The sequence below is a fragment of the Muntiacus reevesi genome, chromosome 2 (assembly GCF_963930625.1).
Source record: "Muntiacus reevesi chromosome 2, mMunRee1.1, whole genome shotgun sequence".
Lineage (NCBI taxonomy): Eukaryota > Metazoa > Chordata > Mammalia > Artiodactyla > Cervidae > Muntiacus > Muntiacus reevesi.
This window is the reverse complement of record NC_089250.1, coordinates 180,044,987-180,155,117: the sequence shown is the minus strand read 5'-3', so window position 1 is coordinate 180,155,117 and position 110,131 is coordinate 180,044,987. Positions and strand designations below refer to the sequence as shown.

Genomic DNA, 110,131 nt, shown 5'->3' with positions numbered 1-110,131 from the left:
ACAGGGCCTCTGTCCTTGGGTAGGCTACCCCCACCAACCCTGATCAAGGTCCTCCCCCAACCTGTGACCATGCGTCCGGTCTCATGCTGGAGCCTCCTGCTCCCTGACCCTGACCTGGGAGGGGGGCACAGCAGAGCGGTCAGCCCTGGCCCAGGTGCTGGGGTGCGGGGTTCTCCAGGGCAGCCGATCTGTGGCCTGCTCGCTTCAGGTGGAACTGGATTAACGGTGTGTTGCTTGGCGACCCTCCTGGGCTGCAGCCCAGAACCTCCACAGCCTGACGTCAGCAGTGAGTGGACACCTGCCCCCCCAGCCATCCACAGCGCCTGCCGCAACGCGGAGGGTCCCCGCGAGAACAAGCTGGTCTGGGCCAGGAGGCCAGACTGAGGTGGGCACAAGCATGAGTCTGTGCAGAGCCCCCCCGCCCGCCTGGGGGCCGGCCGGCCCAGGTGCCAACAGAGAGGCCGTGTTCTGCTCGCAGGCAAACAGGAGCCCTGTGTCTACCACGGGACAGACGGGGCCTCAGACACGGAGCCTGGAGCCAGCACGTCTGCCCATGACGGTTACACGGAGATACCACTGGCCCGCCGTGCCTGGGCCCTTCCCGGGGGGCTGTCCTGGGGACCTTGCCAGTGGGTGGGAGCACCAGGGGTGCCCCTGTGGGGCCCAGGACGGGCAGGGGGCCTGAAGAGACTGTCTTGGCTCGGGGTGGCCCCCTAGCCCCAGAACCACAGGTGGCCTCCTTGCCAGGAGCCGTGGTGGATCCCCGCCCTGCCAGGCCTGCCCACCACACTCTGGGCTCAGCGCCACCCAGGGATCAGGCTGGGGAGGCCGCAGGACTCGGCACCCCTGGTGTGGGCTCTTCTCTTGGCCTCGGTCCAGCCATGCTGGTCCCAAGATTCCTGGGACCTCTTAGGACACACACAGACGGTGATGCTCAGACTTGCAGGCTGGGCAGAGCCACGGGTGGAGCCACTGACAGGAGTGACAGCAAGAAGGTGGCCCAGGAACCCGCGGCATCCTCTTGCCCCAGGGGACGTCCCAGATGCAGTCAGGGTGGGTGCATGGCCCACTAACAAATCAAGGGCCCCCTCAGACCTGCCCATGCCTCCAGAGGCTCAGGTCCCCGAGGGGTCCCCACTGGTCAGAAGCAACCCCACCCCGACCTTCAGAGCCTATCCTGAGACCCATACCCTCCTGTCGAGGACAGTCAGACCCCACCCTCCTGCAAAGCCGTCCTAGGGCCCGCCTCACTAAGCCTGAACCTGGGGTCTCCACCCGTCACCATGCCTCTCCCCTGCTCGCCCACCAGCCACGTGGGGCCGCAGGGCCTTTGCACTGGGAGCTCGCGGTGCTCACAACACTCAGGGCCATCTCTCCTGCCTCTGCTCGACTCCAGGCTGCTCCTGGTCACACACGGGCTGGCAGGGGGCTCAGGCTGGCTCCCCAGTGCTGGACACACTGTCAACCTGATGCAAGAGAAAGGCCCAGACACGTGTGTCTCCTCCAATCGAGGCTGCCTCTGTCCAGTGTCAGGACAGTCAGCTGTTGATGGGGAGGTCAGGGGGGCAGGGACATGAGGTGGTGGCTTGGCTCACCCCTTCTGGGACAGACGACTGAGTCCTGGGGGTCCTGGTGGGTGAGGGTCCGCCCTCCTCGACAAGAAACTCAGATGCAGGTTGGGAACTGAATTTCTATCAGGCACAGGCCGCTGCACAGGGTCCTAGGTTCACCTTCTAAAACCAGGAGTCCGCTCAAGGCAGGGGCAGAGGTATTCTCAGAACACAGGAAGGGGCGGCCTGCTCGCAAGTGAAGTGGGCAGAGCGTGGCCCGGGCACTGACCCTCTAGGAGACTGGAAGTTTAAGGTCAGTTCTTCCCACCCACTCTCGAGCTGCCGCCCCATGGAAACCTGTGCCTGACAGGCTGACCCTCGCTGAGACCCCCACCCGATCTGGGGGCTTCTCCCCGCAGAGCGCTCTGCCCCTGTGGCTGCCACAGTCTGAATGGGGGTCTATGTGGTGATGGTCGCAACGCCCAGGCCCAGCCCCACACCTCCCCCCAGTTCTCCAACTTGGGGGCCCTGCACTCTTGCTCCAGGACAGGACTTGGGCCTCCGGTCACCAAGCAGCAGCTAAGCTCAGGTGACCCACTGAGCCTGGTTGGGGGCTCAGATGGGGGCCTGTCTCAGGGAGGACCCACCGCCTCCCTCTTGGTTGAGGATGAAGCAAAAGGCTCGGCACAGGTCCTGTCCCCATGAGCAGGGTGTGTGAGAGCCTGCCTCCATCAAAGGGCCTCCGGGCGTCATCCCTTCACCAGAAGGTCTTCTCTCTGAGATGATAAATGCTGAGGCCAAGCCCACCCTCAGTCAGATCCAGCCCTCCTTTCCCCAGGCTGCCACATCTGCGCAGGGATGGCCCAACGCTCTGCGCTCTTAGGCTGCCGACTCTGGAGGGACAGGGCCAGCAAACACCAGCCTGTGGCCCCACAGGGGCAGGACCATCTGCTGAGGCTGTCAGTTTTTAGAACAGCCCGTGGAGATGGGGAAGCCTGAGCGGTCCTCAGTGCCTGGCTGCCTGTCTCGACGGCCCCGCTGGAGGCCGCCCAGGGGCCAAGGCCTGTTTGTCACTCCTAGCACCCCTCACCCCCCACACCTCCAGCATGCTGGGTCAACACCCCTTTCAGAAGTGAACAGATTCTAGTATGAAGGACACTTGAATTCCGAGAAGGCTACTTGCATCCCTCTGCTGAGAGGTTCCCTTGCTCAGCATCATGACAACCTGTCCCCAAGATCCGCTCCTACCCTATATCCTGCGGCCTGACGACACCATGGACCTTTGTGCTCAGGGACTCAGTTCCAAAGGTAGAACTCACATGTCAGAAAACTTAACCTTTAAAGTTCCTAAAATAATCAACAGAATTGACAAAACAGTAGCTTTTACTGACAAAAAGAGAAGATACAAATAACTATAATCAAAAAAGCTAAGTGGGACATTACTATCTACATCACAGACATAAAAAGGATTACAAGAGAATAGTATGAACAAATGTAGCCAACAAATCAGGTAACCTAGATGAGACAAATTCCTAAGGACATAAAATGCTCAAAGTGACTCAAGAAGAAATAGGAAATTAAAGAGATTTATTGCATGTAAGACGATTGAATCAGTAATCAAAACTTCCCAGTAGAGAAAAAGACTGAAGCAGATGGCTTTGTTACAGAATTCTCCCAAGAATTCAAAGAAAAGTTAACATAAATCCTTCCCAAACTCTTTCCAAAAAAAATCAGGAACGGAGGGAACACTTCCTAACTCATGAGGCCAGTATTACTCTGGTAACAAAGGCAGACAAAGACACCAGTATCCTTTATGAACAGACATAATTCTGTTACCAGAATTATTTATAATGAAAATCCTCAACAAAATACTAGCAAAACAAGTCTCTCAGCATGCTAAGAGAATTATATGCCATGACCGAGTGGGATTTATCCCAGGAATGCCAGAGTCGTCCAACATAAAATCAATCAATGTTAATAACCACATTAACAGAACATGGTGGTGGTGGTGGTGGTTTAATCACCAAGTTGTGTCCGACTCTTGTGACCCCGTGGACTGCAGCCAGGAGGGCTCCTCTGTCCATGGGATTCTCCAGGCAAGAATACTAGAGTGGATTGCCATTTCCTTCTCCAGTAACAGAATATAGGTGCAGGGGGAAAAAAAAATTCTTTCAATTGATGTAAGATAGTCATTTGCTCTCATGATAAAACCACTCAGAAAACTAGGAAGAGAAGGGCACTTCTACACATAACAAACATTCATGAAAAACCCACAGCTAATGTCATCTTCAATGGTGAAAGACTATAAACTTTACCTCTGTGATCAACACCAAAACAAGGATGCCCATTTGCACCACTGCTTTTCAACACTGTACTAGAGATCGAGCCAGAGCAATTAGTCAAGAAAAATAATTAAAAGGCTTTGAAATTGGAAAGGAAGGAGTGAAACTATATTCACAGATGATATAATCTTATATACAGAAAAGTCCAGTGATCCACAAAAATACTACTGGAGCTAATAAACTAAGCAAAGATTCAGGGTATGAGATCAACATACAAAAATCAGGTGTGTTTCTATACCTGCAATGAACAATCTGAAAAAGAAACTAAGGGAACAATACCACTTACAAGAGCATCCAAAAGAATCAAATACCTAAGAATAAATATAACCAAGGAGGTGAACGACTTCTACACTGAAAAGTACAAAAGTGAAAAGCATCTATGTCCATGGCTTTGATGACTTAATTCTGTTAAGATGACAGTACTAGTAAAATATCTACTTAGTTGATGAATCTCTATCAAAATTCCACTGGCCTGTTTTATAGAAATATAAAGGTCAATCCTCAAGTCCACATGGAATTGCAAGGGCCCCAAATAATGAAAACAACCTTGAAAAAGAAGAAAGTTGAAGGACTCACACTTCCTGATTTTAAAACTTAATACAAAGTAATCAAAACTGGTAATAGTACAAAAATAGACACACAGATCAACAGAATAGAAAGCAGAGCCTAGAGAATCCCTCACATGTTTGGTCAAATGGTCTTTGACAGGGTGCCAAGACAATTCAGTGGAAAGAGGATAGTCTTTTCAAATGATGCTGGGAAAAATGGATCTAAATGCTAAAGAATGAGGTTGGGCCCTTACCTCACACCATATTCAAAAATTAACTCAGGGACCTTCCCTGGTGGCCTAGTGGCTAATAAGATTCTATGCTCCCAATGCAGGTGGCCCAGGTTCGATCACTGGCTGGGAAACTAGATTCCACATACTGCAACTAAGAGTTCTCATGCAACAACTAAAGATTGCATGTGCTGCAACTAAAACCCAACTCAACCAAATAAATATTTCTTTTCTAAGTACCAGTACACACTGCAATGTGGATAAAACTTTCAGTTCAGTTCAATTGCTCAGTCATATCCAATTCTGTAACCCCATGGACTGCAGCACACCAGGCCTCCCTGTCCATCACCAACTCCTGGAGTTTACTCAAACTCATGTCCATCGAGTTGTTGATGCCATCCAACCATCTCATCCTCTGTTGTCCCCTTCTCCTGCCTTCAATCTTTCCCAGCATCATGGTCTTTTCCAATGAGTCAGTTCTTTGCATCAGGTGGCCAAAGTATTGGAGCTTCAGCTTTAGCATCAGTCCTTCCAATGAATATTCAGGACTGATTTCCTTTAGGATTGACTCGTTGGATCTCCTTGCAGTCCAAGGGACTGTCAAGAGTCTTCTCCAACACCACATTTCAAAAGCATCAATTCTTTGGCACTCAGCTTTCTTTATAGTCCAACTCCCACATCCATACATGACTACTGGAAAAACCATAGCTTTGACTAGATGGGCTTCTGTTGGCAAAGTAATGTCTCTGCTTTTTAATATGCTGCCTAGGTTGGTCATAGCTTTTCTATGAAAACATTATGCCCAGTAAAATAAGCTAGAGAAAAAGATCACCTGTTACATGATTCCTTTTATAGAAATATCTAGAACAGGTAAATATAAAGATAGAAAGCTGACTAGTGGTTGCCAGAGGGGAGAATGAGGGGCAACTGCTAATGGTTCAGGACTTCTTTCTGAGGTAATAAAATACTTTTAAACTAAATAGAGGTGATAACTGCATGACACTGATATACTAAATGTCACTGAATGTTCACTGCAAAATAATTAATGTCAATTTCATCTCTAATTTTTTAAATAAAACAAAATGAAAAAGAAAACCTCGTTAGTGTCCTGAGACCCTGCACCAGGGGCTGAGAGACCTCACACTGCCATGTGTGTGGAGCCCGTGGCACAAAAGGGTGGTGGGGGGCACATGAAGGGCTTCGTCCCTTTACTGCTATGTGCACAGGGCTGGATTCACTCAGGCTGACACAGGCGGCTATGGTTGGTGGGTGGGATGGAAGGCGGGTGTCCAGAATCAGCCTGTGACCACACTTAGGCACTGATGGTCTTGGAAAGACAGTCACACACGCGACTACCAATTAGCTGAGGAACGACAAGCAAATGATAACGGCAGTCATGGCTGCACAATGCTAGGCCAAGGAAAGGTGGGCAAATAGAAGGGCAGTCATGGCTATGCGGTGCTGGTGATTCTTAAACCTGCGTCTGCTGAGGCCACCGACCTCCTCTTCCCAACTGAGATCAGACTCTTAGCAAGGCCTCGGGGCAGGGCACAGCTAGGGTCCTCTGCCCACTCTCCACAGGTGTGTGGCCACCTCACCCACTGGGACTGACCTGAGGGGTGAGCAGCGGCTGACCCTGCCGCCTCCAGGCTGTGTGGTTCACTGTTCCGGGGTCATGCCTGCCCAGGGGTTTGCCTGGTCCACATGATGACAGCTTTATTATACATCCTGGGACCTCATGGTCTCAGCCCCCACTGCTCTAAACTGCATTGACATCTTTAGCACATCCCTCACAAGTTGAAGCTTCTTCTTCTAATAGAGGCAGACTCGTCTCATTGCACTTCACAGGTATTGGTGCCTTTTACAAATTGAAACAACCCTGCACCAAGTCTGTCGGCACCATTTTTCAACAGCATTTTGTCACTTCAGGCCTCCATGTCACATTTTAGTAGTAATATTTACTTAATATTAATTAAATATTAATTTAATTAATTCTCTTAATAATAATTAAAATGTTTGAATATTGCATTTGTTATGGTGATATGTGATCAGTGATCTTTGATGTCACTACTGTTAACTGTTCTGAGACCACAACCTGTACCTCTATAAGACTATGAACCTAATGGATCAACATTTGTTTCCGACCTGCTATCCTTCAGCTCTCTTCCTCTTGTTAGGCCTCCCTGTTCCCCGAGATACAACAATACTGAAATTAGACCAATTATTCAATCATTCTACAATGGCCTCTGAGTGTTCAAGTGAAAGGAAGAGTTGCACATCTCTCACTTTAAAGCAAAAGCTAAAGATGACTGGACCATAAGGAAGCCTGAGTGCTGAAGAATTGACACTTTTGAATTATGGTGCTGAAGAAGACTCTTGAGAGTCCTTTGGACGCAAGGAGATCAAACCAGTCAATCCTAAAGGAAGTCAACCCTGAATATTCATTGGAAGGACTGATGCTGACCCTAAAGTTTTTTCCAATATTTTGGCCACCTGATGCAAAGAGCCAACTCACTGGGAAAGACTGAGGGCAGGAGGAGAAGGGGACAACAGAGGATGAGATGGTTGGGTGAAATTACCAACTCAGTGGACATGAGTTTGAGTAAACTCAGGGAGATAGTAAAGGACAGGGAAGCATGGCATGCTGTAGCCCATGGGGTTGCAAAGAGTCAGACATGACTTAGTGACTGAACAACAACAAAGATGATTAAATTTAGTGAGGAAGACATGTCAAAAGTCCTCTTGCACCAAATAGGCAAGTTGTGAAGACAAAGGAAAAGTTCTTGAAGGAAATTAAAAGTGCTCCTTCAGTGAACACATGAATGGTAAGAAAGTCAAACAGCCTTATTGCTGATGTGGAGAAAGTTTTAGTCTAGACTGAAAATCTGATCAGCCACAACATTCCCTTAAATGAAAGCCTCACCCAGAGCAAAGCCCTAACTCTCTTCAATTCTATGAAGGCTGAGAGAGGGGAGGAAGGCGCAGAAGGAAAGCCTGAGGCTGGCAGAAGTAGGTTCATGAGGCTGAAGGAAAGAAGCTGCTTCCATGACAAAAAAGTACAAGGTGAAGCAGCAAGTGCTGATGTAGGAGCTGCGGCAAGGTATCCAGAAGATCTAGCTGAGCCAATTAATGAAGCTGGCTACACCAAATAAAAGATTTTCTATGCAGACAAGACAGCCTCTATTGGAAGAAGCCACCTAGAACTCTCAGAGCTGGAGAGCAGTCAGGGCCTGGCCTCAAAGGACAGGCTGACTCTCTTGCCAAAGGCTAGTGCAGCTGGTGAGTTTAAGTTGAAGCCAATGCTCACTGACCATCTGAAAATCCTAGAGCCCTTAAGAATTAGGTGAAATCTACCCTCCTGCGCTCCATAAATGGAGCCACAAAATCTGGATGGCAGCACATCTGTTTACAACATGATTTACTGAGTATTATAAGCCCACTGTTGACACCTACTGCTCAGGGGAAAAAATTCAAATTCCTTTCAAAATATTAGTATTACTGCTCACTGACAATGCACCTGGTCCCCCAAGAGCTCTGATGGAGATGAACAATGAGATTAACGTTATTTTCATGCCTGCTAACACAACATACATTTTGCAGCTCAAGGATCAAAGATAATTTTTTATTTTGAAGTCATTAATTAAGAAACACATGTCCTAAGGCTATAACTGCCATAGACAATGATTCCTTGGATGGACCTGGGTCACTGAAAACCTTCTGAAAAGGAGTCACCATCCTAGATGCCATTAAGAACTTTTGTGACTCAGGACTCATTGACACTAAATGGAGTTTGGAAGAAGCTGACTCCAACCTCTTTGAGGATGACTTTGAGGGGTTCAAGACTTTAGTGGAGGAAGAAATTGCTGATGTGGCAGAAACAGCAAGAGAACTATAAGTGGAGCCTAAAGTCACTGAGTTGCTTCAATCTCATGACAGAATTTTTAATGAATGAGGAGTTGCTTCTCATGGATGAGCAAAGAAAGTGGTTTCTTGAGACAGAATCAGCTTCAGTGAAGATGCTGTGAATATTGTTGAAATGGAAATAAAGACTTTAAAATATTACATGAACTTAGTTGATAAAGCAGCAGCAGGGTTTGGGAGGACTGACTCCAATTTTTTTTTTTTTTACTCCAATTTTCAAAGAAGTTCAACTATAGGGTAACAAAGAGTCAGACACAACTAAGCAACTGAACAACTATGGGTACACTGCTATCAGTGCTACTGCCTACTGCAGAGAAATCACCCACAAAGGAAGAGTCAGTCAGTGTGCCAAACATCAGCATCTTCTTTTAAGAAACTGTCACAGCCACCAGCCTTCAACAACTGCCACCCTGCTCAGCCAGCAGACACCAAGACCAAGGCAACTCACTGAAGGCTCAGGTGATGATTACCGTTTTTAAACAGAAGGCATGTATGTACACTGCTCTTGTAAACAAAAGGTTACTGCACACGTAATAGACAATAGCACAGTGTAAAGGTAACTTTTGTATGCACTGGGAAACAAAGAAAGTCATATGACTTGCTTTATTGCAATAAAGCTTACTGCGGTATGCTGGAACCAAACCTGTGGTATCTCTAAGTTGTGTCTGTAGTTTACATGCAAATAGTGAATGGTGTTATTTCTTTTCTACCCACCTGAAGCCCACTGTCTTCCTTTTTATTTACTTATTTTGGCTGCACAGTGTGTGGGATTTTAGTTCAGCTCTATTGGTTTTTCCAATAGTCATGTATGGATGTGAGAATTGAACCATAAAAAGACTGAGCGTCAAAGAATTGATGCTTTTCACTGTGGTGATGGAGAAGACTCATGACTTCTTGGACTGTAAGGAGGTCAAATCAGTCAATCCTAAAGGAAATTAGCCCTGAATATTCATTGGAAGGACTGACGCTGAAGCTCCAATACTTTGGCCACCTGATGCAAAGAGCCAACTCATTCAAAAAGACCCTGATGCTGGGAAAGATTGAAGGCAGGCAGAAAGGGGATGACAGAGGACTCGATGGTTGGCTGGCATCACTGACTCAACGGAATAAGCTTTGAACAAGCTCTGGGAGATGGTGAAGGACAGGGAAGCCTGGCGTGCTGCAGTCCATGGGGTCGCAAAAAGTCGGACACGACGGATCGACTGAACAACAACAACAGACCAGGGATCAAACTCAGGCTCTTGGCGGTGATAGCACAAAGTCCTAACCACTGGACTGCCAGGCAATTCCCTCTTTCTTGTCTTCTTGTGCTAGCTTCCAGGTTGAGGCCCACTATCTCTCTTATGATATCTTTTTTCTAATCTAAAAGTTGTCCCTTTAAAATCTCACTACAGTGAGTTGGTCTACTGCAAAAACCCTTTGGTTCAAACCATGTAAAAATGCTGGAGGAAAAAAATCAAATTTTGTATCTGAACTCACACACACAAAATATAATTTAGTACAAGAGGAGAAGGTGAAGGGCAGAACAGTGCACCCCAGGCTGCGTGGAAGAGGTACCTACTCCTGATTCATGGGGACTCCCAACAAAGACCTTTGCATAAAACAAAAACCCTTTCAGGACCAAACATTAGAGAACAAAATCACTGAAACCCACTCTGGTTCTTTGAAAATATAAGTAAAAGGAGACTTACCTGATGGTCCAGTGGTGAAGAATCCACCTGCCAGTGTAGGGAACACAGGTTCAATCCTTGGTCCTGGAATATTCCACATGCCATGGAATAACTAAGCCCTTGAGCTCATGTGCCCTAAAGCCTGGGCTCCTCAACGAGAGAAGCCACTGCATTGAGAAGCCCAAGCACCACAATCAGAGAGTACCCCCCAACAGAAACTAGAGAAAGTCCATGCACAGAAACAAAGATCAGTGCAGTCAAAAATAATAAACATTTTTGAAAAGAAGTGAGTTAGTATCTTTGCTTTTAAAAAAGTTAAAAATGTATCAGTAAAAGGGATAAACTTCTAGCCACAATGAACAAGCAAAAAAGGAGACAAAAAAACAAATTACAACATCAAGAAGAAAAAGGGGGACATCACTACAGATCCTATAGACACTGAAAGGAAAATAGAATATTGTGAATTTTATTCCAATAGACTTTACATCCCAGGTGAAGTGAAAAAGAATTCCATGAAAGTACACGTTACTAAAACTGACTCACAAAGAAAGAGAAAACACTAACAGTTCCATAACAATTTAAAAAATTGAATTCTTAATTTAAAATCTTCTCACAAAACTTCAGACCAAGATGGCCTGATTAGTATATCTATCCAACATTTAATGAAAAAAATATCATCCTACACAAACTTTCATAAAATAGAGGAAGAGGAAACATACACTACTGGTCAGAATATAAAAAATGTACAACCACATGAAAAACAGTTTATTAAATATGCACTACCACATGACCCAGCCGTTCCTCTCCTGGGTGTGAAAACACAGAGCCCTGTAAGCAGGTCCTCAGCAGACTCATTCATAACAACTGCAGAGCTGGGGGCAGCCCAGGGGTCCATCAGCAGGCAAGCGGGTGAGCCCACAGTGTGGTCAACACACAACTAATAATTCTTAGCAATAAACAGATCAAATTATTGCTATGAACTTGGACCTCGAAACCATGCTGAGCTAATACACATTGGAATACACAAAGGAATACACATTGTATAATTCCATGTATACAAGGCTATCAGTTCAGTTCAGTCACTCAGTCATGTCTGACTCTCTGTGACCCCATGGACTGCAGCACGCCAGGCTTCCCTGTCCATCACCAACTCACAAAGCTTCCTCGAACTCATGTCCATCAAGTCAGGTGATGCCATCCAACCATCTCATCCTCTGTCGTCCCCTTATACAGGGCTATAGAGAGGGAAAAAGTCTCAACTAAGCGGACAGAGATCAGGTGTTAACCCCAGGGGGCGGGCTGGGGAGGGGTTGACTGGGAAGTGGAACAAGAGGGTATTTACAAGAGCTGGAAATGTTCTATGTCTTAATTGCAGGGTAGGTACTTCAGGGTTTCTCAGAAACCATCAAGCTGTACACTTAACATAGGTGCATTTTGTTTTATGTAAATTATGACTGACTCTGTGAATAAAGCCCTGATTTGTAGTATTTTAAAATTTCCATGATTAAATACTCTTACCAGATCACTCAGCACAGAGCTTGGAAGCAGTGAGCATGGTCAGTCTCACGTGGCGGTCAAGTCAGCTCCAGCATGCCACCACTTATCCCTCAGTCAAGTAAGAAACCCTGAAACATCAGTACAGCAGACTAAAATAAATAAGATTTTCAATGCCAGGTGTTGGTGAAGCCACAGAGAAGTGGAAGCATTGATCCCCATTGGACATTGGTGACATCTACTAAAGCGGACGCTGTACACACCAGGACCCAGCAGTGCCGTGTCTGAGGCATCACAACAGAAGTGTAGACAGAGGCCCCTGTGCACTACAGGCGTGCACAAGAAGTCACAGCAGCACCGATGGATCACTAAGGACCCAGACACCTCTCAGGAGAGAAGAGACAGACATGGGCCCGGCACCCACCCGATGGAACAACTGACTGCACCTGAATTCTGTCACGTGATTTCACGTATGACTCGACCCCCGTGGGTGAGCAGGCCAATACAGGTAACACTGGGGGACACCTCCTGGGGCAGTTACACCCACATTCTGTTTGTGAACATTTTCTGAGCTCACATTTTGTAAACTTCCATATGTGTTCCAATCCACAATTAAAATGTTTTCTACAGAAAAATCTGTTTTCGTCATACAGTCAGACCCTTTAGGCCGCAATCATTATAACAGTCTGCAGCTGGGTGTTTTGTCTTTTCCCAGACCGTGTGTGCCCACTTGACTCCGGGTAGGGTCCCCAAGCACCTCTCTTGTGTTCTGACTGACACATTTTCCCTTTGTTGGTTGCCCACTGTCGAAGGGCTTTGTTCCCTGAGTTTGTAAACCTGTCGCGAGAGATTCAAAAGCCCCAGAGAGCCCTTCCTCCCTCTCCCCTGAGCCCTGAGGACCAGAGCAGGTTCACAAAGCCTCCCTCATCCACCTGCACAGACACCTCGCTTTGGGGTTGAAAGTCAGGAAAGCAGTGACACAGAGCCGGCAGAACCAGATGATGCCTCTCACCTGCCTCTCCCCCTGCGAGCGGCCACGATTCCATTTGTCCTGGAAGAGTCTTCCGCGTGGCAGCCCCGGCTGGCTCAGAGGGGCTGCACCTGGGGTGAGGGCCTCGGTGCCAGCCAGCAGCTGCGCTCCCGCCAGGCACGCATTTGCATCTCAATACGCTGGGCTGGAGCTGGAGGAGCCAGCTGTCGGGGCCTTGGGAGAAACGCGCCTTGTTCCTTTAAGGGGTGGGCTCAAGGCTCTTCATCAAGTGGCCTCCATTTCCCTGCAGTCTTCACACTCACACAATTCTTCTAGACGAAAAAATACGAAGCGCCATTAGCGAGTTATCAGGGGCCAACTGTGTCCCCATCAAAGCCCCTCAGTCCATTGAGGCTGCATGCAGCTGCAGGGGCTGGCGCCCAGCAAGCGGCCGGCCGGGCCATCCCTCCGTCCCGTCTGTCCATCTCCACCGAGCACTGTGGCCCCCGAGGCCTTTTACCGTCACATCCAGTGGAGTGGACGGCACGTTCAGAGCTCATGCACTGTCCTGGGGGACCAGGCCCAGCAAACACCCCCAGACGACTACCCAGACCTAGCGGTCCCAACCTCCCCCAGGTGCTTCCAACCCAGTGCCACAAGCATGCCCCTTGCCAACCACAGCCCCGGGGCTTTAGCACACAGGTCCGCCCTAGAGGCCGTCCCAGGTCCACCACAGCGTGTCCCTCACTGTGGGTCTCAGGACAGGCATCTCCAGGCCTGGGGTTCCCTGCTCCTCAGTCCCCACACAGGGGGGTCAACTCCACCAGGGAGGGCCTATAGGTCGGCAGTAGCAGGTTGAGTTTGTTGTTGTTCAGTTGCTAAGTAATGTCCGACTTTGCAACCCCACAGACTGCAGCAAGCCTGGCTTCCCTGTCCCTCACCATCTCCACTGAGTCAGAGATGCCATCTAACCATCTCATCCTCTGTCACCCCCTTCAACTACATGGACCTTTGTCAGAAAAGTGATGTCTCTGCTTTTTAATACACTGTTTAGTTTTGTCATAGCTTTCCTTCCAAGGAGTAGCATCTCTTAATTTCATAGCTGCAGTCACCATCCATAGTGATTTTGGAGCCCAAGAAAATAAAATCTGTCATTATTGCCACTTTTTCTCCATCTACTTGCTATGAAGTGATGGGACCAGATGCCAAGATCTTAGTTTTTTGAATGTTGAGTTGAATAGTGTCTCCAAAAATTTACACCTACCCAGAACTTCAGAACATAACCTTGGAATAGGAGCTTTCTGGTGTGATGAGCTAAGAGGAAATGAGGCTGGGACCAGGGTCCTCACCCCAAGAGGAGATGGCACATGGGGGATGTCACCTGACTTCAGCAGTCCGGGCTGTGGGGATCTGACTTAGCAGCCCCAGGACACCAGCACAGCCAACCCCCCCCCAAGTGTAGGGGTGAGGGGGCACTCCCTCCCCGGGCTTCCTCTGACTTCTCTGGTCAGCCCCCCCAGCCTCACTGGACACACTCAAGCCAGACACAGGAACACCTCTCCTTTGATAATTTAGATGAAATGAACCAAATCCCCCCAAACCACAAACAACCAAACCTACTCAAATGTAACAGGTACTGAATAGTCCTATAACTGTGAGGAGACTGAATTTGTAGTTAAAACTACAAAAGAGAAATGCCCAGGCCCAAGTGATTTTACTGATGAATTCTAGTGGTGGTGGTGTAGTCGCTCAGTCATGTCCAACTCTCTGTGACCCCATGGACTGTAGCCCACCAGGCTCCTCTGTCCATGGGACTCTCCAGGCAAGAATACTGGCGTGGGTAGCCATTTCCTTCTCCAGGGGATCTTCTTCACCCAGGAATCAAACCTGGGTCTCCTGCATTGCTGGCAGATTCTTCAAACATTTAAGGAAGAAATAACAACAGTCCTACCCGATCTCTTCCAGAAAGTAGAAAAGGAAGGAACACTTCCCAGGTCAACTTTATCCAAACAAAATTAAGAAAGGACAAATAAGAAAATCAGAGACCATCACCCCTCACAACAGAGAAAATAAGCCAGCGACCAAGTGGGCTCCGCCCAGGAATGCATAGCTGCTTCAAAACTCAAAAATCAATTAAAAGACCAAATAAGAGAAACCATACAATCCTATCAACAGAGGCGGAAAAAACATCAGACAAAATTCAGTATCTATTCATAATCAACAGCAACCACTTCTCAGCAAATTGGGACAAGAAGTTCCTGAGCCTGACAAAGGGCGTCAACACACCCACAAGCCACCACCCCTCAGTGGGGAGAACCACACAGCAGTCAGCTTGGAGCTGTCCACTCTGTTTGGAGGAGCTGGGGCAGGGTGGGAGGGGGCAGACAGTCCAGAGAAGGCAGGATGGCTACCAGTGCCAAGTGGGAGAAGCTGGCAGACACGCACCACATCCCACACAGAGTCACACCAGGGTCTCCTCCCCAGGGCAGGGGACCCAGTCCAGGAGCCAACCCCGCTCCCCAGGGCCGAGTGCTGAGCCGTGGTCAGGCCCAGGGTGGGCCTGCAGATGCCCCTGCCCCTCGGAGGCTGGGTCTGAAGGGGCTGCACCCCCATGTGAACCCCCCAAGTCCAGGTTCAGCCAAGGTGAGGCTGGCCCGCCACTCCCTGCCAACAGCTCCCAGGAAGGGGCACCCCAAGAGAGCGTCGCCATGTTAGCAGGACCCCCGGAACTGTCATGCTGACCTCTGGAGGTGAGACGCTACCACTGGGCCCCGACACCCGCCCCCCAACTGACCAGGTCTGGTCTAGGCAGCCTCCCCACGCCTCTTTCCACCATTTTGACAGCTTCATGGTGATTTTCATACTCATGAGCCGAAAGCCTGTGTGTTGGCCACAGGGCGTCCCCTAGAGCTGCCTCGACCGGCCTGTGGCTCCGGACCTTGGCCTCACTCAGACCGATGTCCAACGCCCGTAGGCAGAGCTCAAGGGCAGAGCTGGGCTGAGGGACACAGGCCTCTCTGCTCACGGCCCCGCATCGTGCAAACACTGGGGAGAACTGAGGTGAAGTAACCTGGACATCCCCCATGGAGGTTCTCAAACCACTAATCTAACCTAACCTATTTCACACAGGTCTTAGATTCTGCCAGTGAGGAAAGGCCAAGGGAAAACAACAAATAATGAAGAGCACACAGATGTGTTTCCTGGTCCTGCTCACACAGGAGAAGAGGAGCCCGCCTCCCCTTGGCTGTTTCCCCACAACCCTGACTCAAACCTCTTCTGCACTGATGCCAGCTGTGGTGGCAGGGCCCGCTGCTGCCTTTGACGGTGGGGCCCTGTCTCCAGTCTCTGTCCTATGGAGACACCTCCAGACAGGACCGCAAGGAAGCCCTGGGCGGTTCAGTGGTCAGGACTCGGCCCCTGGAGGGCAGCCAAACCTACTGGGGGTCTGCCCCCAACTCGACCCCACTCCAACAGCCTCCCAACCTAGAAGACCCCAGACCGTCCAGGCCCCCCTACCCCGGCACACACCGCTGCCAGGGACCCCCCACAGGCCACACCCACCACCAACCCTCACCTGCTTCCCTGCCCCCAGCCTCCCACTCCCTCCCCCACTCTCCCCTCCAGCCTTGCCGCCACCCCAACCTAAGCACCCCCGAGCACAGCTGAGCCCCCAGCGTGAAGCCCCGGGCCCCGCTCCCTCGCTGGCCTCCACTTCCGTGTGGCCCCTGGGAACCAGCCCGATACCTGGCCAGCACAGGTGAGTCACCCGACCCAGGCCTGGAAGTACCCACCTGCCCCCTGGAGTTCTCCCCCCTCACCCAGGAGCTCACAGCTGAGCCCCTTGCCCCCCCCCCGCCCCGTGCTCGGGACGACCGTGCTCAGGCGCCACCTCTGAACCGCTCACCTCTCCCTCCACTTGCTCTGGCCCTGAGTGTGCGGGGGCTGCGAGAGGACGCACAAGTGCTGCGGCTCTCTGACCCCATGGCCCACTGGCTCCAGGCTCCCACCTGAGCCGGTTGAGATGCCCCCCACACAAGGAGCACGGCCCCCCGAGTGTGCACATGCATGGCCCTCGGCCCCATGGGTCTGGCCCAGCGAGCTGGGCAGAGGCTCCCACCCACAGATCCCAGAGATGATGGTAAACAGGTGTGACTCAAGCCAAGCTGTGGAAATCCGTTACACAGCCAAAGAAATTGAATTCCGCGGTGGAAATGTCACAAAACTGACCATAATGCAATAGGGCCACAAGTTATGAAGTATCAAAAAGAAGACAGAAAAAGACTTTCATGTGGAAATTTTTTTTTAACTGCTAACTCCTGGATGAGTGGGCAAAAACAGTTAAAATTACAGAATTTCTAACAAGGTAATGATGTGAAAACACTATATACCAAAATCTTCGAAATACATTTAAAGCACTGATCATAGGACAATTCGCAGTATTAAACATTTTTATTTAAAAATATGAAAACAAGTTAAATTCCAACCCAAAAAAGCTTAGAAAAAGATCTAAGTAAATCAATAAAGAGCATATGAAAGGAAATACTAAAAAATGAGAACAGGCATGACAGAGTAAAAAACAGAAAAGCAGTCATAATTAGTAAACCAAAATCCTAATTTTTAAATTAACAGAATATGTCATCTATTAGTTAACTTGAGAAAAGAGGAGAAAGTCAAATATACAAAATAAGAAGTAATAAGGGCAAATAATCATTGAAACGATAGAAATCATGAAAAGAGGCCACTTTGCATCAGGCTCTACAAATGAGTCTGAAGACATAGAAGAAATAGGAAATGTCCTGGGGAAATACACATCAAAACTGACACTGTTAGAGACGGAAGACTCAGACCTATTTCCATGGAAAAAAAAGCTACCATAAACCACCCCAATCCACCCTACCCTCCCAAAAAATTAGGCCTAGATCATTTCACAGATAAGTTCTACCAAATCTTTAAGGGCCAGATGGTCTTCAGCTCAATTCAGTTCAGTTCAGTTCAGTCGCTCAGTCCTGTCAGACTCTGCAACCCCATGAATCGCAGCACGCCAGGCCTCCCTGTCCATCACCAGCTCCTGGAGTTTACTCAAACTCATGCCCATCGAGTCGGTGGTGGCATCCAGCCATCTCATCCTCTGTCATCCCCTTCTCCTCCTGTCCCCGATCCCTCTCAGCATCAGGGTCTTTTCCAACGAGTCAACTCATCACATGAGGTGGCCAAAGTATTGGAGTTTCAGCTTCAGCATCAGTCCTTCCAATGAACACCCAGGACTTATCTCCTTCAGGATGAACTGGGTGGATCTCCTTGCAGTCCAAGGGACTCTCAAGAGTCTTCTCCAACACCATAGTTCAAAAGCATCAATTTTTCAGCACTCAGCTTTCTTCACAGCCCAACTCTCACATCCATACACGACCACTGGAAAAACCATAGCCTTGACCAGACGGACCTTTGTTGGCAAAGTAATGTCTCTGCTTTTTAATATGCTATCTAGGTTGGTCATAACTTTCCTTCCAAGGAGTAAGCGTCTTTTAATTTCATGGCTGCAATCACCATCTGCAGTGATTTTGGAGCCCCAAAAAATAAAGTGTGACACTGTTTTCACTATCTCCCCATCTATTTCCCATGAGGTGATGGGACCAGATGCCATGATCTTAGTTTTCTGAATGTTAAGCTTTAAGCCAACTTTTTCACTCTCCTCTTTCACTTTCATCAAGAGGCTTTTTAGTTCCTCTTCACTTTCTGCCATAAGGGTGGTGTCATCTGCATATCTGAGGTTATTGATATTTCTCCCAGCAATCTTGATTCCAGCTTGTGCTTCTTCCAGCCCAGCATTTCTCATGATGTACTCTGCATAGAAGTTAAATAAGCAGGGTGACAATATACAGCCTTGACGTACTCCTTTTCCTATTTGGAACCAGTTTGTTGGTCCATGTCCAGTTCTAACTGTTGCTTCCTGACCTGCATACAGGTTTCTCAAGAGGCAGGTCAGGTGGTCTGACATTCCCATCTCCTTCAGATGGGAATTTTCCACAGTTTAGTGTGATCCACACAGTCGAAGGCTTTGGCATAGTCAATAAAGCAGAAATAGATGTTTTTTTGGAACTCTCTTGCTTTTTCAAAGATCCAGCAGATATTGGCAATTTGATCTCTGGTTCCTCTGCCTTTTCTAAAACCAGCTTGAATACCTGGAAGTTCTCGGTTCACATGTTGCTGAAGCCTGGCTTGGAGAATTTTGAGCATTACCTTACTAGCGTGTGAGATGAGTGCAATTGTGCAGTAGTTTGAGCATTCTTTGGGATTGCCTTTCTTAGAGATTGGAATGAAAACTGACCTTTTCCAGTCCTGTGGCCACTGCTGAGTTTTCCAAATTTGCTGGCATATTGAGTGCAGCACTTTCACAGCATCGTCTTTCAGGATTTGAAATAGCTCAACTGGAATTCCATCACATCCACTAGCTTTGTTCGTAGTGATGCTTTCTAAGGCCCACTTGACTTCACATTCCACGATGTCTGGCTCTAGGTGAGTTATCACACCATTGTGATTATCTGATGGTCTTAAAGCTTTACAAATTATTCCACAATGTGGAAATGAGGTCATAACTTTTATATTGTTTTTCTAATGCAAAAAGAAAATTCGTAACCTAACCACAATAAGGACAGTATGAAAGAAGACATTTACAAACCAGCATCACTTACTAATACTGATATGAAAGCACTAACCGAAACATCGACCATCAGAATACAACACTATATGAGGAAAATAAGACACCACACCAAGGGGGATTTATCCCAATACTCCACAAAGTTGCCACACTATCAGAAATTTGATATAGAAAATTCACTATATAAATACATTTCAGGAGAAAAATCAGGTAATTATCCCCACAGGTGCAAAAAAAAGCACTGACAGGGACTTGCCTGGTGGTCCAATGGCTAAGACTCCAAGCCCCCGGTGCAGGGAGCCCATGTTCGATCCCTGGTCAGGGAACTAGACCCCACATGTCACAAATAGCCTGGGATTCTTTACAACCCCATGGGCTGCAGCACACCAGGCCTCCCTGTCCATCACCAACTCCCGGAGTTTACTCAAACTCATGTCCATCGAGTCGGTGATGCCATCCAACCATCTCATCCTCTGTCATCCCCTTCTCCTCCTGCCTTCAATCTTTCCCAGCATTACGGTCTTTTCCAATGAGTTAGATCTTCACATCAGGTGGCCAGAGTACTGGAGTTTCAGCTTCAGCATCAGTCCTTCCAATGAATATTCAGGACTGACTTCCTTTAGGACTGACTGGTTTGATTTCCTTGCAGTCCAAGGGACTCTCAAGAGTCTTCTCCAACTCCACAGTTCAAAAGCATCAATTCTTTGGCGCTCAGCTTTCTTTATAGTCCAACTCTCACATCCATAGATGACTACTGGGGAAAAAAAAGTCCATACATGACTACTCTTTTCCTCAAGCAGAGTTGTATTCTGATGGCCAATCTTTCAGTTAGTGCTTTTGCATCAAAATTCAACAACCAGAGGGACTTCCCTGGTGGTCCAGTGGTTAAGAATCTGCCTTGCCATGCAGTGGACACAGGTTCAACCCCTGGTTGAGGAACTAAGATCCCACATGCTGTGGGGCAACTAAGACCAACTGCTCTGGAACCCGCACTCCACAACTAGGGTCCATGTGTCACAATGAAAGATCCCACATGCCACAACTAAGACCTGACACAGCCAAATAAATAAATATTACAAAAAAAATTCAACAGTTGCAGGTGACAGCTGCATTGGACAGCAGGCTTAGCCCTAAAGAATCAATGGGGAAAACAGACTCAAATGATAAGTGAGTTCCCAAAGGCATGAAATTAACACACAGAAATCCAGAGTTTTCTATCCATACAAAATAACCAATACATACCTCCCTCCCCATCAACCTCAGAAACCAAGGAGATGAAACACTTGAGAATTAATCCAACAAGTGTGCAAAAGTCATTATGGGACAATTAAAGAAGAGTGAGTACAAACTTCGGACTCGAGAACACCTAGTGTTGTTTGAGGTTAACATCCTGAGTTTGTCTTGTGCTTCAGTTGCAGGAGAATGAACACCTTGTGTCAGGAAACACACCCCTGGAATATGTCGGGGGCGGGCACCATAATGCAACTTAATCTCTGAAGACAAACACAGGAAACACTGACTTTTGGGTGAGCTGGGAGAAAGGAATGCAGAATTCACCATACTGTTTTTGCAACTTTCCTCTAGATGTGAGATCATTACACAACAAAAAGTTAGAGAACTGAATTACAAATACCCACCCTCTGTGACCCGGCACTCCCCTGCAGGAACCTAGGTCACACTTGTGCCTGTGAGTACAGTTTCTACAAAGATATTCCCTGTTGTGTCCAGACTTTGGACAGCAGGCTTAGCCCTAAGTGTTACTAACTTTTAATGTCACTAAATTACGTCCACAAAAGACGGACCATGCAGGTGGAGTCAACCACTCACAGAAGGTGCAGGGGGGGTGCGTGTGGAGGGCTCTGTGCACACGAAACACCCAAGACACAGAGAAGCAGGGGGGCAACCATTTCTTAGGGAGGACCTGGGAGCACTGGAACACAGAGCTCATGTTTCAATGCATATCCCTAAAAATTAAATACTTTAAAACATAAATAACACTGAACCTTCAAATACAAGACAATATAACTGGCACTCTGCTATGGGCTGAACTGTGTCCCCCAAAAGTAGGTGCTGACATCCTGACCCCAGCATCTTAGAAGATGACCTTGTCTGGAAATGGGACCTTCAGATGAGTCACCCCCCTGGGGTCTCCCAGGTGGCACAATGGTAAAGAATCCACCTGCCAATGAATGCAGAGGATGAGGCCCCCCCTGGAGGAGGGCAGCCCTGATCCCCTAAGACTGGAGGCCTTACAGGAGGAGTGTTATGGAAAACACAGACTGAAACCACCCACCCTGGCCAGGCAAGATAGAAACCACCTGTGAGAGTTCTCTTACAGCAGGAAATCCTAGTACGGAACACGAAACTAACGAGTTACCACCAAACGGAATAATTTGGGAAAGGTCAGAAGGAGAGAGAAGACACCAGCCCACAGGTCCTGCAACCTCCCAGAGTCCTCCTCTCTGGAGTCCACCTTGGCTGAGCGGCGCGTGCACCGCCAGGAAGCACCCCGAGTCAGGATGACTGGACAGACAACCCGGAGAGACTGGGCACCACGCTTCCAAGCAGCGCTCCTGGGCCCAGGCGCCCCTTCCCAATAGAGTCTCTGGCTTTGCCAGCACGCGGTCTCCTCGTACAGTTCATTTACCAAGGGTTAGACAAGCGCCCACTCTCAGGCTCTGGAAGGGATCTCCCTTCCTGCAACAGGAGGAGAGACACAGCCAGAGCGCTGTGAAGACGAGACCAACATCAAGGGCCATGGACAACCCTAGAAGGTGGATGAGACAGCAAGAGCCTCCCCAGAGCCACAGAGTGGCCTGATCTGACCTCTGATCTCCAGACTGTGATGGGACGCGAGCCCCCAAACCTGTGGCATTTTTAGGCAGCCCTGGGAAAGGAACAGACACTGAAAGCAAATGGGCCCGAGTCCAAGGTGCAAACATCCGAGGGACCCATCAGCCAGACAGGGAGCCCAGGGGCTGAGACCTCCCCTCCCTGTCACAGGATGCAGACTCGGCCTCACTGCAGCCAGAAACCACCTCGGGCTTGTTAAGTGCAAATGTGGGCTCTTTCAAATGCTAATCGGGATGCACAGGGGGCCCCCAAAAGGAAACCAAGAAATGGGCCCAGCCGGGCCTGGAGCAGTTGGGAGGGGTGAGCAGGGACAGGCGGGTGGCAGACAGGAAGTGCGGCTCGTGGCAGAAGGATGGGGTCTGTGCATTCAGGTCCGCTGGAGGGGCTGGGGTCCAGACCAGAAAGCCGAGGGGACAGTGACAAAGCATCCAGCAGAAAGCCCAGTGGCAGCGGTGTCCACCTGCAGAGCCACCCCAGGTGACCGGCGCTCCTGAGCAGAGCTGTGTCCACTGAGAGAGGCTGGAGGTCGGCGGGGCAGCCACTGGCCTGAGGAGCCAGGCAGGGCCCCACCTCAGGCACAAGTGCAAGGACAAGCGCTGAGCTGGCGCACCTGGCCCTGCTTTTGCATATCACTGCCTGAGCCATGCCGACGTGCACACACACAGACACACGTACACACAGAAACACATGTACAACACGTGCACAAGCACATACACACCAGCTCCAACGGCTCATCAGGCCTGCGTCCATCGTTACATAAATGACCTTCTTCCAATAAGCCAGGCATCACTGTTACCCCAATTCTCAAGAGAAGGAAACAGAGGCAGGTGACGCAACTCTGTCCAGAGCAGATGGCAGTGGAGCCGAAGTCCCTGTGGTGGGGGCAGGGGTACCCTCACTGTGCGGGTCCTTCCCGCCTCCTTATTGACATTCCAGACCAGCTCTGTCCTCTCCAGGCGAGGCGACAAGGCAGGTCCTCACTAGGGACAGACGCCACAGAGTGGAGAACAGAGACAAGTGCTCTGAATGGCGGGACTGGGACTCCGTGTTGAGGGCACGTGTCCCACACAGAGGCAGCAACCAGAGCGAGGCTGTAGAACTGGACACAATCAGAGGCACATGGGCACGAACTCAGCTTCAATCCAAGTGGCTACAGAGGTACACGGACAAACGCGTGTGCGCACCTGTTAGGGGAAGCACACTGATTGAAACCGCCCACCCTGGCCAGGCACCATAGTAACCATTTGCATAAGTTGTTTTATGACAGGAGATCCTGATAAGGAATACGGGACTAATAAGCCACCACCAACCGGAAGAGTTCGGGTAAGGTCAAAAGGAAACACCGCGTGTCTGTCCACTTCCCAGAATCCCTCTTGCTAGCATCCATCTTGGCTGAGCGATGCGTGCGCCACCAGGAAAGACTCTGAATTAGAATGATTGGCCAAAGACTACCCGGAAACGAATCCCATCACCATAAAACCCAAGACTGCGAGCCACGCGGCAGAGCAGTTCTCCTGGGTTCCCTTACCCTCCTGCTCTCCACCCGGGTGCCCTTTCCCAATAAAATCTCTTGCTTTGTCAACATGTGTCTCCTCGGACAATTCATTTCCAAGTGTTAGACAAGAGCCCAGTTTCGGGCCCTAGAATGGGTCCCCCTTCCTGCAACACACCTTCCCCTGTCCCTGAGCTCCTCCAGAGTCCACCTCCCACTGGAGGACCCCGGGCTCCTCAGAGTGGGACAGGGACAGCAGAGCTTGGACACCTGTCATCCAGGAAGGAAGGGGGGCTCCCACTGGCCAAGGCCCAGACACTGGGGCAGGAGCAGGAAATAGGACATTGAATGAATGAACGAACGGAGACTCCAAAGAGAAGCAAGACTTTTGGAGTCCACATGGCCAGAAACAAGCCACGTGGAAACCACAGCCTCCTGATGGACGGTGCCAGGCAGCCATCCTTCACAGAGGCACACACGTGAACCCCCTGTCCTAAGGCAACATCAGACAGACCCAAATTTGGGTCCCCCAAGGCTAGGGCCCCATTCTTCAAAAGCTGAAGGTCACCAAATTCAGAGGAGACGACCATGTCTGATGCTGGCCTGTCCTCCAGGCCCACATGCCTCCCTGGGCAGCACGGGATCCACTGCGGTGGGCTTGGGCTGCACCAATCTGTCAAAGTGTCTCCCCGTCCAAATTCCCTAAAGCACAGATGAGTTTTATGGTCAATTTGCTTTGATTTCTCCCTAAGAACCCGGTGACCCTCCCTTGGCACAGAGACTCTCCCAGGATCCAGAGCTGGGGAGGGCGGCCGCAACAGGAAGGCCTGAGGGACTCAGAGCCCCAGGCGAGAGCACTGCTCTCAGGGTGGTTTGGGAGGCCTGCTATCCAGCAAGCTGCTCCCTCCCAGGGCTGCAGCCAGAGCAGTGGCACCACGCCAGCCCGGGGCGAAGGCCCTCCCTCTCTCCCTGGCCCCCTGACCTGCCCCAAAGGGACGCCGCCACAGTGTTTTCTGGGAAGTCTCCATCCTCCACTTGTTCCCCCACGACATCGAACAGGATCCCTGAGGCACAGTCACCCTCACAATGGCCAGACAGAGGGAAAGCCTGGTGTGCTTTCCGGGCCAGTGACAATGAAAGAAACCTCCCCCAAAACCCAATGGCCCACTGAGCCCACCGGCCTGTGGAACTGACCTGCGCAGCCAGGCAGGGCCTCGGGCAGCAGCGCCAGCCTCGCCGCCACTCCGCCTCCAGGGGGTTGTCCCCCAGGCCCATCCTGCCCCCACAGCTGCCTGGTGCAAGCTCTTCTCAGTGTGTGTTTTCTCTGGACCCCGACCCATGGGCTTTTCTGCATTCTCTTTGAGATAAAAATCAAACACAAATCTTTAAAGGCCATCTCCAAAAACCACAGAAAATCTGGAATTAAATAAAAATAAAGCTTGTGGTTTTCCTCCCAGGAACTTCCTGCTTATCTGAAATGCACTGAGTCAGCAGCACCTCAGAGCCCAGATGGAAGCTCCTGGGGCCTCAGCCTTGGGACAGGGTCAGCCCCTCAGGTGACCAGCCCCCCAGTCCCAGGGTACATCAAGGGAGGGGGACAGTGGCCAGACCTGCTGGTTCAACACTGATGTACACATGTGTGCAGTCCACACAGGGGGCTGAAGAGTGTCCCCAAATACCCATGGCCACCATGATTCGTGCCCAGGCTGTTGCATGCTCTCTGATGAGACGGTCGGTCAGGTGTGGCCACAGGAGAACATCTGGGGAAAGCCAAATTTATCAAATTCATGGGCCTCAGAGATGGAGCCACATGTGCAGGGCCACGGGGACGCACAAGAGTGGGAACAGGAGCCAGGGGAGGCCTAGGAGAGCCTTTCTCAGTCCCGGGGGCCAGGGGCTCTGGGGCTGTCCCCAGTTGTCTGGTCCCTGGTCCTGGGTGACCAAAGGCAGGGGGAACATTGGCACAGTGTGTGGGGTGGATAAGGAGGTGGGGCAGGGTCTAGAAGCTAGGTTCCTTAAGATGTCAAAAAGTCACAGATACAGAAAACTGTAAAACACAGCCTGAGTATCAGATTATAGCACTACAGAAATGGGATCCTTGCAGATGGAATTAAGAAGCTTTAAGGTGAGATCATCCTGGATCAGGGTGGCTCTAAATCCAGTGACTGGCATCCCAACAGAGGAGAAACCACATGAAGATGGGGGTAGAGGCTGGAGAGACATGGCCTCAGGTCAGGGACACCTGGTGCCCCAGGAGCTGGGCAAGCCTGGCAGGATCTCTGCTGCAGCCCCATTAGCCTCCAGAGGCGGCATGGCCCCGAGACACCGCCATCTCTGATTCCAGTTCCAGCCTGCGAGAGAACCAGTGTTGTCTTAGGCCCCCAGTTTTAGTGATATATTGAGCCCTGAAACCACGGTCTCAAAAACATTCCTAAGGGTTTCAGTATCATCGTGAAACAGCATCGAGAAACCAATAAAATTGTCTGTGAAACCTTCCTTTCAGCTGCCAGGAAAACACCTTTGGGATGACATTAAAATTTAGGGGCAGGAGGCAGAAGGAATGCTTTGGTGGGTGTTGAGACCGGGACTAGCACCACAGGAGGAGGATCAAAGGTTTTCACCAGGAAAGCCCTTCGAGTATGAACGGGTCCTTCTCACCTCAGTGGCCGACCCCAGGTTCCTCCCAGGCTCCAGGGAACACACACTGGGATCCGCTTGCATCTCAAAACAGCACAAAAATCTCCTTTTCCCAGATGATTAATTTAAGATGCTGGGACACGTGGGGCAAGGCATCTGAAACCTGCTCAACGTCTCTGCTGAACTCCACATGGAATTTATACCTATCTATTGATTGCCAGGAATAGATTCATCAGCCAAATGACTGCAGTCCCGAAGGGCACTCACATGCATCTAGTGGCAAGTAACAGAACTGCAAGAACACGGTGAAAGGGAAACGCCGCACCTCTAAAGCGCCCTGGTGCTCGTCAGAGAAAGTCCCATCCGTACTTGTCTCTCCCTGCCCCAAAGGTCACCCTCTTAGAATGTATATTCCACACAGCCTTAATAGCCAGGAAGACTCTGTCATACTTTCTGATCCAGCGTTAGTAGTGTGAAATAAAAATAAGTTTTACTCTTAGAAAATTTTCCAAATGCAAACCATAACATAAAATTTAATGTGACTTTTCTTTCAAGCCATATTGTCTCAGAGTTCTGAGACAGTCTCCTAGAGATGGGGGCAGGGAACCCATCTGAAAAGTCACTCTTCTGGAAAAACTGACTTAACAATCATGAAAAGATACAGCTGGTTCATGCATTTATTTGCATGTTATCCTTGAGCATGTGCACACGCGGACATACACACAAACACACTATGTGTTCAGTTGTGTCTGACTCTTTGTGACCCTACAGAATGTAGCCCGCCAGGCTCCACTGTCTATAGAATTTCCCCCAGCAAGAATACTGGAGCAGGCTGCCATTTCCTTCTCCAGTGGTCTTCCCAACCCAGGAATCAAGCCTTTGTCTCCTGCATCTCTTGTATTGGCAGGTGGATTCTTTACCACCGAGCCACCTAGGAATCCCCATCCTTGGGCAGGGGCCATGCTAATCTCTGTATTGTTCCAGTTTTAGTGCATGTGCTAAAGAAGCCAAAAGCACGTGGAATTTAAAGGAACCCACACCCGCATGAATAACTCCAATGTCCTCACCCCCTGTAACCAACAACCGCCTTGCAGGGCTTCCCTGATGGTTTCAGCTTCTCCAGACTGATCTAAACCTGTGTTTTTGTGCAGAATAATCTGTCTTCCTTGTACTGATGTGGGAAGAAATAACAGCTGTTTTCACAATTCACCATCCACACATGGTAACAGAAGACAGTCACCTCTCAGAAGCTAGCTTTGCTAAAAGTGGCTGTTGGGAGGCAAACTCCTAACTGCACTTTGATGGATGAGACACAGGTTACCGTTGCCAAGAAGGAGAATTTGGGAGAGAAAAGAAAAGACAGACAAGGAATCAGATTAATTTCTTTTGTGCAGCAAAAATATTCTATAGCTTACAGCTATAAAATTCTAACAACAAACAAACTTTACTGAGGAGAAGAAAGAAACCACACACTCTCCAATGCAGAGCCCAAGGCCCAAAGCTGTCCCAGACTTGAGGAGCTTGGAGTAAAAGCAAAATCACTGAAGGAACAAAAGCAGAGTCTCAAAGGGAGCCTCGAACATCAGTATTTTCAACGAATAAACATCCGCAGGCACCTGTTTCCTGGGAACCAAGAGAGAAAAGCAGAGACTTTAAAGAAAAGCAGGGAGTGAGGGGGATGCCTTGGGGACTAAAAGGCAGCTAATTTTATCTGGCTTCTTTCCAATGATAAAATCTAATCCATCATTTTCTCTGGGTGAAAGCTCTTAATGAAAATTTAGAGAGTGCAACTGAAATTTAGAATTCTCCGGGGATTCTGCCGGGAAGATGTCTAACTGCCACACAAAACTTGCTGCAGCTGACTCTGCCGAGAGAACCGGCCACGTGGGAGGCCATGGGGCTGTAGCGTGGTCCTGGACTTCCATGCCCCTCGCTGCCACCAAGGGAAACACCCTCCTCCAGCCAGGGAGCCCAGTTTACAGCTTTCTGCTCAGGGAAACCCTCTGGGGAGGGCTGATGGGAGACGCAGCCTTTCAGCACAACACACTTGCACCCTGACAACATCCCTCGCACGCCGTCCTCACTCAGACAGACGGGGAAGGAGTCTCACTAGTAGCTCCCTTGTGCAAACATCACACCTGTCTAGTTCCAGACATTTCCATCACCCCAAAAGGAAACTCTGCACCCATTAGCACTCACTCCCCACCCCACCCCAGCCCCTAATCTGGTTTCTTTTTTTATAATCTTATTTACTTATTTACTTTTGGTTGTTCTGGGTATTCCTTTCTCTAGTGGTGGCGAGCGGGTTCAGCAGTTGTGGCATGTGTGCTCAGTCACCCTAAGACATGTGGGATCTTCCCAGATCAGAGGTCGAACCTGTGTCCCCTGCACTGGCTGGCAGATTCCTATCCACCGTACCACCAGGGAAGTCCTAATCTGTTTCCTGTCTCTCAGTTTGCGTGTTCTGGATGTTTCACACAAGTGAACACATGTCAGGTATGTGGCCCTTTCTGTCTGTTCTCATTCACTTAGAACAGTGGTTTTGAAGTCCGTCCATATTGTAGTGTGTGGGCGCTTCACTCCTTTTCACAGCTGGATGACACCCCTTGTATGGATAACTTCACTCCAATTATCCACCATCCATCAATGGACCCAGGCTGTTTCTACCTCACAGCTGCTGTGACTGCAGGAAAAACCGTGGGCAGGCAGGTATCTGTTCAGGTGCCCATTTTCAATTCTCTTGGGTATGTACCCAGAAGTGGAGTTGCTGGGTCACCTGGTGACTGTGCTTAACCTTCCGTGGAAACTCCGACCGTTTCCCACAGCTGCTACACTGTTTTACATCCCCATCAGCCATGCACAAGAGTCCCAATTTCTCCACATCCTTGCCAGCACTTGTTATTTTGCATTTTTATTTTATTATAACCACCAGAGAAGGGGTGAGTAGGATCTCATGGTGGCTCAGATTTGTATTCTGTCAAGCATTTGTTCATGTCCTTGTTGCCCATCCACTTATCTTCTCTGGGGAAGTATTTGTGAATCTGCACTTCCACTGCAGAAGGATGCAAGTTCAATACCTGGTTGGGGAACTAAGACCCCACATACCACAAGGCATGGCAAAAAAAAAACCAACTTTATTTAGGCCACAATGTGCAGCAGGCAATATCTTTGTTCCCTGTCTAGGGATTGAACCCATGCCCCTCACAATGGGAGTACAGAGTTCCAACCACTGGACCACCAGGGAAGCCCCTATCGGTAAATTTTTGAACTGAGTTGTTTGTCCTTCTCCCGTTTCCACTCATCTTTCTGTAACCCTGCACGTAGCAGTCTGGGGCATGTGGGGTCCTACTACTCCGTGAGGCTCGCAGGGCCCTCCAGTGCACAGGCTATGGCCTTTGGTCAGCGTTTGGAAACAGAGGGGATGATCTCAGCCTTTAATGATCTCCTTTCTGGGTGTTCCCTTCTTAAGGATCTTTTATCAAAGGACATCATCATCCAATATATTTAATATTTTGTTTTCTCCTAGGAAGAGATGGATCCCAGTTATCCCAGGGCAGAAGGACTGACCCAGAGGCCAGGTTAACACCTCAAGCCACATAACACAAGACAGCAGTCAGGGCTTCCACAACACTAAAACCCAAACCCACTGCCATCTTCAATCCCAGAGAGGGCTTGAAGAACCAAAATTCATCAGAAAAAGCCAGAAAACATATAGCGATACCAGATGCCACCACTACGCTTACAGTAGTGACAAACATTCTTCTGCCACTTCAAAGCTGTGCTACCACATCCATTCCATTCCCTGTGCCACGGGCTCAGTATCCCCTTAGTTTTCCTCCTTTGATAAACAGGCAATTCGGATTCATTTCCACAAAAACAGGGCCCACATAATTCTCAACAGATGTGCTCCGAGCACATGCGATGCTAGAGAGCTGTGCTAAAGCCCTTCTCATCTTAATTCTCTTTTGTTCTCTAGTGTCTCACCCTGGAAAACCAGCTTGATTTAAAGGAGTTCCCTGAAATTCAGAAACTACGTTATCCTGTACCTACAAGAAAACACGGGTATGACCTCTCATACTTGCAACCTCAACAGAAGGTTATCAATGATAAACATTCTAAGTCCGGACTCCCCTGGTGGTCCAAGGGTTAAGAATCCACCTGCCAATGTAGGGGATGCAGGTTTGACACTTGTCCTGGAAGAGCCCACCTGCCAAGGGGCAACTAAGCCCACGCACCACAATTATGAGGCCAAGCTATAGAGCCCGCAAGCCACAGCTACTGAGCTCGTGCTCCCTTACAAGAGAAGCCACTGCAATGGGAAGCCCCCACTCTCCACAACTAGGGAAAGCCCACGTGCAGAACAAAGACCCAGAACAGTCAAAAATAATTAACAAATTTAAGAGAAAAAAAAAACCCATTCTAAGTCATCTCAGCAAACCTTGGCCCAATGGCATCTGTGCCTGGTTAGGATGTGGCCTCCAGGGGGAGGTGCAGGCGTCCTGCACAAGGGTGGCTGCCTGCCCCTCCTGAGAGCAGAGGTCACCAGAGCTGCCCGAAGCCCCTTGGCTCCCCGTGACCCAGGCAATGGAGTTGACAGACTGGCGGTTCTCTCTGAGTCCAGGGACACAGGTTAAATTAGAGGAAAAACTAACTTTTTTTTTCAATTTTCCAATATGTGAAGTCCCCCAGACCATGACAAATCACCCGCCTTGTAGAAAGAGCACCCCTCCCTTCTCTGTAACTCCCATCTGCCTTCCCTGGGACCTCTCCTCTCACTCATCTTCCCACCGGACAGTGTTTTTGTTTCTGATGAAAAGCCATCACCTGTCTGACCTTCCCACTCACTGGTGAGTTTCTGTGTGGATCTCACACAAGCAGAGCGGGGACAGAGGGAGGGCGCGGGGCTCCCCAGTCCCGGCTCCAGCCCCCTCCACCCCCATCACCTCACCCCACCCCCAGGTCTGGCCAAGTCAGGGAGCCTCTGTGGTGAAGGAGGCTGTAGGGTAGTAACCACGGTGTGTGGACTGAACTGACAACAGATTAACAGAAGAACAAGTTCATTTGTATGTACATGGGAGCCCAGAAGAGTAGCTGGCTCTGTAAATGGTTTCAATTAGATGCTTATATACCTAACTTAATAGGGGAAAGAAAGGGAGCCGGGAGAAAAGCCTTCTTACAGGAAAAGCAAATCTCTTCAGCAAAGATAAATGGGTTTTAAGAGAATAATTGAAACGTAAGAAAGTATGTGATAATGTCCCCTAGAAGGGACTTGGGATAGAACTTATTCCCAGTGTCCCCCGGGAGCAGACCACCCCACAGACGGAATTTACCACTGCCTAACTTCCCAGAAGCTGCTCTTAGTCAGATGAGGGACACTCCAAAAAGTCGTCTTTCTGCATCTGTTGATTCTTGAATGCCTTCAGCTCAAAATAAACCTCACATCAAGGTGCTGTATTTTGTACTGTTTTGCTCTGTTAATGCTATTTTAATTCTTTTAAGTTTTTTAGATTTTTTATTTAAATTTAAAATTTTTTTATTTAAATTTTAAAATTTTTTATTTAAATTTTAAAAATTTATTTGGCTTCACTGGGTGCTAGTTGCTGCATGCAGTATCTTTAGTTGCCTCCATGTAGGATCTAGTTCCCTGACCAGGGATCAAACCCCAGTGCCCTGCATTGGAAGCGCAGAGCCTTAACCACTGGACTACCAGGGAAGTCCCCAAGGTGCTATATTTTTGGCATGGCATATCCTGATCCCCATCATAGCCCTTAACCACGCATGTTCGCCCTGTCACCCAGCACCAACGAAGTCCCCTGGGTCAGCAAGAGTCGCTGCTGTGTGGGCCATCTGCTTTTCCTTCCAAGGCCAAGTACAGCAGATCCTTTAAGGGCTGTTTGATCTCCCACATGAGGCTGATTAGAACATACACTGAATGAAGGAATCAAGAGCGGAGTGGGGCCCCCCCGCCCGGCAACCTGGGAGCCTACTGGGGAGCAGAGGAGACGAACGGTGTTGGGTCCTCACTCCAGGAAGCTACCGACAGAGCCAAGGAAGGGGGTGGCCGGACGTGCCAAAGCCTCCCCTCCAGGCCGGGCCAGTGGCCCCTGGTCCACGATGCTCAAGTACAGGTCACAAGAATACTCTCTGACAGAAACCCTTCAGCGGGCTGCTTCCTAGAACCCTGGCTACACCAATGCCACTGAGTGGCTCACATGTACCACCCCCGCCCCCACTCACCTCCAGCACCCCATCTCTCCAGGCTTTACTCTTCCAGTGAAACCACGGTTGTGTTCAGAGTACCTGATAAAGTTTTGCAACAATAACAAAAGGCAAGAATTCTGTCCTAATATGTCAGAGTTTTTTCCACTGGGAATAAAATGAATAAATTCCCCTCCTTTTCCAAAAAAAATACAGGCACAAGCATTCTTAAGTTCCTACATAAGACCTGCACTTGGAAATGTCTGTGACCCAAATATTTTGTCAATTCAGTATGTACTGAGGCACCAGAAAAGACCAAAATATGACCAAGCAGTGAGTCCTTTCATAATCCTCTAAATTATGTTTTGACATCTGAGTTTACACACATCTTATTTGTTTTCACATGAGACCTACTATATTCCTATATACATGTTTCTTTTCTAATATGAGAAAAATTTCTGTAAAGAGATGAAATAAAATGTCATTACACTACAGTCCCACATGTCTCCACAGTCAAAGTCAAGTGGCTGGAAAGAGTAGAGCTAGAACTAGATCTATGGGATGGGGTCTGGCATCCTCGAGCTGGGTCCCAGCAGTTAGCAGTAGATCCAGTCAAAGCTGCGAGGTCCATTACCAAAATCACCACCATCATCACCATGACCATCATCACAGAAACCACCATCATCACAAACACCATCATCATCACCACTACCATCACCAGTCTCACCAAAACTACCATCACCACCATCATCCCCACCACCACCAATACCATTATCATAACCAAAACCATCATCATCATCATCCCCACCACCATCAAAATCACCTTGGGCTCACATTTATAAAGCACTGACCACGAGCCCTTTTCATGTATTAATTTATCTAATCCTCACACCCTGTGGGGTTAACCTCAGTTCACAAGGGAAGAAACCATGGCACAGAGAAGTTGAAGCCACACAAGTGGGAGGGGACAACAGCAGAGTGTCAACCCCAGCAGTCTGGCTCCAAAATAAGGCCCATTCCAGAAACGTCAATCGGAACAAACGTCAGTCCAACTCCCAGACTCATGGGAGCAAGGCAGCAGAGGGCCATCCTGCTTTCCTTTCTCTTAACTGTTTCTTTTTTGTTTGTTTTTGGTTGTACTGTGTCTTCACCACTTTGCACAGGCTTTCTCTAGTTGCAGCGGGCAGGGGCTATTCTCCAGTTGTGGTGCACAGGCTTCTCATTGCAGTGGCTTCTCTTGTTGCAGAGCTCAGGCTCTAGAGTGTGGGCTCAACAGCTGTTGCCCACAGGTTTAGTTGCCCTGTGGCATGTGGGATATTCCCGAGGTGTCCTCTGCGTGCAAGGCAGATTCTTAACCACTGGACCAGGAGGGAAGCCCTGCTCCCTCTGTTTCTTACACACACAGCTCTGAGTTTTTCAAGCAATGAAATGGGGTGGTCTCCATCATGCACAATCAAAGCACCTCTGACCGCCACTAGGGAGGGACAAAGGAGGTGTGCGGATAATGAAATGGGAACTTCTGGCTGTTCACCCACAGCTGAAGCAATCCAGGTGACCCACACTCAACATTTGGTGTGCTTTTCTGAAGATAAATGACAAAAAGTTCAACTTCTGGGGGTAGGGCTGGTTGTGTTTCTGCTTTAAATGCTATCAGACTCCTCAGACGGGGAGGCCATGGGGCAAGGGGGTGCATACAGGTAGAGGGTCTGGAAGAAGCTGTGAGCCAACTGAAAAAAGGGGTCAGTCAAGAGACTGTCTGTCAAAGGCAGCAAGAACCTCTTCAACCACATCCAGATGTCCAGGGCAGAGGGCTGCCTAAGCCGGTCCTACAAATAGAAAGACTGCCCATCAGCTGTGTCTGAGGAACAATGGGAAACAGAGACTCACTAAAAACATTTATGAAAAGACAGGAGCCTTGATCCTCACTCAGCATCCTCACTCAGTAAGAATGTGTCAGTGAAGAATGGAACCAAAGGCACTTTTTATAGGGAGGAAACAGGCTTTTCCACAAACCAGTTGTCACCAGCACAGTGAGGGGTAAGGACCAGATGGCCATGTGATTCCAGGCCACTCCCACCCCAAGCACTGGGAAGGCGACAGGGACGACCTTCAGGGGCGCCCCCACCTCCCAATCCAGCCCAACCCACTCAGCCCAGAGTGTCTGCCAGCCCCTGCAGTCAATGCTTCCTCTGTGTGCACACCCACACTCCCTCTCACCCTCTCCTGCCTGTTCCCCATGGAGCCTTCAGCCCCTCAGCAGGAGCTGGTCACCCACGACTAACACAATGGAGGGCCTCAAATCCATACATGGACCCTGAAGGGCAAAGCAGGCTTCACCTGCTTTCGCAGTAGCTCAAGGCCCCGAGGCCAGAGTGAGAACTCCCAGAAAAGCTAAAGAGGGTGTTCTGAAGAGATGGCAGCCTGAACTCACAATCCTACTAGCTCACCTGAGACCAAGGCCGGCAGGGATAGAGCGGGCTGTTTGCCCACTGGATCCAGGGAACTGAGCTGTGAGAACATGTGCTCCCCAGACTGAGCCCAACCACTGTGACCAACGAGCCCCTCACCAAACAAAGTCTTCGCTCTCCCTGAAATGAGGCCTCAGGCGGGAGGCGCTGCAGGGCTCCTCACCAGGTGCTCCCACCAGATGCTCCACCAGGTGCTCAAGGGTGTCAGGCCGTCTCCCTCAGCCCTGCTTTGTTGTTGCTGCCTCTCCAACACCGCGTGCTCTCCTGGCCCCGACTGCCATCTCCTCAAGACTCGTCCCTTTCTCCCTCCTTCTCCCCTTGAGGACAGGAAGGACCCTGTTCTGTGCCTCCAGGCCCTCTCAATCTCAGGGGAAGGAAGCAGGATATACAGAAAGGTCATGATCCGAGGAGCAGTCACCATCTCCTTGCCAAACCAAGAGAAAAACATCCAACAAACCCCAGTTGAGGGGCATCCTGCAAAATCCCTGACCAACACACCTTGGAATGGTCAAGACTGTCAAAACTAAGTCAAAGATTCTATTCCAGAGGAGCCCAGGAGATGCAAGGACCACACATGACAGGTGACCTGCTGCAGAAAGAGGATGCTACCTAACACAGTGCTGGCGTTGGTTCATAACTATAATGAGTAAAGGCTAGCGACAGGGGATGCGAAGGGCAGGGGGCACCCAGGGACACCATCCTTTCTACTTTGTTTTTCTGTAAGCCTAAAAGTGCTCTAAAAAAAGTTACAGTCTATTAATTACCTTTTTTTAAGTAGCAAGATGCCCCCGTAATCACAGCAGCCCAGTCTCTCCTCAGACCCCAAAAGCTGAAAGGACTGGGACCCTCACAATCACCCACAATCTCTAACACAGACTTTGTCCTCTGAGAATCCTGAATATCTGAGCTTCAGCAAGACTGACGGGGCAGAGAAACCTTGATTACAAACCAGGTGTCTACAAGCTTGTTTATCCTCATAAAATTACACTAAATATTTTATGTCTGACCTTCCTTATCTTTCAACAAAAAGAATCAAAAGGCAGCAAATCAATGTGGACAGAACAACAGAAAGAACTTCAGTTGGCCATGTAGTTAGAACCCAGCTCTTCTAAGGGATCTCTGCCAACGATGGGAAAATAAAGCTGTTTTTCTTTAAACTGTGATGTTTACATGCACTGGATTTATCATCACTGGTTTTAAGTGAAAGTCCTAAGTGTAACAGCTGCTCTATTTTTGTTTCTAAATACCCCTAGATGTCACCATGTAACAGAAACTTGAAAAATTTAGGAAAGTTGAGGAGTCCTGACGCTAAATTTGAAAGGCAGGTCCCGTGTTTGCAACGTGGGGAAGCAGCTGGATAGGCCTGTGGCTCCACCTAGTGGCAAAGGCCAGGCAGGGGACATAGGTGAGCCAGCCAGCTGAAGATGGAACTGCCTGACACCACCACACAGCAATGGGACTTCGGGAGCTGCCTTTTTGGGATTCAGGTGAAATGCAACATGAAACTGTGTCTTGGCAGGACTGCTGGGATCTTCCTCTGAGATCCAGCTCCAAAGACCTAGCTCCACAGACCTCAGCCCAAGAACCTCTCAGGGTCTCCGGATACCACAGGGAGCACCTCTTGCCGTGTGCTGCCATTGGTGCATTTGCCCATTAGGGATGGACAAAAGTAGGACTTGGCCATCTGCACAACCCAGGTCCTGCTCAGGACCAGGCCAGGGGGCTCGAGGAGGGAGAGGCTGTGGAGAAACAAGGAAAGGGGCCTCAAGGCCTCAGGGACTCACCATCATAGGGCAGTGGTGGACCCCCAACCCCATGGGTGTTGAGCAGCACCCCTGGCCTCCACCCCCAGACCCCACAACCATTCCCAACAGAGACGGTGGTGGGGCAAGACTGGATGTAGATCCCAGGAGACCAGGCTTTACAGCTGTGCCAATGGTCGGCTCCTTTGCTGTGTCTTGATTCACTGGTTTGTCTTCAACACACCCCTCCCCCTCCCTACAATCCTGGCTTACTTGCTGTCCAAGCCACAGGCCAACAGGACAGTGCCCAAATCCTTACTGAGTCATGATGGAAGACAAGCTTTGTTCCCTGTCGCCTGTCTGCCCAGCCTGTTAGTTTTACAAAAACTTCCTGGTGTCCAGTTCCATGGCACACCTCAAAACTCACCTGAAACGATAATCACAAGGCTCACTCAGGTGTCCAGAAGAGCCCTTTAGGAGGAAGGGTGTCCCTTGAGAGGGGACCTGGGTGAGGAGGCTTGAGGGGGGAACTGAGGGGGAGTACCTGACAGGAGGGGCTGACCTGAGAAGGGGGGACCTGATGGGTGGGGACGTGAGGGGGGAGACCTGAGGGAGGACCTAAGAGGGGGTACCTGCGTGGAGAGACCTGAGAGTGGTGGACTTGAGCGGGAGGACCTGACAGAGAGGGGGATCTGAGGTGGTAGGGCTTGAGAGGGTGAACTTGACAGAAGGGACCTGAAGGGGATACCTGAGGGGGAAGACCCTAGAGGGGGGAACTGAGTTGGGGTACCTGAGAGGGGGAACCTAAGGGGGTGGACCTGAGGGGGGTACCTGAAAGGGGATCTGAGTTGGGGAACCTGAGAGGAGTGGACCCTAGGGAGAGGACCTGAGGGGGGAATCCGAGGGGGCACCTGACGGGGGATCTGAGGGGGAGACCTAAGGGAGGAAACTGAGAGGGAGTAACTGAGGGGGAGACCTGAGGTGGGGGGAACCTGAGGGGGAGACCTGAGGGGGGGAGTCTGAGATGGGTGGACCTGAAGGGGAGACCTGGGGGGGGGGGGGAACCTGAGAGGGAGGGCCTGAGGGGGAGACCTGAGAGTGATACCTGTTGGGAGAAGCTCAAGGGGGAGACCTGAGACGGGGGACCTGGGGTGAGGACTTGGGAGGATCTGACAGGGGTGACCTGAGGTGGCGGGACCTAAGGAGGGACTTGAGGAGGGGACCTGAAAGGTGGGACCTTAGGTGGGGAACCCAAGAGGGGGAATATGGGTTGGGCAGAGGCACCCTGACGGCTCTGTCGTTAGTCTTCAACATTTCCCCCTTTTTCACAGATTCGGGCGGACGGTTTCACTCACCAGTGCCGCCGTGGGAGGCTGGGGATGCCCGGCCACCTCAGAGGTCACCTGCCATAACTTAACAGAAGGCTGAGAAACCAGGCTAACGGAACACCTGAGCCTGACAGGTGATAATGCCACCTCCGTTCCGGCCACGCCTTCACAGAAGACGCCGCCGCCCGGCTCCAAGATGGCTGCATCACGCAGAACGGCGTCCTACAGAAGCCCCGCCCCTCGCCCAGGGGGCAGGCCCTCTACGCGCCCCGCCCCCTCCACGCTTAGACCCGGAAGGGGTCTTCCAAGGCGGCACTGGGCTTCCAGAGCGGGCTGTGGAAGAGCAGCAGCGACGGGGATCGCGGTGCAGCAGAGGTACCCGGAGCCTGCTGCCGGGCCTTCCCTCGCGGAGCCGCTCGGTACTGTCTTCACGATAAACACCGCACGTTAACACTAGTAAGAGCGCCGGAAACTTGTTTCGTTTAAGTTCTTTAGCTAAACTAGCCGTCAGCCTCCGTTCTAGGAGTCCTCGTCCAGTTAGGACTTCTGATAACGGCGTCTGTTGCGAGTTCCCTGTCCTCATCCTGGCCGTGAGGGGAAGCCCCCCGAGCCTGCCCTGCGGTCCCAGCGCCCGAGCAGCCAGGGCCCCGCGGTGCGTGGGCTCCTCTCGCCGCTCCGCACCGCCCGGGTCCTCTGGAAGCCAAGCCCGGAGCAGATTCGTCCAGGTGAAGCCGAGCAGCGAGCCGAGCACACCTCGGAGCCGTCCCGCCGGTTCCGTCCGCAGTCCAGGACGCGCTCCCGCGTTTGCTCCTTGCGTAGACTCCCATTGACTTGGTCCTTCCCCGTTTCACATGACAGACCCTTCCCCGGGAGGTTGAATTCTAGATTCCTTGTAACTCTAGTGTCAAGTTCTGCAGAGCAGTCTGCGTAGACTGCATCCAGAAGTGGCAGACGTGGCCCAGGCGAGGGAGCCCTGCGCTGAACCTGGGAGGGGTGAACGATGTCCTTGGTCCCCATGGGAGACCTCGCCCCCTGGCACAGGACGGGGGTCCTTTCTGGGGAGAGATCTTTGTGATAGTCGAGGGTCCCCATTCAGTCACTTGCACTCTGCAGTCACCAGAGCTAATGCAGCTTCTAATGAAATGAGCAGATGGCAGGGATTCCAGCTGTTTGAGGGAAGTCACTAGATGAAGGACACAAAACCGAGGGTGAGACCTGGGCAAGCCCAGAGCCTTGGGGCCTCAGTTTCCTGCTCAGCCAGTTCATCAGACCTACTCTGGGCAGTGAGCACTGCTGGGCATCATCCCTGCCGTGGGAGGCAGCCCCAGCTGACAGCAACGTTCCCTAAAGTGTCTCCTCTGCTTTTGTGGAAAACCTCTGGGCACTGAAACTTTCTAGGAGCCTCTTCCATCCACCCCTACATGGTGGGCATATCGCTTGGGACCAGAAGCATACCTGCTGAAGGTGCAAGGCCCACCACACTTGGCCACCGGGCAGGGGAGTGGGGGTGGTTATGGCAGCTGTGAGACAGAGTTGGGGGGGCCCTCCACACACCCCCAGCTCCACTCGCATAGCTGCCCCATGATCAGGTAGAATTTTCTTCAGTGCTGCACAGACCTGGGAGTGCAGCTGCAGGTCGAGAGGGAAAACCTAGAGCCATGCCCAGGCAGGCCTGGGTGACAGCGCACTGGTGGCCTGACGTGTGCATTCCTCCCACTCACCCACCCTCATGGCGAAAGGCCCTTTGGGGGTGCAGACCAGTAGACCTGCCAGCAATACGCAGGACCCCTAAGTGGCACTGGCCTCATCAGAAGGGGTCCCCCATGGCCTGTGAGCACTGGAGGGTTTGGTGCTTAGGCAGGTGCAGGCCCTCGGCCTCTTCCTGAACCTCAGGAGCACCAAGGTACAGACCATGTGCGTCTTCCTGACCCACATGCCGGCAGGAGCCAATGTCATGGGAGGACTGGAGCAGGAGGAGAAGGAGAGGGAGTCACCTGTGGGCTGCAGAGCCATTAGAATAAACTGCTTAACCAGAGTCACTTCCCTGAGACTTTATGACTAACAGCTTACGCCAATTAGAACCTGTGATTCCCTGGAATCATTCACTGTGCACACACGAGTTTGCACTTTGCACACACGAGTCTAAGGGCTTAAATTATTTTTGAAAGTCATTTTCAAACACTCAAAGATTATCCAAGAACTACCTAGTTTCTTGTGAGCTCTGTTTAACTGGATGAAATAGTTTTTTTAATCTTCCTATCCCCATGTTCACCTCAGACAGCTGTTTCCAGGGATGGGAGACAAGTAGGCACATCCCCTGAGACCTCAGGAGGGGAGTCAGCCTGTTGTAGTCGAGAGGGTCCCACCTACCCTGGGATGGGTGCGGGCAGGCTGGGCCCCCACCGTCTCCTGTCAGGCCTAGGTTATACAGCATGGACTGCTTGTCTTAAGTTTTCTCACCAGAAGCCAGGCCTGTTGCCATGGGAGGGTTGTGTGTAGGGTCTGACCCCACCCCACCCCCAAGGTCCGAAGCAAAGCTGCAGACACAGGGGAGGTGTTCTCACACGGGCCTCATCACGCCAGCACATGGGGCCAGATCTGCCCCAGCTGCACGTTTCATTTCCTGGGGCACCACGTGCAAGAGAGCCTGGTTTCAGGAGGACCAAGCAGGGAGCTGACAGCACCAGGTGGCTCTGGGTCACCAGCATGTTCTGCATACTCAGAACAGACCAGGTGAGAGGCCGGCCTCATCTCTGGCCCCTGCCTAGCAAGGCCACAGGTTTGAGTGGCACTAGGACCAAACCAGGCTGCAGGTCCTATTGGGTTGGGGCGTTTCCTGCCCCCCGAGTCCTCCTTGGGGACCCTGTTCAAAGTGGGTCAGAGCACCCCACACACCACTGACTCGTCCTGAGCACCAAAACCAGCACAAAAGGACCCTGCCTTGGCTGCATCTGCCCCCACACCCGTCACATCCCTGGGAGCCCAGCCGGCTCCCCGCTCCAGTCAGGAGCCCTATGGGCGTGGGACCTGAAACAGCCGTTTCTAGGCCAGCGAGGAGCCCTGTTGATTCTCACCAGCAGCCCAGTTAGGGGAGCTAATTTCAGAAAGGCGGTTGGTCTCCCTGGGTCTGCTCTGGGTGACTGCAAAGTGGCATCAGCTGGAGCACCAGCTGTCACTGCATCTGGAGCATCCTCCCCCCACCGCAAACCACTAGGCCTCTGTTCATTCCAGACCCATCCAGTCCCTCTGCGGTATCTGGGGTTGACAAGTCCAAACTCCCAGGAAGGTGAAATAGGAGTCACTGGTCCCCCAGTTTTCACCAAAGACAGCGGCTTCACAGGCTCACATGAGCAGGCACCCATCAGCTTGACTGCCGTGTGGAGTCACAGCCTCTGTCCCACGGAGCCACCAGGGTCAGCACAGGGATCGCTTCTGAACCCTGAGGGTCCATAGGGCAGCAGGTGTGACCGGTGCTCACAGCCAGGAAACAGCACGCAGAGCGGGAATGCAGGACCCCACGCCCCACACAGTTCCTGCCATCCTGGTGAGGTGATGACACCCAGGCATTTACTTTTTTTTTAGACCCAGGCATTTACTTTTTTTTTTTTTTTGACACCCAGGTATTTTCAAGTGCCATCATGAAGGCAGTGGTCACAGTGGAGCACTCCGAACCATGGAGGAGAGATCACACGCCACAGGCCCCAGAGCAGAGCACAGGGGCCGTGCCCCACCAGGTCGCACCAAGGCTCCTCCCGGGGCCAGAATGCAGTCCTGGGTTCCCCATTCTACCTGCACCCTCTGTGGGGAAGGCATGGCTGGGGGCAGGGACTGGTGGCCTGGTTTCAGTCTAAATCTTGAAGCCAGTTCTGGGGGCTGAGTCAACACCATGCCTGAGCACCCACCCCTTGTGAGCAGGGCCCCAGCCACAGGAGAGCCCCAGGCACCCCGAGTAACAGGGTGCCTGCCCAGTCATAGAGCACCAGAGGAACCAGGCGGGGGTGGGGGAAGTGAGGTCAAAACTGCTGGCCATCTGCCCTAAGGAGGATGCTGGCACCCTCGGCTCTAAGCCCCTCCACCCCCCTATAAATCCATAAGAAATAATCCCTAGTTTTCCTAACATGCCCCAGTTCCAGAAGCGCCTCCTGTTCCATCGTCACGTCGGTGTGGGAGAGGGCCGGGCAGGCACCGCTGACCTTGTTTTCTGCCATCACAGCAGGGAGGGCCCGGGGCGGGCGGGGAGCACCCCGGGCCTGTCCCGCTCCCGAGTGGGAGCACTTGTCAAAGGCCTGGCCCAGGTGTCCTGGGGAGCCATGGGGTCTGACCTCCGAGGGGACTGGTTGGTGACCTGGACCCTGACACCCACCACAGCTGCCCATCTGCCCACCGCTGGCCTGGAAATGCAGGACAGGAAGCAACTCCACACAGGCCCAGGTGCCCTGGTCAGAGTAGGCTCACGCCCATGGTGAGGCAGCCCCGGGCCTGTCAGCAGACACTGCGGAGGCCTGGGGGTGGGGGTGGGGGGCTGGCATCTCAGCCTGGTGACTCCAGCCCATGAGGAGCACCAGGGGCCGGGGTGCGATCTACCGGCTGATGGTCTTCGGTTCTGCACCACGTGGCAGCCTGCGAGCCCACCCAGCGCAGTGGGAGGACACCTCACCCAGAGCCAGAGCTGAGCCTACACTCTTCCTGCTGCACCTCCCACCCCTCAAAGGCTGGCAGAGTATGCCTGATGAATCCAGCTCCCCAGGGTCAGCCCAGCCCTGAGGAGGGCGGGCAGAGGGTGGGGGCGGTGCCCGGGCCTGGCCCAGGTGGTGGGATGGGCGGGGCACCTGCCCAGGCTCTGCCCGCCTGTGCCCGACTCGCTCGCCCATCACTTCGTCCTCGCCATCCCGTGGCCATCCTCATCTCTGTCCTCGCGGTCACCGTCCAAGGTAGGTCTGGGGAGCTCGCCCCTGTGCTGAGCAGAGACTCCGGGGCCCGCCCAGGTCCCACTGGGCTGACCTGGACCCTTCCCCTGCCGCAACCCCCGAGGCGCCCTTGCCTGTCCGTCTTTGGGCTTCCTCCTGTCCCAAGGGGCTGGCCAAACCGGTGGAGAGGCCCCCTTCATCCGCCGGCTGGCTGCGAGGGGAACCGCGTCCGTGCGCCGCCCACCCGCAGTGCTTGCTGAGCGAGCGAGCGCTGTGCGCCGAGGCCAGGGGCGCGCGGCGGGCGCGGCGGCGGCGGCTCCTCGCAGGTAGGGCTGGCGGCGGTGGGCTCGGGGGCTGCGAACAGGCCTACCGGCCCCCCGCCCCCAGCCTGGGGGGGGCCTGCGCCCACGTGACTCAGAACCTCCGCCTCCAGGTGGGGTGCTGGAACTCCGGTTCTCTGGGAGGAAGCCCCTCTCGCCCCCACTGGCTACCCCCCAGATATCACCCCCTCCTGGTAGACCCTCCCAGGAGCCCTTTCCACAGCCAGAGGTAGGTAATGTCACACTCCTGGCAACCCCTGCCCACACTTCCCAGGTCAAGGAAGCCAGTCCCCTGGCTCCCAGTTTCAGTGATGGGGGCGGGGGTTGGGGGACAGCAAGGGGCTTCCTGGACCCCCGAGTGGGCTGGAGCAGGGGGATGCAAGGAGCGGCTTTCCCTCCCTTCACTTGCTGGCGGGGTCTCGAGTCTGAACCTGTGGCTTTGCCGGGGAGCCCACACACTGGCAGACACTGGCTAGACATTCAGGCAAGTTGGAGGAGGCACAAGGCAGCAAGCAGGGGGCCGCAGGGGCCCCAAGTCCTGGATCAGCTGGGCGGCCCCTGACTCCAAGACCCCCAGTGCTTGCCCCACCCCAACCCCCAGGCAGAGATGCAAATAGCAGCCCCTCCCTCCTGGCCCCCCGGATTAACCTGCTCTGGGGTGGGCTTTGCCCATGCAAAGCAGAGGGAGGGGTGTGTGTGGATGTGTGTGTCCCGCCCCCGACACAAGGGTCTTCTGCTACCTGGATGGGAAATGGGTCCTGCACTTGAAGGGTCAGTGACCTGACCAGGCCTGCTGTTGGCAGGACACTGCCCCTCCCCTCTCCAACCCAGAGGCCCAGCCTTGGTGAGGCTTCGATGGCAGGTAGGGGTGCAGAGCTAGGCATGGAAAGTTTTCTCTGCAGTTAACGAGCCCCATGGGAGGTGGGGGGCAGGCACATGAGGCCTGATTAGTGTGGCCTCAGCCCCAGTCCTGTTCCCCAGTGCGTGGCAGAGGCCATGGGGACTCCCCAGGCAGTGAGCGGGTGTCCCTTTGTGTGGAGGGCGCTTACCAGGGGGAGGGTGCATCAGGAGGGTGACTGCAGGCTGGCAGCCCCCAGCTCTGTGGCTTGCCCCATACTCCCCAGCCCCAGGCTGGCCACTTCCGAAGCCCCCGATGCCATGGAGGAGTGGGATGTGCCCCAGATGAAGAAGGAGGTCGAGAGCCTCAAGTACCAGCTGGCCTTCAAAAGGGAGATGTCATCCAAGACCATCCCCGAGTGAGTCCCCAAGACACCCTGCGGAGCCGTGGCCACACCCCCCAGGCTGGCAAGATTTGCGTCTCATTTCCCTGCCCCGTGCTCATTTGTATGAGCCAAGACCACACCCCCATGCACTGCCATCAGGCAGCACTTGGGGGGCCAGGAGCCCACGTGTTCACCTACCCTCCCCACCCACAGGCTCCTCAAGTGGATCGAGGAAGGGATCCCCAAGGACCCCTTCCTGAACCCCGACCTGATGAAGAACAACCCATGGGTGGAGAAGGGCAAGTGCACCATCCTGTGAGGCCCCGCGGCCCAGACTCACGCCTCCCTGTAAAGTGGACGCATCTGTAAAGGTGTGACTTTTATAAAGACTCTGCGAGAATGCTGCTGCTTTTGTACACTTTCTAGGAGAGAGAAAGCCAACACCTAGGTAGCCGGTGTGTATCAGGGGATGTCTGGTGCAGTCCAGGGTGTCTGGCGTGACCTCAGAGTGTCCAACATGGACTAGGGTGTCTGGCATAGGCCCTGGGGACGTCCAGCGTGGGTCGGGGTTTCCAGCATAGGCCGCCCAGGCCCCAGGGGCTCGCTATGCCCCCTAGAGCAGGTCCCTGATGTACAGGCTGCGCCGCACGGCATTGGAGACGCCCTCCTTGAAGCGGAACCACACGTCGCTCCTGCCCACCGCGGTGCCCATGCGCCGCTCGGCCGTGTCAGTCTCAGGGGCCTCGTGCCCTGCGGGGGCCACACAGTCGTTCCTCCACCTGACTCCGGCCAGTCCCTCCACCACCCACCCCTCCACACACACCTGCGCTCGGGGCTGCTGCTCTCTTGACAACCACACGACCGAAGAAGTCCCTCTCGGGCTGAAGGAGACAGGCTGGTCAGGTTCATGGGGACTGAGCCCTAGCCAACTAGCCCTACCTGGGGGGAGGGCCCGGAGGCCACGGCCCCTCCCGCTGAGCCTCTCTGTATGCGCCCTCCACCACGCTCACACTCACCTCCTCCCTGACAAGGTCAGGAGGTGCCAGCACCCTGCCTAGGTGGGAACCGGGCCCAGGCGGAGCCATCATGCTGAGCAGCAGGGAGCTGGACTCCAGGACTTAAAACCAGCCCACGCCAAAGTTGCCTTCCCAGGCCCCCCAGTCACGCCCCCACGGCCTCCCACCGACAGGTCAGCCCCTACCTGTTCCTCCAGGGCAGCTCTCTTCAGGATACACTCCAGCCGCTGCTTGTGGTCGCACGGGGCAGATGGCTGCACCTCCTTCTCCCCCGTGCCCCCCAGGGGACCCCCATCCACCTGCAAGAAGTCACAGACAGTGACAGTTGACTGGGCAGGACCATGGCAGGGCTCGTGTCCACTCCGAGGGCCCTGCTCTGCCCAGGGCCTGGGGAAGCTCACCTGGGAGCCATCTCTGGCCCGAGCTGAGGCCTCCACCCGCCGCATCTTCTCCACTTCCACCTCACGGGCAATGAGCTGCTTGGCCTGGTAGGTGAGGGGCTTACGGGCGGGCAGCTCAGGAAAGCGGCAAACCTCCTCCACGTTCCTGCTCTTGGGGTGAGCGGGGCAGGGCAGGCCCCATGACACCCAGTCAGCAGGGACAGGCCACGAGCTACTTAGCACCTCTGACCCCACCTTGCAGACGCAAAAGTGCAGGACGGGGTCCAGGCCTGGCCCTGCTGTGCCTCAGCTCCACAGTAGCAGGGGCATTCTCACCCTGAGCCTCAGTTTCCCCACCACACGTGGGCAGGAGGAGGGCTGCCCAGGGAGGAACTGACACCACATCACAGGGCCCGGGCTCAGGCTGGGCTGAGCGCATGGGAACGAGCATCGTTACCGCCCAAGGCCTGCATCCAGCCCCCACTGGTGCCAGCGCTCCACCCCACAACCCTCTCAGGACAGAGGAGTGGAGCCCTGGGGAGCTCGAGGGCCCTCTGGGGGCAGCTCCTGGGGGCACTGAGGGACTCCGCAGTACACCTCCGGCCCCAGGGTCAGCCCCAGTGGGGGCTCCACTGCACAGTCACATTCGGGCAAGGAATGAGCTAGAACTAACTCCCCCAGCCTCCAACAGGAGAACTGAGGCTCACACCATGCCTTCAGACTCTGGCTGAGCAGTCGCTGTGGCACCTGGAGCCCAGCGCCCCGGCCTCCTGCCCCCAGCACCCCCAGCCCAGGCGCTGCGCAGACTCACGGCTCCAGCCTGTAGACGTACTGCCCGTCGGGTGTGCGGTCCTGGCGGTAGGTGAGGCTGTAGGCGAGCATGGTGCCCACCAGGCTGGCCAGCTGCTGCTTCTCCCGGGCACTGTACAGCTGTGTGCTCACCTGTGGGCCAGCAGGGCACTGAGCATAGGCAGGTCCCACCCGCCCCAGGAAGCACGACCCTTCCAGGCCAGGCACTCACTGGGCGCAGCTTGGGCGTGAGGATGTCCAGGAGCAGACAGAGGGTGTCTAGGATGAGCGCCTGCGGTGCAGCCCGGCTGCGGGTGGCTGGCGTGATGCCCGACACCAGGGTCTGGATCAGGTTCTGTGTCTGGTTCATGCGATTCTGGGCCTGGGGTGGAGGGTGGACCAGGACCGAGTCACCCAGGACCCCGGGCTAGACCCTGGCCCTGGGCAGGGCACAAGCCGTACCTCCTGCTGACTGCTGGGGAAGGCGATCCGTGGCACGTGACTGGAAGCAAAGAGCAGGTGGAAGGCCGGGAGCAGGAAGGGCAGGTAGCGCATCAGCTGGAAGCTCTGGCCGTGGAGGGCAGCCCGGCCCAGCAGGTCGTCGAAGGCCAGCCAGTCGAGGGCCGTGCACACGGCACCCAGGCTGGAGTCCCGCAGCCTCAGCCGCAGGAAGTTGTCAAACAGGCCCTGCAGGCAGGTGGACGGGCCAGTCCCTGAGGCCCTCCAGTCACATGGCACCCACCCACAGCACAAGCGCCACCCTGGGGGACCTTCTCCTCCCATCAGCCTGTGAGCCCTAGCGAGTGGCCCCAGGGCCAAGAGGGGGCCAGAAAGGCCTAGCCTGCTGCCCCCACTCATCTGACCCAGACCCGAGACATGTGAGAAAAAAGCCCCCAGTCACCCCCTAAAGGAGAGGGAAGCTCTGTCCACCAGGGTCAAGGGCACAGAGCCCCCGTGCATGTTGCACGTGGGAGTCCCTCCCCTCCAGCCACCACGCTGCCCTCCACACAGTGGTTTTCCGGATTTGCAAGGATCCCCAGCTGCTAATCCAAAGCTGCTTAGCCAAGGAGGCGGCTTACACAGGCTTCCCGGGGGTGGAGGTAGGGCGACCTGCCACCTGCTCTCCACCCCACCTGCACCCATGTCCCCGTTCCCACAGCTCACATCTGGAATCCAGCCCCACTGCCACTGCTGGGCCCTTTAGATACTTCCCCAAGAGCAGACATAGAGATCCCACCGTTCCCCGCCAGCCGTCCCCTCCTGGCACAGTCAGTCCTTCCTCCTGCCTGACCCTGCTCCCTCTCAGAGGCCTCCCAAACACCGGGTCCACCCGGTTCTCCTCGAGCTCAGCACCACTGAAGCATGCGAGCCCCAGTCAGTTGCTGGTTGGGGTCGAAAAACGCTGCCAGAACCAGGCTTCCCGCCCCCCAACCCCCACGAGACTGGAGGTGGAGCACGGTTACCTGGACCACCTTGTCGTGCTCGCCTGCAGATGCGGCTATGTGCAAGATGTGGTAGAAACGCTGCGCGGCTGCAGTCAGGGGTGTCTCAGCAGCGAGGGGCCCCGAGCCTGAGAGCCGGTCCCCAAGCAGGAGCATGTGGGTGGGCAGGGTTGGGTCCTGACCCATGCGGCGCCTGCAGGGGCAGCTGAGGCTGGAGTGGAGCCCCCGCCCCATCACCCAGACCCAGCCCTATCCACCCTCATCCTCTCGGCAGCACCGACTTGTGCATGTTTAGGGCACCCTGAGGTCTTGCAGGAGGGTAGGGCGCCACGGCTCCGTCAGCAAAAGCAGAGCTAGCTGGCTTCCCAGGGTGAGGGTACCGTGGACCTTCCAGGCCAAGGCTGGACTGCCTACCTCTGGGCCCGGGGCAGCTGGAAGACCTCCTGCCACACGGAAAAGAGCCCCTTGCGCTGATCCTTCAGGCCAATGCGCATGCTCTGAATGGCCTGAACGCTCAGCTCCCGCTGGCCCCGCCTGTGCAGGAACTAGACATGGGGTCAGGGAGGGTGAGGATGGCTGACCCTCACTCCAGCAGGAAATGGACACAGGGGAGGCGTGGAGAGGGCGCTGGCCGCCCCTGTCTTCCGCCCCCGCACCATACCACCTGCCCACCTGCAGGATGTTGATGCAGGCGCGGATGTCATTGTCTGTTTTCTCGCAGAGGGCTGCCAGCACCCCGGGGTCGGCCCGCATGCCCCGCCGCAGGGAGATCTGCAGAGAGGTGGGAGGATGGGTGTCCCCTGAGCCCTGCCCTGTAGCCACTGCCTCCCTAGAAACAGCTCCTGTCTGACGGGGAGCAAAGGCCGAAGAGCCCTGCGGAAGGAGCTCGGTTGTGCCTTGGAACCACCCACAACCAGAGAACAAACTGGATCAGGACCTCCACCCAATGTCCTAGGAGCAGTTGGCGGGCCACGGGAGGATGGCGGAGGGAGGGCAACCCTCACAGACCTCCTGGAGCCGCTGCGTGAGCCTGGAGGGCAGCGTGGGTGGGAAGTGGAGCAGGAGGGCCTGCTGCTTCAGCTGCCGCAGAGAGGGCACAAACCTGCGGAACCAGGGCATGCACAGTGAGCCCCGCCTGGCCAGGGCGCTGCCTGAGTCCAGCAGCGAGAGAAGCGAGGGACAAGCGTCCCAGCGGAGACCTTGCCCCCCGACAGAGGTCCCACGCCCCCTACTCACGGGTCGTTGCAGATGCAGATAATGGGCCTCATCAGGAGACCCCCCTCTGCCCGGCGCCGCCGCCCCCCACCTGTGGGCACAGAGGGGCCCCCTGGCTCTGCCTGTTGTGGGCCCTTGCGGTCCAAGACACTCAGGAGAACATTGATGGCGGCCTGGGGGGACATGCAGATGGTAGTGAGTCATAGTCCCCCACTGCAGGAGGACCAGCCCACCTGCTGGCCTACCCAGGAGGCCCACCGTGGGGGCCCCATCGATCTCGTCAATGACCAGGCAGTTGGGTCTCCCACCAGAACCCAGGACGGACTCCATCTGCGTGGCCGCCTCGATGCGCGAGCGGAAGGCTTCAGGGCTGCGGTCATCACTGGAACCAGAAGGCCCAGGAGCAAATGTCAGGGCAGTCAGTGTCCCCAGCCGGACGGTCCCCCAGGGCAGAGCCACCACGCCTACCACTCAAAGATACTACACAAAGCCACCCCCTGACACCACGCCAAGTCCCAGGAGCCCTGAGATGTGTGGACCATGCCACCGCCATGCACCTGAGACACCAGTCCCCACCTCCAAACCAGGCATTTAGGGCTGTGTCCCAGTCGCCAGACGCGTTAGGACAGAGGGAGGCCCGGCCTTCCCCCACTCACCTCGCATTCATCTCCACCACACAGTACCCAGCATGCCGCGCAATCACGTGGGCCAGGGTGGTCTTGCCCAGCCCTGGGGACCCACACAGCAGTGCCACCTGCAGCCAAGGCAGGAGAAAATGCGCTGCAACCTGCCCCGCCTCACAGACTTTGGGAGTCCCTGGCCCAACTGCCAGAGACAAAATCCCATCCCACAAAGTGCGGTGTCAGAGGATGTTGCCCTGCCCTACCCCTATCACCAAAGGAGAACAAGTCCCTGCCTGCTCGTGGCGCAAATAGAGAGTAAAGCCTCATGTCAGTTGAGTGACATTGAGACCTGACAGACACAGCTATTACTGACATGACTGACGCCTGAAACCCACCCGCATTCCACTGTAATCACTATGGGAAAGTGTAGGGCCCTTCAAGTCCTGCTGCCTTTGTCTAAGTAATTAGAAGACTCAGTCCCAGCTCAAATTGCTGACACTCCACACCAAGACACTGACATCATCACAGCCTCGGGGGCAGTAAATGTGCCTCATGGCCCGCAGAGGCTGCAAAGGCACCAGCCACCCAGAATACAGCCATTGGACATGTGTGCTGCACAGTCAGGTGCACTCACCTTCTGCCGGGGCCGCCCACTTGGGTCCAGTTCAGCCTCCAGCATCTCCTCGAGCGCTTGTTCATGGCTTTTCCACTTGCTGGAAGCTGTGGTCTCCTTGCCACCACGGGCTGGTTCCACACCGGGCCTAGGCTTCCGGGCAGGCTTCTCTCGGCCAAACACCACTAGGTCCCACAGCTTCAGCCACTTGAGAAGGCAGCGGTTAGTGAACTGAAAGAAGAGAGGCCTGGCCTGAGGGGGTTTTCCTCATGCCTGCCCCTCATGTCAGCCTACTCTTAAAAGCCCAGAGACACATGCAGGGACGCTGAGGCTGAGTGACCAGTGAAAGGCCCAAACTGGCCTCAGTTTCTCCATCTACCAACACAATCCAACAAAGCTAATCAAATCCTTCCCATAAATCCTGACACCCCTGTGGACTGGCAACACAAGGACCTGCTAGGCCCTGAGTTCTTTTCTCTCAGCAACAAAGAAGCCAGTCACACTTGAGCAAAAACAAGGCCTCACGTCATCACTGAGCAGCTCCGTGTAGCGCTGGGGTGCAAACTCATCCACCCAGAGGCAATGCTGGGAGGCGTCCTGGCTGTCGGCTGGCTCCTCCTCAGGCGCCCCTGAGGGCTGAGTCTCCTCCTCCATCTCCTGTGACCTGAGACTGGAGAGCATTGTGCCCTGAGCCGCTGGGCCTTAACCCCATGCAGGGACTACCCCCTGCATGCACTGGAATGCACTCTAGGGGTCAGCAGTTCAAGGACTAGTGAGGATCCCGGGGTGGAGAGGCCACCGTGTCACCTGCATAGCGTGTCCGAGAGCCGCTGGGCCTCTTCCAGCAGTCGCTGCCGCCGCTGTGCAAATTAGATCAAAACAGCTCAGCCGCCAGTCACCCTGGAGCCACCCCTCCCCTCCCAGAAAACCCCAGCAGCCCCCACCTCGCTGTCGACCTTCTCCTTCAGGGAGGCAAAAGGCACGCCCAGCAGGTCCAGCTGGCCACGGCCACACCACTGGGTGTCACGGAAAGGGCTCTGTGGGGGAAAATGGGCATCAGTCACTCCCTTCTAGTTATGGGGTTGCCACAGCTCCCTCCCAGCGGTGCTCAGGGATCCATGTGGCATTCCCTAGCACCCACAGCCACAAGGAGCCTCTTCTCGCCACAGACCCCAAGGGGTCACTGGGATGGCAGCAGATCTAAGGAGGAGGGTGAAGGAAAAGGTAGAAAAAAGAGGAGAAAAGGGGGAGAAAAGATGGAGGAGGAGGAGAAAGAAGGTGGCCCTCCTGAATGCAAGACCAGAGGCAGGGTGGACCTCTAGAAGGGTGCCCGGAGTCTGAGTGGGCATATGATGTCCATGTACCGGCTCGTGACTGCACGGCACCCACCTGCACCCCAGTGCCCACTGGGTCAGCCCGAAGCACCAGAAAGGCCCGGTCGCCACCCGTGGAGGTCACATTAACATAGTCTTCCAAGACTGGGGGCCGCCGCAAGACAGGATTGTGGGTGGCCAGCGAGGCCTGAGTGAGACCCGCATCAGCCCCGGCGTCTAAGGGCCTGGGAGGGAACCACAATTGTGGGATCCTCAGGGAAGAGCCATGGACCCAGACCTGCCCCAGGCCCCAAGACCTTGTTGGAGGAATGGCATCCTTCCAAGGCCCCCAGAGATGCCTCTGCCCCAAGTTACACACCCCTCGCCCCACAGCTCATCAGGTATCTCAGGACTTGGTGGGGGAGTGATGTCCAGAGTCGGGGAGTCAGGAGGCGTCATCTCTTCCATCTCTTCCGACCTAAAGTTCAGTCTCCTGACAGCCTGCAGCCTGGACCGTTTGATTTGGGGAGCTGGGGAGACATGGAAGGAATAGAGGGCCTTCCCCAGCCTTGCACCCCACCCCTATGCTCTGGGCCCCAAAAACGTACTAGGGGGCAGGTATCTGTCCCCCTGGATGTCAGAAGCCAGCTGCCTCTTTCTGACACTGCCCTTGCTGCTCCTTGGAGGTCCGCCTGGAGAGCAGTGAATGGCAGTCTCCCCTCCAGCAATGGCCTCCTCGAACGTCAGGCGGGGCCGACCCACAGTGGGTCGGGGATCCCTGGAAGGCGATAGGGCGGCTGTCCCTGCGGAAGGAAGGCCCACAGCAGTCATCCGGAGCAGCTCGTCTGCACACACAGCCACAGCCCTCGCGGCCAGCGCCGCTGCAGGGCCCTGCTCTCTGCAAGGGGGTTGCGGCCTCGCCCCTGCGCGGCCCTCGGAGCAGCCCTCCTGGACTCCCCGGGAGGGCCAGGCTTCCGTCAAGCTACCTGGGACGAGGCCGCGGCGATGCCCCCGCCTACCTTCTAGCTCGGCCAGCACCTCGAGCTCGGCCGCGAACTGGTTGTCGAAATCGTCCTCGACGCCGTAGAGCTCTCGCTCGTAGTCCTCCATGGCTGCGGTCCTCACAGCTGCCCGCCTCGGGGACTCGGCTCCGAACCTCCCGCGCCCCGCGCGCCGCTCCCGCCCCCAGCGACCCGGCACCACCAATCAACAGCCGGCGTGCCCGGCGGCGCTCTCCATTGGCCAGGAGGAAGGGCGGGGAGTGGGCGGGGCTGCGCGCGCACGCTGGGCGGGGCCGAGTCCTGAAGCCAGAGGGGGAGCCGCGGGACCCGGCGGCCTCCATTGGTCAAATGGACCGCCCGTCCGTGCCGTGGGCGGGACGTGGGCGGGGCTGAGAGTGCAGGCCGGGCCCAGCCAGGCGCGCCTCTGTGGTCTGAGTTACTGCTCCGGGACCACTGGGCCACGAGGCGCAGGACACGAGTGCGGGAACCAGGGACAGGCCGCGGCATCGGAAGCCCGGACGGCGCAGCCCAGCTGCAGGTCGATCCCGGAGTGGGCAGGGGCACGGGAAGGATTTGCATCGGAAGTCCGCCGGGCACCCCTCTGCCGGTGTCCATGAGAGGAGGCGAGAGTTCCGCGGAGGGGAGCCAGAGCAGGGGGCGTCTCCGTGGGCGAGAGAGGGCCCCGTCTCCTGCTCTGTACCCGCCCCACTCAGGAAAAGGCCACTATCACGTGTGTGTGGCCCGCCTCGGGAAGAATCCGTGGGAGCAGGCTGGAGGGCAGGACTGCTTATCCCCCCAGGCCCGGGTCTGGGCAGGACCGCCCCACAGCCAGAGTTCAGGGCACCACTAGCTTGCCTGCTCCTGGCCAGAGCCCCCAACCAGTAGACGCCCTGCTCATCCCACTCAGAGGTTGGGAGTGCAGGCACACAGTCGGTCTACAAGCTTACCTGACAGCGTCAGTGGCTTCAGACTGACGGCCCTGGGGAGCAGGGGTGCTCAGGCCAGGTGGGCAGGGCTGTGATGCAGGTTGGGCAGCCAGTAACCCCGCTCCACGCACTTGCCCCCCATTGCAGCCACCATGGAGCCAGGCAGTGTGGAGAACCTGTGTGTCGTATACCGGAGCCGTGACTTCCTGGTGGTGAACAAGCACTGGGACGTGCGCATCGACAGCAAAGCCTGGCGGGAGACGCTGACCCTCCAGAAGCAGCTGCGGCACCGCTTCCCGGAGCTGGCCGACCCTGACACCTACTACGGGTTCAGGTACCCACAGTGGCCTCCACCGGGGGAGGGGGGGGACGCAGCCCCCAACCCAGTGAGTCTCTGCCCCATGCTAGGTTCTGCCACCAACTGGACTTCTCCACCAGCGGGGCACTCTGTGTGGCTCTGAACAAGGCGGCCGCAGGCAGTGCATACAGGTGCTTCAAGGACCGGCGAGTGACCAAGGCTTATCTGGCTCTGGTAAGGCCGGGCTGGTCCTTGGGGCAGGAGACTCCAGCCCTCCGTCCACGTTGGTAGGCTGTGGATCTCAGGTGGGCTTCCCAGCAGTGGCGGGTGACCCCATGAGCAGCATGTGACCCCCTACCTGGCAGGTGCGGGGGCACGTCCAGGAGAGCCGGATGACCATCAGCTACTCCATCGGCAAGAACAGCACAGAAGGCCGGACCCACACCATGTGCATTGAAGGCACACAGGGTACGGAGGACAGGAGGTGGGGGAGCCAGGGACACAGCCGTCCAGTGGGGACCCTGGATGAGCTGGGGCAACCGGGGCACGTGACCGGGCTGCGGTGGACTCAGCCCTGGAGCTGGCCCAGCCATCTCTCTGAGCTTGCCTCGCTCCCCTCAGGTTGTGAGAACCCAAAACCAAGCCTCACAGAGCTGGTGGTCCTGGAACACGGGCTGTATGCAGGCGACCCAGTCTCCAAAGTGCTGCTGCAGCCCCTCACAGGTGTGTCCCGAATGTGTGCCCAGGGTCCCTGCTCTCTGCTGACCATGTCCTGCCTCGGCCTCTCCCGGCACAGGGCACCAGTGTCCCCACCCTGCAGGGGAGGAACCTGCCCGGGAGCCCCCAGCATGCTGACCAGGCTCACTCCTGCCCCCCACGCAACCTCAGAGCCTACAGCTTCTTGCCCCATATGAGGTCTCTCTGGTCTGGGTTCTCAGCTGACTGGGTGCTGCTTTGGCCCTGCCCTCACCAGCAGCGTCCCAGAAGTCACTTATGTTTTGAGCTCTGACTTTGTGGCATGAAGCACAGGGAGGTCTGATGTCCTCAGGGGCTGCAAGAAGCTTCAAGGACAGCACTGAGCATGATATGAATGGGTTTGGGGTGGGCATGGGGTTGTACTCCCACCTGACTGGCCCCCTCTCCTCCCCAAAGGCCGGACGCACCAGCTGCGCGTGCACTGCAGCGCCCTCGGCCACCCCATCGTGGGGGACCTGACCTATGGCCAGGCCTCGAGCCAGGAGGACCAGCCGTTCCGTATGATGCTGCACGCTTTCTACCTGCGCATCCCCATGAGCGCTGAGTGCGTGGAGGTCTGCACGCCCGACCCCTTCGTGCCCTCCCTCGATGCCTGCTGGAGCCCTCATACCCAGCTGCAGCCGCTGGACGAGCTTGTCCAGGTCCTGCGGGCCGCCCCGGACCCTGACCCCTCAGAAGGAGGCCCTGGGCCCTGCAGCCCCTGCACGCCCCTGCCTGGGCCAGGCCGGCCCCCACCGCCCCCCGAGACAGAGGTGCAGCGGGCCTCCTGCCTGCAGTGGCTGTCGGAGTGGACACTGGAGCCAGACAACTGAGAGCATCATGCTAGGATGGGAACAGCAGGCTGGGACCCTGCAGGACCGGGCTGCTGGTCAGAGCCCTGGACAGTCCCTGCAGTGGCCAGGCCTGGAGCCGGGCAGCTGAGACCGCAGAGGACAGGGCTCTTAGGGCAGGACCCACGCGGGCCTTTGTCCCAACACCGCTCTCCAAACAGCCTCAGCAGCGCCTCCCTGGTTTTAGAGCCTCAGCTCCAGTGACTGACTTGAGACGTGATTGGGGTCACCTTGCAAGAGGCAAAGCCAGGACCTGGGCCAGCCTCAGGTGGGCTCCTTCTGGCCCCCCAGCCCACCCCCCAGAGCACCCTGCTGCATACTGCTCTGCTTGGACCTCTGTGCCCACCATCCCCAGCCTGGCTGGGTCCTCCGTCTGCAGACCTCGACACTCTGCCCCCTGCCCCCTGTGCCAGGCTGGTCCTACCTTGTGCCTTCGCTTCTGCCAGATTCTGGGCCCCCCCTACTCATATACTGAGCGTCTCATGTGGAGGTGGGTGTGAGCCACACATGTGCCATCAGCCCCCCAACCCCCACCACATGCCATTCCTGCAGGCCCACCCTGAGCACTGCCCCGTGGGGTCTTCCAGGCCCCTAGGTGCAGCCGCTGACTCCACCACCTGCCTGACAGTCCCCAGGCAGGACCTCTGCCGGAAGCAAGGGGAGCCAGGTAGTCTGTCCATCCCAACAACGCTGCCCAGCTGCAGCCCCAGCTGGGCTCTGAGGATGGAGAATAAATGCTCAGTGACAACATGCGAGTGGCCATGAATGTGCCTGATGTGGGGGCTTTGGGGGGGGGGGGGCCTGGTCCCCCACCCCCACCCCTGCACGGGGCAGACCTTTGCCCTAGGTCCCCAGCAGGAGCGAGGATGGACCCTGTGGTCCTGGCTGCTGACCTGCCCACCACCCCACATGCAGAGAACAGCCTGCAGCCCTGGGTGGGGGCTGGGCACAGAAGCTGGGTCAGCTGCATCCCTGGAGGACTCCCAGGCCCCCAGCCAAAAGCATCAGAGCATCCACCAGGGTTCCCCGTAGAGCTGCTGCCCAGAGTGCCAGCCTTGGGAATTCCAACATCTTAGAATGCCACAGGGCAGAGGATGGGGGCTGGGGGCACGTGCATGGGCCTCCAGGCAGTTAGCGGTCATGCACCACATCACTGTGCCCACTCAAGTGAGGCCCTTCCTCCCGGCTGACTAAGGCAGACAGGCCCCTTTGTGGGGCTCTGGGCTCAACCCACCTGTGATCACAGCGAGAACTCAGCCAGGGTGGAGCCAGAGGCAGCTGCCTGCCCGAAGGGTCTCTGCAGAGACCCTGCCCCTGCTCCCTGTGCCTCCATCCCCTCATCCCTAACAGCACTGGGGGGGTCCACAGGGCAACAACCTGCACAAACAGATGGCTACCGCGGCGGGCCAACGCCAGCCTCCATCAGCCTGGAGTGGGGTAGGATAGTCTCCCCTCCGCGCACTCCCAGCCCCTCTGTCCTCACCAAGGACGGCCCCTCCACCTCCCTCCCACTGCCTCCCCCCTCTGCCCTCCTCTCCCTGCCCACCTGCCACCCCCACCCTACTGTTTCCTCCCCTCCTCGGGCCCCTGCGGAGTCTCAGGGGCTGTGTGGGCCTGGCTGCCCTGAGCCCCTCACCCCCAGTGCAGGCTCCGCCCGCAGCCCCTGCTGGTGAGCGTCTGCGTGGAGGATGAAGGGTGGTCCCTGAAGGACTTGCCGCCAGCCCACCTAGCACAGGCTTCCGGCCCCTCCCCAGGCCCCCTTGTGGCCACACCCGCTACGCCTCCTGGACGCAGCTCAACCATCATGCCTGCTGCCGCCACAGGGGTCACTGCTGCTGCCCCCGGCCCCTCACAACCTGTCCCCCTGCAGTGGACTTTGAAAGTCTCCCGGACACACCCTGTTGCTTCCCAGCTGCTGGCACCTGCCAGAGGGTCTGGGCCTGCAGGGGCTGCAGCTGCGGCAGGACCATCCTGACAGCTTCCCTTGCAGGTGGCCTCCCTGCCCAGCTCAGGCCGGGCCACCCCACAGCACCCCAGGGAGTGGCCAGGTCTCTGTCCTTGTGCCCCAGCAACTGGGCACCGTGGGGCAGGTGAGGCTCCCTTTACGTCTCCCTGGAGCCCAGGTCCTGGACTCACAAGGGCGTTTCCCGTGCCAGGACAGAGAATCGTTTTTCTCCAGCCGGCCGGCACCACCGCTGTCCACCACCCTCAGATCCCAGGAAGCTGCTGGTGAGGCCAGGGGGCCAAAGTCTACCCCACCCCCTCCCTTCCGGAGCCAGGAATTTGCCCCCACCCCTGCCCTCACCACCCGCCACAGGGACGGGGGCACACAGCCACTGCCACATGCCAGGCTCCAAGCCTTGCTTCGTGCCGAGGGGCCTGGGAGGTCAGTCAGGCTGGGGCCTGGGGCCAACCCTGACTGCTGGGCAGCAGAGTGGGACCTACTGGTGGGGAGGGCCTGGGGGAAAGCCAAGGGCACACAGGACCCGCTGCAGAGCACAAGCCTGCTCAGGGACCAGGGGCTGAGCCTGCAGAGCAAGCGACAAGACAGATGGGAAAAGGGCTGGACTTGACAGACAGGCAGCCACAAAGGGCAATAAGGCAAGGTGGGAGGGTGGCAGGGCCCATGGGTGCCAGCTGCCCTGGAGATGCCCCATAGGCTAGCTTCTCTCCCTTGAGAGCCCCCCAGCCCCTCCGAGAGCCCCCAGGGCCAGATCTTGACCTGCTCCCTATGGGTAGCCTGCCCCCCACTACTGGCCCCTGGACTAAGACCTCAGAACCCAGACACGGGGTCCACCCGCCCATCTGCCCCCCACAACATACTGTGGGCAGCCCACAGCGGTCACACTCCAGGGGGCATGATGCTGGCAGCTCAGGAGCCCAACCCCGCCATTAGGGCCCAATCCTGCTCCCGCTCACCTGCTTGGCCAGGCGGGCCTCAGTCTCCCCATCTGTAAAGCGGGGTGGTGGGGCCAGATCCCATGAGCAGCACGTGGCAAAGCTGGGGACAGAAGGCCTGTCTATAGCCCAGCACTTGCTGTGTTGCTATGGTCATCTGTCCACCTGGGGCCTGGGGTGCCCTGGAGGCTGAGCCCACATAGGGCAGCGAGCATCTTCCTCCTGCACTCACTGGCCTGTAGGGAGCGTCCTCCACCCAGCCTGGGCTCTGGAGTAGGTGGAAACCCCATCACCAAGCGACGACTGAGCGCTTCAGAGCTGACCGGCCAGACTCCAGGGGTCAGTGCTGGGGCCCAGGGTGAGACTGCCCACCTCCCATGGGGTCCACCCCCTGAACTCCACCTTCTACAGACTCTAGGTGTCACTGTTGGGCCAGCTGGACAGGGACTCACTGGACAGCTTTCAGGAGGGACTGTCCCCACCGGCTTGGGTGCCCTCCAGCTGTCAATGCTGTGGCTGGCCTTCCAGGGGCCGGGGAGTGGCCCTCAGCTGTTCCTTCCAACCGTCAGTCCCCCAGGGTCAGTGTCTCGGCTTGTATGTGGCTGGCTCGATGAGCATGTGGTCCTGAGTGAGCTGGCCCTGCCAAGCGGGGGCAGATGTAGTGAAAGCTGGAGGCCGGGCACCAGGCATGTGTGACAGGCATGGCCCTCCCATCAAGGCTGCCTGCACACCCTCCCTGCCCCACAGCGCACACAGTGTGGACACACGTGGGAAGCTCTGCTCCAGTACCCACAGAACAGAAACACACCACACGTGTCACTCAACCCAGATACCACAGTGAGGCCATGTGTGCCTGAGATCCCTGCTGGAGACACACACGCACCTCCTGCACATGTATGCACGTAGATGTGTGTGCTCCTGGGGATACATAGACATGCATGTGTACTCACCCGTGGATGCGGGCACACACGTCAAGTGCAGGTGCACACATGTACAGATGCACACGCGACCCTCAGGGCACGATCATGGCTGAGCCAGGCCCCCCGCCAAGTGGGGAGGGATGTGTGCTGGACTGCCGCCAACCGTGAGCTAAGCCTGCTGCTCCCATGGGGCTGGGGAGCAGGTGCCCGCTGTGCCCGGGGCCCCCAGGGGCTGACGGGGCAGTGTCACCTGATATAGCCCCAGCCCCTCCCTACACATCTGCCCGGAGGGTGTTGCTGCCGGAATGGGTGACCGGCAGGGCAGGGTGCTGACGGGGCATGGAGGTGAGCAGAGACGTGGGCGCTCCCACCTCGCACCACCCCCGCGCTCTGAGGCTCAGTTGCAGGGGCTGACCCCGAGTGGGCTGGGACCCTGTGTCTGGAGTCTACAGCATCCCTGTGTCTGACACCTGCCGTCTGGACCCTGAGCAGCCTCCCTCCAGGACAGACGGCATTCTTAGTGCTCAGGTGAGGGGCAGGGAGGGGCGGGAGCCACCACCCAACGGACACACGGGGGCCCAGCTGTGAGTTGGGCCTCCTTGTGGCCCCGAGCAGGTAGCTGAGCCCCTCCGGGCCTCCATCTTGCCTCTCTGTGGGGTGGTTACCTCCCCATCTTCTTCATGCAGAGCCCAGAGGCCCGCAGGTGCCCCAAGCCGGCAGCCCATGCGTGGCCGTGGCCCAGGGACTGGCGATGTGGACCAGGCTCCCTGCCTCCGCCACCACTCCAGGCCTGTTTTGGCCTCCACCACGGCCAGGGCACCCAGCAGGCTGCAGCATGTGTTGTGCCCGCAGCCAGCTCTCACTGGGTGTCTGAGATCTGGGAGGGGAAGGGGGCTCCCTGGGAGCCGGGTGTGGGGCAAAGCTGGGCAGCACCAGGGCAGGTCGGGGCCACCAGGCTTCTCCCAGCTGCTGCAGGCACTCACTGGGTCTTGGATGTCCACCACCCACCCCGCTCCCCAGAGCTGTCGAGAGATTTGTTCATGGGAGACATGGCAGCCGAGCCCACGGGTCCCCTGAGCCTGATCTGCGATAAGAAAGGCCCTGGGATCTGGCCTGGCTCCCCCACAGCCCCACCACTCTCTTTTGTTCCAGAGACTCACTGTTTGTGGGTCGTGCCTGAGACACAGCTGCAGCCCAAGATTCGAGGTCCCCTGCCCCGTGTGACCCTGGGTGGTGACCTCCCCTCTGCAACCCTCTCCCCCAGCCTCACCACCTTCCGTCTCCTGTCCAGCTTGACCTGGACCCACTGCCTGCGACCCTGCTGCCTTCCTGCCAGGACGACCAGTGAGCACCACACAGCCATGGGCCCCAGAGCAGGTGAGACAACTCTCCCTCCCCATCTTGGGGGGCAGCGCCCACGGTTGGCTTCCGGGGGTGGCAGAACCACGCTCCCACCTCCTGAGCCTCTACCTGGGGTCCTGCCCTGGGCCCACCACTGGACATCAGGGGAGCAAAGGGGGCGGCACAGATGGGACACTGGGCCGTGGGGACAAGGTAGGGGCAAGGGGGCCACGGCTGGGAAAGACTGAGCAGCTGAGGACAGGAGGAGGTGGGCGCTGACCCCTGTCCCCTGCTTGGGGGTCTTGGGGCTCGGAGTATGAGGGCAGAACCACAGGGGTGGAGGGAGAAGGTGCACTCATGTGGACACTGCCGGGCCCGTGTGCAGGCCACCACATAGGTATGCACATCACATGCCACCAGCCACACACACACACACACTGTCACACGCATGTACACACTGCCACACACACGTGTACACATCGTCACACACGTGCGTGCACACCGCCACGCGTGTGTGTGCACACTGTCACAACCGTGTGTACACACCATCACACACGTGTGTACACTGCCTCACCAGTAGACACACGGATATACTGTGTGGTCACAAATGCCACCACAGACATGTACACCCCACCACACGTGTGGATAGATCACCACACAGGTACGAGGTACGCACGCGTATAACACCAGACAGTAGACATACTGCCTCACACGCCCACCTGGTCAGAGGTGCCCAGCACGCTCAGGGCTGGGCCAGCGCACAGATGCCCAGCTCCCCAGGTGGCACTCCCCAACGTCGGGGCGGTCACAAGTCCACCCGGGATGCAGGGCCCTGGCAGACCCACACGGGACGCCCCCATACATGCGTGTGGCCTGTTCTGTTCCAGGTGCCCTGGTGAACCCGGGCCTCGCCCTCCTGGTGTCACTCACTGCCCACTGCTCTCATCCCCAGGCCGAGGGCGCCTCCCAGGGAGGCCTGGACACCGGCAGGGCCGACCTGTGGGCCGGGTGAGTGCAGGCTCTGTGTCCACATCAGGTTTACTGCAGCAGATTCCCTGGGTGGGGGTGAGAAGAAGGGGCCACCTCCAGGGTCTGCTCACGACGCGCAGGCATGGCCAAGCAGGAGAGGCCTGGCCCTGCCAGCCCAGGTCACTCGCTGGAGACGGCTCTGGGCCTCTGGTGTCCTGCACCAGAGTCACACCCACATGGCTGGGACAGGCCCCCTCCTCGGCCTGGAGACAGTCACTTCCTGTGCTGAGGCCTCTCAGTTTCCTTCTCTCCACCCCGAGTCTGGCTGCCCTCTCAGGCCCCAAACTGAGACCCATCTAGGGGGTCCTCTGGTGGGGGTTGGAAGTCACTGGTCTGCCCCCATCAACGGACTGATCAACTGAACCACCAGGCAGGGATGCAGGCCAAGCTGGACCAGTCGGACCCTGGCTGTGGTCTCGTGAGACTTGACCCTTACAAGTCTTAGAGTCACACCACAAGGATGGCCTGGCTGTGGGCACCCAGCAGGTGCCCTCCAAACCCCTAGCCATCTTGGGGCCTCCAAGCCCTGAGCTCCAGAACTGGGCCCCTGGTACTGGGCCTCAGACCCAGAGCCTGGACAGGGGTCACTTTTTTTTTAATATTTATTATTTTTTAAAAATTTTATTTGGCTGTGCCGGGTCTCACTTGCAACATGCAGGATCGGATCTTCTGACTTCACTGAACACACAGGATCTTTAGTTGTGGCATATAAACCCTTGGTTGCAGCATACGGGACCTAGCTCCAACTAGGAATTGAACAGGAATCGAACCCGGGCCCCCTGTATTGGGAGTGTGGGGTCTCAGCCACTGGACCACCAGAGAAGTCTCTGGACAGGGGCTCCCTATAAGCCCTGCTCATAGCTTGGAGCCTTGGCACCACAAGGGTGCCCTCAGGGGGGCGTCCACACCTCCTGCATCTCTCGCCCTCACCCCAAGTTGAGGAGTCTGACCTCCATCCCGAAGGCTGCAGTCCACAGCCCCCACTCCCTCTGCCCCTCACCGTCCGCCTCCTTTCCACCCAGTGCCAGCGCCTCCCTCCTGCAAGGCTTCTGGTGCCAGCCGGCCAGCCAACTGTCCCGTGACCAACTTGCAGCTCTCATCCGGAGGATGGCAACGCAACACGTCCTCCTCAGAGCCTGGCAGGTCAGCGGCGGCCACCGCCAAGACTGCTTGGAGGTCGAGGGCAGGGGTGAACTCCCTGGAGAAGGGCCCCAGAGACAGGCAGGAAGGGAGGCGTCCCTAGCAGGGGGCCCAGGCAGCACAAGGCCAGGATTGTGGGGTCAGGATGCAGGGTAGTTCTCCTGGAGCGTGAGGGCCGCTGCACTGACAGTATTTTTATAAAATTAATATAAAATCAGTAATACATTTGAAATGACCTCAGGAGAACGGGACAAGATGTCCAGGCGGGGGTGGATTGGGTAAGTGGACCCTAAGGAAGCCACCATGGTGGGGAGGGGATCTTAGGCTGGTGTTCCCTGTCCTGAGGCCGGTTCTCACCTGGAGGTGGATGTAGGAATAGGAAGACGGGAAGTCAAGTGACAGAGAGCCGCCAGGCAGGAGGACACAGGACGGGGGCTGAGAGGTGGGCGGGGGCTCCAGGGAGGTCCCAGTCAGAGCAGAGGGCCCAGGAGAATCCAGACCACACAGCGAGTGACACGCCACCCGCCGTGCCCAGCTCAGCTGCCTGGCCAACCTGGCTGCCCGACAAGGCCTCCAGGGCGACTTCGAACTCCACCCCCCCGACCTGCTACTCTTCTACAAGTGAGTGCCCTTCCCACCCGGTACCCAGCCGTGTGGGCTGAGCACGCTCCCGGGGACACTGTCACTTGGAGGGCTCCCCGTTGGCCCTCCCAGTGGCCCCCCAACCTTTCCGCAGCCTGACGCAGGTGGAGGAAGCGGACTGTCGAGCCTTCATCCGCCGTGCTGCCCAGGGAGACACAAAGCTGCTGGCCAACCTGCCCAACCAGAGGGCCGCCCTGCAGCACAGGGCCCTGACCTGCCTGGTAGGTGCCGTGGGCCGGCCGGCCAGGTGACGGGCTGTGGGACCAAGCTCGTGCTGACCTGCTATTCCACAGGGAGGGCCCCAGCCAAGGCTCAGCGCCTCCGACCTGCTGCTCCTTGGGGTCCTGGTGTGTGACATGGACGCTTCCAGCATCGCGACTGCAGACCCCCATGTGCTGCAGAACCTGCAGCACTGTCCCCGGCTCACCGCTGCCCAGCAGGCTGCCCTCAACAGGCTGCTGGCCAGTGGCAGGACCGTCCTCGGGTGGGTGGGGGCCCCTCCCTCCTGCAGATGAGAGAAGAGGCAGCCTGGGGGTTGGTGTTCATAGCCCCACTGACCTCCAAGTCCAACCCAGCTCACACCCCACCCTGACCCTGCAGCCCACGGGGTACCCAGAGGCCTGGGGTGGGAGCGTCCGCTGTGCAAGCCCTGGAAACAGCACCCGGGGAGGGCAAGCTGCCTGAGGGGGTCCGGGCGCTGCTCAGGACCCAACTCAGAGCCCCATTTGCACACCAGGCCCCCTGGCTCCTGGAACCTGGAGGGGCTGCAGGCTCTGGGACCCCTGGCCTCATACATCAGCCCTGGGCTGTGGATGCAGCTGCAGGAGGTAGGACAATGCCCCAGGTGGGGTGATGGGGGGAAAGGGGGATCCAGCCAAACTTCCACCAGCCTGTCCAGCCCTATGGGCTGGCCTGCAGCCACTCTGATACCCAAGTGGTGTCCCCAGTTGCTCCCCGTCATGGAGTTTCTGTCTGAGGGGAAGGGGAAGGGAACAGGTGGCCCTCCCCAGGGTGTGGACTCTCCAGGCCCGCCCGCCAGGCCGTGGGCCTGGACTTCTTCCGCAGCATAGTGGCCGCATGCCGGGCAGGACAGCTCAGGCAGCGTGATGCCAGGCGCTTTGTTACCAACTTCCTCGAGGCCAAGTCCAAGGCAGTGTCCTCACCGTCCAAGCGGGACACAGGTCAGTGTGGCCACCATGGTCTGGGGATGCTGCATCCCCCTCTGCTCAGGTTCCTCATCCTGCAGTGGGGGCCCCAGAGGCACAGCACCCTCTGCCTGGACCTCCTGAGCTTGGCCAGGGCCTGCATCCCGGCCGGGGGAAGTGGTCAGTGTCTGGTGGGGCTGGTTTGGGCATTGAGATCAAGGTCAGGGTTGACTCAGCCTGGTCTCGGCCAAGTTTTCAGCTAGGAGTCAAGCTTGGAAAGAGTCAAGGTTAGGAGTGAGGTGTGGCCCAAAGTCAGCAGTGGTGGCCAGCTCAGGCAGAGGGTGACCAGCCGGGTCCTAAACACCCACACCCCACCGTACCACAGGGAGACCCTGCGTCCGTGGCAACATCACTGCGGCCACCCTGCACGACGACCTCTTCCTGGTGCGCTACGACTGCGGGCAGCTCGAGTCCTGTCTGGGCAGCCGCGTACTCAGGGCCAACCTGGACCCCTTGCTGCAGCACCCGCTGCCCGCCGAGTGCCAGCAAGTCGTCAAAGCTAAGCTAGCTAGGGTGTGCCAGAACCCAGCGGTGGGAGGGGGTGGGGGGTAAGCCGTGTGGCCTGACCACCACCTGCCGCCCACCTGCAGGTCTACCCGGGCGGAGTCCCTGAGGAGCAGCTGCGGCTCATCCCCTCGCTGGCCTACCTCTACTCCCTCTCGGAGATTGGCCAGTGGCACATCACATCTAAGGACACGGTCATGACCCTGCTGGCCCCAGACGGGGCCCTGGAGAACCAGACCGAGGTGAGAGTGGGTGGGGGTGTGGTGGGTGGGAGACCCTCGCTGACCCTGGCCTTGCTGACCCCAACCTTGCCTGCAGGCCATCCTGCAGAAGTTCCTAGACCACAATGGCACCATCACTGGTGCGCTGCTCGTGGCCATTGGGGGCTCTCGCCTCTGCTGGATGAGCCCCCAGCAGATCCAGGCCATCCGGCCCTCAGAGTTCCGGTGAGCCCCCCTCAGAGTTCCGGTGAGCCCCCGTCAGAGTTCCCGCCCCCACCTCCCGCTTCCACTCCTCAGCCAAGGCAGGCTCAGGTGGGGGCCCAGATCAGGCCATCCGAGGTCACCAGCTTCCCATGGCTGCAGTGACAAAGGTTTACAAGCAGAGGGACTGAAAGCAACAGAATCATGTCCTCTCACAGTCTGGAGGCCGGAAATCTGAAATCCAGGTGTCAGCAGGGCCGTGCTCGCTGTGAGACCTGAAGGGGCGGCTCCTTCCTCCTCTCCCAGCTTCGGGGAACCCATCACCCCGTCTCTGCCTCCCTGTGCATACATTCCCTTCTTCAGACACCAGTCATTAATTTAGGGTCCACCTAAGTCAGTGTGTGCCAACTCATTGGAAAAAACCCTGATGCTGGGAAAGGTTGAGGGCAGAAGAAGGGGACGACAGAGGATGAGATGGTTGGATGGCATCACCGACTTGATGGACATGAGTCTGAGCAAACTCTGGGAGATGGTGAAGGACAGGGTAGCCTGGTGTGCTGCAGTCCATGGGGTTGCCAAGAGTCCAACACGACTCAGAGACTGAAGAACTAAGTCAGGGTGACCGCCTCTTAATCTGATTACGTGTACAAACAGGAAAGACCCTATCTCCAAATCAGGTCACACTGTGAGGTTCTTGGTGCACCTGCGTCCACACTACGGAGCCCAGTACCGAGGGCAAGGGGAAAGCCGTGGTTTGGGATGACAGGGCGGGACCGGTGACCCAGGTGGAGGGCCCCTGGCCTGCCCACGAGCCGCGCCCCCTCCCCCAGGCTGGCCGGGGCCCTGGACATCTCCTCCTGCCCTCAGACCCGCAAGAACGTGCTCTTTGACAAGGCCCGCGAGGCCTTCGCCAGCGCCAGCACCACGGACACCTACTACCGCTTCATGCGCCCCTATCTCGGTGAGACCCGGCCGGCGTGGGGCCCGCCTCCCAGAAGCCCCGCCCCCTCGAGGCCCCGCCCCTCACCGCTGCCACGCCCCTAGGCGGTGCCCCCGTGGAGGAGCTGCGGCACCTGGCCCAGGCTAACGTCTCCATGGACATCGACACCTTCACCAACCTGAACCCCCGAGTGCTGCAGGTGGGTGGGGGCTGCCCGTCATGGGGAGTCGGGGAGCCTTAGGTCACGGTCTGCAGGCCCCAACACCCCAAAGTCTGAGGTGTGCAGAGAGTGGGGCCCCAGGTCACTTCAAGGCGTTTCGCAGGGTCTTACCACGCCCGCCGCCTCCGGCCAAGCACTGACCCCGCCCTTTCCCTCTTCCACCCCTCACTGCCCCCCGCAGAGCCTGAGCTTGGGCAACGTGACGACGCTGCTGGGTCCGAACGTGGGGGACTTGCAGAAGGCTCGGAGCCACCCTATCATCAGCTCCTGGCTCCGCAGCCTCAATCGGTCAGCCCTGAGCGAGCTGGGCCTGGACACGGGCCCCACCGGCCCCACCAGCTCTGCCCACTCGACCACTGGGACGCCCAGCACCACCCTCTGGACGCGCCATCAAGTCCCCACCTCAGAAGGGCCTGGGAGCACCGCCCCCAGCTCGGGTACCCTGCACCCACCCTCCTCCCCCAACCCCGACACCACTCCCGGCTTCTCCTCTTGCGCCCCATCTCATTCTCTGATGGCGACGCTTCCCATCTGCCTCCTTGGGCCACACATGGGTGACACTGACTTAGCCCTGCATTGCCTGCTGAGTTAGTGAAGACACGGTCACCTCCCCAGACCTGCTGAGCAGCAGAAAGTGGAGGATGGGGCAGCTCTGAGGTCCCCGTCGGGACCCAGAAAAGCGGCCCTACTTGGGGGTCCTCACTGCTCTTCCCCACCCTCAGGGATGGTGGGAGGTGTGGGCCCAGAGCCTGGGACGCAGGGCAGCCTGGGAGCTCCCAGCTGGACTGAAGGTGCTCTCTCCGTGTCCTACCTGCAGGCAGCCCACCAGCCCACCTGGGGTACCTGCCCCTGGCTATGGCCCTGCCTGCAGGCCTCCTATGGCTGCTCTATGGAGGCACGCCAAGGCTCAGCTGGGGCCACCCGCAGGGGATCTGCAGCATGGTGGAGGACTGCACTGCCCCAGCTCCACATGCAGGAGAACAGGGGTTGGCACGTGGAGCTGGACGCCTGCCTAGACCAAGATGCAGGCGCCAGGGGACCTGGCCACATCCCCCATCCTAGGGGCCTGAAGGGCCAGTCCCTACCTACGCCCAGCTCCCAGGACCTGGAGCCAGAGGGAGGGCCTGGGCCTGGGGTCACTGCCCCAGCCAGTGAGGAAGACGCTGCCCCTGTGCTCAGGCTTCTTCTGTGGACTGACTTGGCCAACTGACTGAATAAAGAACAAGCTGATCTTCCCGCCTGTGTCCCTTTGCTCTGGGCCTGAGGAGGGACAGAGCCCCTCTCAGCTGGGATCAGGACTCCAACCTGCCATCTCCTGGGGCAGTTGTGTCACCAGAAGCCACCTGGAGCATTGGCCTGGACTAGGGGGAGACCCTGCGTGGAAACAGCGCCAGGAAGGCCCTGAGGGCCTCCTGCCTGGAGCCCCTCCCCCTTCCAAGGGCCCGTGGGAGGGGCTGCAACCCAGGGGGCCCTGTGCAGGGGGCACAGCCATCAGGGCCCCCCTTCAGTCCTCAGAACACCACGGGGCACCTCTTCAAGAGGGGGATGGGGTTCTTTTATTGAGCTCCAGAGCCCTCGGTGTCCAAGCCCGGCGGGGTCTCCACGCAGCGCCGGTCGCCAGGGCACAGCAGCAGGCTCAGCTCAGGACCGAAGCCAGGAGCATACTTGTGGTAACAGTGAGCACAGGTCCAGGCCCTCGTCCGAGGCGGTGGGGGCCTCCCGAGGAGGCCTCTGCACAGGGAAGAGGCGCCTCAGCCCCTGACCCTCACTCTGCCCAACACCGCCCAGCCGGTCACCCCAGCCCACCTCGGCCGTGGAGGTCCAGGACCAGGTAGCCGTTGGGGACGCCGCCGACGAGCCCCAGCCCCAGCCTGTCCAGATCCTCCTGCGACTGCTGGGAGATCCAGTCCCGCAGGGGCACGTTCCCCGCCTCAGCCTTCAGGCCCACCAGGTTTGGGCCCAGAAGTTTCTGCACCTCGACCACTGTTAGCGACTGCCAGAGCCCGCAGGCAGGGGTCAGAATCCGCCTGCCTTTTCCCAGAGGCTTCAGGCTTCTCCTGCACCCAAACCACCCTGATATTCCACCCACGGACCCGGCCTTAGCGCCTTAGCCTAGGTAGACCCTGGAAGGGGCTTTGACGGCCACCCCTCCCAAGACCCCGCCCCTATAGGCCCCGCCCACAGAAGGCCCCGCCTTTTTCCGCCTTCGTACCAGCACCGCCTCTGTTGGCAGTTTCTTGAATGCATCCACGTCTATACTGATGTTCTGCTGAGTAAAAACCCTCAGGTCTTCCGTGGAGGCCCCACCTGCCCTCGGGGGGAGGAGCCGCCAAGTGTGAGACCCTGCAGCAGCCCCCAGTTCCACCCTCTGACCACAGGCTACCGGAAGCCACTGCTTTTACCACGAGGCCCTTTTCCTAAGGAATTCCTGGGCCCCCAGTTTGCCTGGTGACGACCTGACCCTCTGGGTTGGAGGAGAGGTTGCAGGTGCCCAGGACTCACAGGGTCTCAGCCAACACACACTTGGAGGGACAGACTGTGAACACTGGTCACACCACCAGTGGACTGCCCAAAGACAGGGGAGCCTCAGGCATCATTCCCCCCATATCTTCCTGGGCTCACCCAGGAAGGGCTTGATCCTTTTGATGTATTCAGACCCGCTGACGTTCTGGAAGGCCATGCGGGCCTTGTGGTAGAGGACAGCCATCTGTGGGGGCCTACACGCGTCCAGGTCCTGAGGTGTGGTCATCCTGGGGAGGCAGCATGGGGCTGGGCAGTGAGCTCGGAGCACAGTACTCCCACCACCCTCGACAGACCCCAGGACTCACCAAAGCACGCTGAGCTGCACGGAGCCCAGCTGCTCGGGGCGGAGGAAACACAGGTAGGCAGGGCGGAAGGTGGCCAGGGTGTCCAGGGCGGCCTTGTCCAGCCGGCCCCCTCCCCCTACATAGCTGGCAATTAGGGCAGCCACCTGTGGGAGGAGGCCACTCAGTGGCTTGGGGCAGGGAGAGGTATATCCCCCGGGCCTGTGCCACCTCACGCCCTGTGCCACCCCTGGGCCTGGACTACCTCACGCCCTGTGCCACCTCTGGGCCTGGACTACCTCACGCCCTGTGCCACCCCAGGCCTGTGCCATCTCACACTGGGCCGCCCCCCCCCCCCACTAGGCCTGCACAGCCTCACACCCTATGTCTGCCCCTCCCCACCCCCACAGCTCTCACCTGAGCATCCACCCCGCGCCCTTGACTGACTTTGAGCAGAGATTTCACAGTGTCCAGGGAAGTCACATTCCACTTGTGGATGTCCTCAGGGGTGACGTAAAGGAAGAAGTATCTCAGTTGCTCGATCAGGGACTGGGGGTACCCCTGCGGGTAGAACTTCCGGGGGAAGGGACCGTGAGGGCCGCCGCCACGGCTGGGGCAGCAGGGATGGCTGCACTGTGGCGGGCGGGCTGAGCCCTGAACTACCTCATCCAGTTTGCGCTTGAAAATGTGCAGCTGCTGGTAGGTGAAGGGGATCAGGTTCACTCGTCCCATCTGCGCGGCCAGCAGGGCCCCGTCCACACAGGCCTCCAGCTCCCACTCCTCATAGAAGACGAGGTTCTCGTCCACCACCTGGGCCTCCTGCCCCAGGGGACAAGCCTTCTCTGCAGGAACAGCCAGGGGGTGGGGGTGCTGGGCTTCTCCCGTCAGCCTCCTCCTCCTGCAGGGTCTCCCTGCGCTGAGACCCTGAGCAACAGACGACTCTGGGCCTCAGTTTGAAAGGTGAAAGTCGCTTAGACGTGTGCGACTCTTTGCAACCCCATGGACTGTACAGTCCATGGAATTCTCCAGGCCAGAACACTGGAGTGGATAGCCTTTTCCTTTTTCAGGGAAAATCCCCAACCCAGGTATTGAACCCAGGTTTTCCACATCGCGAGTGAATTATTTACCAGCTGAGCCACCAGGGAAACCCAAGAACACTGGAGCAGGCAGCCTATCCCTTCTCCAGCAGATCTTCCCGACCCAGGAATCAAACCAGGGTCTCCTGTGTTGCAGGTGGATTCTTTACCAACTGAGCTATCAGGGACGCCGGGGCCTCCATTTACCCATCAGCAAAATGGCGCGATTCTATTCACTCTCCCGTGTTATCATGACTGAAGGGGCTCAGTGGCCAGGAAGGGCCACAGGTACAGGTAGAGGAGACCTCATCGTGCCTGTCCTCAACCCCCGCCTCCTGACGCTGATGGGGCTGGGCCACGTGCTCACTCTCTGTGCCCCGCTGGGCCCTCGGGAGGAGGACGGTCAGCTCAGGCTGCTGCCAGGACAGGTCCCGGGATGTGCGCTGCAACCTTGAGGTCAGGAGAGCCTGAGAACAGAGCAGGGCTGGGACTTAGTGGGGAGTGTCCTGGGTTCCAAGGAACACCCCCCCAACAGGGCCAGAAAACCTTCCCCTGACTCCCCAGAGGGTCCTTACCAGTCCCACGTCTGCAGCCTGGGCCCTGGAAGGTAGAACCCAACCTGTAGGGGAGGGGACACCAGGCTTGAGGGGTGGCCAGGGGCTCCACCCTGGGAGGAAGGGGGTCCCTCCCGGCCAGTCCCTGGTGTCATGGCCCATGACACCCCATGAAGGAGCACAGGCCTCCGCATCCTCCTCCTGGGGCCCCTGCCCAGGGCAGGCGGACGCCTGTGCTGTGGGCACTCTCAGTTTGGCCTGTGCCCCCATCACAGCCCTGCGGGGCAGGTGGGGTCCAGCAGGGCTGCCAGACACAGTCCCCTCTCAGGGCAGAGATGAGGCTAGCCACCTACCCGGGACTCGCACCTGCTGATATTCAGGACATGGGTCTCCGGAATCAGGGGCCCCTAATGGGGTGGGGTCCCTGCCCACAGTGGGGGAGCACCCGTAGAGCCGGCAGAGCCCTTTCCTGAGGCCCTGGCCCCTGAGGACCCCCGCGGCCCTTTGCGCTCTCTGCACTCCAGTGTCCGGCCACCCACCCTCAGTGCTCACCAAGGCTGAGAAGCAGGAGCAGGAGGCTGCCGTAGGCGGGGGTCCCCCGGGACCCCAGGCTGGGTGGAGCAGTCTGCAAGGCCATGGTCTGCGGAGGACAGGCGCTTTGATGTCCCCACCACTTCCCCACCACTGTGTCCCCCTGCGACCCTGCCCCAGGCCAGTGCTGATGGGCCACTGGGGTTCGAGGGCTCAGACCTGCTCAGGCTTCCAGGGTGTCTGTGCGGCCGCCCCTTGCAGCACCAGCCAGCCCCAGCCCCACCCATCTGGGAAGCTGGCCCCACCTTCGGGGTCAGGGTGAGTCAGCCCAGCCCCCAACCGTGAGGGCTCACAGCTGGCTGGCGGAGGCCTCTCCCTCCGCAGGGCAGGGTGGGGCGGGGCAGGAGTCTCCCGTGAGGAGGCAGGGCTGGCGTTGGCTCTGGCCTACCTTGGTTCCCCACTCAACACAAGGGAGCTGAGTGACCCCCACCCCACCCCGCCGCATGGTCATCTCCCCTGAGGTTTGTGCAAACCCAGGCCCTGCTGGGGCACCAGGCTGGCAGGGCCCACGGGTTTCCCTCCTGAGCTCCCCCTCAAAGCAGAGGCCTGGGCAGCGCCAAAGGGAGTTCCCCACGGCCTAGGGGTCAGGACCCCGGGCTTTCACTGCTGTGGCCCAGCTTCAGTCCCTGGTCGGGGAACTGAGGTCACACGTGCCATGCATTGCAGCCAAAACACAACCAAGGGTGACAGCCCTTCCTGCCAGTCAGTCCCCCGGGTGGGATCAGGCAGACATTCTGGGGAGACCCTCCTGTACTCTGTGGAGTGGGGTTGGGGCCTGTGGGCCAGTGTGGGCAGGAGGTGGGTGGGGAGTGAATCCCTGGAGAATTTTGTCCCAGAATAGGTGGGGGTCAGCAGGAGACCAAACCGCTGTCTACACGCATCTTCCAGGGAGGCCTGGAGGGGGACAACCACGGCCAGGTGGAATGGAATGACCCCCTCCCCCAAACCTCCGTCCAGGTCTGTGTCATGCCCACCCCGGCCCAGAAATGGGGGCACGCTTCTGTGCTTCAGCACCCCTTCAGCAGGGCAACAAGCCCAGCCTGCAAGGAGTGTCCTGGGGAGCAGCAAAAGTCCAGGGGGGCCCCCTGCCCCCACCAGGCCCCCAGACCAGAAAATAGGCAGTTGAGTGGGGCCTTACCCTGGGGGTGGGTGAGGCCGTACAGGAGCTCTGTGTCCCCCTGCTGTCTCCCCTGAGTCCCCAAACCCAGCCTCGGGTAATGAGGGACCCCGCACCCCAGGTAGGGGTGCCCTCAGAACTTTTCCCAGCCACTGCGGGCCCTGGGACCTGTAACCTCTGCACCCGTACCCCCACGCAGGTTAGATCGGGGTCACTGAGTCACCTCAGCTGTCAGGGTGGCAGCTCCCAGAGTGGTCCCAGTGTGATCACTGGGTCACGGCTGCTCGGGCCCCCCAGGCCACGTGTACGAGTGCAACGAGGAGACAGGCCGCTCACCGCGCTGTCCCCCTTCACAAGGCCACTCGACCGCTTCCCTTTTTGGTACCCAGGATGTCCCCTCTCTGACCTTGAGTCCTTCAAGACCAGGGTCCACCTGGTTACCTGTCACTCACGAGCCACCTGCACACTCACCGAGTGCCCACTGGATGTGGGCCTGCATAGACACTGCACTCGTTGGAGAAGGTGATTCAGGCCCTTGCCCAGGACCTGAGGGTGGGCCTGCCTGGCAGCACATGGGGTCTGGGGTCTGAGTGGACCATCAGCTCATCAGAGTGGCGCACGAGGTACCGATGCCCGTGGCCGCGTCTGTGTTGGGCTGGCTCCAATGTCCAGCCCAAGAGTCCTGAGCTCATGGCCTCCAGCAGGTGGGCAGCTGCAGGATGCTGGTGGAAGCTCTCTCCCTGTGCACCTGTCTCACCACGCGCAGACCCTCCCACCCCAGCCCAAGCTCGGCCCCCAAGGTCTGGCTTTCAGTTGGTGGAGAATGAAGTCAGACCACATTCCCTGCCAGGCCCACGCCACGCTAGTGAGAGAGGGAAGGGTCATAGAATACACATTTAGAGGCTTGGACACAGGGTCATTTCATCCGCCCCAAGCACAGAGATGCCTTGCGGCTCTTCCCGAGGTCACACAACATGTCAGGAGCAGCTGGGGCTAGGATGGAGTTGACCCTGCGGGCATTGCCCTCTGAGATCAGGGGAGGTGGTCCCCACTGCTCCCCAGGTGCACTGGCAACAAGGGTGAAGCACCAGCGGGGGCAGGAGAGGGGGCTGCCCTGTCTCCCCCAGCCTCCCAGGTTGAGCCCAGTACCAGCCTCCGCCCAATCCCTACTCCCACCAGAGCTGTTTGGCTGGAGGTGCCGATGGAAGTGTCCCACCGTCACCTCCCCCGCAGGCCCTCCCTCATGACCCCACCCCACGCAGATGAGACCAAGCTCAGTCAAGAGCCTGGAGCCTGGGCTGGGTGCTGAAGACCCCAGTCACTTCCGTGGTGACTCTGATGTTGGGGTGATCAGCCAGTTCTGAGCCTGTTTCCTCAACTGGGATGCAGACTCCTGGTCTGTCAAGGGAAACAAATGCGGGGCTGGCCAGCAGCTGGGAGGGGTAGGACTCAGGCTGCAGGAATGTGTGGGTGGAGACCTGGAGAGGTGTGGGGGGGAGGGGAGGGGCCTCTGCCTTTTCCTCTGTGGGCGGGTGTGGGAGCTCCAGGTTGGCTGACCATCAGGTACCAGGCATACGTGGGGAGTCAAAGCCTTGCCTCATCAGGTCTTATTCTCCCATTTCTCAGGTGGTAAAACTGAGGCTCAGTGCCACAGATGAGATGCCACAATCGCACAATAAGGCCAGGGAGTGGCCCCCAGCTGGTGCTATGAGGGTCTGGACCCGAGTCAGCAAGTTCTGGGTGATTGCTGCCCAGCCAGGACATAACCCCCAGGAGTGAGCTCCAGGCTGGGGGTGGCCAGGGAGGGCGCCTTGGGAGCCCACCTGCCCATACACTGGCCATCTTCCAGAAGGGAGGTGGAAGACACCTTCCTGCTGCTGTGGCCCCAGGGGTGGACAACGTGCGTCTTTGTGCTAGCCGGACACCAGTGTCTGCATCCTGACTTAGGCACTCGTGGGCACTCGTGCAGATCCTGACTTGGCCCCGCAGCCTCCGTGTGCACCCCTGGAGCCGGAGTCCCTGGCAGCTCCTTCGATCCCTGCCCCGCAAATGTTTCTGTTTGTTGATCTGTGTATGTACGGCTGCCCCGTCTCTGACCTCTCTCCATGGGCTGGGTTTTCTATTCTGTGCAGTCAAGCCAGATGCCAATTTATACAGAAATCAGGAAGGCTGCCAGGTACATTGGGGAAGGAAATGGCAACCCACTCCAGTGTTCTTGTCTGGGAAATCCCATGGACACCAGGGACATGAACTAACTCACAGATAGTGTCTAAAAAAAAAAAAGTCATGTTCATAGATAACAACTGAAAAATTCAGACAGTATATTTAAAAACCAATTCCCAGGACTTCAGTGGGTTAAGACTGGGCGCTTCCACTGCAGGGGGGTTGGGTTCAATCCCTGGTTGGGGAACGAAGATTCTGCATGCTTCATGGCATAACCAAAAAACAATAAATTTATCTTTTAGATACACAACAATTCCGAGGGCTCTGGGGAGTGAAGGAAACGGGGCAGATTTTGGATGGGAATCGACATTCATGGGAAGGTGTCAGGGAGTGTAGATTTTCCTTTGTGGGTGTAGCTCTGTGGGGTGGAGTGCTCAGACACCAGCCAAAATTCCCCATCTTTCTGGTCGAAGGAGCCAGAGAGCAGAGAGTAAGTGGAGAATGCTGAAAAGGAGACAGCAGAGGGAAGGACCCCAGATTCTGTGTATGAACCCCACCCAGCCCCTCACTGACCCCTGAACCACTGTGTGTGCGAGGCAGACAGCTGAAATGACCCACTGGCCAAAACTGACCTCTGCCCACCTTCCAAGTGGCAGAGGTCACAGTTCAAGCCTGACCAAGTTCATTCTCTGCCAAAACAGAGGCAGCAACAGTCTTTGTAGAAATATAGCAGAATGCAGTGTCTACACAACAAAAACAGTCACAACAGTCAGGATAAAATCAAAAGCTGCTGGCACAGGAGAGCTGGGAGACTGCGACCCGTCCTTCAGGAAAAAGAATCTGCTGGGGCCGCGGTAAGGCAGTGTTAGGATTATCAGACAATGAGGTCATGGAAAAAAATGGGTTCTCATGCCTGCGGAGGTAGGAAAAAATGAAAATAGTCTTTAAAGAACCAAGTAGGAAATTTTAGAAATGAAAATACAAAATCTGGAATTTAAAAATTCACTAGATGAACTTAACAGGGTTAATCGCTTCCACCGGAGGGTTAGGTGGGGCCTCCGCAACTGCACAATTCCATGAATTTGGAGATGTGAGGAGGTTCCTCTGTGCCTACTTGCAAGAACTGCAGTTTGAGCCCAAAAGACCCAACAGCTGACCCAACAGCTGCAGCGCAGGTGGGAACTGACAGTTCACGTCCTACGTTAACTTTGATGTCACAGGAGGTGTGTGAGACTCGTTACTTTTCTTGTTAACATGATGGCCATGCAGGACATGCTTTGCGCGTAAGTTCTATTTTCCCTCCTAATTTTAGGTTGCCTTCGTTACGAGACACAATCAGGCCCAAAGCAAAAGCTAAATTCCAAAGTCATTCTGTGATAGATGATTCAGGTTAAAGGAATCACACTGAATTATACACTTCAAATGGGTGGGTTATATGGTGTGAGAATTCTTTCTCAGGAAAGCTCTTTTTAAAAGACAGGCCAAGGGACTTCCCTGGTGGTCCAGTGGCTAAGACTCTTCTTTGCCGATGCCGGGGGGACTCGGTTCCATCCCTGGCCAGGGAACTAGGGCCGCACAAAGCAACTAACACCTGGGGCAGGCAAACAAGTGAGGACAGGCCAAGGGGCTGGACCAGTTTCCCTGGGGCCAAGCGGCAAAGAGCCTGCCTGCCAGTGCAGGAGACACGGCTCTGATCCCTGGGTCGGGAAGGTCCCCTGGATGTAGAAATGACAACCCACTCCAGTATTCTTGCCTGGGAAGGCCCATGGACACAGAAGCCTGGAGGGCTTCAAAGAGGCAGACACAGCTGAGCGACTGAACAACAGTCAACAGACAGTTGACAAAAGAAGACTCAGGAATAGCCAACAGGCTTGTGAAAAGATGCCTGACTCACTGGGGAGGTGCAGTTCACACACCCCCACACACAAGACACACACCCGCCTGCCAGAACCAGGACCCATGAAGGGACCAACAAGGACAAGTGTGTCGCGGGTGTGGGGCAGTGGGACTCATACACGTGCTGGTGGGAGCACAGGGTGGTGCTGGCATTTCTGCCGGGCGTTTTTTGTTTGCTTGGCCGTGCGGTACAGCTTGTGGGGTTTCCCGACCAGGGACTGGACCTGGGTGCCCAGCAGTGGAAGCGCAGAGTCCTGACCCCTGGACCACCAGGGAGTTCCCTCAGCTAAGTTGTCTATTTAAGTCATCTCCCACCGTAAGCAACAGGACGGAAAATTAGTGTACTGGCCATCACTGGGCACGGGAAGGTGAGCTGACAGCCCTGCACGCTGCTTTGGTCTGTGTGTGCAGAGCTGTCGCCCCACTGGATGGTGGTCCGGGCTGTCCTGATCCATCCTCACAGGCAGGTGACAGCAGGCCCCCCAAGGGCTGTGCACTAGGGTGTGGTCGCCACCTCCCAAAGGAGCCGGCGGGGAGGCGGCGCACTCAGGTCTCTCCTCCTCTCCGCAGGGCGACTTCAGGAATGCACTCAGCGTGCTCACCGCCACCCCGGGGCACCACAGTGGGCCAGGACCTTTCACTGGGAGCTGGGTCCTCCTCACTGGGGCACCGCTCCACACAGGCCCCCAGCTGCAGCCAGGACCACAAACCCGGGATCCAGCCACCGTCGCCGTTTTCCACCCGCTTTCCACTTCTTAGTTTCTTAAGAAGTTAGATATGCTCCTAACCGCAGAACGTAACCATTCCACACCTAAGTAATCACTCCGGAGAAATAAGCCCAGATGTGCACACAAAGCCTCGTACGTGATTATTCGTAGCAACTGTTTACAGTAGCCCCAGTCGGGGGTTGGGGGAGGGACAAATTTCCATCAATAGACCAACAGGGAAATGAAATACGGTATTATTCCTATGATAACATACTAGTCAGAAATAACAAGGAACAAACTACTGGTACGTGAAGAAACAGGATGAATTTCAGCATCATTATGCTAAGTATATACCACATGGTTCCATTTCTATAAAAATGTTAAATTGCAAACTAATCTATCATGACAGAAGCACAGCGGTCATTGCCAGGGGCCAGGCAGCTTCACTAAAATGCAGGACTCCTGTTCATAGGAGTGGTGGCGAGGGATCTTCTGGGGCTGATGGGAATATTGTCTTGACGGGAATGCAGTTTCACAGGTGTGTGTAACCACCAAAGTTGTTTGGACTGCGCCCTTTTATTGGATGCCTTTATTGTGCGTAAGTTATACCACAATATGATTGATTTAAAAGTCAGTAGCATAATATTTTAAATGGATAACCAACAAGGACCTATTGTGCAGCACAGGGAACTCTGCTCAGAGCTATGTGGCAGCCTGGATGGGAGGGGGGTTTGGGGAGAACATGTGTACAGATGGCTGAGTGCCTTTTCTGTTCATCTGAAACTATCATAACATTGTTAATCTGCTATACCCCAGTACAAAATAGAAAGATCAAAAAAAAAGAAAAAGAAAAGAGGCAAATCAGGAAAAAAAATCAAGAGTATAACAGCTGCTGACAAGGATGGGGAGAAACTGTCACATCGGGCGTTGCAGGTGGGGATGTCAAGAGGAGCCGAAGCTGCAGAGGACAGTCTGGCAGGTTGTCAGGACTTGAGTGGGGGGCCACCGTGTGACCCCGCAACTGAGATACACCCCAGGGCAGTGGTCCTCAACCTTTGTGGCCCCAGGGGCCAGTTTCCTGGAAGAGACTTTTTCCACGGACGGGGGACACAAAGTCTCTGGAAATCAACCTCAGTAGGTACATGGGACACCAACCTTTATATGGAAGAACCCAACCTGATAAAGGGCACCTAACATCAGTCTATAAATTCAATTCAACCCTAGTAAAAATTCTAGGAGGACCTTTTTTTCAGGAACTCAACAAACTCATTCAAAAAAATAAAGAGAATAAATATGCATGGTGATAATAAAAAGAACAGGCAAGCTCCCAGATATTTTTTTTTTAGTTTTAGGTTTTTTTTTTTCATTTATTTTTACTAGTTGGAGGCTAATTACTTTACAATATTGAAGCTCCCAGATACTAAGACAAAGTCGGAGTGATTAAGATAGGAACAAAGGCTCAGACTAGAGACTTCAGGCAAAACACACCTGTGGCGGGGCTTCATGCCCGGAAGGCGGTTCTGCAAAGCAGTGGAGGCGCAGGTCCGGGGTACCCGTGGTTTGGGCAACAGGACACCCTGGATGGAGAGAAGGGAAGCAAGACCCCTAGTTTACATCACGTGCAGGCTGGATACTAAACACGGTCAAGACCTGTGCGTGGTGGAGGGAACTATACGGACAGAAAAAAGGCAGTGATTGAGGGGGGCGCCCAGACCCCACAGCAGGATCTACACTGCACAGCATGGGCAACCCGACTTCGTCAGAGTCAAGGACCCCTCTCTACTCAGGATACGGGCCAGCAGCTAATGGCAGCTGTCAGACGGAAAGAAGACATGTCCAACACCCAGAGCGCCTCGGCTCAGGAAGGAGACCACGCGGAGGACCGCACACCAACAAGGAAAGCTGGAGACCAACAGAAGCAGGGGCCAGGACACAAGCATGAATTCTCACAGGGAGCCGAGTGGCTGGTGGCTCGCGATGCATGCCAGATACAGATGAGTGTGCATGTGAAGGTGCGCAGGGCCCCTCTCTGCCCACACTGGGATTGAGATATCTGCGGGGAGAAGGGCCCCGAGCCTGGCCCTAGGACGGGCCCTTCGGGGTCCGAGCCTGACCTCTGACTCTAGCCAGAGCCGACATTTGAAGGAACCGCAAAGAAAGTCGAATTCAAACAGGAGGTTTACAGAATTAGAAAGGTGGACAATAACAAGTGCTGAGACAGAACCAGCGATGGGTATTTTTTTTGTAATAAGCAAAAGTAAGTGACGCTCACTGAAGAGATGTAGAGGAGTGTGGAGAGGAGGCGTGGCTCCGCTCCTCGTGGGGCTTCCCTGGCTTGCAGCTGGCTTCGCGCTCAGCCGCCCTCGGGTGAGGCCCCCACTTGTCCTGCCAGCTGTTGCTCCCAGGCAGCCCTTGGCTCTTCCACTCTCTTTGGACAAACAAAGCAACTTTGAGGCTGTTTATTCTGCCCATTAAATTTGTTTTTCTTTTATTTTCACACGGCTATATCCATTCTCGTCAGGGCACCCCCAGCCACACCTGAGAATCTAGATAAACAGTCACTCCTGGCTTTGCTGGTTCCCCCCGGCCCATTTACCTCTGATCCGATAATCCCCATGAGGCGCAGGGCAGCCGGCCAGCTCCCGCGGGAGGACCCACGTCCTCAGAGGGCAGGAGCCATGCCCCAAGCTCAGGAGGCTGGCTCCTGCTCTGGCTTCTCAGTTTGTCCCCCAGTGTGGGCAAAATAGGGAAGGGGACTGGAGTCTGCTGGCCTGGAGCTGGGGGCTGACCTGTCAGTGGGCCTCTGCTCCTGGTCACCTTCTCCAGGAAGCCTCAGCCACCCTGCTGGCCGTGTGCCTGAGTGTGCTGGTCTAGCCTTCTTCCCAGGCGAGTTGGAGCCATGAGTGGCTCTCCTGGGCTGGGGGTATGGGACAGCCACTCGCCCAGCCGCCCAGGGCTGCCCAGCCACCTCCCACTGGGCCTCTGCCGCCACCTGGGCCCAGCCTCCCGGGGCAGTGCCGCCAGGACGTCCGCTTTGTGGCCAGGCTCGCCTGTGGCTGCGGATGGCGCCGTCTGGTCTAGATCCTGGGGCCCTTCCTGCGATGACTTCAGCAGATAGAGGCACAGGCGGGCATGGGCGGCCTGGTGCTGGGGGTGGGGATCGGAGGAAAGCGGCAGGAGGCTGGGTGTGACCCCGTCCACATGCCCTGACCCCAGAGTGAGGAGCTGCTCCTGGGTCTCCAATGCCAGCGCTCCCAGCATCTGCCAAAACTCCCTGCTCTGCGAGGTGTCTGGGGGTGAGGGCAGGTGGGCAGGGCCACCTTAACTCTCTGACCCCCAACCCCACCAGTCTGGAGTCCTGGGGTGGTCACTGGGGGCAGCGGATGGGCAGGGTTTGGGAGCAGCCCTGGTTAGAGTCAGAGGTCAGGCTCGGACCCCGAAGGGCCCGTCCTAGGGCCAGGCTCGGGGCCCTTCTCCCCGCAGATATCTCAATCCCAGTGTGGGCAGAGAGGGGCCCTGCGCACCTTCACATGCACACGCATCTGTACCCCAGAGTCTGTGCAAACTACCAGCTGTGGATGGAAAGGAAACCACCTGTCTCCAGCTCAGCAACTGCTTGGAAGGAAACTGAGATTGGGTTGTGGGGGGAGTGGGCAGGGTGAGGAACGGGAGAGGCAGGGGGAAGGCAACTTGAGCAGACAGGCAGGGGGCCTGGTGTCAGGGTGGGGTCAGGTGTCAGGGTGGGATAAGGCCAGGCTGAAGGGCAGTGCCCACTCCGGCCTGTGGCCTGGGCACACTTGTGCTGGCCCGGCTGGCCACCAGTCCCAGGGCCTAAGGCGCCATCATCACCCGGAAGCTGGACAAGGACCAGCTCTTCCTGGAACTCTGCGGGTGGGTCTTGGGACTGGCCCCTGGCCTTGGCACGGCAGGTGTCCTGGGCACCCAGGGGTGGCACGCCCAGCCCCTCCCACTCTGCCCTCAGGCTGGGGCTCGTCCCACACCAGGCAGGCGGGGGGGTGGAGGGGTGGATGGATGGAAGTCAGGAGGGTCAGGTCGGCAGGAGGGGTCAGGCTGGCAGCGGGGCACAGGGATGATGCCCCTGAGGCTCACCTGGTGCTCCTGGCCGCCAGCACACCAGAGGGGGACATGCTTGTGAACCTTGGTCCCGGGCAGTCTGGGTGGGCAACCCAGCTCGTCTCTGACTGTCATGTTCTTGGGGCCAGGTTGGTGGAGCAGCTATGGACCCCCCACGCCCCCGCCCAGAGTCCTGCTGGGAGGGCCAAGGGGAGGGGTGCCGGGGGGACAAGAGGGATGCCAGGGGGCTGGAGGCCCAACGACAGGGACCGAGGGGGCCACTGGTCCCATGACACTTGCAGGGGCTGCCTCTCCAGAAACCAAGCCCCCAAGACCTGCAGTTGAGCCTGCGGCTCTGCAGGCTGTGGGCACCTCAGGGAGTGCTGCCTGGGTGGAGATCCCTGCCCCACCCAGAAGCCTCGCAGCCCTACTGCCAGGCACACATTACCTCGGAGGCTCCAGGTGCCCCCCCGATGACCTGTGGGCTGAATACCAAGTGTGGGTGCAGGGGCACTTGGAGTGTGCCGGCACTCTAACTAGGCGGCCAGGGCAGCAGCACCACCAACCAGCTGCAAACCCGCCCTCAGTGCAGGCCGAGGCAACGGTCTAGCAGACGCCCTGGAGGGTCCGACCCCCTCAGACCAGCTGTGGGACTAGCGCTTGCCCTCGGTGACCAGAGACCAGGTGCCTGGCCACCATCCTCGCAGGCCCGCAGCCCCGATGCTCCACGACAGAGGTGGGCCCCGTGCCCAGCGCCCCGCAGCCGATGGGGGTGCTCCCCCCTCAGCCGCCCACGCGTGGACCGGTGTGCGGGCCCTCCCGAGGTCTGGAGTGTCACCGCCACACAGTGAGGGCCCCTCTGGGACCGACTCTTTCTGCTGCTTCCTGCAGCCCCCCGGCCCCAGGCAGCAGCAAGGGTGACCCCGAAGGGCCGCCGGGCTCTCCCAGAGCCCTCTCCTCTCCAGCCCTGGCCCTGCCTACAGAGCAGGTCACACAGGCCCCTCATTAGGCGCTAATTGCCGCGGGCGCCAGGCCCCCCAGGGCCGTTGCTGGGATCACACCTGTTGACAAGCCGGGTCGGCCCTGGTGGGAAGGCGCATGGCCTTGATGATGCCACTAATGATGTACTCTTGGCCCACAGTGATTCCCTTCCACTAATAAAGCCCTGCGCAGCCTGGGGCTGCAGGTCTTGCCTCGCAGAGCCGGGGGCTCGGGTGGGGACGCCTCAGGCCACGTTCCCTACGAAGGTCGACTCCTCTCTGGGGTTCTAGACTGAGAGGCACAGGGACCCACCCCACATGGGCCCCCCACACCCGGCGCTCAGAGCCTGGAGCCACTCGGAGGGCAGCGGGAGGGTCTGCAGGGACCCGAGTGGAGGCCGCGCCCCCACGCCCGCCGAGTCAGGGCTGGGGGAGCAGCTGGGACCAACAGAGACCAAGCTGACCTGCCCAGAGCCCCCGGGGGTGAAGCCCCTCACCTTGTAAGAGACCCTAGCGGGGTGCCATACTAACAAGCAGCACAGTCCCCGGACTATGAAAAGGAAGAGGAGGACTTGGAAGGCAAGAGCCCCGTGGCTGGGTACGAGGCTGGCCTGGCACCTGGGCGGTTGCCTGGGGCAGGCCCCTGGGACACCAGGCCCTGCAGCCATGTGGGCAAGGCCTGCAGCCCCGCGGTCTCCCCATTCCTCTCATCCGGTGGCTCCCAGCCCCCAAGTTTAATATGGAGCACCTTTCGGCAGGTGCCCCTGCCAAGTTGAGGCAACAGCAGGAAGCCCCTACCCTGGCCCGAGTCACCCCCCCCCCAGTCCAACCCCCACGGGGGCATCTGAGTGGGTCCCATGGACCACAGAGACCTTGACTGTATGGGCTGCACCCTTGAGGCATATCCCTGCTCCTACACCGCAGCCACATGGAGCCCCACTTCTGTCCAGTTTCTTGGGGGGCATTGACCCACACCACCATAACACAGAGAACATGTTTCAAAATCACATGTTTAGGAAAACTTTTAATTTATTTTGGGAAAGACAAACTACCTTTTACTTGCCCCCACCAGGGTCATTTTATTTTCACTGCACACAGACTGTCTGCCAGGAGAAGACAGGTGTCAGCCCAGCCCAGGGCGGCAGTCCTCGGTGCCAGGGCCTGTGTCCCCTCTGCCTGCCTGTGTCCCCTGCATGTCTGCCGGCCCCTAGAGGAGGGGGCTACAGTCAGGAGAGCCACACCCCATCATGCGGCCCTCTGCTGAACCCCTGATTCCCATGAAAACATGGCCACGTGGCCTGTGGTGGACTGAATGGTGCTTTCCAGCAGAACCTGTGGACAGGGCCTTATTTGGAAAAAGAGCCTTTGCAGACATAATTAAGTCAAGGCTCCCGAGAGGAGCTCATCCTGGATTAGGGCCCTGAACCCAGGGATCCTTATAGGATCAGAGAAGGGGGGAGACACAGGAGCCATGTGACAATGGGGACAGAGGCTGGAGAGACGCAGCCTACGCCCAGGGAGGCCTGGAGCCCCAGAGGCTGGAGGAGGTGGGACAGGTCCCCCTGGAGCTGTTAGGGGGGCCCAGGCCTGCCAACACATTGATTTCAAACTTTGGGCCCCCAGACCATGAGAGAAAATTCTTCTGTGGTTTTAAGCCCCCCAGCTGTGGTTTTGTCCCCGCAGCCGCACGGTTCTGACTCTTCACAGGGTGAGACTGAGTCCACGGGCAGGAGGGCTCAATAGATCCACATGCCTTGGTAGAAACCCCACCTGCTCCTGTCCAACCACCAGACGCTCGATGGTCAGTTTTGGACAAAGCAGGTCCTGTGGGCGTGGCCAGAGCAGAGGACGAGCTCTGCACCCGCTTGGATTCAGGGACAGGGGTGCCCACATGGCCAGAGCGTCAGAGGAGGTGCTCAGACCTACCAGCCCAGCCTCAAGAGCCTCAGCCCCTCCCTGTGTCCTCATCTGGCCCTCGCGGTCCCCCACGTGTGTAAACACTGGCATTGCACATGGGAAGCGCAAGGTGAACACTCGATAATGATGATGATGAAATAATTTGCAAAACGTGAGAGCACACACACCGGAGGCGAGGTGTATTGTTGACACAAGAGCCTAGGGGCTCTAGGGACATGGCTGTGAGTTAATAAAAATACCCCGAGGGGCTGAAAAGTCCCTGCTCTTGGCTCTACTCAGAGCAGGCAGGAGGAAGACCCACGCTCATTGTTGTGTATGTGTGTGTCAGAGAGAGAGAGGTCAGAAACCCCTGTTCAGCGTTTTTAACCAGAAGCTGGCCCTGGCAGTCCCCCAGGCCCTCCTACAGGGGCAGACCTGCTTACTGCATGGGCCTCTGGGGGCCTCTTGGGGCAGCCAACTTGAGCGGCAGCCTCCAGCTCCATTTTTTAAAATAGTTTTCAAGACATATAAATACACATACCACACAATTCACCCTTTTGTAGTGTGTGATTCAATGGTTTTTAACATAATACATTATTAATTTTAAAATTGTGTTGAAACATATGTAACAGGTCTTCCCTGGTAGCTTAGCAACAAGGAATCCACTTGCCAGTGTGTGAGACGTGGGTTTGATCCCTGGGTTGGGAAGAGTCCCTGGAGTAAAAAATGGCAACCCACTCCAGAAATCTTGCCTGGAAAATTCCATAGACAGAGGAGCCTGTCTGTGGGCTACAGTGGGGCTACAGGTGGGATACAGTCTGTGGGATCTCAAAGAATCAGATACGACTGAGCACGTACACAATAGTGAGACTGTCAAGATTTCAGGCACTGTACCCCAGAACTTTGTCAGATATTGCCAGGACATGGAGGGGATGCCGGGGCCTGGAAGCCCACCGTTCAGCTCCTTGAGAAAGCCCCTCTTGATGGTGAGAAGGAACTCCCGTCCTGGCAGCCACAAAGAGCAGCTGCAGGGGCTGGAGGAGGTCACGCCAGCCAGTGGGCCTCAGGCCCCTGGACTCCACACTTAATCCACAGGCAGGTGAGGAGTCAGCAGGTAGAGCCCATATCAGGACAAGAACACCAAGAAGAGCTGAGGCCACGATGGGCCCCCAAAACGTGAGATCATGCCCAGGGGATAGTCTGGGGCTGACCCTGCCAGGGCACCTTCAGGGCTGGGCCCAAGTGGGGCTTGAGGATGCGCCAGACTCGACCACTGGAGTTTTCTGGAAAGCCCCCATAAGAAGTGGTCATTAAATGTATATGACGGGGACGTCCCTGGTGGTCCAGTGGTTGAGAATCCCCTTTCCCATGCAGCGGACATAACTTCGATCCCTGGTAGGGGACTAACATTCCACATGCTACGGGGCAGCTAACCCCAAGCCGCAACTGCCGCCCCCCAAAAATGTATATGACCGCTCAAAAATTGAATCCAGCCAGCAGCGTTCTCTCCACGTTGCACAGAGAAATGGGCTTTTCTCAGGCTGGTCTCTGGAATAACCGGGGGCGGGCTTGCCAACTCAGGGGACGCGGGTTCGATCCCCGGGTCGGGAAGATCCCATGGAGGAGGAACTGGCAACTCACTCCAGTGTTCTTGCCTGGGAAACCCCATGGACAGAGCAGTCATAGGGTCGCAAAGGCGTCGGACACGACCACGTAATTGAGCACACACCCTCCCAGAGCCACGGGGCCCTGCACCGGCCGGCCGCCTGGGGGGGGGGGGGGTGCCGCTCCGCACCCCTGTTCCCATCCCCCCTCACTCCAACCGGAGCTGGCCGCCTCTGCGAGCCCGGCGCCTTTCCAGGCTCTTGGGCGGGTCCAGAACCAAGAAGAGTGCCTCCGCGGCTTCTCCCCGGGGCGGAGACGCGGGCGGGGGGAAGCGAACCCGGCGCCCGGAGGGAGGCACGGCCCCTTCCCGGCGGCCCTCGACGGCGCGGCATGCGGGGGTCCGGCCCGCCAGCAGGGGGCGCGCGCCCCCGGGAGCCCGGCCGCGGGCCAGCCGCGCATGCGTCACGCGGCGCTTTTCGGCAGTGTGGCGGAACTGCCTCTCCGTTTCGCGGCGTTTGGCGACGTCGTCCGTGCCGGGGCCGGCGGCAGTGTGGGGCCATGGCGTCGCCCTTCAGCGGGGCCCTGCAGCTGACGGACTTGGACGACTTCATCGCGCCGTCTCAGGTGGGCGGGCTGGACGGCTGCTTCGCGCGAGGAGTGCTCTCCGCCGCGGTCTCCCCCGCCACCCCGAGAGAGGGGCTTGGGATCAGGGGGCCTGCCGCGTCGCACAGCCCGCAGTTTCCGAGTCCCCTTTCCAGGCGGCCACGACAGTCAGAGTGACCCAGCTCGGGGCCGGGAGGCCCCGCCGAGCTTCCCCGGCCGGCTCTTCACCCCGCCGCGAGAACTAGGGGGGCGTTCCGCTGCGGTCAGCGCGGTGGTGGGCGTAGGTGTCGCCCCCGGGGGAGGAGGCAGAGCGCGTCCCCAGGGGGACAGGCCAGCCGCACGTGAGGGCCGCCCGCCTCCTCAGCTGCTCCGCTTATCGGTTGCCGGCAGCTGCGCGGGACCAGGGCTCGGACGAGGCGTGCCGGGTGGAGCGCAAGGGGCCGGCCGGGCGCCGAGGCGCGAAGGGCGGGACGGACCTCCTGCGGAGGCTTTCCGAGGCTGCTCGCTGGGAACGCTTCGGCCAGCGAACTTCCTCTCGGGTGGAGAGGAATTGGGAAGAAAGGAACCTTCTTCCAGGAACTGGGCGGAGCAGAGCTTTTCTGCCGACCCTCGGCCTCCAGTGAAACACTGGCTCTCCGTGCGGTGTCCCACCCGCCGCTTACTGGCGGTGTCCGCGGACAGGTTAGGGTGGCCACACCGCCTGCACCTGCATCAGGTCAGCGACCTCGATGCGGGCAGTGTCTGAACGCGCGCGAGTAGGGTAAGCAGCCACAGCGCCAAGACCGCTTCTGCGGCGGGAAGGCCAGAATCAGGGCAGAGTTTTCGTCCCAGTTGGTGTTGTGGCCCCTCCGCCCCCCCGTGCGCTCAGGCGCCCTTCCGGTCTCTTACGGGTAGGACTGCATCAAGCCCATGAAGGTGGATAAGAGGTCGGGTAGTGGCGTGGCCAAGATCCACATCGAAGATGACGGGAGTTACTTCCAAGTCAGTCAGGTAAGTTCCAGCCCAGCTGACCTGTCCAGTGACAGGTGCAGTGACCATGGCACTTTCCACGTGTCACCAGCCCTTTCTCAGGTGTGCACTGCAGAGGGCTCTTTGCAGAGGTGGCAGTTCCAGCATCCCTCTGTCTCTTGAGTTCTAACTGTGTAAGATTTTCTAGTCCAGACACTTGTTCATAGTGAAACCTACTCCTGTATAATTGAGCAGTGCCAAGACTCTAGTCCCACGGCGTTAAAGTTGACACCCTGACTGTCTGCCATTTGGATTCTCGAGGACACCCATGCTGTCCCGAGGACTGCAGGCACCACCAGGCGCACCAGTCTAGAGATCCCCTAGAGATCTCTCCCAGCCGGCGAGGCGCCACAGGATGGCTCGTGGTGGGGCCAGACAGCGGGAGCCAGCGATCCCAGGGAAGGAGTCACTGTTTAATCAGCCCTGGAAGGCGATCTGGCAGCCCAGCTGGGGTCCCACCCCATCCCAGCAAGCACGGGAGGCGGGGTCCTTCATGGGGCCGGGGACCCTGCTCCAGGGCAGCAGGGGTTGACCTGGAGGGAAGGCCAAAGCACATCAGTCCCCGCTGGCCTTGAGGCCGGCCCGGCAGGGAAAATGCCCTGAGCTCAGGCTGCGGCTGCAGCGCAACGTGGGCCTCGTGAGTGGGCTGGGAGGGGGGTCCCGGCTCGTCAGCCCTCCGTCACACTTTGGGCCCCTGAAGCTTTCCCAGCCCTGGCTGAGACCACTTCTGTGTGTGCAGAGGAAGTGAGGGCTCTGCTGGGACCATTTGAGGCTCAGAGCTGCCCAGCCGTCGGCCTGGAGGCCAGTGTGAATGCCCAGTTCTCGACTGTCTGGCTGAGTCTGACGTCGTAACTGCCCCTTACATGCCTTGTCCACTCTTCTCTGTGCAGGTGTTGAGGGGCACAGGCTTCTACCGTCTCCTCCTCCCTGTTCTTCTGTCCTTTCTTCCTTCATCTTCGACATTACCTTTCTCTTCCTTCTTTCAGAGCCTGGCCTTCAGCATTTTCCTGTCCCCAGAGCACTTTCCTGTCCTTGTAGGCAGTCTGGGGACCAGTGACGAGTCGGCTGCATCTTTGCACATTTAAGGTTCATGTCCCACCTCTGGCAGGCAGCAAGGCTCTTTAATACAATATGCCAGCCAAGTTTGTACCAGAGTTAGAATTTGGTGCCTCTAGGAAAGTTTAGAACATATATATGTATTTCTGTACTAAAAATTTAATTTCTAAAAACTTACGGCACATAAAGCCAGCCAACTACCACATGGCTTGTCAGGGCTGTGAGCCAGAGAATGAAACTCTCCCATGGTCCCATCATCCTGAGAGCACTGTGTCTTCATGTGGAGGGGCCCTTGGGGTACCGGGTTCTCATGCTTCCAGGATGGAGGGATGAAGAAGCTGGAGAAGGCCAAGATCTCACTGGACGACTGCCTGGCATGCAGTGGCTGCGTCACCTCAGCAGAGACTGTGCTCATCACTCAGCAGAGCCACGAGGAGCTGCGGAAGGTTCTAGGTGCCAATAAGGTGAGCAGTGGGCTGTCTTCGGATGCCACACTCACCCAGTGTCCCTCACTGGTGTTGTCAGGGCAGCTCATCTCCTGGTGATACTTGTCCTGTGTCTCCTGGGGACTCCTGGCATTGAAGTGTTAACCCTAAACTTCAAGTTCTGTGTGTTTGCAAAATTGACACCCTGATGGGGTCAGGCTGTAAACCACACAGAGTGAGCTGTGGGTCCCGTGCTTTGCAGACGGCAGCACCTGATCAACAGAAGCTGGTTGTCATCTCAGTCTCGCCCCAGTCCAGGGCGTCACTGGCTGTGAGGTTTCAGTTGAATCCTACGGACACCACCAGGAAATTAACAGCATTCTTTAAAAAAATAGGTAGGTGCTGAACCTTGGCGACCTCCTGTGTAGACACGGGGCTGACGTGACACCCGGCTATCACTGGACTTAGTGTATCAAAAGCTCTGTTGGAGGTTGACTTAGCTTGAAGTTCTGTTGTGATGATTGAGAGCAGGCCTTTTAATAAAAAAAACCCTGAATTATGATGCTGCACATCCCCGAGCCTGAAGTTCACCCACTCTTTACTTTGTTTTTAAATTATCACCACCAGGGCACGCTTGTCAGGCCTGAGTTGGGCCCCTGGTCGGCCCCTGCACGCTGGGGGTGGGCCTGGGAGGGCGTGGGGGCCCAGTGCAGGCGGCCCTGCTGGCGTGTGCAGGGTGCCTGCAGGCGCAAGCTCGGAGGCAGGGCGCCGGGTGTCCACCACTGGTGCATCCCATGATGCCCGCCCTCCCCGGGCGCAGCTGTCCTTCCGGGGCTGAGGTGGGTGCTCCCTCACAGGAGCACACTACGTGTTTGACACCGCCTTCTCGAGGAACTTCAGCCTCCTTGAGAGCCAGCGGGAGTTTGTGCGGCGGTTCCGAGGACAAGCCGACCCCAAGCAGGCACTGCCCGTGCTGACTTCCGCCTGCCCAGGTGTGTGCCCGCGGCCAGTAGCTGGACGTGGTGAGGGGGGTGGGGGCTCTTCAGCAGGAGCTGCCTGAGGGTCACCTGGAGCCGCTTCAGTTCCTAAGGGGTGATCACGGGGATGCTAGAGACACGTGTTGGCAAGAGCAGAGCAGGGGGCTCCTTCGTGGGACCCTAACCCCTTGCATGAGTCGGGCCACGCCCAGAAGTCACCTCACTGCCCCACTCTTGCCCTGCATCGGCCTCAGGCTGGATCTGCTACGCCGAGAAGACCCACGGGAGCACCCTCCTCCCCCACATCAGCACAGCGCGGTCCCCGCAGCAGGTCATGGGCTCCCTGGTCAAGGACTTCTTCGCCCAGCAGCAGGTAACGGGGACCCAGGGTAAGCCCCCCTGCGGCGCCCCTCACACTGTCCCCCATCAGCCCTGCGCCGCTGCCTCACTGCCACACCCTGCACACAGCGTCTGACCCCTGACAAGGTCTACCATGCAACAGTAATGCCCTGCTATGACAAAAAGCTGGAAGCCTCCAGACCCGACTTCTTTAGCCAGGAGCACCAGACACGTGATGTGGACTGTGTCATCACCACAGGTGCGGGGCCCTGGGCCAGCTGGTGCTATGACCGGGAGCCATGCATCTTTAATGGTCTCTGTTACTCTTGAGACTCAAATGAAGCGTGTCTGTGCTGTGGTCTCCTGCAGGCGAAGTCTTCAAGCTGCTGGAAGAAGAAGGGGTCTCGCTGTCAGAGCTGGAGCCGGCTCCTCTGGACAGTCTGTACGTCACCGCCAGCCGTGTCGGAGGGGCTGTAAGCTCACCCGTACCGGGTGCTCTCCACCAGGGGGTCCCCAGGGTCTGGGCGGGCAGCAGGAGGGGCCGTGGCCCTTGACACAGGCACTGGCCTCCTCCCTCTTCTCTGGCCTGGCCTCCCTCGGCCCCTCATGCATCTCGGTGTCCAAGATGCTTGAGCTCCCAAGGCGGCTTGTGGACAACTGACTGATGGTCATCAGAGCTGACCCTGACTTCACACAGGTGTGAGCTCCCAGGACAGGTGATAAGACAGAGGGGACAGTCCTTTGCCGCCAAGCCTCCTCCTAACACACCCTCGAAGCCTTGGGCTCTGTGACTCATCTTCTGCTTAGAAAGCAAATGCTCTCAAACCTGAGAGACAGAGCTTGCTCAGAGGCCTCGGTGGGCAGCAGCCCCACCACCACCTGAGGCCCAGCCTCTTCCCCAGGTGCAGCAGTGCCTCTGCCCAGGAGCCCACCAGCCACCGGGGCGGGGGCTCAGGGGGCTACCTGGAGCACGTGTTCCGGCATGCAGCCCAGGAGCTCTTTGGGATCCATGTCACTGAAGTCACCTACAGACCCCTGAGGTCAGTGGGGAGGGCCGGAGTCGGGCCCTGCGCTCTAGCTCAGGTGACAGGGCCAGCGCTCCCAAGCCCTGGTTCTCCTCATGGTAGAGCTCGGCGTCCCCTACCCACAGCACCGGGGCGGGGCAGAGCTCCTGGCACAGTGTGTCCTGACGTGGGCCCCCACTCCAGGGAGGGTGGGCTGGGGCTCGTCTGACCTTGGGAAGGCGGGGTTCCCATTCTACAGACCAGGAAGCTGAGGCTGGGGCCACCTGCCCCACTGATGGGAAGGCGCTTCCTCCCCTCCCCCCTCACCGCCCCACTGGGAGTGAGCCTGGTATGCAGTGTGGACAGCCAGGTCTGTGCCCTCAGGAACAAGGACCTCCAGGAGGTGATTCTGGAGAGGGACGGCCAAGTCCTGCTGCACTTCGCCGCAGCCTACGGCTTCCGCAACATCCAGAACCTGGTGCAGAAGCTCAAGCGTGGGCGCTGCCCATACCACTTCGTGGAGGTCATGGCCTGCCCGGCAGGTAGCTGTGGGCAGGGGGCCCCTGGGACCATACGCGCTGGCTGGCACCCTCTGTGACCACGCGTGCCCGCTCTGCCACAGGGTGCCTCAATGGGGGGGGACAGCTCAAGGCCACTGACATGCCGGGCAAGGAGCTCCTGCAGCGGGTGGAGAGGCTGTATGGCCTGGTGAGGACCGAGGCACCGGAGGACGCACCCGGGGTCCAGGAGCTGTACGAGCGCTGGCTGCAGGGCGCAGGCTCGGAGCGGGCCAGCCGCCTGCTGCACACCAGCTACCGTGCGGTGGAGAAGGCTGGCTCTGGACTCAGCATCAGATGGTAGAGGCTTCACGGGTCCAGCCAGTCCACTGCTGCCAACACCAGGACTCCTGGGAAGGTGGGGGTTCTCCAGCAGGGCAGTTGCCCGAGACCCCAAGGGGCACCCCAAAATGCTGCAGGGACACTGGGACCCTCACAGCAGTGAGACTCGGAATCACTCTCACCTGGACTTCTCTCGCGGGGCCGGAGGCTCTACCAGCCACTGGCCCTCTCCATGGTCCTGAGCGGCCTGGGCTCCCCCTGGGTGTGGGGTCTCAGCTTGTCCCGTGGGAGGGCTCCTCACCCTCCATCTCTAGAGTCCCCCAAAACTGCTATGGGGCAGTGGTGACAGACTGGACCTGCCCGGCTGGTGAGGTCACAGCAGAGCCTGGGGGGCCTGCCACACTGGGCAGCCTAGGACACTGACTGGACACAGGCAGCCGGCCCGTGACCCCCCCTGGGGTGGGCTGCCCCTCCACTGAGACCAGGTGTCTGCCAGAGCTGCGTCCCTGAGAAGCTCACCTCTAGTAAAAACAGCTTTTTTTCAAGAGTGTCTGTCTGCATAGAGAAAAAGGCCTTTCAAAGCTTTATTTGAAGTTCAGGAGCCCTGTGCACCCCACTGCACTTTGTGCAAACACCCCTGTCTCACTATGGCCCAAAGTGGTGTGGGGTGTCCAGCCCCAGAAGTGCCAGAGGGCCCACCCTCTGGGACCAGGCAGGACTGAGGACAGCCAGGCCCTCCTGTGGGTCGAGGGAGGAGGGCTGTGTGGCCTGGCCCACGTGGAGCTCACTTCTGCTGGGGGGGTGTGCTCAGGAGCCCCCACTGCAGCGCGAGGAGGGCCCGGGCCTGTGGCTGCAGCGGCTCAGCCGCCCTCTCAAAGCTCGCTCGCTCCCTGCAGAGCACATCCAGGACGTCAGCTGGTGCCACCTTCCCCGTGAACTCGCGCACAGGCTCCTCTCTGTGGGCAGAGGGGGCGCTGTGAGGCTCAAGGGGACCCACGGGGCAAACCAGACGTGGTGGTGAAGACAGCCCAGTGGCCAGCCCCCTGCCACCTGGTGTCCAAATAAGTGCAGGGAAGACCCAGAGCACAAGTCAACCCCGTACCAGCCTGCTGGGCAGTGAGACCCCTGGGGAGGACGCAGGTCCCCAAGACGCACGGGTTCAGGCCCTGCCCCGTGCTCCCCAGCCCCCTCACCCACACGGGAGGGCCCAGCACGCTGGCTGGTACTCACGCCACCCTCAGGAAGGGGTTGTAAAGGAGTTCCTCGCCCAGGGTTGCGGGCACCGTGGGCACATCGTCCTCATCCCTCTGCTGGAACGAGCACAGGCCCCAATCACCACCTTGTCTGGCAGCCCCAGGCAGGTTGGCCCTGTCACCCGCAGCCTGGGGGCTTGAGCCTAAGCCCTGAAGGTGGGCACTCGAGGGCCAGACTGCAGGTGACCCAGAACCTAGGGTGGGTGAATGCCCCAGCCAAGCCAGGCCTGGTCACACAGGCCAGAAGTCATGGCTGACATCACACACACACCCACCCCACCACCCCTTGTCCTGGGCCCAGCCGCCCCACCATCCAACCTTGCCACTGAGAGTGGAGGAGCGGCCACACCTTGGCCCATGACAGCTTGGCCTTCACATGGTCGTTGTAAGGCTCCACTTTCTGTGCAAACTCGAGGTTGCCCAGTGTGTGCTCATGACCACAGAACACCTTCTGGAGAGATGAGGTGTTTAGGTGCACAGCACTGCTATGGGCTGAGATGTTCCCCACCCCCTCACCGGTCCACTTCTTGCCACCGCTGGCAAGAAGGCAATCATCCTGAACCCTGGCATAGTCAGGTTCAGTGCGTGCTGCTTATATGGGAAGCTGGGCCCCCACAGCCATGAGAGGGCAAGGGGCAGGCTGCTCACTGTCTCGGGGGGCAGGGTGCCCAGGGTCTCCACCAAGCTCTGGTACATCTGCTGAGCTGTGCCCTCCAGGCGTGAGCCGCAGCCGGCCATGGACAGTGCATCCCCTGGGGAGTTGGGTGGGTCAGCGAGAGTGGAATGGGGCACAGGGAGGTGGGGCAGGTGGGTACAGGGCAGCCAGTACCCGAGAACACTGCAGGAGGGTCCGGACACTCCTCTTCCCACAGGAAGTAGCTCATGTGGCCCAAGGTGTGGCCGGGCGTCAGGAGGCAGCGCACGTGGATGGCCCCAAACTGCGGCAGAGGGGCATGTGAGGTGGTTGGGCCCAGGCTCTCTCCCCGCCCCTCCCGGGCGCGCGCTCACCCGCAGCTCCTCGCCGTGTGCCAGCCTGCGCGTCAGTGCACAGATGCGCTCGTCTGCACCCAACACCACCAGACCAGGCAGCAGTCTCACCAGTTCCGCGTTGCCACGAGCGTGGTCCCTGAGGATGGGTGAGAGTGGAACCACGTGGGGTTGGGGCTGGGTTGGAGTGAACCCACCTGCCTCGGCCCTGCCCCTATGGCACTCACCAGTGGTGATGGGTTGTCAGCACAGTGGTCAGTGATACTCCCTCCCGGCCCACGATCTCCAGCAGCTGAAAGGGATGGGAGTTAGGGACATGCAGAGGGCCCAGGTGGCTGCCTGCATTGGGGCCCCAGGCACCGGACGGTGCTAGGGGCAGGGGAGACCTCGCAGACAATTAGTGAGCACCCACTGCATACAAAGCAGGCACCAGGTGAAAAAGTTCAGAGACGGCTCTAACTGCAGAGGAGACCCAAACCAAGAAACCATAAACTCCAAATAACCAGAGACCAGAAAACAAAGGGAGGGTCTGCCCCCAGCAGTGTTGTCCAGAGCCTCTCCCTGCGGCCCAAGGTGCCTGGGCCCACAGCGGTGCTCCCGCTGCCTCAAACCCGCCCTCACCCGTTTGGGCACGGCCACATCCACGGCCACAGCTTCCCGCGTGCGCTCCTCGATCACCAGGTACATGTAGTTGTCCTCAAGCACAGGGATGACTTTGACCTTCATGGCCGCAGAGCTCGGCCGCACCGTGCCTCCTGAGCCCCTTTCTCAGCGTGGGGCTGCCCTCTCCAGACCCTAGGCAGGACTGTTCGCAGGAGGGGTCAGTTCCACACACGCGCGCTGGGGGCCAGAAAGGAGCCCCGCTGGTTGCTCCCGGACTGTCCCGAGGCCGGTCTGGAAGGCCAAGCTCCAGGTTCCAGTTGACCTGCAGCTGCGAGGACCAGTCCCTCGCCGAAACACCTCCCGCCGCAGGCTCCGCCCCCACGCCAGAGGCCCCGCCCACACAACCACGCCCCCTTCCGGTCCCGCCCCGAGCCGGACCGCTGCCTGAATAGGCCTCGGCTGCTTCCCAGGCCCCGCCCCCAGCGCCCTCCTGGCGCAGCGCGACCCCGGGCCCGCCCCTCTTCGGACCCCGCCCCTCTCCGGACCCCGCCCCTCTCCGGACCCTGCCCCTCTCCGGGCCCCGCCCTCAGCGCCGCTCCGCAGGCCCCCGCCCCAGACCCCCTCCCGACCCGGCCGCCCCCTTCCCGGAGGTCCACTCACCCCCACGGGCTGCGCCAGCCGGTCGCGCGGACTCCCTGAAGGACAGCCGGACAAAGGCGGGGCTCGGGCGCCAATCCCGGGGACCGGACGGAGCGCGCCACTCACGCCGCCGCCGCCAACGGCCCGGGCCCGAGGCGCCCGCCCGCGGGGCCGGCCTGCAGCCTGCGCGCCGCGGGACCCGAGCGCGGCGCAGGGAGCACGCGTGCGCGGACGGAGCGCGCGCGCTCGTCTGGCCAGTCGCGCCCGGAGCTCTGGCGCCTCCTCCGCGAAGCCCTCCTGGCACCGCGCTGAGCCAGTCTTCTCGAGTCCCCCGGCCCCGGGTTGGGACGTCTTCGATCGGGCTGGGAGTGTAGGGAAGCTCCCGTTTGTTCGCCTGCTCGTCCCGGCGCTCAGCCAGGGGGCCTTATGAATGTGGAACCCACATGATAAAGCAAAGCGCGCTGCCTGAGGATAACAGTAAGAGGGGCGGCTGCTTGGCTCCCCAGCCGGGGCTTCTGCGCACTCCTGGTTCCATCCTCACCCCTGCGACATGCTGGGGTGACCGTCTGAGTTTCCCAGATGATGAAAAGGAAGCCGGAAAGGTGTCACCAACCACTGAACTGTCCTGCTTGCCCTCTTGGGCGGGGCACCGGGAGTCTCCTGGGAACGACAGAGGCCTTGGCAACACAAGTCACAGTGCTGCAGCAACAGGCCAGTAGTCGAGGCGACACGGCTTGGGGCAACCTTCAGTCCCTTCTGTGTATGGAGCATGTGGCAGCCCCAGGGCCCCCTCCTCGGGCCACTGAGAATGTGAGTCCTCCCAGGACGCTGCTGCTTCTGGGGTGTCCTCTGCTCCCTCACAGGCCAGGAGGGGTGTAGGTACTCGGGACCTGGGCCTGATCCTGGCCGCGGGTGAGTCTGCCCCAGCTCTGCCAGGCTGGGTGTGCGAGGGTGGAGACCACAGCCCAGGCCTGAAACACACCTTGGGGTTGAGTGATGGTGCCTCCCTAGGTTCTGCCACGGGCCGAGGCCTGGCTGCCAGGAGTCCCTGGGGGTGCCCCACCCTGGGCCACCAACCTTGGGACAGAGCTTCCCTTAGACCTAGAGCTGAGTGAGGAGCAGCGGCTGCAGGTGGGTATGGGGCTTCTGGGTGCTGGCAGGAGGGAGGGCATCCCCAGGGCCTCACAGACTCCACTTCTCACCCTGACCAACCCCAGGTCTGCAAGGAGCTGGTCGACCTGCAGATCAAAAACCAGCGCCTGCAGGAGCAGCACAATGCTGAAATCTTTGAGCTGAAGAGTGAGGTGGGCACTGATGTGAGCCCAGGTGTGGCAGCCCAAGGGCGTGTGGGGGGGTGCAGGTGTGCCCCGAGTGACTATGCACACTCGCACAGTGTCTGTACACACTCACACAGCCCAACTGTCCTGTGTGTGCCACGTCCCTGTGAATGCCCAGATGGATGAAGACCTGGTCTTCCGCAGGTCCTGTGGCTGGAGAGCCGTGTGCTGGAGCTGGAGCTGCAGGGAGCACAGGCAGCCCCAGCAGAGGCTGATCCAGGGCGCCGCCCGGCCCTGGCACAGGAGCTCGGGCACAAGGCCGGGGGGCAGGGACAGTCCTACCGTCGCAGACTCCAGGTCACTGGGAGTGCACGGTGGGATGTGGGGGCGGGGGGCTGCCTGGGTGGAAGCTAAATGGGTCCAGCGAGGAACAGTGAGGCCTAGACAGCTCTTCTGTGCAGGCACAGTCCACAGACTTCCTGACCCCCAAGAACAAGCAGCAGGAGCTGGGGGACGGTACAGGTGTTCAACCACCCAGCCCGAAGGTCTGTCAGGGTTTCTCCCAGCCTGGGCTGGAAGTAGGGCGGAAGAGGGGACCCGGGGCTTGGGCTTTCATCCAGCCAGCCGTCCTGTGCCCCACAGCTGCCAGCAGAGGCAAAGCGGGTGCAGGAGCAGCACGGGGCTCGGCAGAAGGCCCTGGAGACGTGTGTGTGAGTGACCACCTCCCTCATCTGGGACTGGAGAGCCCAGTGAGCAAGGGGGCTGTTCTCAAGGGGAAGAGGGGCTCACCCTTCCTGGGCCCAGCTGAGCCTCACACCCTGTCCACAGGGCAGCCCTGGGCCGGCAGCTGCAGGGAGCCTGGGAGGAGGCCAGGACAGCTGGGCAGCGACTGGCTGCACAAGCCGTGGTGAGGCCCAGCCCTACCTGCTTTGCAATCTGGCTCCGCAAAGTCCAGCTTTGGGACACACACTCAGGGCCTCCTCCACCCCCAGGTGTTGTCTGCCTGCCGGGGCCAGCTCCACCAGGCTGAGGCAGAGAACGCCCGGCTGCAGCTGCAACTCAAGAAGCTGAATGAGGCGTATGCCATTCGACTGCAGCACTGCGCCCGAACTGTGGCTGTGAGCACCGAGGGGTGGCCCTGTGCTGGGTGGGAGGCCTCTGGGTCCCGGGGAGCCTGAGCCTGGCCTGACCACGACCAACCACCTCCGAGAGACTCTTGACCTTGTTGGAGACTTCAGGCCTGCCCAGCACACTATCCTCGGACCAGCTCTAGGGAGGGAATTAAGAGGGAGAGGTTGGATCCGACCAAGCGCCGCCCTTCCCGGTCCTGGCCCCGCCTCCTCCAGGGATACGCAGATGGCGCAGGCCCGAAGCCCACAGCCGCAGCACTTCGGACATTCCTGGAGACCACTCTGGAGGACATTAGGGCAGCTCATCACAGCCGTGAGCAACAGCTGGCTCGGGCCGCCCGCTCCTACCGCAAGTGCCTGGCAGATCTGAGCCGGAGGCATGAGGAGCTGCTAACCGCTCACAGGTGGGCCCCTCCCTGAGACGGGCACCTGGGGCGGACAGCCCCTTCGAGATGGGCACCCCGGGGCGGATGGCCCTGTGAGACCTAGTGCGTGGCTTAGTGTGCAGCAGATGCTGGTGGACCCTGTCGGGGCCCCTGGGACCCCCAGGGCTGCCTTTGGTGCGACCCACTCAGATGTGGCGCTGCTGCCCCTGCACACAGTCACCGAATTCAGCCACTGGACGGAGGACCAGGCCAGGCTGGAGAAGCAACTCCAGAAGCTCAAGGCCCAGGTGACCCCTCCCTGCTGCCCCCTAACTCACGCCAGGACCCCTCCCAAGCTCAGCCAAGCCCAAACCCCCAGGCCTTGGAGCAGCCTGCCCTGTTTAGCAATCCCTGCTCTTGTTCCCACAGAAGGGATCCGGTGAAGTCTCCCAGGGGGGCACATTAGAGCCACAGTGAGTACCTAGTGTGGGTGCTGGGGGGACCCATTTATCCTGGAAGCTAGCTATAGGGGCGGTGTTCTGGTTGCTGCAGCAAACAAAGTGATCTAGCTGTTACTTCCAGTCTCGGCCTGCTCAGGAGATACTATCTCAGAAAACCAAGGGCCTGGAGTGAGGAGGGGTCCTGACAGGAGAGGGGCTAACCTTGAATGGGAGGGTCAGGGAGACGCCTCATCTCGACTGAGACTCAGGAGCCCCAGCTGTAGACCACTGTGGACAGTAGAGGGCCCGACCCAGGACAAGAGCAGCTGCCCAGTTACTTTCACAGCCTTTGTGCCTTCATGTTCCCAACATGAAGCCTCCTTACTGACACTGCAGTCACAGTCCAAGCTGGCCTGGTGGCTCAGCTTTCCGAGTGGCCAGTGCCCCCCCACCCCCATGCAGAGATGGCGCCAAGACTCAGGCAGGGCCATCCCAAACTTGCTCACAGGAGGAACCTCAAGGACCGCAGGGCCCTGACTTGAGCAGGGTTGTTGATCAGCACTTGGGCCAATGCCAGCTCTCACACCCACCTCTCTGCCTCCCCTCAAGGGGCCTGGAAGCTTCGTCCTGGGCCCAGATCCGCCAGAATCTACAGGAGTTCACCCGTGGCACCCAGGTAGTGAGCAGAAACTGGCCCGAGGCCCCTCCTCACCCCGCGCCTGGCTCATGGCTTGTGTCCCCCATGCCAGGCAGAGCTGGAGCGGGAGCGGGCACAGCTGCTGGTCCGCGCCACGATGGCAGAGGAGCAGCTTTCTGAGCTACAGGAGTATGTGGACCAGCACCTGGGAAGGTGGGCCTGGGATCTGGGGACCTCAGTCCCAGGCACTGGCAGCAGGGCTTGTCCACAACCAGGCAGGTGACTAACCTGGTTTCTCTGAGCAGGTACAAGCAGGAGGTCCTGAGGCTGAGGAAGCTGGTGGGTACAGGGGACCCTTGGAAAGTGGGGGCCATACCTTCAGACAAGCCCCAGCACCCAAGGACCTGCAGCCACTAACTGGTCAACAGGCAAACCTGAAGCTGAACTCTTCATAGTCAGCCAGCATGGAGCTCTCCCCACAGCACCCCCTGGAAGATGACTTCACCCAGCCCTCCAGCCAACAAGAAGCAGGGTGGGGTCTTCCCTTGTGGTCCAGTGGCTAAGTCTCCACACTCTCAATGCAGGGCACCCTGGTTCAATGCCTGGTCAAGGAACTAAATCCCACATGCCACAATTAAGAGCTCTCAAAAGATCCCACGTGCTGGAATTAAGACACGGCATAACCAAATAAATAAATATTAAAAAAAAAAGAATCAGGGTGGAGCAGAGAGTCTTTATTGCGTGCAATCAGCCAGTCTGAGAATTGGGGGTTCCAAGTACGGAGGCAGAACCGGACCCTGGCACAGCCTGCCCAGCTGGCCCACCTCTGTGGATGTCATAGGCCCAGACTCGGTCCAGGCCCTCACCTACCACAGCCACAGGCTGCCAGGTGGGGAGGGGGAAGCGCCCAGACACCACGCGGGCTCCTGCAGGCAACTCTGCCTGCAGCTTGTCCTCCAGCAATGGGAGCTGTGGGAGACAGGGGAGGGTGGCATGGGCAGGGGGGACATGGCTCCCCCTAGCAGCTCCTCCAGGTCCAATGCCTACACTAGGGATGGCCTGGGCGTCCCATGGAGTCAGCAAACCCCAGACCTACCACACTAGGAGCCAGGAACACAGACACATTGTGGCAGTCCCTCAGGCTCACCTGCAGGAAGAGGAAGTCACCCCAGCTGGGAAAGAAGTTTGGTGGGCATGGAGTCACCACAGCTTCCAAGGCCCAGCCCCAGCCCGCCAGGTGACAGAGGCACTCGGCGCTGTCAGCAGAGCGGCCAAGCCAGAACTGGAAGCGTGGAGATCAGGCGTGGCGTTCGAGGGGGTCCAGGGGTCCCTGGGTTACCTTCCAGAGGTCCTCACGGTGGAAGCGGACACTGCCAACACAGCCTGCCCTCCAGGCACGCAGCCGCGCCAGTCCTACCAGCCAGGGGTTCAGCTCGTAGCCCACAGCGGGGCAGAGGCCGCACCTGTGGGCAGCCAGCACCTGTGGGCCCAGAGAGTCAGGACCAAGAGACGCGGAGGCGCGCTCATAAAAAAGATTATAGCAAAGATATCCCCAACACACAGTTCTTACAATCCTGCCGTCCCCAGAGCCCAGGTCCACAGTCTTCCCAGGACGGCCTCGCAGCAACGACAACACGTGCTCCACCTGCCTGGCACTCGCGCCGACATAGGGCACCTGGACGCGGAAGGCGGGGCTGTGAGGATGGGGCCCGCCTCCGGAGCCTCCTCTCTGGGCGAGGGCTGTCGGCTCCCACTTGAAGCGAGCCCCACCCCCACAGCCCCGCCAGGTCCGGCGCAGCAGCACTCTCCGCCTCACACCTGCGCTCAGCGCCCCGCCCCAGCCCGGCCCACCCGGCCGGCGCGGGCCCGCCGCACCCCGGCCCCGCACCTGCAGGCGAAGCGGCACGCGACGGAAGCCGGGCTGCAGCAGCAGCGCCCACACGCCGTAGACGGCCAGGCCCGAGCCCGCCGCCACCTGCAGCAGCTCCAACGGGCTCGGCTGCCGCTCGCGCAGCTCCGTCAGCGCTTCGGCCGGGTCGTCCTGCTCCATAGTTGCGGGGCACTGGCTTAGGGGCGTCCCGTCGCAGGGACCCTCCCCGGCTCAGGCCCGAGACCCTCACGCCCCAGCCCCAGGCTGCAGACCGGCCCTCCCCGCCGCCCTAGGCCTGCACCGCGCAGCTCCCGCCTGCACCGCGCAGCTCCCTCCTGCTCCGCGCCCGCCCGAGCCGGGGCGCCGACGCCGGAAGGGGCGGGCCGTGACCTCGCCCAGACGCCGGAAGCAGCCTGTCTGTGCGTCCCGCTTCCCCTGGGTCCCGGGCCCGTCCAGCGGGTTCCGGGGCGATCCTGGGGTGTTCTGGCCGCACAGCGCGCGTCCCTCAGCCGCGGACTGTTGCTGCAGACCCTGGGACCGCGAGTCCCAAAGCGGGGGCCGCCTGCGGGAGGCGGTGTCGGGCCCCGCGGACTGGCGGCGGAGGCCCGTGCGGCTTGGCTGGAGCCCAGCCTGGCAGTCCGCCCGCGGGGAAGGGCTCGCGCGGTTGAGGCGGCGGCCCGCACACCCCGATCGCCCTCCGAGCCCAGGAGCAGTCTCGGAGGCCCGGGCCCTCCCATGGCTGAAGGCAACGAGCCCGAGTGCGCGGGAAACGCCGGACTCTGCAGGGGCGGGGGCGGGGGGGTTGGGGCTCCGCTGAGGGACCAGTGGGGGGTTGACAAGGAGAAATTCAGCAGAACCGAGAAGACATGTTGGCTGTCTCAGCGCGACGGGAGGGTTAGCCGAATACGAGGGGCTGGACCCTCTGGCAACTGGCCCAGCCATGGGGGTGGAAGAGCCCCAGGAACAGGGAAGACCACCTCCCTTCTCCAGAAAGCATCACACACACAAAGAAAGATCGAGCTCCCAGAAGTGCCCTGGCAGAACTTGGGAACGGGAGAGGGAACTGGCAGGGGAGCCAGGACCCTCTCCTGACCCCACCCTGAGGCCAGAAGGCCTTGAGTGGTAGAAACTTGTCTGCACACAGGCTCCTTCTCCATCCACGGCCCGTCAGGAGGCCCAGCGGGGACAGACGTTGCTTCAGGCAACGTGGACCTGCCGGATACCACTGGCCGCCCCGCCTCCAAGTGCAGATGGCTTCACACTGGGGCCCCGCTGCCACCAGCGTGGAAGACAGGTATCCTTGTGCCCTGCTCCCGAGACCTGAGTACTGGAGAGGAGGAGGGCTTCTCCCACCCCCAACCCAGAACCTCCTGCCTCCTTCTTGGCTCCCACTGCCCCTCCCCAGAAAGGGAGGATGTGCACTGGGCTTACACAGCATACCATTCTTGCCTCTTTAGGTGCCTGGCACGGCACCTGACACCTAAAAGAAACTCAATAAAAGCCAGTCAAGTGAATGACCACCTACCCAGACTCCCCCGTGAGCACAATGACAAATCCTTCACTTTCACATCTGCATCTGCCCCTCAATTTTGGGCACCGGGCACCGGTGCACACCTCTGTGAGTACACGCGCCCAGCGGTGCCCCAAAGGCATCTGCTCCCATAGCCCCTGCCCACATGCTCACCCACACTGTTTCCCTTTGGCCACTTCCTGGAGAGCAGGCATGAAGCTCCTGGCCCAAGCTTTCCTGGCTCCTCCCAGAGCACCTTGGGGCTCCTTTCGTCCTGTTGACCACACCCACTCCTCTTTCTGCTCCTCCTGAGCTGGTTGCAAAGCCAACACTTTCTCTGGAGGAGGATGTATGCATCAGAGGTGCTTCATCGGAGACACTTCCTGGGGCAGGTGGGTAGAGGCCAGTGTCCAGCCAAGGGCCCACCCCAAGGCAGCTGCCCTACAGTTTTGTGACAGATGGTCCCAGAGGCAATCCACAGTGACCACTGGGTGTGGCTATAGTCCTCTCTCCAAAGAAGAGGAGAGCTGGCCAGAGCATCATGCCAAGAGCCAAGGGTAAGGCACCCCTCAGGTCCAGAGGGGAAGCCCTCCTCGGCCAGGGCCTCTGCAGACAGAGAGGAGGAGGGGGCAGGAGAGCACACCCCGCTCCTTCTCCTCTGGTCTTTACTGAGATATTCCCTATTGGAGGGGAGGGAAACAGGTATACAAGGGTCTGGTTGAGGTGAGAGGTCCATGGGAGATCCAAATGTGGGGTCATCAGCATGTTGGTGGTATTTAAAGGCAGAAGGCTGGCCTCGCTCTGAATGTACTTGGGATGTACTTGAAGAGGAGATCTGGGGCCTGAGCCCCGAGCAATCTGGGGTTGCCAGTCTGAGTCTGGGGGAGCAAGAGGCTCCGCAAGGAGCCTTAAGAACAGCAGAGGTGGCAGGAACCCAGGGGCGCTTGCCCTCCAGGGTGACTGTACTCCCCCTCACAATTCTCAGCAGTCCCCTCAGCAAGCGGCCCATCCAAGTGAAGAAGTAGGTCCCCCCAACACTGTAGCCTTAGACAGTCTGCCCCATCGAAACTCCAGAGCGGCCACTGAAGTGACGTGCTGTCCACACAGGGTGTGGCCACACGAGGCACCGACACCAGCTGAGTCCGGCAGCAGGCACCCCGAGGAACCTTGCTCCCCTCCCAGCCTCAGTTCCTGCTGGCAGGATGGCAGGGTCACTTCTCCAGTGAGGACTGCCAGGAAAGTTGTTTCTGGGGCTCAGCCCAGAAATCCCCCCAGACACGAGCTATGGGACCGGGTCAGCAGAGCCAGCTCGTTCCAGCTTCCAAAGTCCCCCATGCACAGCCCCCCACTCCCCTCTCTTCTCCCCACCCCCCGCCCAGCACTGGGGCCTTTCAGCATCAGGGCCTTCAGTGTGGTCCAGGGCAATGACAATTAGGCCACTGAGGAGAGGTGGGGGAAATGGTCTTTAAGAGACCCCATTGTGTGCCCCCATCCACCAGAAATGGGCAACAAATAGGACCCCTGCAGGAGAGACCCCACAGCTATGGGGGGGCACATCAGAGGGGCCTGGGGACAGAGGCCCATTCTTCCTCATGGGTGCGGGGCGGGCAGGGTGACCACTGGGCTTGCGGCACACCACTTGGGGAAGTCAGCAGGTTGCCAAACCGCAGCCCCTTCCCTCAGGATGGAAAGTGGGGCCGCCTGCCTTCCCACCTGAGACCTTGGGGGTTATGGCCCCTTTTCACTCCCACTCTGAGTGGTAGAAGCACCTGGCATTGGGACAGCAGATCGAGGGTCACGTGAGAGGGGGTCCCTGTGTGCCCCCCAAGCAGCAGCCCCTCCCCCAGGCATGGGCTGCATGACGCGCAGCCCCCGAGGCTGTGGGAGGAGAGAACGGAGTGAGGCGGCCTGGGCTGGGGACCATATGCACACTGGCTCATCCATTCAGCGCTCTTATTGGTCATCACTGTTACCTCAAAAGCAGGTGACGCTGTGATGCCGTCTGCAGGCCACCCCCACCCTCCCCAGCACCCTGCTCCCCAGGCCTGTCAGTCCAGCACCACCTCGCAGGGGTGCAGGTGGGCAGCGTGGGCAGCTGCGTAGGCACGGCTGAATTCCTGGAGGCGGGGAGCGCAACCCAGCCAGGCCTCACCAAAGCGGCTCCAGCCCATGAAGAGAAAGGTGCCAGGGCCAGGGTGCACGCCACAGTGCAGTGGGGTGCGAATGGAGGCCTGCCCCTGGCCCCGGGGGCCTCCCACCCGGAAAACCGGCAGCGTCTGGCGGAGGACGCGGGCAGCTGCCACAGTGATGACAGACTCCTGTAGCTCTGTGTCGTGGGCGACCCCAAGGATGGTTCCGTAGATCACTGTGGGGACACGTGTTGGCCAGTGGTCTCAGGGGAAGACAGGCCCCCGGCTCCTCCCCGCCACCCACCCCACAGTGGGGCACTCACCAAAGTCACTGGTGCACACGGCCAGGAGGAACTCAGCATCACTGCAGGGTCTGCAGGCAACTGACATGTAGGGCAGGTCAGGGGTAGAGCCCTGAGCCCTCCCCCAGCTGGACACAGGAGGGTGAGGGCAAGCTCCCAGACCCCCCTCAGCGCCTGATGGCACCTGGGGTCTCAGGGAACTTCTGTGCACACTCTGAAGACACCCTGCACTTGTAACACTAAAGGCTAGTGCGTGTGTGATGCACACACAGACATCAGCCGGGATGCAGGCACAGGGCCCACGGGCCTGGAGCTGCAGGGCCGGGTGCCCGACCATCTCCCACGCAGCACCAGCAAGCAATAACTCCCTGTCTCCCAGAGCTGCTTCCTGGGGCCCAAAAACACCAGTCCAGCCTGCGGGGCAGGAGGTTATGATGCGTTCCGGGGTCAGGGGACAGCAGAGACCGCCCCCATTCCCTGTGGGGTCAGGCTCCGACCTCCAGGAGAGCAAAGAGCTGGGTCTGGTGCCCTGCGGGGAGGCGGGGCTGCGTCTCCATGGTGATGGACTCACAGTGGACTTCTGTTGTACTGGGCTGGGGGAGGGGAGGGAGGTCACAGCCGGGCCAGGGAGCCCTGGACAGCTTTGGCTGTCATCCCTTCCCCCAGCCCTTCAGGACGAGGGGCCCGGGTGCCCTGGCTGACCCTCACCTTCCAGGATTCTGCCCCCCCGCCCCTCCCCACCTGCCCTGCCTGTGACAGGCCACTCAGTTTCTCCCCCGGTGCAGTGCGGAGGACAGTCAGGTCTTCACCCAGACCCGCACTCACCATCTGCTCCAAGGCTGCGGGCCTGCGGGGGCAACTCAGGACGCCCATCCTCCCGCAGCTCGAAGCTGAAGGAGGCCACGCGGCGGCTGAGGTCGGGATGCGGGGTGGCCTGCAGGAAAAGGGCCCGGCGCTCGCGGGGACCCCAGTGCGCGCATCGGGCCCCGGCTGGGCCCGGGCCCTCGGCCAGCAGCAACTCTAGCGCACCGCCCTCCCGCTCCGCGAAGACTTGGGCGCCTGCGAAGGGCCGCGCCGGCCGCAGGCAGACGATGCCGGGCTGCACGCCAGGCTCGGAGCCGCCTAGGGTGAGGCGCAGCGCCCCGGCCGGGTACAGCCACTCGATCTCGCCCTCCGCACAGGCCAGGGCGAGCTGTCCCACGCTGCCGGGCTCCTGGGTCAGGCCGCTGCGGACGGACAGGCGGCGCTGAGACGAGCGGCCGGCGTCCCCACCCGGCCAGCCCGTTCCCCCTGCACCCCGTCCCCGCAAGCACCAAGCGCCGCGTCCACTTGGTGGAGAACGAAACTGAGGGCCGGGGCTCAGAGACTGGGAGGCAAAGGTGGCAAAGGCAAGGGTTCGGCGCCGAGACGGAGCGCCCGAAAGGGCGGGCGACACATCTCTCAGCCCCCGGCTAAGAGGCGCACACAGCTCCGAGGGCTTGGCCCGTGAGGGTTTCCTGTGGGGCTCGTACCTGCCCCTCCAGCTGCAGCGGTTCTCCGAGTAGCCGGCACGAGCTGCCGCGGCCAAGAAGCAGAAGCAAAGCGCGCAGAGCAGCGCAGGGAGCGGCATGGCGCGGCGGACGCGCGGGGGCGCGGCGGGAGCAGCCGGGGCTTTGGCCCCGGCTCGGCGCAGCCCCGTCCGCCCAGGCGGCGGGCCAAGCACCGGGCCGAAGCCTGGGAGCGGCGCAGGCGGTGGGCGGGCCGGACGGCCAATCGTGCCGCGGGGCCTCGAACTTTCCACCAATCGCAGCGGCGCTCTCGGGGTGGGCGGGTCGCCGGGGACCCGGGAGGGGGCTCCGCGGTCAGGGAGTTCTGCCGTCACCTCCTCAAGGTCCCCCCACTCACCGCTCGCCTCCAGCATCGCCCTGCACGCCGTCCTGCTCGGGCCCCTGTCCTCCAGGCCCTCGGCGGCAGTGGTGCCCACTGGAACGTCTGGGTTAGGGGGGCTTGATCTGGAGGGCTCTCTCCAGGAGTGGCACCTGGGCCTGCCGCCCCCATCTCTCCCCAGCCTGACTCTGGTGACTTCCCACATGCCAGGGGGGTAACCCCGGGATGCGGGCTCAGGCTCGGTGAAGAAGCAGGAGCAAGAACAGCCCTAGCCCCGGAGTCAGGCCCTGGTAGGTGGGGCCAAGCTGTAGCCGGGCCCACTCTCTTAGAGGAAACTCGCCCGCAGTGTCACTGTGGAGGTCAGGGCAGGAGGAGAGGTGGGTGGCGGTCAGGTGGGAATTGCAGAGACAGCCAGGTAAAAGGGAGGACGGCAGACTACCTTGGCAAAGTGCCGGGGTCCATCCTAGGCAGGATCCAGGGGATACCCTCAGGATGAACGGCGTCGGAGAGAGGGAAGACACGGGAGACCAGCCTTGATAGGGCCACGTCTGCGAGGGAGAGAGAGAGAGCGAGAGTGACCAGACGGGGGGTGCAGAGTCTGGCAATGCTTTATTTTTTGCCATGGCTTTTATACCCTAAATTAGTGCATTTCTAAGGGGAAGATAGTTTAACATTACATCAGCTTGTTCTTCACGAAACCAGGGTGTTTTCTGTATCCTTCTTTGTTTATGAGGGTCTTGTACATTATCTTCTGGCCTTGGGGCCTATTAACATTTTATGCAAGTCAGGTGAATATAAACCTATTTTCTGTTTCTCTGGTGACCTTAACTGAAAAGTAGCAGTCTCATAGGGCAACAGTACAGAGTAGAAGTATAACCTTGTTAACACAAAAATTAATCCTTCTGCAGAAGTTGTCAGTTGCATTTATCTAAGAAGTTTACCCCACACTGACTCTGCAACTTTGGTGAGGCAGCTTCTGCCTAGCACTCCTGGCTGACAATTAACAACCATTTCATTGTTACCACACTAGGGCTAAGTTTTTATTTCTCTAGATCTTTAACTATATTAACTATATTAACAATGGTTTCTATAACACAACCTTAGCACATTAAAACAAAAACACAGCAAGCAAACGTCAACCCAATAACCACCTTTAGAATAATATTTTTTTATGTTTTCTAATAGGACTCCTTCACCGCTCAAAAATGCTCTATGTCTATTAGGGCTTTTATATAATCAGGTTCTTTATGCTATTTTATGATTAGGATATTATAAGCAATCATGCATATTAGTAGCAAGGGCATAAATGCATTTGGCTAACAAACTACCAGCAAAGGAGTTTAAATTAAAACACTCCTTTCACCCTGGATAATCTCATAAAATACCACTACCCGCGAAACTTATTGATTAAAGTTCTAAATTGATTCTTATTTGGAAAGAGATCGGGGAAGGCCAGAAGGCCTTCTGTGCCTGTGTCACAAAAATTAGGGAGTAGTCTATTGAAGCAAGCATCAAAAAGACAGATATCATCTTTAAGGTGAGTGCCGGGGGCAGCTTTTCGGAATCCCTGAAAACCTAATCTGCCTTGCTCATCAGGTTTTCTCCCTCATGACCTTGTCATGGGTGGGATCTCGTGTGCCGGCTCCCAACAGCAAAGGCCTCACGGTGTGGACACAGCGGACAGGCCCCAAAGAGCCTGATGAAACACTGGGGTCAGATTACAGAGGCCTTAGGCCCAAACCCAGGACTGCAGCCTCAGTACTGGACCACTTGGGGTCCCTGAGAGCTTTGGCCGACATAGACCCTCTGCCGTCTCTGGGTGTGAGGTCCCCGCGCCCTGGTCTCCTGCTGCCCTGGGCCAGAAGTCCACCCTGACAGATGAGGTGGACGACGCCAACGGGAAGGCAGCATTGGAGCTGCTGCCAGGCCGAGCAGACCACTGCCTCCTCCCTGACCCCACAGCCCTTCCAGGCCAATGAAAAGCCAGAGACCCACAGGGCTCAAGTGCTCAGTTGCCCCTGGCCCTAGGCAAGGGGGGTGGGAAAGTGAAAGTGTTAGTCACTCAGTCATGTCCGACTCTTTGTGACCCCATGGACTATAGCCCACCAGGCTCCTCTGTCCATGGGATTCTCCAGGCAAGAATACTACAGTGGGTTGCCACTCTCTCCTCCAGGGAAGCTTCTCAGCCCAGGGATGGAACCCAAGTCTCTTATGTTTCCTGAACTGGCAGGTGGTGGGTTCTTTACTACTAGTACCACCTGGGAAGCCTCTCAGTGAAGTAAGCCAGTCACAAAATATGAGTCTACTCACATGAAGTACCTAAAACAGTCAAATTCATAGTGGAAAAGTAGAATGGAGGTTGCTTGGGGCAAAGTGATGGGGGAATTGGTGTTTAATG

General features: G+C 57.9%; 10 protein-coding genes, 1 long non-coding RNA gene and 1 pseudogene across 24 annotated transcripts; 5 read left to right on the top strand and 7 right to left on the bottom strand.

Annotated features, from left to right (window-relative positions):
• Positions 1–10,753: 10,753 nt before the first annotated feature.
• On the bottom strand, positions 10,754–38,286 carry LOC136160394 (uncharacterized). Its single transcript, XR_010661611.1, has 4 exons — positions 38,126–38,286; positions 12,768–13,057; positions 11,780–11,886; positions 10,754–11,496 (listed from the first exon to the last, which is right to left on the bottom strand). It is a non-coding gene; the product is annotated as an uncharacterized lncRNA (long non-coding RNA).
• On the bottom strand, positions 27,305–27,379 carry LOC136162177 (U6 spliceosomal RNA; annotated as a pseudogene).
• A 137-nt stretch (positions 38,287–38,423) lies between the features above and the next one.
• Positions 38,424–44,922, top strand: GNG13 (G protein subunit gamma 13). Of its 3 annotated transcripts, none has more exons than XM_065920232.1 (4): positions 38,424–38,554; positions 41,719–43,029; positions 44,450–44,581; positions 44,762–44,922. In XM_065920232.1, the coding sequence occupies exons 3-4, from the start codon at positions 44,484–44,486 to the stop codon at positions 44,865–44,867; spliced, it is 204 nt and encodes a 67-aa protein (XP_065776304.1). In that variant the 5' UTR covers positions 38,424–38,554; positions 41,719–43,029; positions 44,450–44,483; the 3' UTR covers positions 44,868–44,922. The 3 variants fall into 3 exon arrangements, with proteins under 3 accessions (XP_065776304.1, XP_065776305.1, XP_065776303.1); XM_065920233.1 differs by lacking the exons at positions 38,424–38,554; positions 41,719–43,029 and adding exons at positions 43,541–43,554; positions 44,129–44,187; XM_065920231.1 differs by lacking the exons at positions 38,424–38,554; positions 41,719–43,029 and having other exon boundaries at positions 44,216–44,581.
• Positions 44,923–45,122: 200 nt separating this feature from the next.
• On the bottom strand, positions 45,123–53,107 carry CHTF18 (chromosome transmission fidelity factor 18). Its single transcript, XM_065920230.1, has 22 exons — positions 52,959–53,107; positions 52,548–52,742; positions 52,319–52,469; positions 52,016–52,184; positions 51,571–51,663; positions 51,434–51,486; positions 51,152–51,296; positions 50,648–50,857; positions 50,047–50,144; positions 49,649–49,772; positions 49,412–49,563; positions 49,184–49,277; positions 48,848–48,946; positions 48,590–48,720; positions 48,197–48,368; positions 47,196–47,420; positions 46,966–47,115; positions 46,756–46,886; positions 45,966–46,110; positions 45,750–45,863; positions 45,372–45,429; positions 45,123–45,298 (listed from the first exon to the last, which is right to left on the bottom strand). The coding sequence occupies exons 1-22, from the start codon at positions 53,047–53,049 to the stop codon at positions 45,162–45,164; spliced, it is 2,937 nt and encodes a 978-aa protein (XP_065776302.1). The 5' UTR covers positions 53,050–53,107; the 3' UTR covers positions 45,123–45,161.
• A 233-nt stretch (positions 53,108–53,340) lies between these two features.
• On the top strand, positions 53,341–56,488 carry RPUSD1 (RNA pseudouridine synthase domain containing 1). The gene is made up of 6 exons (XM_065920229.1): positions 53,341–53,478; positions 54,014–54,200; positions 54,275–54,398; positions 54,530–54,632; positions 54,786–54,887; positions 55,317–56,488. Exons 2-6 carry the CDS (start codon positions 54,019–54,021, stop codon positions 55,730–55,732), a joined length of 927 nt encoding a protein of 308 aa, XP_065776301.1. The 5' UTR covers positions 53,341–53,478; positions 54,014–54,018; the 3' UTR covers positions 55,733–56,488.
• Positions 56,489–59,873: 3,385 nt separating this feature from the next.
• On the top strand, positions 59,874–68,221 carry LOC136157341 (mesothelin-like protein). The gene is made up of 17 exons (XM_065919260.1): positions 59,874–59,913; positions 60,721–60,945; positions 61,797–61,917; positions 62,961–63,081; positions 63,614–63,699; positions 63,815–63,941; positions 64,014–64,204; positions 64,457–64,547; positions 64,760–64,901; positions 65,251–65,438; positions 65,516–65,671; positions 65,748–65,875; positions 66,682–66,812; positions 66,896–66,990; positions 67,193–67,448; positions 67,829–67,997; positions 68,074–68,221. The coding sequence occupies exons 1-17, from the start codon at positions 59,874–59,876 to the stop codon at positions 68,219–68,221; spliced, it is 2,415 nt and encodes an 804-aa protein (XP_065775332.1).
• A 426-nt stretch (positions 68,222–68,647) lies between these two features.
• Positions 68,648–72,082, bottom strand: MSLN (mesothelin). Its single transcript, XM_065920228.1, has 10 exons — positions 71,998–72,082; positions 71,467–71,510; positions 71,259–71,358; positions 70,479–70,657; positions 70,233–70,388; positions 69,840–69,982; positions 69,634–69,761; positions 69,224–69,318; positions 68,818–69,004; positions 68,648–68,742 (listed from the first exon to the last, which is right to left on the bottom strand). The coding sequence occupies exons 1-10, from the start codon at positions 72,080–72,082 to the stop codon at positions 68,648–68,650; spliced, it is 1,212 nt and encodes a 403-aa protein (XP_065776300.1).
• A 14,915-nt stretch (positions 72,083–86,997) lies between these two features.
• Positions 86,998–93,270, top strand: CIAO3 (cytosolic iron-sulfur assembly component 3). Of its 2 annotated transcripts, XM_065923953.1 has the most exons (11): positions 86,998–87,098; positions 87,972–88,067; positions 89,462–89,605; positions 89,829–89,961; positions 90,424–90,558; positions 90,798–90,916; positions 91,012–91,141; positions 91,252–91,324; positions 91,785–91,922; positions 92,271–92,428; positions 92,509–93,270. In XM_065923953.1, exons 1-11 carry the CDS (start codon positions 87,033–87,035, stop codon positions 92,745–92,747), a joined length of 1,431 nt encoding a protein of 476 aa, XP_065780025.1. In that variant the 5' UTR covers positions 86,998–87,032; the 3' UTR covers positions 92,748–93,270. The 2 variants fall into 2 exon arrangements, with proteins under 2 accessions (XP_065780025.1, XP_065780026.1); XM_065923954.1 differs by lacking the exon at positions 91,785–91,922.
• A 26-nt stretch (positions 93,271–93,296) lies between these two features.
• Positions 93,297–96,401, bottom strand: HAGHL (hydroxyacylglutathione hydrolase like). Of its 4 annotated transcripts, XM_065923955.1 has the most exons (9): positions 96,229–96,401; positions 95,587–95,770; positions 95,193–95,257; positions 94,987–95,104; positions 94,808–94,916; positions 94,627–94,730; positions 94,328–94,429; positions 93,956–94,035; positions 93,297–93,681 (listed from the first exon to the last, which is right to left on the bottom strand). In XM_065923955.1, the coding sequence occupies exons 2-9, from the start codon at positions 95,689–95,691 to the stop codon at positions 93,510–93,512; spliced, it is 855 nt and encodes a 284-aa protein (XP_065780027.1). In that variant the 5' UTR covers positions 95,692–95,770; positions 96,229–96,401; the 3' UTR covers positions 93,297–93,509. The 4 variants fall into 4 exon arrangements, with proteins under 4 accessions (XP_065780027.1, XP_065780030.1, XP_065780029.1 ...); XM_065923958.1 differs by lacking the exon at positions 96,229–96,401 and having other exon boundaries at positions 93,956–94,032; positions 95,587–95,948; XM_065923957.1 differs by lacking the exon at positions 96,229–96,401 and having other exon boundaries at positions 94,328–94,426; positions 95,587–95,948.
• CCDC78 (coiled-coil domain containing 78) lies at positions 96,242–100,704 on the top strand. 5 transcript variants are annotated; one of them, XM_065923948.1, is made up of 14 exons: positions 96,242–97,017; positions 97,219–97,338; positions 97,425–97,511; positions 97,689–97,841; positions 97,946–98,029; positions 98,127–98,194; positions 98,313–98,391; positions 98,477–98,602; positions 98,831–99,018; positions 99,116–99,287; positions 99,409–99,452; positions 100,029–100,095; positions 100,169–100,269; positions 100,362–100,704. In XM_065923948.1, the coding sequence occupies exons 1-14, from the start codon at positions 96,787–96,789 to the stop codon at positions 100,471–100,473; spliced, it is 1,632 nt and encodes a 543-aa protein (XP_065780020.1). In that variant the 5' UTR covers positions 96,242–96,786; the 3' UTR covers positions 100,474–100,704. The 5 variants fall into 5 exon arrangements, with proteins under 5 accessions (XP_065780020.1, XP_065780021.1, XP_065780023.1 ...); XM_065923949.1 differs by lacking the exon at positions 99,409–99,452 and having other exon boundaries at positions 100,173–100,269; XM_065923951.1 differs by lacking the exon at positions 99,409–99,452.
• Positions 100,705–100,775: 71 nt separating this feature from the next.
• ANTKMT (adenine nucleotide translocase lysine methyltransferase) lies at positions 100,776–104,757 on the bottom strand. Of its 4 annotated transcripts, none has more exons than XM_065923943.1 (5): positions 103,611–104,757; positions 101,618–101,731; positions 101,396–101,536; positions 101,153–101,203; positions 100,776–101,025 (listed from the first exon to the last, which is right to left on the bottom strand). In XM_065923943.1, the coding sequence occupies exons 1-5, from the start codon at positions 103,791–103,793 to the stop codon at positions 100,804–100,806; spliced, it is 711 nt and encodes a 236-aa protein (XP_065780015.1). In that variant the 5' UTR covers positions 103,794–104,757; the 3' UTR covers positions 100,776–100,803. The 4 variants fall into 4 exon arrangements, with proteins under 4 accessions (XP_065780015.1, XP_065780016.1, XP_065780017.1 ...); XM_065923944.1 differs by having other exon boundaries at positions 101,627–101,731; positions 103,611–104,741; XM_065923945.1 differs by lacking the exon at positions 103,611–104,757 and adding an exon at positions 101,945–102,295.
• A 59-nt stretch (positions 104,758–104,816) lies between these two features.
• Positions 104,817–107,573, bottom strand: METRN (meteorin, glial cell differentiation regulator). Its single transcript, XM_065923942.1, has 4 exons — positions 107,379–107,573; positions 106,693–107,093; positions 105,889–105,948; positions 104,817–105,801 (listed from the first exon to the last, which is right to left on the bottom strand). The coding sequence occupies exons 1-4, from the start codon at positions 107,474–107,476 to the stop codon at positions 105,485–105,487; spliced, it is 876 nt and encodes a 291-aa protein (XP_065780014.1). The 5' UTR covers positions 107,477–107,573; the 3' UTR covers positions 104,817–105,484.
• Positions 107,574–110,131: the final 2,558 nt, after the last annotated feature.

Bases quoted from the DNA above. Each gene is read 5' to 3' on its own strand.
- CIAO3 (XM_065923953.1), top strand. From the start codon at position 87,033: ATGGCGTCGCCCTTCAGCGGGGCCCTGCAGCTGACGGACTTGGACGAC. The intron at 89,962-90,423 runs GTAGGTGCTGAA...GCTCCCTCACAG, and splicing joins AGCATTCTTTAAAAAAATAG to GAGCACACTACGTGTTTGAC. The intron at 92,429-92,508 runs GTAGCTGTGGGC...GCTCTGCCACAG, and splicing joins GGTCATGGCCTGCCCGGCAG to GGTGCCTCAATGGGGGGGGA.
- LOC136157341 (XM_065919260.1), top strand. From the start codon at position 59,874: ATGGGTGACCGGCAGGGCAGGGTGCTGACGGGGCATGGAG. The intron at 66,813-66,895 runs GTGAGACCCGGC...CCACGCCCCTAG, and splicing joins CTTCATGCGCCCCTATCTCG to GCGGTGCCCCCGTGGAGGAG. The intron at 67,998-68,073 runs GTTGGCACGTGG...CCCCCATCCTAG, and splicing joins CCACATGCAGGAGAACAGGG to GGGCCTGAAGGGCCAGTCCC.
- HAGHL (XM_065923955.1), bottom strand. From the start codon at position 95,691: ATGAAGGTCAAAGTCATCCCTGTGCTTGAGGACAACTACATGTACCTG. The intron at 94,731-94,807 runs GTACTGGCTGCC...CCAACTCCCCAG, and splicing joins CCCTCCTGCAGTGTTCTCGG to GGGATGCACTGTCCATGGCC. The intron at 93,682-93,955 runs GTGAGTACCAGC...CTCTGCCCACAG, and splicing joins AACCCCTTCCTGAGGGTGGC to AGAGGAGCCTGTGCGCGAGT.
- GNG13 (XM_065920231.1), top strand. From the start codon at position 44,322: ATGGGGACTCCCCAGGCAGTGAGCGGGTGTCCCTTTGTGTGGAGGGCG. The intron at 44,582-44,761 runs GTGAGTCCCCAA...CCCCACCCACAG, and splicing joins TCATCCAAGACCATCCCCGA to GCTCCTCAAGTGGATCGAGG.
- MSLN (XM_065920228.1), bottom strand. From the start codon at position 72,082: ATGGCCTTGCAGACTGCTCCACCCAGCCTGGGGTCCCGGGGGACCCCC. The intron at 70,658-71,258 runs GTGAGCACGTGG...CTGTTCCTGCAG, and splicing joins GGCCCAGCGGGGCACAGAGA to AGAAGGCTTGTCCCCTGGGG. The intron at 69,983-70,232 runs GTGAGAGCTGTG...CTCCTCCCACAG, and splicing joins GGCGCGGGGTGGATGCTCAG to GTGGCTGCCCTAATTGCCAG.
- METRN (XM_065923942.1), bottom strand. From the start codon at position 107,476: ATGCCGCTCCCTGCGCTGCTCTGCGCGCTTTGCTTCTGCTTCTTGGCC. The intron at 107,094-107,378 runs GTACGAGCCCCA...GTCCGTCCGCAG, and splicing joins CGCTGCAGCTGGAGGGGCAG to CGGCCTGACCCAGGAGCCCG. The intron at 105,949-106,692 runs GTGAGTGCGGGT...CCTACATGTCAG, and splicing joins CCGCAGCCTTGGAGCAGATG to TTGCCTGCAGACCCTGCAGT.
- ANTKMT (XM_065923943.1), bottom strand. From the start codon at position 103,793: ATGCATACATCCTCCTCCAGAGAAAGTGTTGGCTTTGCAACCAGCTCA. The intron at 101,537-101,617 runs GTGTGTTGGGGA...CTGGGCCCACAG, and splicing joins ACGGCAGGATTGTAAGAACT to GTGCTGGCTGCCCACAGGTG. The intron at 101,026-101,152 runs GTAGGTCTGGGG...TGTCTCCCACAG, and splicing joins TGTTCCTGGCTCCTAGTGTG to CTCCCATTGCTGGAGGACAA.
- RPUSD1 (XM_065920229.1), top strand. From the start codon at position 54,019: ATGGAGCCAGGCAGTGTGGAGAACCTGTGTGTCGTATACCGGAGCCGT. The intron at 54,399-54,529 runs GTAAGGCCGGGC...CCTACCTGGCAG, and splicing joins CCAAGGCTTATCTGGCTCTG to GTGCGGGGGCACGTCCAGGA. The intron at 54,633-54,785 runs GTACGGAGGACA...CGCTCCCCTCAG, and splicing joins GTGCATTGAAGGCACACAGG to GTTGTGAGAACCCAAAACCA.
- CCDC78 (XM_065923948.1), top strand. From the start codon at position 96,787: ATGATGAAAAGGAAGCCGGAAAGGTGTCACCAACCACTGAACTGTCCT. The intron at 98,392-98,476 runs GTGAGGCCCAGC...CTCCACCCCCAG, and splicing joins GACTGGCTGCACAAGCCGTG to GTGTTGTCTGCCTGCCGGGG. The intron at 100,096-100,168 runs GTAGTGAGCAGA...CCCCCATGCCAG, and splicing joins AGTTCACCCGTGGCACCCAG to GCAGAGCTGGAGCGGGAGCG.
- CHTF18 (XM_065920230.1), bottom strand. From the start codon at position 53,049: ATGGAGGACTACGAGCGAGAGCTCTACGGCGTCGAGGACGATTTCGAC. The intron at 50,145-50,647 runs GTGAGTGCACCT...CCTTGGCTGCAG, and splicing joins GTGGGCGGCCCCGGCAGAAG to GTGGCACTGCTGTGTGGGTC. The intron at 48,721-48,847 runs GTGGGCAGGTGG...CCCCATGTCTAG, and splicing joins CCTGCATCAACATCCTGCAG to TTCCTGCACAGGCGGGGCCA.